This window comes from Perissodus microlepis, chromosome 10, assembly GCF_051167445.1.
Source record: "Perissodus microlepis isolate ML-2025 ecotype Zambia chromosome 10, ASM5116744v1, whole genome shotgun sequence".
In the NCBI taxonomy this organism is placed as follows: Eukaryota; Metazoa; Chordata; class Actinopteri; order Cichliformes; family Cichlidae; genus Perissodus; species Perissodus microlepis.
Window position 1 is genome coordinate 8938062 of NC_140470.1, and position 116968 is coordinate 9055029.

Below are 116968 nucleotides of genomic sequence, written 5' to 3' on the forward strand. Positions count from 1 at the left end.
ACAGTCCCTGTAAACAAAGCTACTAAGCAGGCTTAAAAAAGCAGCAATAATTTAGGACATCTGATGAATAAATCAAATAATGATGACTTTTGGAATATAATTATTATGGAAAACAGGAAAACTATCCAAGTCTAATTTTTACACTAGTAAAAAGATAAATTTTTATCTTTCAAACAGTATTTGAACACAATCCAGCACACATTGTTTGGAGAGAGACCAGGGGGAGAAAATGAGGGCACGTCATTTTACATCATGTGGAGAAGTCTCTCTCGTCATAACACTTACTCTAGAGCCTCCCAAGAGTGGCGCAGGGCAAGCCATTAAAGGTCTGCTGAGATGCTGCCTGAAGGAGACGGGACACTTGGAGAGAAACAAGTCAATTAGTGAGAGTGTGAAGGTGGCAGGTGAGCAAAAGTCTAAGTTAATCAATGGAATTTCATGTGACACATGACAATGAAGTGCAAGATTACTAAGCGCATGTAAATGTTTGCTGTAGATTGTACTATGTACACACATGAAAGAGTTTGGGAGATAAACTAAAGAAAATCACATTATAAATAATGTCTGTGCTAGCCACTGGGGGACTGATTGCTGCCAGAAAAGCTTGAGCTTCAAGTTGTTTATAGGAGCTTCTCCACTAAATCACTCAGGTTTTCACTTAAATTTGCAACCGCATCTGCCTATGAGACTGAAAGTTTGAACTCTTTCCTCCTACTCCGAGTAATCTTTGGAGTTCTTTTCTGAACTGAGTTTTTCTGTCTTATTTCAGGCCTGTTTTCAGAACAAAGTGCATCAGAAGTTGGTGAGGATGGTACCCTTCATGGCAGCTACCCTTCGAAAATCCTGTTCTAATGGTGATCAAACCAGGTCCAACAGTATGGGGGAAGGAATGAATAAAAGGGGACATTTGCAGACTAGAGATGCAGTTTGAATGTATTCATGGCATTTTTTGCTCCTCACTTTTTCCAATTTCCTTGAAATATGGAACAGATGTACCTGATCTTCTCTGCTCCTTTTCTTTTTTTTTTTTTTTTATAAATTAGATAGCAATTAACTGGCAACTATAACTGTCAGAGTGAAAAGTACAAAACTAAAAGTATATTAGTCTCCAAAACACAGTGGAGTTTAAGGAAGAAGCATAACCTGGAAATATGCAAGTGCATCAATAGTGTAGAACATTTGTGTAAATGCACTTAACGACATTCCTGTAGCTGTCACATCCAGTTTGCTCTCCACTGCCCTCCTCGGCTGGCTCTGATCATGCTTATTTGTAAGAAATTCAGACAGGCGGAGCAGAGAGAAATGCGGTGGACACAGTGATGCTTCGCTGGCTGATGTACAGCGACAGACTGCAGTAAAAGGGAAACGTTGCGTGTTAGGTGGGTCAGCAGATGCCGAGCTGACAGTTGATGAAATATTTAAGTCAACACAACGCTATCATGGATCTGATGTCTGTAACGTGTAAGTGAAATGCAAAGTAGAGAGTGTGTCAGAGTCCATGTTACTACAAAAGACTTCATTTCTTTCTAAATATAAATGATGGTACGTAGCATGAGAAATTACATTTAACTATAAATAAAATCCCCCTATTTAACAACATATATTAAAATAGCGTAAATTAGCACAATCCTGTATTGAAATTTGTTTTTTCCATGTATTTTTCCTTTTAAAAAGGTATAAAAATACTGGACAGCCAAGGCATTTGCAAAGTCAAACCAACCTTTTTTCCACCATGTTGGGAGTTTTTTTTTTTTTTTTTGTCCTAAAACTGACTGTAGCTCTTATCAGTCCATGTTTTTGACCACTTTTCTTATTGAACATCTAAAAAGAACAAGAAACTATTTGTCCAAAAACTGTATCATAAAGAGCCACGTTGCAAGTCATATATATTAGTGATTTAGATCTGTGGGATTTATATAAGAGATACGCAATTTGTCTGGTAAAGATGGCATTCAAACCCTTTACATTGCTGCCATCTACTGGACAATAGCAGCAAATGCATGGTCTATTACCTCTCTTCTCCCCCTCTACAGTATATCTCAGCACCACGCTAACTCAAGACTATATACTGTGCACAAATGTCTACTGATTAAGCAGCTTTACCAAACAGCTAATCTAGTTATCAAAGTTAGGAAATTATTGAATGATGACGCTGTGTGAAAAATGAGAACTTTATTACAACACGCAAACACTTTATACCCAGTCAACTTTCAAAGTCTGTAACTTACACAGTTAAATCTTGAAAACTGGCAGCATTTGGATACAAAGTCAGACCAAAGCATTTTAATTTGTCATAACACACCACATGCCCATTAACACCCATCTGGACACGTCACAACACATGGAATAGATCTGAGCATGCCAGACTCCTGAAACACCCCGATTACTTTGCACAATAATGTACTGTACAAACTTCTATTGCATATTGACGCACCGTACAAAAACGAACAAACCGCTCAAAGTAACAGGAACAAAATATTAACCACGCAGAGCAGATTTAGTGTGATGCAGTGCAAATGGTAGAATTAGACTAACGACTAATTAGTTCGAGGCTGGGCCACAGAGATTGTCACCAGTTCGGTTCCCAAATATGTAAAATAATGTGAAGAGCACGTCGGACTCGGCTGTGCTAAGGCATCCATGACATTTTAAAATGGAAAAAGAAGGCAACGAATGAGCCGGGACTTTTGCTGAGCTGCCGTATAAACACAACACCATGAATCGGGCACTTAATGTAGTCAACTCACGGAACATAAAGTGTTGCCTTCGCAGAGTCAAACAAGCTGCGGATGCAAAACCATGCATATACAAAGAATACAGTATAGAACAACAAAGAGGAAGACATGTTGAAGTTGTTAGTTAGTGCCTAGTGGACAGGTAGTGTGCTTGGCTTTTCCAATACGTAGACACCCGTTCGAGTCAATAACCTCTTTTGCTGCCTTTATTAATTAAAGTTGTAAAGAGGTCCAAAAGTGTCATTCAATTGTCCAAATGATAAATAAAAATAAATTAAGGCGAGTGGAACAGAACAATAGGAAAACCCAAAAATGAAAAAAAGAACTCGAAAACAGTAAATGACCATTTCACTCAAATTGTGTACAAGTACAAACTATTATGAGAACATGTAATCTGTGTGAAGTTAGCCTTTAACACAACACAAGCTATGCGTGAAATTCATCAATCATATGAGTAAAAGCTGTGATCACAACAGCACATAATTAATACAGATTAAAACCTGGAACCTGCATAATTTCCTCACACCTGTTGCTTGAACCCTAAAGAATAAGTACTAGAGGCAACTCTCCAAGTGAATACACAGAACCTGAGCCTCCCCATTTGATGTGAACTGGCTCTGAACCCTTTCCAGATGCTGAGTCAGTAGCACATTTAAACTCAGCAGGGATCCAAACAACTGATGTGAAATATTAAATCTAGTCAAACAAAGGCTAGCATGTAATACCATTCACCAAGTTAAAAACAACAACAACAACAAAAAACAATCTACAATAGTTCATGAATAGTTGATTAAAAATCTCAAGGATCACATGCTTAACAGTTCTGCTGAACTGATGTTGTGCCAGATTTTCTGATCTCCCATTAGCTGGCTTATGAATATATTGTACAAACTTAAAAGTATGACACTCGGTAGCGTAAACAGGGCAAATCAAAACTCAAACACAAAGTGGGGGCAAAAAAAATATAAAGGAATAACATATTCACAATATCTGATATATTTACAAAAGAAAAAAAAGGACTTTAAAATTATACATTTAGGAATAGGCCTGTGGCACACCTGGTTCAAAGTCACATGTGCACATCATTAGTTCATTAGTTCAGTGTCACGGCCAGAAACCACCTTGTGTATGAGACCGGATTCAGCACACGCACAAGGCAGCGTTGTGGTGCTGTGAAAGGATGCTGCGTTCCTCAGAGGAGCTTCTTTCTCTGCTTTGAGTTTGAAGGGACTGTTCGTTTTCCGTCTCGCCGTGAGGCGTCTTTGGGGACAAACCTTTGTTGGGGGGCCGGCCGAGCTGACGATGAGGACCTTTGAGTTCTGGGGAGACGTGCGAACAGCGGCGAGACCTTTTTATTGGCGGAGGGGAAGTAGCACAGTCCATCTGCGTGGTCGAGTCTTGCTTTTCAAAAACATTGGCTGAATCGTCTGAAGGGGGCAGCGTGTCCCCGACGGAGTCGATGTCGGGTAAGAGCTGTGTGGTCGCACAGAACGCGGCTTCGTAAAACCCAAATGCCTGCTCCAGAGTTGTGGAACTTTCTTTGAAAGGCGAGGGAACATTCAGTGGTTCGCCACTCCACTGAAATAAAGCGAAAATTAAAAAGTTAGCATTATTATTGAGTGATTAAATAGAATTCCAAAAACTAACTACACATTCTTTTATTTTGAAATCCAAACACAGTTGTCAAGAATAAACAAAACAAACAAAAATTTGCCATTTAATAACTTACGACTAAAAATGAGATGGACTCATGGAAGCTATATTATATGAATGGAGACATGGAGACAAACTCAGAGATATAAAAATGAATCTACACTGAGTTTTATGTGTATTGCATGCACATGTGATAAATGTGCAAATGATGCAAACAGTAAATATCGATATATGACTGGCATCTGAAAGAATGATAAAGGTGAGTAAATGCAGTCCTAAAAATCCCCGTCTTCCATCTGTCCGCCTAAATAAACTGGTCATCTTTAACAATCATCATCTTCTCTGGAAGTGTAAATATACTCTCCCAATGCCATCTCACAGCGTTAGATGAGCTGCAGTTCAGAGTATGTGTAAAAGCGCTCATATCATAAACTCATCATCAGGGTTACCGTCTTCTTGACTTTAAGGATGCTAAAGGCACTGGCGTCAATAAACACTGAAAAATTTGACATTTTAAATAAGATCTTTGACAGAAACTTGTAACACAATTCCTAGACTGATGCCAGCTGTTGTGCCAGTGCAACCTGGGAATAATCTGAGAACAGCAGCCGTTTCACCGTCTCCCACCACTGGTGCTCATTTGTCAGTAATGTTCTGGTAAATACCAATGAACAGATTTAAATAAACAAAAGCGCTACATTGGAGGTAATAATACCAGTATTTCGGAACACATTAGCTTAACCAGTTGTACAGAGATGTGATCATCCTTTGATCCAAACAGCTGCGTTTTCCTATCAGATTCAGTAAGACCAGCCTGGATCTTGAGAAGGGCAAATCATGGGCTAATCATTTTTGACACATTTTCATTGCTGAGTCAGTCACCTCACTACCACTCCAGGCATGTCCATCCCTCATGTTCTTCTCCAAATACCTCATCTTCTTCATAAAACATGCCATCCTCATGCTCCGCCTGTTGGGCCCCGAAAACAAAAAGTGATTTGGTAAACCATCGGTCTTCTGATGGAAACTGATTGTGTGACCTTTGGATAATTTCTCTAGGTGTTTACCAATAATCATATTCCAACTGGTGAAAGTATTAAAATGATAATTCAAAAAAAATGGACTGAAATATATATATAGAGGACAATACAGTGAATAGCCAAAGACAAACGCACACTGAACACACTGGGTATATGCTTTAATGGAAACAGAGCAAAAGGAAAAGGCTAAAGAAAAGCTAGGGCACTGACCTTTGGGACCTCACATGTGTTATAAGTCGTCCCTGGGCCAGGAACGTGGTCAATTCCTGTAGCCATGTCGACAACAATCTCATCTCGATGCATAGGGATAGGTGGGCCACCGCGTTCCTGTAGGGCTAGGACGATCACTGTCGTATTATCTGCACGGAGCATGCGTTCCTTCCAAAACAACAGAGCTGTGCATCCCAGCCGGCGGGCACAAGACATTCCCTTTGGCCCCTTAATAAATTAAGAGATAAAGAGAATCAATGTTTTCAGGATTCCAGTGATACCACTTTAATTGAAATTGTGTTTACTTGAGGTGAAAGTGTGAAAATCAATTCAAAACTGCCCCACTCTAATAAGTACAGCAGGCATCTACCTTAAGAAACGTAACCGTTTTAAATTCCAAACCACTTTCTATACTGCATGTAAACATAACATTAAACATAACGTAAAAATATTAAAATGGTACTATTACGTACCACCATTTTGTCGTGACTATAACACATATTAACAGCATTCTTGGGTGGCATCATGTTCCACAGTCCATCACTGCCGAGAATAATGTAGCGATGCCGTTTGGGGTCAAGGGTCATCACGGTGGTATCAGGCTCAGGAGAAACCACAAACTCTCCACTGTAGAAATCATAGCTCCAGAGGTCACCTGTCAACACACAAGAAATTATAATTAGTGGGAATAGATTTAAAAAAAAAAAAAAAAAAAAAAAAAAGGTCATTACTCACATCGTGCACTTACATTTAAACATCTCATAAATAAAGAGTTACATTTCTCACCAAGGGATCGGGCTACGGCCAGGAAAGGGATCTGGTCAATGACTGTACTCCTCCTCACAGGGCCATTATGGGTCAGCCTGGGCCTCTTCCACACAACACGGTTCACCCCAGATTTTTTCATTACACTACAAAATAAAACAAAGAAACGCGTCAATACAAGGTTTTGCTCAAAATCATTGTTATTAATGACACCCGCACACATCAAGTGAACTGCAGTCATCATTCTACTGCTTGCAGTTAATTGCAGCTTGTGTTCACACAATATATAGATATAATCCTGCACAATGCCAGTTAGGCTGATTTGGGCATGATCAAAAAAAAAACAAAAACAAAACACATCTAGTTAGTTCCAACTTGCTGGCCAAACACCATCTGACTATTACTGTAGATAGCTAGCTATAGATACACCCATCGGCCACTATGTTAGGAACGCCTGTTTAGCTGAGTGTTAATGCGAATATCTAATCAGTCAGTCACATAGTACCAACGCAATATGTTTAAGGCATGTAGACATGCTCAACACGAACTGATGAATTTCAAACCAACCTTCAGAATGGGGAAGAAAGGTGATTTAAGTAACTTTGAACATGGCGGCGTTTTTGGTGCTGTCTGAGTATTTTGGGAACTGCTGATCTACTAGGATCACACACACAACTATCTCTAGGGTTTATACAGAGGTCCCTCCCCAAAAAAGAAGAAAAAAAATCCAGCAAGCTGCAGTTCACTGGGTCAAAATGCCTTGTTGGTGTCAAAAAAAGGGCCAAACTGTGTTAAACTAATAGGAAGACAACAACACTAACTCAAATAACCACTGGTTACAACGAAGGTAGAAGAAGATGATGCAGAAGAGCAGTTCTAAATCGACCACACACTGAACTCTGAAGTAGATGGGCTACAGCAGCACAAGACCACACCCGGTGACAGTCCTGTGAGCTAAGAAGCCTCAGGAAACTGAGGCTACAGTTCACTGGGCTCAGCAAAACTGAACAAGAAAAGATTGGAAGAGCCTTGATTTCTCCTGCAACCCATGGATGTTAGGGTCAGAATCTGATGTAAACAACACTAAACCATGGTTTTATCCTTTATCCATGCTGGTGGTGCAATAGTGTGTGGGGGAAGTTTTTGTGGTACACTTTGCACCCTTTAGTGCCAAGTGAGCATCATTTAAACACCACAGGCAACCTGAATATCGTTGATGAACATGTCCATCCCTTTAGAACAATGTATCTAGATGCTTATGGCTGAACTTGTGATGCTCATCTTGTAAACAAGGACCGAAATGTCTGAGGAATGTTTGGTTGCTGAATCTATACCATGAAGACTTTTTCAGTTCTGATGGTGAAAGTGGCTCCAGTCCACTATCAACTAGGTGTACCTAATAGAATGTCTGCTTAGTGTAGTCAGTATTATGAAAAATGCTAGCTAAAGTTAGAAAAATTGATTTAAGAAATCCCAAGCTGATGTATCAGTTCAGTCTCAAGAGTTTGGACGAAATAGCTGTACCCATTTGGTCTGAAGGGTTACAATAACACTGTTTATCGTCTGGTTAATGCTAAGTAATATTATCTAATATGCAACCAATGCAAATTGCTCAATAGCCGAAGCAGCAGCTAGCTAGCCTTAGCAGGCTAGGTTTCTAAAGTTCCCACTAGAAAAATGCTAAATGGATTCTATTTTATGCTGGGACCAAGCACACTTGGTTATGTTTATTTCATGATTAACAGACTCCTTTTCTGCATTATCATTAGCCAGTTTAGGGACAAGCATAATCAAGACAGCTTTTGAACTTCCACTGAGAAGCCAACCTTCAACCATTACATGTGGCTTAAAGGTATAAGACGCCACCCACTGAGACATTAAAATATTTTCAGACATTGGTAACAAAAGGTGTTTAATACATGGACAAGTTATCCAAAAGACATTTAAGCTTGACAGAAGATCAGCAATGCTGGAACTGAACAAATGCCTGGATTTGAATGGTAAATGGGCTGGTTCTTATATAGTGCTTTTCTACTCTAGCAGACTGGAGCAGACGGGGATAGAACCACTAACTGTCTGATTAGTAGGTGACCTGTTCTACCTCCTGAGCGAGAGCCACCTTACGTTTATTATTTGGCTATCTGATAGAGCCTCTAACTCTGTAGTCTTGACAAGTTCCTCACAGAAGAAGTTCTCTGAGGTTCTGTTCATGACTCACCTGCCACCAAGTCGTTCAATCCTTTCCTTCTCTTTAGGAAGTTCAGGTTTATGGTCTTGTGTTACTTCAAGTGCCTGGAGCGTGATGTCAGAGTCATTTTCTTTCACTCCAACCACTACAGCTGAATCCCCTACGTGGGCAACATACATGTGAACCCCACGGATGACAATGACACTAGCTGTGGTGCCCGATGTACTGGGCAGCCCGGTAATAGTCTTTGGCCACTCAGCTGTAAGGGGAAAAGAAAAGTCAAATGTAAGTCAGCTTTCTGAGACCACTTAGCAAAAATTCTAGACAAGCGTACCAATATAACAAGAAATGTTACATTAAAAGGTAAGCAGAAGTTACATTAACATTATGAATATGATACTTAGAAACTTACTCCAGACCTATGAAGCATAGAATTATAACGAATGCAAGGATTAACAGTGGATTTCTGTTTGTGTGTTAAATCTATGCTTTAGATAAGTTGTAAATAAAAACCTTAAGCTGATGTAGGTTATGCTGTTGGCTCTACAGAGATTCACAAGTCTAAATGAAGCTTCAGTGAGTTAAAAAGCTGATCCAATAAAGGTGTTAGCACTATCAGAACTAAAGGGAAGTGGTTTCAAATGGTCCAATCATAATTGAGTTCATTGATTCCCATTATCAACGTTGGTATATGTTTTGTTTGTTTCCCCTAAAGTTGCACTGGAAAATAATGATGTTAAACTCTTACCAATGGAGCTGCTCACTGCATAAGTCGCACGCAAGAGTATTTTTTTTCTTTTTGTTAATATTGTATGATAATAAAAACAGATGCATTGATTGTAAAACAACAAACAAACAGAAAAATACAGGCCTGCTTTTTCCCTGCATCGAAAAACAAAAAAAGAAACTGAATTAGAAATCTAGGCAGAATCACAGTTGGAAAGCTCATATCTAAAACAGCCTACCACATAAAAAGAAAAATTACAAGGTCAGCTTGCATAAGAGTGAGAGGCATATGTTCACTTTTGAACCCCGAAATAAAATTTTATAAAAACCTCTACACTGCCTTATAACCTTTAGGGAAACCACAGGAAACTGTGGATTTTGCATTTTCGTGACCTCTTCTTACAGCACCTACAGGAGGAAATGAAGATCGTGTGTTTGTGTGTGAGAGAGAGTGTGTGTGACTGTGTTTTAAGGGCGGAGGGGGAACACACAGCTGAAAACTGTTTTTTCACTTTAAAAAAATCCAGTCCCATAAAGCTCATGTTACCATATATACTTTAAAACCCGCAGTCCCATGCTATTTGGGAAAGACTGAACATTGACTCGTGGTTAATTGCATTTCATTCCATTTATCAAAAATAATGAAACTATGAATATTTTCTCCAAAGTTCTCAGAAAAAATAATCTCTAAAACAGTATTTTCCCTGCGTTTTAACCATTAATGTCTTTGCATCCTATCATATCAACATCATATTGTGACAGCCTCGAAGGCTGAGTCGAGGTCAGATGACAGCTCGCTGTTAATTGTAACGGGATTGGCCGTCGGGGGAGCCACCAGCAACCAGCTGAGTGGGATGCTGCCTCACGTGACAGCATTTTGCCATCTAAGATGCCGATACTCGTAATTGTTAGATTTTACGCCCGTCGTGCTGCAATAAAGATCACCAGCGAAAAAATATGAGGGAATAAAGTGCAAGTTAGATAACTTGGATGACTCACGTAGCTCTTTCCACATTGCGTGGTGGCAAGCGATGAAGCCTTTCCGTAGAGCGGCACACACTTCGCTGTGATCCTTCGACCAAAACCCCCGTTGCCTTTTCAGCAGACCCCACAGATTCTCCCTGGCGAAATGTGCTGCTTCTCGGCCCCCGTGGCCATCGAAGACGGCGAAAAACGCCACGGACCTTCGAGTATCAACTAGATTTTCCGCGTCTTTTTGGTCTGATGTTGGTGCACTGATGTTGCCGCTATTCCCGTCTGATAAACTCTCTGTCCACGCTGCAGTAACTGGACTCGACTCGGCGGAAACCTCGTGTCCGTGGGTCTCACTCTGAGTCTGTTTGATAGCTTCACTTTCCGCTTTCCCCGGTCCCCCGTGTCTCTGAGAATTTGGATAATCTTCGGCTGGCGTCGGCTCGTACTCGAGTCTTATCTCGACAACATCCTCCATGTATTTTCTCCCTCCTTGCTCGGAAAATGCACTCATACGGAATATCATTGCGTCGTCCATGACTGTGAACTCCGTGTGGCACGTACCTAAGCAATAAAAGGCTGCATGTAGTTGCTAACTGCAGCTCCAAGCTAAAATTTTAAACCGATTTTGCCGCGATTGTGTAGCCGAAGGCTTCCTGCCTTTTTTGTTTATCTTCTCAGCGACGTACCGCTGTACGTAATGACGTCGCTTTACTCGCTCTCTCCCTCTCTCTCTTTAAATGCATCAACCCAGACACTTCGCATGGCACTCCCGCCTGTCGTGCTGCCTTCATGGCAGCTCGAAAACCTTGCAACGACAAGCTCATGTTATATTACACCTGAAACATTTGCTTTGGTATTATAGTGGTAACAATAAATAATTTTCAAAAGCCGACTCTTTATTTGGCTGTAGCAAATCACCCTAAGATGGCAAAAAGTAGACTCATTAAACATTATTTATTAATTTATTTTATTTTATTTATATAACCGGACTACCAGTGACTATGTGTCGGTTCAGAAGCTTCAGTTTCTATAAATTGGGAAAAGACATTTAAACATAACTGGAAGTTATGCAAGGTTTTGGTCTCAGTTATGAAAAACCGGTCTGAAATAAAGCCCAAAACCTTGTGCTTTTCCAGGTAAAGGTTTCCAATTCACACAAAAATTACTTACTAAAATAACTGTATCCCACTCAAACTAGTTAAGTATTAACTGCATATAATTTGATGGTGGCTGTAACAAAAGCTTATAGTACTAGAGATACTCTACAAAAATAATAATAATAAAGAAATAGAAAAAAAAAAGTAAAAAGAAATAGTTTTGTCTCCCTCCATGGTTCTACCCCACTTTGCTTCCTGTTAAAAAGGAGTTTTTCCTTTCCACTGTCACCAAGTTCTTGTTCATAAGGGTTCATCTGACTGTTGGGTTGTTCTCACTATTAATGTAGGCTGTACTGTCTTTATCTTTATCTTACTGTTCTTGTGATTTGGAAATCTATTGAAAACTGAAAATGTATTGGAAACTGAATTTAACTGTTTTTATTGATTGATTTAGTTATTTTCCCTTCATACTCAATTACCTCAAATTACACAAATTTATCATAACTAAGCTAGCAGTTGTTCCAGTATCCTAGCGTTGTGTATAAATTGTGCTATGAGAAACAATGGTTGTGCTCACACAAAGCTACAACTGCTGGACAGAAATCTCCAACACATTCCAGATAGTGTGGAGGTGTGTGCTGGTCTTGTTAACTCTATAAGCTTTTTTTCATTGCTTGGGTAATGAAAACATTAATGTAAAAACCCACTGTGGAGATGCTTCTTACAGAGAGCTTATTACTGCGAGTGTTTGTTAATAGTATTATAATTTTGGTCATAGTAGACATTTACTGGCATAATGCTCGTTTCTTGCTTAGCACTTAGTCTTTCCTGGCAATGGAGATTGATCATGTTGTAAAATAAAACCACAGATTTCATTAAAACACACCACATGAAATAATGTACAAAGTTTAGGACTTCTTACTCCAAAGCTGTGGTGGCTTTATGAGCACTTTGAGTAGTGTTACAGTAATGCCAGGTGGAGGCAGTGTTAATCCAGCCAAATAAATTATCTTTTTTTTTAACCTTTTCTCTCATATTCAAAGATTTCAAAGCATATAATGTATACTTTCATTTAATATAAGAAAAGAAAATATTTGATCTTATGTGTCATGGTAGAACTATCATGATTTTGTTGTTCTTCATATAAAAGGTGCTTCCACATTCCCTGTCTTGCTACAAGTAAACCAGATACACAGTTATTTATGATTTGGTAATCTCATCATTGACTCTGGCTGTAGTGCATGTTTAATGTGAATGTCTAAGCAAACATTCAAGTTTGAGGTCACAGGTGCTACTGTGCATGTATGCAGCAGTTTTGCAGCAAGCATGGAGAAGCAAACAATAGATTGGCTTTGTGGCTTTCTGGAGCCTGAGAGATGTGTCAGATGTTTTACTCTTATCCCACCTCACAGGCCTTTTTTCTTTTGGAATATTGACATTTTTAAATATTGGTTTAATTTGTGATATGATCATGGAGAAATATTTGATATAAACACGAAAGGAAAAGAAAATCTTGCATTCAAACATGTCTTACTGCAATCTAACAAGGCACTGAAACATAGACTATATGCATTTTCAACAAGTGCTTAGATGTGAGCTTTGTGGTGGATGTTTGCGCTTTAGGGGGAAATCTTTATGTCTCTTTTTAATGTGGGTATGTATTCCTGTCCACATGTGTGTGTCTGTGCATGCAGGAGAGAGAGAAGGGGAAAGAGAGGATCCAGGTTTAAGTGGAGAAAAAGGAATTTCCCACATTATGCTTTCTCTTAGAGTCTCTTCTGCTGCTTTATCTCTTAATACCTAAAGCTTTGACCTTGACTTTAACCCAGAAAACCCCAGGTTTTAGTATGCACCCAACTTCCTTTCTTCTTTTTCTTCCTTTCTTACTTACTTTCTTTCTTTCTTTCTTTCTTTCTTTCTTTCTTTCTTTCTTTCTTTCTTTCTTTCTTTCTTTCTTTCTTTCTTTCTTTCTTTCTTTCTTTCTTTCTTTCTTTCTTTCTTTCTTTCCTCCCTTCCTCCCTTCCTTCCTTGTTTATGTCCATTAATAGTCCAGCCCTCAGAGAGGTCCTGTCTGCGTACAGACCACTATTACAGATGAAGAGGCAAAGTGATTTCCATGTAAATGGTGTCAGAATGTCATTTTCAAGTGAAGCTGCTGAGAAAATGAATTCCTGAAGACGAGAGAGATTACCAAGGGGCAATGACACCTGGATTGCATTCTCACAGATTCCCTGTGCAGCTCTTGTATAATAGTCCATCCATAAAAATAGCTTCTTCTTTTTTTTCTTTTGGTTTTCGCACAGAGTAGATACTAAAGTGTCAGTCAGGCCAACCAAAGAGGGTAAAGGAAAAAGGACTCAAATATTACCATATAAATGTATGCTAATATAGTCATTGGTCATTATTTGATATGAGCAAATCACAGTTAAACTGAATGTGAAAGTATGTGAGCAATCTTACTGAAGAAATGTATTTACACATCACTTTGTAGTATAAGTACAATTTGTCCAAGGTAAGTAAATAGATAATGTAGAAATCACTAGACCTTAAATGTATGCTTTGTCTATGTGACACGTTCACAACAACAACAACAAAAAAACTCAGCGAAGGAAAGACAAAACAATTAAGAATGAAAGATACCAAAAAGGCTAGGACCAAACGTCAACATGTTTCTCAAGCCCTTCAGGAAAAAGCCTGTTGCCAAATTTCACAAACGTTGATATAGTTCTTCATCATTCCTGTGTGACTAACCTCATGGAACTTGATACTGAGAATTTAAATGAATTTGAGATTCTAGGAGGTTTCGCTTCTGCTGTGAGAAATATGCGGTGGAGCATTTCATCTGTGTCTGCAAATGCAAATGAAATGCACTACCACACAGCTAATGCGGATACAAATTTCATTAGCATTCCCATTAGCTGTTTCCTTCATTTAGTAATAGCTTTAAATAAATAACTTAGATCGAACAAAATACAAGTCTTACTGATCTTAGAGGATATCATTCATAAAATAGTGCTTTTTCTGGAATAATGCACCTTTTTCTCTTCAAAGTAATTTGTGCAGCTATTGCTGTTTTCACAGAAGAACCCCAGAAAACTTGCTTTATCATTACCACAAAATACTGCATTATATAAATACCTCTCACATAGGTATGAACAAATGGACATCGCACAGACTTTGTACCATAAAGCTGTTGGGTTAACAATGATTTAATATCTGATCTGAGTGCACTGAACATTTGCATCGGCACACGCAGCTCTGTCAAGTAACGGCTAGAAGTTTACGATAATGAGTGATATCAAAAACAATAACAAGAATGATAGATATTATAAAGGTGACGAGGAGCTCAAACATGTTCATTTTTATCAGCCGAACACTTAATAGACATAAACAGGGGTGTGGCAGTCATTTGCATTCTTCAAAATACAAATATAATTTTGCTCTATGATCAGCTTCTCCACACGGTCTCTCTTTTGTTGATTCCACCTCGGGTTCAAACTGCAAGCAGCCTGGTCATTCTAATCACCGAAGCAGCATTCCTGCCAGATACAGCCATGTTTCCTTTTGATTATCTTTCCACTGTCACACTCACAGGTCTGCTCCTGTTAGATCGATGACCGTGATATTGACTTGAGGTTAATTCAAAGCTGCACTGCTGAGTTAGATGAAGGATTTCGATAAAAGTGCTGATGATAAGAGTGCAGTTGAAAAGAAAAAGGCTTTGGGTCACATGCCCTGACATTCCTTCATTGCAGCATCAGACTATGTACGGTTCCCTATCTTTTTTTGTAAGAGCACTTAAAATCTGTTATTATATGCGGTGTGTACTTGAATCTACAGTGCATTGCACAGGTTGGCTTAATCCTGCTGATTTACTGTTGCTGAATCCTGTATGACACATAGCTGTTCAATAATCCTGCGGATCAATTTCTTTTGTTAAACAACATCATTTCACACAAGAAGATGCATTTATCAGTCGACATTGCCCTCATTAAAATAACATAAAGCCAGTTGCTGCTGCTGCACAGGTGACGTGTTTCTGAAAAATGAAAATCACACAGAAGTGTATGGTGGGGGACAATAGAAAAGGGCAGAGCTTAATAGTCATGCGAATCAGGTGGCCTCAAAACCTCTAAAATTTCTATAGGTGAGAATGTGTTTGTCTTTGTTATCTCTATGATGAATTGGGTATTTTCCTGCTTTGTGACCTATGCATCTTCAGGTTCGAACCAACCCCCTCAATGTGTATAGCTGAATAGAAATGAGAACGAAGAAAAAAGCATTTCAATTTCACTCACTGCGAGCACCGGCAAGAGATGCAGGCTGGTTTTGCTGCAGGTAAACGTGGATACCCTGTGGGATACTTTTTGCAGATTGTGAGCCACAAAGCAAGGCTGTTTCTCCACATTGCAACAACACACCATGGTTCTTTGCAGGGATCCTGAACTCTGCATCTTTATCGAACAGGTATACACAAATGCACTTGTTTCCAAATTGTGCCAAATCATCCAAGATGACAGAGCTTTCTGCTATACATAAACAGTTGCGATATAATAGTTTTTGTAAGAAATGAGAGGGTGGTGTTGAGCACAGATGCAGTAAAATTAATAAAATGCACATTCATTTAGAGTTGAGTGCAAAATAAAGCACTGGTATTTCTGAATACAAGAATATATTTCCTTCTCTTTTCAATAATCCCAGAAAATAAGACCAAAAATATTATTTTAATTTAGTTGAACAGTTTCTAATGTCCTTGAATGTGTGGGGTGTTAGTCCTCATCTGTAAGAATAAACTGTTGGAGTGTAGCCTTAGGACCCTGAGGATATTGGACCTAGGTTGCTGCAGAGGTAGGTCTGTGATTTGTATTCACCCCATCTGATAGCGTCTCCTAGATCACAGATGGATTATTTAGGCTCTTCCTCCAGCATAGGCTCCCTCTTTTAACCCCCACCACCACCTTTTTTAAAATTTTTTTACACAGGTCTAAAATGAACCCTTTTTTTCTTTCTCTTTCTGCTTTCATTGTGGGCTACTTGCATGCCTCAACAACACACAGTGGCAGAGACTTGGCTTCACTGGGAAAAATGAACCAGTAATACTTGAGGAATAACCTGGAGGGGTAAGTTGTAAAGTTGTACTCATTCATATTACTCATTGCTTAGTAATTTTGCTGCTGTTAGTGCAGTTTTTTGGCATAGGTGGCTTCAAAGGCAACTGAATCCTTTTTCAATTAATTTAGACTTACACGCACAGACAGTCCACGTGCTGTAGTGCTGAAAGTTGTTCATGTAGGCAGTAATGCTATAGCGTACCTGTAAACCTTAACCTTTTTTCATTCTTTAAATGTGTTCTGATTATTAGTAAATCATCATTGAATGATTCTACAATTTGCAATCTACTTAGTGTTGTAATAATAATAGCTCAATCATAATTTTTCACCTTTGTTATTAGGTCTTAGATAATAAAATGCTAGTCTATACTGTAATCCTAGTGGATTTGAATGATGTCAGACCAAAAATAACCCATGCAAATTTTAAAAAGACATAACAGCCCTTTAAGAGAACCCCTTTGATTTCTAAAAATCCGTTGGTGGTTCTAGATGCATTTGGCTGTGAATGTGTGCAATTTAATTATGCTAGAATTCAAAAGAATAACTCATACGTTACAGCTTCTCTTAATTTGGTAGTTTTAGTTTATTTATATGCATTTTAAAAGTTGCTTTTAAATGACTTTCCCAGCCAAATTAAGGTAAACAGAATTATGATGAGCATGCTGTACTACTGAAAATTAACAGTTGTCACACTGAGTGGAATTAGTGTATGTATTTCCCTTGAAATCTCTTGATCTGTGCTTGTCCTGTATCAAGCACAGTTTGCTGCAGTAGACTCGTTGCTGTAATTTATTTGTTGTTTTCTTGATAAAATCTAAATTCTTGATTACATTTTTACTGCTACGAATCCAATAAATCCACAGAAATAACCCATATTTCAATAATTATTTGTTAATAGAAGCCAAGAGCATCTTGGATTATGAAAACTCTTGGTCCTGACATGCAGGGTAATTCATCCTCTGGGGTCATGCCCTTTGAGGCTGCTCCGTGGGACCATCAGTTATCTTCTTGCTGTGGTTCCTGCTCCACAGTGCCTACTCAGCTGACTGTGACTTGTTACTATGAACCCTGACGGAGATCTAGACATATCCTCTCATACTTTTAATATCCTTTGTCTTGCTCTGATAGCTCCCTTAATGCATTATAGTGGCAGTGATGAAAGCTTGTATTTGTCTCCCTACCATCCATTTCCCCCAAAAGACACAGCAATATGTCACCAGTAACTGCCAAGCGTTGATAAGAACTCCACAGAACTCCTTAGTTTTTCCCCAAGAAAACAGTAAGCCCTGTATAATGTAAAAGTATGTGATGTATGACTTTACCTGAGAGACACTAATATATGCAGGTGGGATGCGTGTTGTGTGTACATCAAATATCTGAGCCTCTCCTACTCAATAGCGTGAGCCTCTTCCTTTACATACCACCCACTGTGGCCTTGATTTAGACTCCAAAATTGTCAGTGAATCATACTTCCTGGTGGTGGCCCTTGCTTTCAGTTAGCACCCTGGAGCTGTTGCACTGGAGAAGTCCTGGTCAACCATCACAACCTGTGCATAGTGATTTAAATATGCTTGATGTTAAACCATGTAAAAATTACATAGTACTTTTTAATCATATGCAGTAGAGTCCTGCAAGGTGCATTGGATATGTCTGCTCTGCATTTTGTATCCATAGTTTCTTGACAGACGTTCTATGTATCTAAGTGTCTACACTCCGCCTTTTGACACGGTACACTTGGCAGCATATTGCACTGCACGTTTCTGTCTCCATGAGGACATGGGATTAAATTTTTGGAGGTTGAAAAGATGGGAGCGTGTGTATGTGGGGAGGTGTTGAAAAGTGATTTTGTTCACGGTCCAGTGCTCTCTACAGTATTCGATCTCTCTGCTCGGGTATAGGGGGAGTTCTAGTCTGCAGCATCTTATTGACAATATGTTAGATGGTGAGCCGTGATTATTTCCCAATAGGCAGAAAACGGAAGGGGACATCAGCACTTCCATCTCCTGTGGACTGCACTCTCTTCCCATTAGCTCAAAGCCTGTGCAGATGAGCCTAGTAGATACTGTCTTTCAGCAAGGGCAGCTCTGTAAGTGTTGGCTGTAAGTGGACCTGTATCCACAGCGTCAAAGTGTGACACAAAGTAGAATGCAAGCTATTGAAATGCTTCTCACATACAGTAGAATTGTACTATTATGATGATTACAGATACTTTTAATCTTTACATAATGCAACTCTCTCTCTCTCTCTCTCTCTCTCTCTCTCTCTCTCTCTCTCTTTGCTTTTACTGTAGATTTGTTGGTGTGATTTTCTTTCCTATGGAGTTTTCAGCATATTATGCATAACCCTATATGCCTTTTCTGGTTGATTCATAGTTTTCTTCCGCTGGCATATTTTAAAATTACATTTTGATTTATACATCCACTTTCTACCATTCCCCTCAGTATTCTCCAACAGATGTTGGATAAAGCTAAACAGTGCAATGTTATTATTACCACCCACATTTAATATTCAGCATACTGCAAAAATCTCCCTCGCTCATTATGTTAGCAGTAGATTTCAATATGAATGTTATTCATATTTCATATTTTATTCCTATGAAATATTATTGTTTCTGGCTCACGCTTTTTGAGACATCAGCATCTTTACTAGATTTGCAGAATACTGAGCCCATCACAGTAGGATAGCTTTGAAGTACCTACAAATATGTCTAGCACACAGTGTTTTGCAAGACTCCGTGAATAACTATTAATTGGATAAAAGAAAAAAAAAAAAACCCAACTATATAAAACTAACAGTTTGTAAAACAGTTCAACGCTACCCCAACAGAGGTCGATTATCTTGTTAATAATTTCACCTCCTCACTACGTACGACTCTGGATACTGTAGCTCCAGTGAAAACTAAGGTCTCTAATCAGAAGTACCTGACTCCGTGGTATAATTCTCAAACACGTACCCTAAAGCAGATGACTCGTAATCTGGAGAGGAAATGGCGTGTCACAAATTTAGAGGATCATCATTTAGCCTGGAGAAATAGTTTGCTGCTTTATAAGAAAGCCCTCCGCAAAGCCAGAACATCTTACTATTCATCACTGATTGAAGAAAATAAGAACAACCCCAGGTTTCTCTTCAGCACTGTAGCCAGGCTGACAAAGAGTCAGAGCTCCTCCCTGAGCCTGGTTCTGCCGGAGGTTTCTTCCTGTTAAAAGGGAGTTTTTCCTTCCCACTGTCGCCAAAGTGCTTGCTCATAGGGGGTCATATGATTGTTGGGTTTTTCTCTGTATCTATGAAGCGCCTTGAGGCGACTTTTGTTGTGATTTGGCGCTATATAAATAAAATTGAATTGAATTGAATTGAATTGAATTCATTGGAACAGAGATGTTTTAAGCTAGATCGTTTTTGGTTGCACGTTTAACAATTCAAGCTAAGTTGGTAGAACCTTTGCAAATTAGTATCAATAATTTAGAGTTGAGCCTTAGACGCATCACATTTACAAGCTGTTGGTTAATAACCAAATCGGTGTGCTAAGCTAATTTTTACTCCATTGTGTTGCATGCGTGCCACAGCTGGCACACGAAGGGTTAACTGATGGCACGACCATAGCTGGACTGGCCATCAGGCATACCAGGCATTTGCCCGGTGGCTCGATGGGGATTTTTCGTTTGTATGGGCCGATTTTTTTCTTCTTCTTGTAACGGTATAAACAATGAAAGGTGGTGGATTGGCCAGATACTGGCCGATGTGTAAAAATCACTCAGTTGCTTGGTGGTGGCTATGGCGGAGCTTCCACAGAGGCCAGCGGGTGGATGAGGGAAAGGGGAGGCTGGAGGAGGAGTGTCAGGTGAACTGAACTTCAGGTAAGAAGTTATGACCTGCAGTCTTTCTGGGTCAGATATAAACCAACTTTAGGTGGAGTTTATTTTCGTTGTGCTTTACAGTCAGTTACAATAACTCGTACTGTGTACTAGCTAGCATGACAGAGTTTCTATACAGCTGGGTGGGTGCTATGATGTTACTGATAATGAACTTTATTTTATTCATAAGGTTAATTATTAGAGTTGCTAACCGTCCAGTAAAAACCGAATCGTCTCTTATTCAGAGAAAATATTAGGCGTTTCGTATTGATTTGAAAAGGAACACAGTTTGTCCGGGACTTCAGCTAGAATGGAAAAAGACACAAAGCTGGAGTTATTCTGTCTTTATGCTGTCAGCTGCCTCTTCTTCTCTCATTCCCTCTCCCTCCCTCTCCTGTTGCTCCTTCAATCATGAAACTGATCAATGATCAGCTGATCGGCTTTTCTCCCTTGTTTGTTTATCGCCCACTTTGCGCCAGAAAGAGGAAACCAGCGGATGTCGCGCTAAACAACAGCAGCATGTTTAAGCTTGATCAGCTGTTGTTAGAATTTATTTAATATTAATTTCTAGTATCAGCTGATGTTTGCTGGAGCCCTAAAGCTGCTGGTCATGATATCCGTGTGGTTATCTGGTGAGAGGGAAACATGAAGATGAAACCAGGAGATGTCCTAACTGAATCATCAGAGCTGAACAGGTGATGGAGAAACAGGTTTACCTTTTAGGTGACATGAATGAGTTGAAGGGAAGTTATCAACTGTTTCTGAGAGACAAATAACACCAGGATCCTTTTCTAAGTAGCTGACAGCTGGTAACTGTGCAGGGGCGGGTCTAGCAAAGTGTTGCCAGGGGGCCAGGTAGGGCATTAACAGGGAGAGGGGAGCACAAAGAAATACTTTTCTTTCTTATTTTCATTTAAAATCTCTCGCCTTTAATAAATAGTTATCTGAATCTTACAACCAAAGTTTTTATCTGATGTAAATTGTATAGAAATCATGCATATACCAACAAGACAGTGTTCATCACGGTCACCACAGCGTTTGTTTTCATTCAAAGGCTTTAAGGCTTTTCCTATAGTACCTGGTGGGCCGGTCTCTAGTCAAAATGCCAGGACCGATTTTTTTGTCCCAGTACAGCCCTGGGCACGACACGCAGAAATGCCAGCAAATATTACAGTAGTTCTGTAAAAATATTTTAAGTGGGGATAAGGGACCGGATTGGTTATAATGTAAGTACAATAACACAGAGTTGTAAAGATACTTGAAAAACAGATAATTTTTTAATTCTATATGTAACCCTTTTGTAAACCCTGTTCACCGAAGTCTATTTACGAACATACGTAAAGATATTACACATAAAAAATACACAGAAACATTGGAAATCAGTTTTTGGCAGACAATCACTTTTTGGCACAACACGCATCTTAGCTAACAACCCCAACTACCAGATTCAACTTGTAATTGGCTAAAAATCACTTAGCCTACCGGTGACAGGGACATTGCTGGCTGGCAGTTTTTTTCAAGCGATGTTGAAATTTCTACATTCCGACATTTCAAACGCTTCAGGAGCTTTCCGCTCAGCGCAGCATCAGCACTGCGGAAATACACGGATACATCCATAGGCTCAAGACAGAATTCACAATGCTTTTTCTGGACTTTCAGGCGTATGGACCAATGTTTTCTTTTCTGATCAAACTAGAAAGCTTTAATGAGCAGCTGGATTTGTCTCGCATTAACTGGCTGAGTTAATGCCAGTTAATGCGACATCGAAATGCAGCTGATTAAAATGAAAACCTCGACTCTGTGGGGGTCAAAGTTTGCAGAACTACAAACGCAGCTGGAATCCATAGCTGTGCGTGTTCATGGAGCTTTTATTTTCACCTGTTGGACATCACTACCTGACAAGTTTAACTGTCTTCAGAACATTGCAGAGGCCTTATTGACAGTATTTGACTCTACATATCTGTGTGAGCAGATTTTCTCTCACACGAAGAGTGTCCTCAGGTAGCCGTCTGAATGCTGGACACTCAGAGACCATGTAACATGTGTATCTCTGTATTAACAAACATGCCATAATGGCCCAGTTCATTTTTCTTATCACTGTTGTGAGGAGACCATAAATAGCATTTGCATTTTCTGTTGTATAGTTCATTTGCTGTTATGGAGTTCTTGTTATTGATAAAAAGTGTCTTTTTTGTTTCAAAATAGCTGATAACTATTCGCTGATAGCTGCCAACATCTGCAAACAAATTCTATAAAGTTGTTCTATATAGTGTGTAACTGTTAATATAGAGTGTTATTAAATTTATTGCTAATGCAATCATATGGGACACAGACCTCTGAGGAAATTTTAGATGGCACTCATCATCAGAAAGGTTAGCCTACCCCTGCTCTAAGGTATCACCAACTGCTGTTGAAATATTTAAAAATCACAGATGTCAGCTGCTTGAGGATGCTGCAGTTTAAATATCCATCCACCCATCCATCCATCCTTCCTCTTTCCTCGGGCTGCACCTGAAATGCCGGCTAAGCTAAGCCACTGTTCATCTGCAGAAAAGATACCTGGCGGCCCACCTGATCTTTTTTCTGAGCTTAAAAAAAAGCCAACCTCATTGTGGAATCAGAAGAAAAGAAAGTTATAAACAAAGTAATCTGAATTCACGCTCTATATCTCTACAAACCTTCTAACAGAAGAATTGTAAAATCAGTCATTGAGATATTTTAGTCCAGTGTGATTAATTCACATACCTTTATACATTCCAACTGTCATATCTACAAGTTGACTTTTATAGAAACACAATCAATTATTTAAGTAAGCAATTATTAACAGTCTTCAAATAGTCCAGCTTGATTTGATTTTCTTGGTTCTAAAAAAATGAGTTCAATTTTAGATATCTAAATTAAACAAATCAAATTTTTAAAAGTGCAGTCATGAATCTCATGAAACACTCACACTTTGTCAAATGACACAAAAATACCTGGAACCTTAAGCTAGTGCAGTACCGTAAATATCCCCCTTTACACGCCAAAACCCATATCTTTTCATTGCTATGTGCACAGAATATTCATGCTTCATTCAAGTTTTTGGCACATTCACAGTGCTGGCTGTTGGTGCGTAATTCTCAGAACAATTAAAGTGGTGCATGGAGTTGATGGCCACAGGGTGCCAAGACATCCCAGGAATCTGGCTGTCCATCAGACAGCTAGGAAGAGTTGCAGTGCTGTTTGTACCACAGATGGCTGATCAGTAGAACTGATTTCTTTTTTTTCCTTGCCTGGAGCTGTCATTGTGTCTCATCACCACACTCACTTGAGAGTAATGGTTTGTTTCATTTCACTTTGTGTGTGAAAAATGTGTATTTGCAGCATTAGGATGGGCTATGCAGCAGGTAAACGTGACCATATTTCAATGGTGTTTGACTTGGAATATGTATGAGCGCATGAAATTTTGATGGAGCACTTCAGCACAAAGCGTACTCCTACTCAGTTTTCCACAAAACAGACAGAGAGCGTCTTTAAGATTTAGAGGCTCGCTTGTGTGTTGGGGTTTGAAAGGAAATTCAGCACAGACACCACAGCAATCTGCATTCACTTGTTAAGGTTGGACTGGATTAGACTGAAGCAGGCAGACCCAAAGTTTGTCTGTATTCTGGATGCATTTCAGAGCAAAGTCCATCTGTCTGCCTCTTTTTCTTTATTGTAGAACTTTTACACAGAGACACGCCTGCACAAACTAGCCAACAGGATAGATGATGGAGAAGGAATGATTTCACTTTGGAACTGTAATAAGAATATCTGTGGTAACAATTTCCTACATTTTTTTGGAGTTTAAAATGGTTTAAAATAACAATAAAGCACACAAGGAACTACATATACAGTATATTGAGCCATTTATTTCTAAAGGATGTTCCAAATTTGAAATGTGCTAACACTCTTTTCCCCCATCTTTTTGTCCAAGCTTCTTTTTCGAGGTCTTCCCGAAGACCCACTTTGCCTTTTGGGACTATGCTGGTTATTCAAATAATCATTCTCATTGGCCTGCTTTGTATGAACAACCTGCAGCAGGGCTGTGGCATGGACTTTTTATCAGGTGAGAATCTCATACGTAGATGTGAGAGCGATGAAGAGTAATATATTAGAATGCACTATTGTGATTTACTAACTTGAACTTCTCCTGTAGGTGCATTTATGTTGTCCTAGATGAAAACATGAAAACAAGGATCACTTGCATCTGTTCTTGTCTTTTTCAGTGAAATGCACACCCTCCCTTACTGTACAATGCGCATTGCTGCTCTGTGTATGCAAACTTTCATTGTAATCGAGCTCACTGATTATAATTATATACACTTTGAGCTGTCTTTGAGTGAGATTATCTTCTACCAGTTATTATGTAAAATAGATTTGAATTTGTAATTTTGCTTGATGTTCTGTTCTTTTATTTCAGTTTCAAATGACTAAATCTCCTTGTCAGATATGTAAACCTTTAGCTTTTCTTATATATTGGCGTTTATGGGCATCATTTAAAAAACTTAAATACTTAAGGACCGAAACTATAAAAGCCCAAACATTATACCTCTGTTCCATTTTCTTGCACCCAGCTCTGCTGTATTGATTAGGCAGTGGCGCCCTCTAGTGGTAGATTTTTAGAAAATATCTGAAACTATACAGCATATCACACCCATACCACTCACCATTAATTTCCCCCAAGATTGGGACGATCTTGGGGGAAATTAATGAAAACCTTGAGGTTGATCTATGTGAGCATATGCATATGAAAAAAATGACTGCTCACAGTATTGCAAACACACAGAAATGTACCTAAAACATTTTGAGAAATGTTTCATTCTCAGTTTAAGGTCATAATACATATATATGAATGTCAGTAAGCTATACAAAAGTTTTACTGCATACCAAGCTAATTTTTTTATATCATAATTGATGTTGCATTAGATTTAGTTTCGGCTTACACATAAAAGATCACATTCCTCTTGTGACTAAGTCATTAGGAAAACTTATACGCTCCTTTCTGCTACTGCAGGATTAAATTTGAATACACTTCACAGGGTTGGCATTTATAAAATGTGCTTCCAAAGCAAAATGTATTTATCTACTGGGAAACATCTTTTTAACTTCATCTATTTATTCACTTCAACCAGCCCAGTCATCATTTCAATACCATTAAGTCCTTTTCTAAAATGTCAACTGAAGTTCATAAAACTTCTTTGTTAAAAATGCTTCTTTCTTTTGGGTACTGAGAGATGATTTACATTTATTTGTTCATTTTTTAAAAAAAACCTATCTTACGGTGTTCACAATCATTCTGCAACAATTTTCAGTGTAGTTTACTATTTGTGGATACATTTAGGCCATGAAGATATAGATTACATATATTATGTAGGTCAAAAAATACTGTATTTTTTTTTTACACTTGCTGTTGTTTTTCCATGCAAACAAATATAGACAAACACAGAGGAAACCATGAGGTCATCACCCAGTCGCCCGCATCTGAACAGGAAGTCGAACAAGGCAACAACCAGGGGTATAAAGGTATGATCCACTCATCAGTCTTGCGTAAAGCATCGTGTCGTTGTGACTACAATGTGCAGAATGCTGGAATTAATTTGGTTTTATGCTTGCATGTTTCTAGTTTGCATTTACTTTTCATTGCATTCTCTATTGTCAGTAGTTGTTCAACTAATCCTGTTGCTTTTGCTTTGGTTTTATCTTGCAAAATAGCTTCAAAGAAGTGTCTGAAATAAGCTTCAACAAAGCTGCCGGTGAAGTGTTGCCCCAGGATGTGCTGATTCTGTATTTGTCCTTTGAAAGACACAATTTTGATCCCATTTCCCAGGAAGAATACCACATTTCCTTTTGCTGACAAAGACTCTAATACCATTTAATGCCAGTTCAGCAGCTGTCGACCGCAAGTCCTGTGTCCAAAGCCAACACAGTTCAATCCTCTATCCCTTTGCTCTGACATTTTATGGTGAGGGCTTTGACATGGGGGTATACTGTGGTGGAACAAAGCTAAACATTTAAGTGTTCTTCTGTCTCTGCAGTCTCTGTGGTTTCTGAAGATGAAAAAATCGCCCTCAATAAACTGATTTATATGCTGAGCACTCTTCCTAGCCTCTGAAGCAAAGTTAAGTTAAACACAAACAGAAAGTGACATGCCATAATAATTATGTGAGTGTGTTTTTCTAATCCATAATGGGCACCATGAAGATGTTTTCTTTTTCTATTATGAAAGCAAAAGTGGAGTTCCATTGTTAGTTTATGTGGCACTAATGGGTGAAAGTGGAATTCTTGATCCCTTTCTCACATCTAAAATCTTAGCAAGGAAAGAAAAAATACTGTGAGATGGTGCAAAGTTGAAAAGATATCCAAGTCTTAATGAATGATGAGACCATCCGGGCAGCTGCCAGTTTGCCAGTTTGGAGGAAGACCGAGAAAAACAGAAGGCACGGCTGTTGCATCAGCTTTTCTGACTGTGTTGTTAATGTGAGGGCAAGGGCTGCTTCTCATTTTGCCTCAGTACTTTGCATGACCCTGAGCAACTGTAGTGAAAGGCATTTGACAACTATGATGCAAACAAGACATGAAAAAGCCAACGAACTGTCAGATGAGGAGCAAAGAGCGGTGAATCAGCATGGAAATTACAGCTAGTAATGGGTAAAACATGTGAAAAGGAGCTGCTAATGGCAGTGATTTGTCACATGCACAACTGGTATGTGCAAAAAATATCATGAAAGATCTTTTTTGTGTGTGTGTAACAGCTTTTAAAACCTGTCTGCATCCTTAGTGGATAAAAGCAGTTGATAGTGCTTAACAGACGATCGAGGCCAAGTTTATTGCTCTGTTGAGATTCCAAATTATTTATTTTTTTGTAAATATTTTTTTTTGGGAGGGGGAAGAGGGGCGATTTGGCTTTGTGCTTACTGGAGATATTTTCTCCCTTGGATGAGAACCAACTGGATATCCACTCTGGGGTGAAATAAATAAATAAAATTAGGTCTCAGTACTTGGCACTCTCTCCTTGAATTCCTTGCCATTTTATGCGCTGTGTTGTCGTGAAGACGTGCACGTCTTTGTGTTCATTTTTTTTTTCATTTTATACCATCTGTTCCTGGAAATATTGGTGCTTTGGGTTGTGAAATACACAACAGAATTCACAAACTCTGCATTTAGCGGCGCACACTGCACCTGGCATTATGTAGAGGCCATGCATGCATAAAACAAAAGATGCATGGGTGAACCTCTGTTTATCTTCTTTTTGTTGTTCTTTAGCTCTACTGTGATTCCAGCCAGTATATTCATATTAATGCAGTAAATTGAGACTAATGATGCAGTTATTACATCACCAAACGATATGTCTTGCAATACAATCACAGGCCTGCTCTTCCTTATAGTCTCAGCCAACTGGGCTGCCAGAGAGTCATATTGCAGGGATGATATTTACGTGCAAGTAATGAAAGAAATGTAGGCAAACAGAGACCCCCTCTGGGAAAATAAGAAGGAAAATGCAATATGTGCAGTAAGTAATTAAAAGTGAATAATAGAGGAAAGCACTGTCCAATTATTTTTTTTTAATATCACTGTGTTGTTAAAATTATTTTTAACACTATAAATGGTTTAGAAAGGTAGAAAATGCATAAAGGCGGCAGAGAATGAGAGGTGTTTACAATGAAAGCCATTGAGTGCGTGTTTTATGAAGCCAGACGAGAGCTCATAGTGAGAGTGTAATTTCCCATATTTTACTGGTTGTTTACCAGCTGTGATGTCTTGGCGTGGAAAGCTGAATGCATTCGACAGAGCCACCAGAGGTCCACAATGGGCAATTACAGGATTTGAGGCATGAGGGCAGGGACGGCTGAGTAAGTAAACTTTGTTCAGTCTAAATGTGACTTAAAAGAGCAGAAGCTACTGAAGATTACCACTTCCGTGGCATGAGAGTAGGCCGGGGTGGTCACATTTGCCCTAAATGCATAATTACTGTTTACTCCTTTTTTGTTACTAATTTCAGTCAGATATGTGGAGGAATTTTTTAAATGCACGCTTTTTTATTGCAAAAATTGAGGGGTACCTATTGTGCTCATTTCCAAATTTATTATATTTCTGTTTTTTTCTACTCTGCTAGAGTGGCTTTGCATTATTCACGGTTCAAAATAATACTTATTTATTTTTTTAAAATCTGTCTGAAACAAACCATTTTAGCTCCTTTTAAGCTAGCTTTCTTAAATTTGAACTGCGGGTGGGTGGACCGTGTGTGCATACAGAAAAATAAACATATAAGGTATTGCTGTGCCATACTCCAAATTTTGGTATCAATCCAATGCAAGTAATTACAGGGCTAATATTGCCACTACCACTATCAATGCCAATACTTTTACCCATCTATAAAAGCAGCATATGTAGGAGAGAGAGCAAAGAGATTAATGGGATGTCTCATCATTAATTTGCAAATTCTGAACACATTTTAATGACTAGTAACTTTGACTTAGTACAGTAAAACACACCATTCAAGTTTTTATATTTTTGAAATTGTTCTTTATTTGCGAGCTGAATTATAAAGGTGCACGTCTCTAAATAACTGGCTATCAATAAATTAGATATGACAGTCAACACAGAAAGGTTCATACACACACACACACACACACACACACACACACACACACACACACACACACACACACACACACACACACACATTTAACATACTGAACTTAGAAGACAAAAACAAAGTATTAATCCTGTTGCATTAGTAATGATCCGGGGTGACAGAGTCAGAATTCAACGTTAACATTTAATATCACTAATGTACTTCTAAATTTCTAAAGGAGAAGCGAAATTTCTCAGGAGCAATCCTTCCGACGGACTGTGCTGCGCTCTTGCAGCCAGCAGAGGGAGCCCTGACCCGCTCAGACAACAAATACATTTCTTTGGTTTACTAGGTTAGAGAATTAGACCAACTGCCAAGTTTATAGTTTTCTTTATCGATAGAAAGTATTTATTTAATCGGATTATAACTGAGGATGTCCAGTTATTACTTCAACGTGACATTAGGACACAATCCACGAGATATTACATTTCTAACGCACTTTAAAATATCATCTAATTTCACAGGAGTATGAGTGGGGGTCAGAGGGTGCGATCTGGATCGATTTTTTCAATTTCCCTGAAAAGCACAGTGACGCTTCAGCCTCACAGATGAAGGCACGCTTTACCAGCTCATTAAGATTGTAGCAGTTCTTTGTGTGTTGCCCGAGCCTGTCCCTTTTGGATATAATAAGAACACAGTGCACGTCTCTCTCCTTGATGGTGGGATAAAAATAGTATAAATCATTCATCAAGGTCATTTGTTCACTTTCAGCAGTAGTCACACTTTAAAATATCGAGTGTAGTTTAGATGGGGGAAATCTGCATGTGACTAAAAGCACTTCTTAAAATATTGGGTAATGATGGGCACCTGACAAAGGGTTTAGTTGGAGTTTACTATAGTCCTCTGCAGGCTGCCGCCGTTCATTAAACAGGACTGATGTTGCTGGAGTTGCCTGATGTGTTACATGATCTTGTGACACTTTGCTATTTAATTTATTAAACTGGATATTCCGTGTTTCGATGGTTTTATGACATATATTAGACTTCTTCAGCCTCATCTTTAAAAAAGTTGAGCACGATGCAAAGTCTACTGGAGCCTTTTTGCTGTCAGTGTATCCGTATGCGGTTAAATGGTGCCTGATTCGCAGGAATCTCCTCAGCACAACAGAAAAGCCTGTGACTGGGTAGGCAAGCCAGACCAGCTCTGAGCGCAGAGACGCACGGCGCCTCATCCAACCAGCGTCAGTCCCACTAAATCGGGCTAACACTACACATTTTTAAACCATTAAAGTGACTGCAAGTGGACGTTTCGGATCTTTTTTTCTTCTTCTTCTCGATCCTTTCTCTTCATTCAGCTGCGGAAATCTTCTTTCGAAGTCGGACAAATCTGATCCCAGATGAATTCCGTGAAGTTAGCGGCATTTGGAAGTGAGGAGCTGGGTAGTGGGAGTGGAGAAAATCCAAGTGGTGTTGAGTGGATTAGGGCTACTTGTCGGATAACCCGTAAGGATGTCTCCGACTGATTCGAACTTTGATTCAAACACAAATTCAGTGTCCGAGGAGCAGTTGTGAACATTACTGTCTGTATTACCGCGGAGCTCAGGAACTCTCCCTCCACCCCGATCCCCCCTCTGTCTTCGGCTCTGCTGTAGAACTTCCTAAATTAGATGAAATAGACAAGAAAACGCTTTCTCACTGGATTAACACCGTTTCCAGCTGCTCTTAGAGATGCCTGCTTATCTCACAGGAGTTTACCTTCTGCTGGTATTTCTAAACATTTCTTCAGGTATGAGTTGCTTATTGCATAAACATTTTTCCCCTCTTAGCCTGTGTTCTAGTGATGGAAAGTTTCCAAATAATACCCGATGGGCACATGCATATGCAAAAATGTAGCGATGGTAAAACAGAAAGTGAAGGGAAAGAAGATGATGGATTTTCTCAGTTGTATCTGTAACAGCAGCCCGCAGGCATTTGGGTCACCTTTGCTCTCTGCAGACAGCAGTACCGGTGTGTGGCCCCTGACCCATGCTGCGTGCTGACTGGAGTAGCTGGAGGTGACCCTGCTGTCCAGTGAAATACTTTTTATAAACCACTTATTATAATTCATTGGAGCTCACAGCTGAATGCATGGGCTGCTGTTAAGTTTATGTGAGAACTCTCAGTTTTGCAATAACATGAGATCATTTGCATGACTAAGTGCAGGAGGAGTTAGCTGGATGTGGTAGGTTGTCGCCTTTTTAAATTCATTATATAGGGGTGTACTTAAGAACAGAGGCTCTGCAAAATATCCTCTCATGTTCAGGCACTGCAAGTTGGGAAATCAGCCACCAGCCATCTTTAAACATCATTCTCACTGGGAGAAATCTGAGACAAAGACTGAAAAAAGAGAAAAGCTTTTGGATTACCAGTATGCACATTGATTATTACCCACAGAGTTTTATTTTTGTGTATTGAATGGCCAAGGTTAACCTTGAGCAGTGAAGTCACAGGTGGAGGTTGGGGGTGCATAACCTGAAAGAAAGGTTTTATTGGAGTGTTTTGTGCAATTTATTGTGATGTGTAATTTGATGGATTGGCTCAGTCTATGTTGAATAACCCCCAATGACCATTTGAAACCATGCGTTTCCAAATGTTTGCAAATGTAGCCTTAATATGTGTGCGTGTGTATTTCTGAATGCACTTTAGACTCAAAACACATGAAATGACATTTGTTTCATTTACTATTTATATATATATATATATATATATATATATATATATATATATATTTATTCATTTAAAGAAACCCTGATGGTTTGTGCTGGCGCCAGACTCGTTCACTCTGTAAAGCAGAGGCAGCTGTCATTAACATTAACAGTGGCCACAAGCTGCAAAAGAACTGCTGTGTTTTCAGCACTAGAGCTTTCGTAAGTGTCTGACACTGAGTGATGGTTTTATCTGATGCAGAACTTCCTTTCCTTGACAGCACACAAGGTGATTCTTCCAAAGGTTACAGCAGCTCAAATAACTTCAGAAAAGACGTGTGGCTTAAACACAACCTTACTTTTGGATCACATTCTTTAAAATAAACATACGAAAAGTTGTATTTACTTCACACTTTCCAAACCGCTGAATATGTCCTAAATGGTCTTCCAGGCCACTTTAATGAAAGCAAAAACAGCGCACAGCAGTAACGTGGCTATAATGCAGCTTTTAACCTGCTCTTTTCTTAAATTTCAGTGGTCAGTCAAAAAAAGGGGGAAACACGCTAAAGCTTGCCCATCCTCTTCACCAAGAGCACTAAAATGTGCGTGACACCAATTTTCCAGTACGTTGTCTGTAAATTTGCACACTGACAAATTTGGTAACCGCATAATTCCAAGAGTTTTCAGGGAGATTTGAGAAGTACGGCTCACTCATCTAGTTTTTTTTTTTTTTTTAAATGTCTCTGAACTATAATCATCTATAGCCATAGGCACCTACTCAATGCTTTTTTTTTTTTGTCAGGATACAAGAAGCAAACTGGCAAGAGGAAGTTTAAAGTGAACATAATAACTTCTGTGTGGTTAATGTGAACAGAAATTAACCCCTTAGTAGAAGGCCAAGTACTAATAACAGTATTTAACAGTATTTACTTCATTCTCTTTTGACTAATGCAGTGGACAGATTTTTTTTGACAAATGGTCACCAAGTGAGTTGGAAGAGGTTATTAGGTGCAGAGTACATGCAATAACACAGTTTGAACCCATGAAAGTATGCTCTTATGATTGATTATAGAGAGTTTATACCTGAGATAGCTGCCATTTCTGTTGCAAATGGTCCAAATTGCAATCAGAATGATTACATCGTTTTCCCATTTCTAATGTGTTTAATATAAACACACCTAAATATGGCAAACATCCAGCTCTTCAAGCTGGATGTTTGGTGACTTGATCATACACAGAAACCTTCAGCTATTGGTGTCATTTTAAGTAATAAATCAGGTAATAAGGATGATGTTCAATAATCTAAATGACGCACAAAAAAGCACCTGCTCTTGTCGAGATGGCCTTTTCCTTTTCTTCCCATGTGCACATCTTAATTATGCGTCCCCAGAGTGTTGTCATCTCACCATTCTACCTGCTTTGTTTAAAGGTCTGCAAAGACTGCATAAAAAGGTACTTCAGGAAAATATAAGATCGGCCCATTCTGTTGTTCTTCATTAAGATGACTGTTTTACAGCTGCGCTTTCAAACTAAGTCGAGGATCATTATAAAAACACTGCCAGCTTAACTGTCACTAGGATCATTACTTTAGCCTTTAGCAATAAGTATCCAAATCCTCTGAGGTGACATCTTACCTTTATAAACCTTCTCATCCATGCGCTATCAGTGGATTAGCTTACTGATAGCAAAACCATATTCTCAGTCAGTATGATTGTTAAGTACAAGAGGGACTCAGAGACCAGCAGGACACAGCCCAATTTTATCATCGCTGTGAACAGCAACCCCGCAGAGGGTTGTTTAGCTGAAACATCTGGCCTACCTCCTGGAGCTTGCTGTACGCAGGTTACAGATCACACATACTTATCATTTTGTTTCGGGTCCTGGATGCTATAGGTTGACTTTTGTGGCTGGACAAATGTCCAGCACCTGTTACTCAGAGCTAGACCTCAAGCAGTAATGGTTTGACTGGGGGAAGCTGACCCTAAGCTAACAAGACTCCCTACAGTCATTGTGATGGTGACAGTGATGAGATGACTTCCACTACTAATGAGGATTTCTTTGCTATGGATGATAGGGCTGATAGGATGTCTTTGTAAGCCAAGAATTCCTTTGTTTGTTGGTTGAAATTGTGTTCCTTAGGAATAATGCAGCTTATAAGCTACAGTAGACATTTGTTTGGTTGGAAAGAACCTTCATGAATGTTTATTTTGGTTTGAATACACCAGTATGTGGGGTCTTCTTCACACTGACTGAGTACACGCTTCTTAAACAACCCTGAGCTGGTTGCAAATGTATGTGTCCCCATGAGTTCCAGTAGCTTTATGTTTTTCTTACTGCTCTTTAAGATACATCAGACTTATACATGTGAACATCAGATTATATGGATGCTTCATTTTAACCATTTGAATGTGATCGACATCCTAAATCTTAGTGGAATTTTTCATTGTCATTCAAAGCATCCAGATCAGAGAGTGTAAAAAAATTAGGTCGTTTCACATGAAGGTTGTTTGACACAAGCATTTACTCATGAGAAGCTGGCCCATCAAGAACTGATGAAACAGAATAACTAAGACTGCATGTTTACTCCCCCAAACCCCTGCAGATGTTGCTGCAATTGTTTGGTTCAGCCTGAATGTGCATAAATGCATACGCAATGCCGTTAGCGTGAGCTTGTTTTTAATGTGTGTTTTCAGATTGTCTGCTGAAAGCTGTGATTCATAATTGCTTCCCTTGTTTACTCACTTGTTTCTTGTGGTGCTGTGGGGCTGAATGTGGTTGCTTGCCTGGGGAGGAACAAGCTACTGGGAGCTTTGACGAGTGCCTGTGGGCCTGTGGGCAACAGGTCATCACACCTTCGCACAGACACACAAACATATACACAGAGAGGCAAAAGTGCTTGCACATCTCATTTTGAGGGGGATCGATTATTGTCTGCCTCCCCTGCAAAGGTAGCAGGTTGCTTGCCTGGAGGATCTTCACAAATCTCTACTACTGTCTCAGTCTTTTCAAGTCATATTTTAAAAATAGAACACAAACAAAAAATAATGTAATAATAAGAGTTTAAACTGTTTACCTCAACAGGATAATATTTATACAGTGTCACAACTTAATAAAGCGTAACAGCAACTCATGCATGTGTGAAACAAATTATGTTGTTATAATTAAAACGTTATTAAAAGCATAAAGCTCAGCATAAAATTCAACTCTATGTCTCAGTGTAATTGTTACCTCACTGTGTATTCAATCAGGGTGATATAATATATAGAAAATCAATGTAGTTTTGTTCATTTGGCGTGATTCCAGATCAAGACACCCTTTCCACCCCCCTCAACATTTGGTGAGCTTTGCAGGCTTTGTTCAGCAGCAATATTTTCTTTGAGAAGAAAAAAATAGTTTGGTATGATCTCTCCAAATTTGCAGACTATTTACATGCACAAAAACTGTATTGTACACTAAATGGAAAGACCTAAAAAGCAAATATGGGTAACCTTTATTTTTATTTTTTAAATTTGGCTATTATGCTTGTCAATCTGTGGTGTTGTTCTTAATTCCTCAAACCCTGTCAAGAAAACCTTAAATAGTAAAGCAATAGCTTTGCTCATCTGGAGAGAAAAACGTCTAAGCTTCAGAAATGGCTGTGGGTTTGTGGTTTTCTCTGGGTTGTTTGTACTCCTCTGGCCATAGTTTCCTGTTCTGAGGTTATTGTCCAGCTATGTCTGTGTGTTGAAGCACTTAGGATAATTACTTCTCTAAATAAATCAGCTCTCCATTGTCCTGAGGTTTTATAAATATTGTGATATTCTGCACCCAAAGTGTGTGGTTAATCTGCATAATCTGTTGTTTCATTCTCTGACAATCAAGATGGGTTAAGGCATGCTGTGCTGATATTTTCAGGGAAATCTCTGAAATTTATTATTGGGACCCATTTCCCATTGTTGCTAGCAGTGATTGGAGTGCTATAATGGTGGCAATACTTTAAAATGTAATTATCTATTCTTCCAGGGTTTGGATTTGAAAGGGTCAGAGTAACATGACTTCAGAGATACTTCTTGAAGTGACCTCTCTGAGTTATCTCCTTTCCATCCAGGCATACCAGTAATCAATAGAGTCAATATTCTGTTTGATAGGTCTTTAGAAGTCGTTCCATCGTAAAGCTCAGACATACGTGGAAAACCACATATATTCTCTTACATATCTATTAGGCTACCTCTGACTGTTAAACCTATACAGTAACACAGGCTACCAAAGAAAATGGCTGAGGATTGCGATAGACCCCATCAGTAATGCACATTACCCATTTCCTCAATCCTTCTCATCTTTCACCTTTATTTGTCTCCTGTCTCTCCCCGTCATTACTGACAAGCTTCAAAGCTCTCTATGTGAAGACTTCAGCATAAAGAACTGTTTCCCACCAGAGCATCTCCCACCGAAGAGCCCGAAACGTGCATAAATTTCTTTTAATTAGGGCACCTATTATTAGTTAGCACTTGAAACACTGTGCTTTGGATCAGTGTTTCCTTTAGGATTTTGTCAGCATTGGGGTGGGAAAGAGTTTTGTTGTTCCTGGGTAGTGCATGGGTAGTCTGTTGGGAAAAGTGTTGGGAAAGCAATGCTTGACTGTAAAACATTCTAAGGAAATATTAACTGGCATCTATTTGTTAATACATAATTCAAATTTAACATGCAACTTACAGGATATACATTAGCCTAAGTGGCATTTTATTTTTGCAGTCTGAGTTAGTACACTTCATTTTTGTGGACGTTTGTGGAAGCAGAGTGTTTGATGAGCAGTAGATAAATCTTGCTGAGAAACAGAGGATATTGCACTTTCATATGAAAGTGACTTTTTAGTGTGATCTACTTTAGGAATCCCGCCTCCCGCCTCAAAAAAAGAAAATTTCACAATATATTGTGAATTAATCACTCTATAAACAGTACGTTGTTTTGCATATTGAAGTATAATAACAAAAAGACTGAAGGAGTTTCATATTTGAATATATTCCAAACATGTTTTAGAAGAAAAGTTAAGAGGAGCTTTTCATTACACTGGATATTTTCAGACACCAGGATAGTGACAGATGGTGTGGTGTCAGCTTCTCAAGTATATGGAACCGAGCCACTGGGTGCTAATAATATATTAGAATTTTATGTCATTCAAATTCAGACGCTGAGATGAAACGCAACAGTCTCGAACAGACGAACAGAACCTCAAAGCCAAACACTGTACCCAATATTCCCGTCATTAGACAGAGGTTGGTGCAGGTGAAAGCATCTCAAGTGTTTTGATATTAACTCTCATTAGCTTGTGAAGACAGTGGAAAATATGTGCCCTATGTGTTAGTCACCATATGCATGGACATGTGGACTCTGTGTGTAAAGATTCAAAGTATTCTTAACTTTAAAACCTATAACTTTGGTAAAGTTAGGAAATATAAATATATATTCATGCAAAATGTTGACGTCAGTCATGTTTGGTGTTTTTTGTTTTTTTAATAGAGGGATATGAGCATCTGACAGCTAATTTAGCGTGCTGTAAAAGCATCAAACATACATGTTACAAATGTATGATGCACATTGTATTCAGTTTATCTTTCACTGCTATCGCCGAATAATAACCATTTTAGTTGAATAACCATTTTCTTCATCACTTTTCTATCATTTTTCAGCCACTCCACAAGAAAAAGAACTCTTTTTATTTTTTGCCTGCTCTCATCAAGAATTTTCCATCTTTGAATTCAGCTCTAGACTTTGTGTAAATAAGGCTGAAACTAATATTGTAATAAAGCCGGGCTTTGCCTGCTTCCTAGATTCAATTTTCTCTCTAGCAGTGCTGGGCTTCACTGTGCCTGAAGGCCATTTTTTGATAGTCTGTGAAACTGAGGCTTGCTGAGTGATACGATACGCCACCGGCCAGTGTCTCATCCCATTAGAAAATGGCTCAGGTTAATGAGAGAGAACGAAAGGAACAAATGTTGACAGGGATGGCATCGGCAGGCTTTGGTCAGGGTGTTGCGAAATACGTTAATTAACCCGTGTTCAGAATCTGTATGAAAACAGAGATAAAAAGAAAGTTCAGTTGCTCATTCATCTCACAGAGGTTGTGTTCACATTGACTTTGATTTTCCAATGCAATGAGAGCTAAAAGAGCAGATTTACACCATATTTAATTCCAATCCACAAAAAAAAAAATACCTGCGGTGTTTTGCTGACTTCAAACAGCTACTTTGTTGTGAACTTGATCAAATGAGAACTGTAGCCAGATTTGGTTTTATTTTCCACAAATCAACTGCGTTTACATTGTGTCAATACAATCTTTTGTAAGCAGCTCATTACATCATTATTTCTGAAACTGAAAACAACGTGTTAACTCTTAACACAAGTTTGTACAACACACAAAGAAGCATTTCACCCCAGAAACACCTTTTGTTGATAACCGCAAAAGCATAAAGAGGTTATTGGATCATTACCCGTCAAAGAATCCAAAAGCAAACCCAAAAGCTGGGCTTATGCGTCAACAATCAACCTAAGAGCCTGTGCCAACACGTGCGATCTACGGCACCATTGCAAATGGAGCCAAATAAAAAGCTGTTCACACAGATAAATTCTCAAATTGCTGCCACATGAGTAATCACCCTGAAAAAAATCTATTGGCCTCTCCTATGGTAAGCTTTTATCCTTTACAGAAGTAAAAAAACAACAACAACAAAACAAAAACCTGAACTTATCAACGCTTTAGTCTTTCAAATAGCAGATATAGAGTGAAAAGAATGATATCTGTGGAGTGGAAGTGACTGACAGGATTGTTAAAAATAAAGAAATAGTGGTCAGGATATTATAGACTTCCAGAAGCCAGCTCTCATTCTCTCACTGCTGTGCTTTCTTGCCACTTGTATGTTACTGCATTACTGCTTCATGCTTTATGTGTGACATTGGGAAGTCAAACTCCCATAATCAGTTTGAATAAATAGCATTGCCACCATTTGTTATTATATGATTTATTTTAAGCAGTTTTACAAATGGTGGGAAATACTACATTTTTTAAAGAAAGATAAAAAAAACCCCATTTCAATTGGATTAAAACTGCATTTTGCATCGCAAGTCCACTAAGGCCTAATATTTCAAATGAGGAATGTGTTTTTATGGTGGTAATATAGCACCAGCAGCAGCAGCAGAAGCGGCAGCTGTGTTTTGATAAGACTTACATGTGGTTCCTCGGCATGGACGCTGCCAATGTGTGAAACACCAGTTGCTGTTTTTAAAATGTTCAGACCTAAGATTTGAAACTGTTTTGAGAAAAGACAAAATTACATTTAAATGTCATATACACTGCTGTATAAGCATTTCCAGGTGAACCTGCTGATTTGTGGGTAAAAAGTAACATGCCACGCTTCATTTATTCAGTACTTGTTAAAACCAGCTTTCAGAGAGTTTCCTCATTACAAGGAACCAAAGGACGTCTGAAAAACCAGATTCCCTGAAGGTCTGATGAGTTAAGCAATCAGAAGATATTTATTTCCCTTTTCTTTGTTCCACAAGTAGCACGAATAAGTCCAACAGGTGTCAGCCAGCTAAGATAACAGGCTGTTAGTGTCATAAGAAAGTGCAATGTGCTTTGCAAACTGAGAGCGCAACCCATTTTAATGTCTTAATGTGCAGGAAATGAGCCCATTTCAAGAAATGGGCTCATTTAGTTTCTTTCCAGTGATTAAGATTAAGAAGACTATTAACAATCTTAATGTGTTAATTGGTAAACGTCAGAGATGCTTGTGGATGGATTTCCCTGTCTTTAGTCAAAGATTCCCCTTTCAGTATTTAAGTTATACTAATAATCTGCCTGTAGCAGACACAGGTGAGAACAGAATTGATCTTAATATAATTCTTGGCAAGAATAAAAACATAAATATTGTCTAAAATGTAGAATATGTGTCAGTGTAATCTATCTGCAATTCTAACAGCAGCACTAAAAAAGAGAAATCCAAAAAATACAGAACAATATAGCATGAAGGACATTTCTGTATTATTTTTTATGGCTATTTTTTATGGATTTTTTTAACTTCACACCAAATGTTACTATTTAAAATGTACAGAAATGCCCCAAAACACCTGAAAAAAAATCCAAGACATTATTTTTTATTACTTTTGTTATTTCTCTTATTATTATGGCAATGAAATGTATACTGTATATCAGGTATATGTCTATATTTGGGGCTTATTGCACAGCAGGTGAAATTGATTGAGCTATAAAACTAGCTTACCTATTATCTAACTACTTGTTTAAATCTTTAACCTGTTAAATCAATTGTTTAAACCTATACAAGTCTGTAATGTGATTACATTAGAATCTTTTATGGTTATAACTCATTATGGTTATTTTTCATTGCATTTTCACTGTGTAACAATTGATTGTTTGTATCTTCCTTTAAATGCCAATTTTTTTTTGCAATGCTCCTTTCAAAACACTGCAAATTGTCACGTTTATGAATAAGTAGATTGGGTGAAACATAAGATCTTAATAAGATCTTATGTTTGCTGTAACTATCTGTACAATCCATGACTGTGGCATCGTGTTCTACGTCTTCATTATAGAGACAGAATTTGAGACTTTAAGAAAGAAGGGTTTGGAGGAAATTGCAAACTTATTTGGGGGTTTAATTGTATGTGTGTCCATTAATATTATGACATGGCATAAATAGCGTGCGTACAGTATGTGTTTGTGCATGAAATGGGATTTTGCCAATGAGAAAGACTTCTATTATAGTGCTTCAGTTTTGTAGTTGAATTTAGTGCTTTGGGCAAAGTCTGGCTCCCCTCACAGTGTGACAGTTCACATCTGGGCTGTCACTACCAGGGGCACAATTAGGACCAAAAATAAATGTAGGTCATGCACATGTGACATGCAATAGCGCAGCATGAGCCTAATGGGACATTAAAGTATTGATTTATTTAGTTTAGGAGAAAATGTTTTATTTAAATAAAACATTTATTTTTTAAGTTTCAAGTCTCTAAGGGCACAGGGAAGGAAAAAACATAGACTACAGGTGGTCTGATGTACTCAGTTTAACTGATTATACTAAGACTGTAGACTACACTGTAGCTTCAGCTAGTGAAATGATAAGACACACATTAAAACTTTAAATAATGCATTTCATTAAAAAAAAAAATCTAAATGTGTAATAATTCATTACAGATATACAAATGTGTGTGTGTGTGTGTGTGTGTGTGTGTGTGTGTGTGTGTTTTTCCTGTAATCATAACAAATGACCTTTTTGCCAATTCACTGTCTCTCTATTCATGGGAGGTTTTGCTCTCGGGCTCTGCTTGAGTGATAATCAATGGCCTGTACAGCCACTTTACTTTCCAGTGAACATTTAATGGAGTGAGAATAAGCCTCTCAGATGGGCTACTGGCCTTTCCAGGCAGTAGTGTACCGGAGATAAACGACTGAAATCATCTCACCTTAGCTTATGGTGCAGGAATAAACAATATGGTCAGCACATAAAAAGCCAAACATGTAGAATCTATTGACAATATTTCACACAGCAGACTTTACTTTTAAACAGCATTAGCATAAGCTGAACGGCAATGAATGAATGGACTAATACAAAGGGGGGAAAAAGTTATCTGATTCTTTCTCTCTGCAGGGACATAAGACACGTGCAATATGTTTGCCCCCTTATGTGAGTTATAGACAGGTTGATGGATTTATCCTGCAGTTAATGTGTCCTGGTGACCTACTTGGCTCAGATGATTATCATGTACCAGCAATGTTCTGGTTCGAGTATGCCCAGGGGACTTTATTGTGTGTTACCTTCCCAGTGAGCATTTAACAGATGGCAACCCAAAGTGTTTTTTTTTCCTCTCTCTTTTATTTACCAGCCATAAGAGCCTGTCTGGGTTTTGTTTTCACTATGTGAGTCTGTATGTGTATAAGTGTGACAAAATGTGGTACTGCCCACTCTACTATAGTAGAAACTAGTACAACAGAGGCTTAAAGCACTTTTGCAGCTGTTTGGAGAGGATGTCTGTCAGTCTATGAATAGATGCTTTACGTTTGGTAGAATCTTCAAGATGCAGTCCAGAAACAGCACAGAAGCTTTAAAATTTAGAAGATGGGTATGGTTTAACCAAACAGCAACCTCCAGGGCTCAAAAATTAAGCCTATAAACACACAAGTGTCAAAAACTGCAGCTTCTCAAATGTCCATGTCAGACTGCAAGCCGCTGCTAACAGATTTTAATTTAAGATCACATTTACAGCAGAAACAGACACATTTACAGCTGGTACAGCCTGTCTTTGATTTAATATTCCCCTTTATAATAGCTGTTCATAATAGCTGAAGGGATGTGCCTGAAAGAATCAAGCTAGCTCGTGTCTGCTCATTAATTAGTACTCCACCTTCTTGTCCAAACCTGGTCATTTCTGGCTCAAAGAAAAACAGAACACATTTTGTATATAGTGCAGTGAGAAAATATTTGCCCCCTTTCTGATTTCTTAGCTTTTTTTTTTTTTTTTAAACTAAAATCAATTGTAATTCACCACATTTTTTAAAGGCTCAGTGTTACTAGCCACACCCAGGCCTGATTACTTCCAGACCTGCTGAATCACTTAAATACAACCTGTCTGACAAAGTGAAGTAGGCTGAAAGATCTCAAAAAGCAACATTTCGTGCCACGATCTAAAGAAACAGCTGAGAAAAAAAGTCATTGACAAGGATCAGTCTGGAAAGGGTTAAAAGTCATTGTCTGTACTTAAATCCAATTGAGGTGCTTTCTTGTGACCTTAAACATGCCATTTATGTTCAAACCCTCCAATGTGGCTGGATTCTGCAAAGAAAAGTGGGCCAAAATTCTCTGCAATGATTTGAAAGACTCAATGCCAGTTATTGCAAAAACTTGATTACAGTTCTTGCTGCCAAGTGTGGCACAACTAGTGATTAGGTTTAATTGTGTCTTCAATTACTTTTTCACACAGAGCCAGGTAGGTTTGGATAGATTTTTTCCCTCATAGGCACCAGCATACCTGCCGCATTGCTCGCTTTGTGCCCCGCCATTAACATCATCATACATCCATTTATGCCCAACGTTATGGTGCAGGTAGTTGCTGCAGTATTTTCCTGAATGATAGGTGTTGCAACTCAGATTAAACCCAACATTAGTGCTGATATAGGAGGAAAAGTCAAAAGCAAAGGGATTGCAGAGTTTTCTTTTCAAACTGTTGCAACATCTCCCTCTGTGTAACCGGTGAATCGGGGAGCTTCTGTACTGATGTGTCATTAAAACGGCAGTAAAAAGCAAGATGATTGTACACTTGTGTCTTCAACCCAGCTGTGGTGGCGGCAGCACAACAAGGCCGGGTTACAAAAATCGAGAGGTGCACGACCTGCAGAAACGGCGCCTGGCGATAGCGACATGATGTCAGTGTGAATAAATAACTCAAAATGAGTTGCCGTACTCCCACCTTTATCTGACATATTTTATCTTACCAAACAAAAGGAGGTGCAACAGATTGTTTACAGATTTATATGTTTAACAAAAGAAATGTCAGCTGCTTACATCACCCTTTTCTCTTTTGTGACTTGTCTCGAGAATTTTCTTGTACCTGCTTTGGTTTTTTCACTGCTTATACAATCATTCATACTGAGGCTGCTGGTTGAGCTCTAGATATCTTTAGCCTTAAGCTCTTTACCTTTGTCAGCTTATTTAAACCACACATGTGAAGCTTGGGGAAAGTGCTTGAAGTTTTTCATTAACAATGTTCTTATAAATATTTTTCATGGAGGTTCCCCTATGGTTGACTTTGGCAAAGCACTTTCATAATCTCATTGAATGCAAATGATTAATTGGACAGGCAAGGAATGGTGGTTGGTTGGAATTTGGTATTCATTTAATTGTGAATGTAATCATTAAATATTAATCTCAGAATAATTTTAAAAATAAATGAAAAATGAAAACGCCTTTAGTCCAGATTTTCATTAAATCTAATTTTAGGCCTGTGGTAAGCCTATTTCCACTCTGCTCATATCTTGCCCCGAACATCTGGGTGCTGCAGTTGGGAGGTGTTATCTTGTCCTTGACCTTGACTGTCCTCCCTGGAGACTGCCACACTGCGCATTGTGTTGTAGGAAGAGAAGAAAGAAACCCTAATTTACAGCATTGCAACCAAAGTTGATCATAAGTACCCAGTAATTATAACCATATGTACAAATGCAATTCAAAATCTAATGTTTCAGCAAAATATGAGACAAAGTGCGGTTGTAGACACCTTGTCCTGGCCGCACACAGGCACAAAAACACACTCACATTCCTTTTCCTGCATTCTTGTGTGAATGACAGTGTTGAACTGCTCCACTTAATTGTAGTTTATACAGCCTGAGAAGGAATGTCTGGCATTCATTGCGTCTTTCTGTTTTACTTAACAAATTAGTATGTGTGAATCTTTGTTATATGTCTCTACCACAGATGCGTAGCCTGATTGCTTGACAGCTTGGGAAGTGCATTTCCTACCAAGAGTGAGCTGAGAATATGGTTGCAACTCTCACATCTTTAATATGAAGCCACTAGCACGACATGGTTAGCTTACCTCAGCATAAAGACTGGAAACAGGAAACTGTGAAAAAAAATGTAAAAACTGTAAAAATGAGTTGTGGTTTGATGGGGGGTTATATGCTATAGTAGAAGCTCAGATCACTTTACCTCCAGGCTGTAGCTTTTTAATGAACAGACATAAGAGGTGAATCTTCTCTTCTGACGTTCGTCAAGAAAACACACTTGTATATTTCCCCGAAAAACATGTCGTTATTGTAGAAAAATAAAACCTAATCTGTTTATGAGACTTTTCCCTCTATGATGTACTACTGTGGCCTTATTAAAGCCAGTATTCTTGTGAGAACTCGGAGCCATTAAACAGTAGCACATCAACCTTCCTAAAAGCCTTAGCACAAGGCCTCATCTTTGATTGGTAGTTTAATCATATTTCCCTTTCTTTCAAGTTTTATAAATGACAAGTTAAATAATATGAATATTCCTCATTTGACATTCACACTGATCAATTGTTAAAGTAACGGGGGCAGATGCGACATTTACGAGCTCCCCTTTTGTGATAATTATGATTCAAGATTGGAGAAAATTAATAGTTAGTGACCGTGTGGGCTGCTTTTAAAATCACTATTACACCGTGCAGGATTTTACCTTTTGTGTCCATGTAACCTTTAGTATTACACAGTTATGTGAAACAAGCCTCTGGTCTCTCTTGCAGTCCCTTTTGATATAAAGCTGAATCCACATTAGTGAGATCATGGCCTTAGAGAAGTGGATTTGTTAGGTGTTATGCTGACATTTTAGTATAATAAGATGCGGTTAAAATACCCAAGGTGGTGCAGTGATGCAGAGCAAACACTTGCATACTATCATCTTGTCACACTAATACCTTGGTGCTCTTAGTTAAGTCTGTGAAGCTCTCATTTCTTATCCAGGCAGAAGTCATTTCATACTGAAGCCACTATTTTTTTTTTTTTTTAAACTGAGGTGTATGTAGATGTCTGGCCAAAGGTGGAAGTAACAACTTTCATGTGGCACTTGATGGCTTCTCAATTTAAAAATATCACCTTTTCTCCTTTGGCTGCTACCTAAAACTCAAAACACCTTCAGGCGTTTTACCAAGTTCAGTTAGTTTTATTGTGCTCCAGCAGTGCTCGTTGATACTATGGTGGTCATTCGGTTATCAGCGTGACTTGTCATGGCGGTCTCTCAGATGCTCTTTTAGCCTTTAAATCTGTCTTGTTTCAATCCCTTTCCTTAAAATCTGCCCTGAGAAGCTGTCTGTTCAAACATGCGCTGTCATTTGATGCGCAAGTACCGAATTTAGAAGCTTCTGGAAATCTCTGCCTCTCCATTAAATGTGTGGACTTTGATCCACGATCTAGCCCAAGGCTCACGAAAAAAGAAAGCTAAATGACTTTTTCCACACTGAAACAAAGGGACTGCCTTAACAAGATGTAGCTGTTCCACTTATTGCACACTCTTAAGCCTCACAAAAAAAATCTGCCTGCCTTTATTAGCTGTCTCTGAGTCCTGCTTTTCCCAAATGTCATTGCCATTCAAGCACAGGTAATTCCATTGTACTGGAGGTAGAGATTTACCACCACAAGAGACTCTGGTAGTCTTGGCGTCAGCGTTACTCTTTCTGCTGCTGGCAGCTGTATGATCGTGTCATACAGCTGCCAGCAACAAGGTAGGAGGAAGCCGCTAAGTCTCCAGCATCCTACACTTGGTGCTTTTCTAGTACTTGCTTGTTTGGACAAACCACAAAGAGACAATTATGCACATTGTCTAAGAAGCGCATCTTAAGACTGAAGAACAAGATTTTGAGACTGAATGTGAACCAGAGGTGAAAACTGTAACCCAAGACTACAAGTGAGGGTCCAGAAATGTGTGTTAGCATGTGTGCTCATTTGGTTCTGCTATTTGATATGTTTCTTTGACTTGTTTCCAAACTGTCATACACCCCTTTTATGCGCCATAAATCCATACATTATACTACAGTAGATGACACTGGGGTGGGCTACCTAAGACCACCAACATTGTGCTAAATTACATTCCCATTGTGTTATTACAATCTCGGTGCTTATGATTTGTTATTTTAAAGGCCCCTCTTCCCCTATTATTACATCTTTTTTCCTCCTATTATATATCCCCCCTTGCATTCTTTTCTCCCTTACATATTCAGAATTTGAATGGCATACAAAATACCAGCCTTGTTATCCAAATATAGTTTGACTTTCTACTGCATTTAATTCTCCAGAGAGATGCACTATTCACCTCTTTTCTTCACTGTCTGAAACAAAACTACACAGACATCCGTACAAGACAACAGCACTGCCTCAGGAACTTAAAAAAAGAAGGGAAAAAACTATTTTTAGGTTCATAGGTGCTACAAATGACCTTTGTTGTGTGCGTGTGCACTCCATTGTGCACCTTTGTGCATGTTTTTGCATACTGATTGTCTGCTGGCTGCTGGCCCTTTGCAGATAAAGCCTGGTCTTTTTGGGGGCCACTTGTGGCAGGCTGATATTGCCTTTCAGTAATGCCAAGGAGCTCAGGGACTTCTGTGGACCCCTAGGCATCAGCCCAACACAATTAAGAACAAGGAAAACAGCATGTGTGTTGTGAGCAGGGACCGAAGGCCACACTGGCTGCCTTGTTTGTATTGTTCTGATACTGGTTTAAATGTCTAGACAGTGTGTAAAATTGCACTCAGATTAAATATTTACAGTTTTTGCCCACAGCAGTATTGGTGACAGCAGTATTGGTGGGATTGCCTTTTCTGTTTTTAAATATTTGGTTTGAAAAGCTGCAGAATGTGTTTTGCTTTTTTTTGTAGTGGTTAAGATTGCTAAACATCTTTTTTCTCTATGATTCAGAGCTTTTTAAGCATCTTCTTTATTAAAGCAGCATTGTTTCCAGCTTCAATTGTGGGATCAGAATGATGCATTAGAGATGCTGCTCTGTGCTACTACCTTCACAGGCTGTGCTACTGGAGAGTTACTTACCCAATTTACTCCCCCCCCCTCGGAGCTCTAGCAATTTCAGTGCACATCTTAAGTGCAAATGTTAATGGTGTCCAGAGGATGAATCCTCAGAAGCTTACTGATTCACCTACATTTAATCAAGTACATCAGATCCATTTCTTACTTCCATCAACCACTGCTTTAAATTATTATATTGTATTATTGTTGGTCCTCTACCTTACAATATAAAGCCCCTCGAGGGGACTCTTGCGATTTGGCGCAGTATGTAAAAATTCATAAATAAACCTTAAGATGTTAACATGTACATGCTCATCTAAGATGCTCAGAATGGTAAGGTGTAAGTGCTACAGCTTACCATTCTCAATGTTAAGGCGTAGCATTTACATATTTCCTAGTGGGAAAGGTGTAAATATGACAGATTATTAGGACCACGTTAAAAAAAAAACAAAGCACTCTTACTGCGAAATGTCAACTTTAATCTGGAAATTCTGACTTTATTCTCAAAAAGGTTTTTGTTTTCTTAATGTTGCCCTAATATTCCTTCATATATAAGATGGAGGGTTTGTGATTGAATGGGGTCAAGCTGGCAATTAAATGCAGTTTATTTGGGATAGTACAAGTGAAAATGGCCATCTTCACACACACACAAAGGTTACAAGAAACAGAAATTCACATTAACAACAAATGTTTTACCACCGATAAACAATGCAATATTAACATTGTCATGGCCAACATATAAACGTAGTATCATATATATCATTACCAAGCAACTGCTCAAAACACCACAAGTGTTGGAGACTAACTAGCATTGCTTCAACATTGTAACCATCATTTTGTAGGCAGAAATCCCAGCTGCAAAAGAAAAAATAGGATAGTTAAATGGGTTTTGCAACTTATACAGTGGTTCCAAATGGTCCCTTGGTGGGGAAAATTTTCCAGTTGATTCTAATTTGATCACTATTGATTGCATGTGACTGTACTGTGAACCTTGAGAAAGCCCTCTGATCATTTAGACTCAGTCAGTCTACAGTCAGTGTTTCAAGGCTGCCAGTTTGTGCTACAGTCGTACTAGGGAAAACAGTAGTCAAAGACCACAGCACATTAGTGAGTTACTGCAATTGTATACAGTGAACCTGCAATCTCCTTGTCTCTGAAATAGTTGTTAGACTAGGCCACTTGCAATTAGTGCCATCTTCAAAGTGACTTTGGTGCTGCAGGATGGCGATTTAACTGCAAAATGACAGTAGGTAACCAGAATACAACCAGTTGACAACAGGTTGAGCCCCATACTGCAAAGAGACATGTCACAGACAAGTTTTACTCATAAGTTCAGACTGACTCAAGTTGATTGCAACATCTTGTCTGCATCTGTGTGCATTTAAAAATTAGACGGCTGTTATTTGTAAACATTTGACAATCTGATCGCAGTTAGTCTGAGTCCAAAAACAACTTTCTGGAGATGAGTTGCCTCCCACCAGATGACCTGTGCAGTCACCTTGCAATTGAAAGTGATTTGACCACTGCAGCTACTTATAATTTGTCACTGAGTGCAATCACTGAAAAACCACCAATATTTCCTAGTTGCAAAGAGGGTTGCTGTACTATTGTCATTCTAGTGTGACTTAGCTATTGGCTGTCTGTTATACCTTTTCCAAGAGATAACTGGACTTTAGCTCTTTGTTGCGTGCACTGATCTGTTTAGGACAGCAGGAGCTTTTTAAAAAGATACTGAAAGTGATACATCATTTTCAGACACAGAAGCAATAGTTTTAAGACTGCATTTTGAGCAGTGTCTCCCTCTGTATCTCTCCATGTGATTGCCAGCTTGCAGTAAAAGCCCACTCAGATGGCCAAAATCATGCTCCATGCTTAAAAATTCAGCGCATTCATTTTCAGGCATCTGTTTAAACAGATTTGTATCATTGCTACATGCCTTCAGGCTACTTTTCCGCCATGCCAAGGTGTTCTTGTTAAATAAGAAACTGCTGTGGAGCTCCTGCTTGATTCTGAGGATAATTTTTTCCTTTACATGTGTAGTTATCTGTTTTATGTAGAAATCAACTTTTGCCAAATTTTGCATTCATTAACACATAGCCTATCAGTTTGATCAATCATTTGACAGAAAAAAAATGACCAGTAGACAGAGGAAATAATTTGGTGAAAGGTAATAAAAAAAATGTAAAATTCATGGAGTGGGAGGACTTATCTCAGCTGTCTTCATCCATTTAGTCAATCGGCTACTGTCCATGAATTATGGAGTATTGTGGATGCAAAACATACAAATTCCAGCATATCTTTCAGTTTTAATGATAAACCTGCACAATCCTCACCTTTTTGTTCTTATCAGTTTGTGTACTGTGTGGTAGGGGGTTCTATTCTATGTACTATTTTCTTTTCTTCCTGAGAAAATTCAGTTTTATACAAACACCAGAACTGCACCACACTACCCAGTAGATCACATTCTCACCCATTTCACAAGGTGTTATCTATCTGAGTAAACACTTGTCTGTGTGGGATTTATTGGTTGCAGCGGGAGTGTAGGAGCTCATCACTCTCTGGCACAGTGTGATTATCAGCTTTACAGGGCCATTGGTACATTAATGCAAGACCGACTGAAGGCTGTATAAAGTACTGTTAGAAACAGCAGGAAAGAACAGAAGTGTTTCCACAGTCACAGAACGGGTAAACAGCAGTTGCAAAATGGCCATTTATGTCCTCCCTCTTCTATTGTGCGATGCTACCGCCTTTGCACACACCTAGTTGTGCATTTTGTGTTAGGGTTACAGGTAATCTAAACTAATTCTGGAAAACAATAACACCTGTGGCCGTCTTGCAGAATCCACCCAAGATTCAGAAAATACAGGAGGGATGGAGGACAGAAAATGAGTAATGGTCTGTTTGCAGAGCTGTTGGTAGTGTGCTAGTGTGTGTGCTTCAGTGTGATGGGGGTTGGAAAGAGATGAATAGAATGTAAGATGTACAGAGGCATTGGAGTTGTGTACCTGGCTCTCTCATTAGGGAGGTTTTTCTTTGTCCTCTGCTTCACTGGGATTCATTCTTGCATGGTTTCTTTTAAAGACCAGTATGACTGACATCTCCACAGTATTTCATGGATTAGAGGTGATTTTGTGGGCGTTTTGTGTAGGTGTGGCTGCAGATTTCTCATTTCATCTTGTTTTGTTTAACAATTTCTGAGGCGATGGCGAAATTGGCTTCAGCTGTAAACACGTATCATAAATAAATGTGTGTAAAAATATATATGCAACTGAATAGGTTGGGGAGAAAGTGATGGTTTATCCTGAGGACAGGCATTCAGAATAGGCAGCTGCAAAAAATACCACAGAAGCTCCATAGAGGTTAAACGAAAATATTTTGGAAACTATAAATTCCCTGGGTCATTTATAAAGTATACTTATTGGAGATCTTTCTGCCACTCGTTTCAGTTTTAACTGAAGTGCAGTCTTACTACAGTTAAATAGGCTAAATATTTAAACTAGCACAATAAACGCAAAAAATACATCCCAGTGTTCAGTGGGACCACAGATAATGCCGTAATCCTATTATAGTTCAGCTTAAAAGATTTTCTAAAAGCTGTGAATACTTACGTCTTATAAATACACATTTGAAGGCTAGACATGCTTTCAAAGATATTACTTCCTGAGGATTTTGCGTGTCATCATCTTTTTCTTTTCTTTTTAATTTACACTGCCTCGTGGGGTTCCAAACTACTAAACAAGAACAAAACATATTATGGGGAGGGATGTGTAGTATGAGAGGGGATGTGTTTGTGTGGTAATTACACTGTCAGACTGGATTATTGCTTAATGAAGGCACTTACACATCAATAATAATGTGCCATGTCTAATTCCTTTAGAACTGCTGCTGTTTTGATTACCACCACTCTTTATTGAGTGGAAGGATTATCTGTTATATTTCACTGTGGCTCGTTGTTGGGGTGTTTTTGTGTTCGGCTAACATGTATCTACATGTAGCTTAATTTCTAATAAATGCTATGCCTGAAATCTTGTGCCATTCTTCCTCTCTAGGGTCTCGTCTTCGCCAGGAAGACTTCCCTCCCCGCATTGTGGAACACCCTTCTGACCTCATTGTGTCCAAAGGGGAGCCAGCCACTCTCAACTGTAAGGCAGAGGGCCGTCCGCCGCCTACAGTGGAATGGTACAAAGATGGGGAGCGTGTTGAGACGGATCGGGAAAATCCCCGTTCCCACCGTATGCTGCTTCCCAGTGGGTCCCTCTTCTTCCTGCGTATTGTCCATGGACGACGGAGCAAGCCAGATGATGGCAGCTACGTGTGTGTGGCCCGAAACTATCTGGGCCAGGCGATCAGTCACAATGCTTCTCTGGAAGTAGCCAGTAAGTTCCTTTTAATTTGTGTGTGTTTTTTTTTTGTTGAGTTTTTTTTTTGTTGTTGGTGTCTTGGCAATGCCATTAAAGAAAAAAGATGCAAAACACCAGGAGGGTTTTATATATCAGACACTGCATCTTACAAACAGGATCAGTGGAAGCAGTCAAACAAAACCAAAGTATGTCTCATATCTGTAAGTGTTTGATCAAGAATTCAAAAGTTCCATCTAATACCCAGGTCCATTACCCACACGGCCAGATTTTAATCACCTAAGCTTTTATAAACATTTTAATTAAATTTTCCAAAGACGGTGATAGCAGAAAATTTAATATCTACTTTAAAAGAAAGCAAGTAGCTTCTTCTCATTTGCTCACTATTTCCTCCATATAACCTTACAATAATCTACATGATTAAAGTTATTCAATTATTTGTACTAAAATTAGTGTTTATTTAAGTTTTTTTTTTTTTTTGACACCTTCCAACTTAACCACTTTCATGTATGTGATTATACATGAAAAGCATCATGCAGTTCCAATCTTCTTTTTATTTTGTAACTTTCATTCCTAACTAGCTTGTTGTTGAGAGACCATAAAGGAAATTCAGACAGGTGTCAGCTGTGTGTTCCCAACAGGTGACAACCTCAACTTGCTGAATCATGGCTCTGAAAACAGCCAGCATAGGGAATTGCCAGTTAAACAGTCCCTTTACTGCACTATGTCACAGGCAGGAATCCATCTGCTTGCATGCAACCAATCATACGTGTGTGTTTATGTGTTATCTTGACTGTTGGAATGGACCATCTGAAGTAGAAGAGGCCAAAGAGCAAAAGGTCAGGACTTGCGAGCGTCAGAACAGGGTGTGCACATACACTGACAGTCTTTTAGGCATTTTTTGTAAGAAATACCAGGATTAGTGGGAATGAAACAGGAGTAAATAATGGCCTGAAAGTGCTGGTGACAAGGGTTAATAACCACGACCGTGCTCTCACACACTTCAGAGCTCCCCATCTTTTACTGTCAATCCCCAGTTCTGCTCAGCTGCGTCAGCTTTGCAGTGCGCTACCCAGACTCAATCTCATGGGCAGACATCAAGGTTTTCGAATAATAATACCCCTCCAGTATCTGGTTCACCTTTTGAATTATAATGAAAGAGTTGGTCAAATGCTATCATGGTAGTGCTAGATCAGCGCTCCTACCTTGAGAAGCTCAGCCCTCCAGGGAGAGAGTTTATTACTTGTAGTTCACTAAATTTACTGCCAGGTTTTAAGGTCGAGGGGGAACACAGAGAGGACTTGTTGAAGCTGCCTGGATGAATTATGTCTCCCGGCTTTATCCTTCAGAGGTCACACGGATTCATGGGTCACCCTGGGGCTACATGGTAAAACAAAATGCCCTCTGGCAAATGCTGCTGAGTTAAGGTGTTTAGAAGAGAGAGGTGAGGAGCTGGGGAGTGTTAAAAAGGGGACTGACCTTACTCTGTCAAAAGTGTGTGAAGTAATTTGTTCAGCCTCTTTAGGGTAATAGTAATGGTGTAGGGTTGCTTTGTTTGAAGGAGATGCTTTCAAAAAAGTGGCAGTGGATGTGTTACAGTTTCTCTTTAAAATTCAGCTGTTTCTAAAAAGTTGCGGTGCTCTGCGAGATGCAGTTAAAAATGAAATACAGTGATTGGAAATTTTTTTCAATGCTATATTTAATTAAAATACTATATGCACAGTTTCAACATCAAATGTTTGAATTTGAAGCCAGCAACACCGTGTAAGTGCTCAGCAACTACGATGGTCACTTGTCGTAATTTGTAAGAAAAATGTTTTCTCAGTCTTGCTTGATAAAGGCTTTTATCTGCTCGGCCACTGAGGGCATCCTTTATCATTTTTCTTTGTTTATCAGGGGGCTAAATGTTTTCTGTGGGTGGTAGGTCAGGTGACAGGCACCTTTACTGCCTGGATGCTGTAATATGTGCAGGAAGTGGTTTAACATTGTATAGTTTAAATAAACAAGGTCTTTCATTAAAAAAAAAAAAAAGACAATGGGGTTCATTCACTAGCATGTGCAGAAATGTCCTTACCCTGCTAACAGAGCAAGTGCACACACAAAATTATAGTTAGATACAGTAAACGTTCACACCACTCTGCATTGTGTTTGCTATCTGCAGTCTGTGTAGTGAGACACAAACTGTGCTGGTTAAAAAGAAAAAAAAATGATATAATAAAAGAAAACCTATTGAGAATAAACACATTAGCTGGAAGAATGAAGCAGGTGGTGAAGGGCATCAGTACAGCATGGATTCATGCATACAACACAATATGCGAATGAGATTGCAGCATATTTATTTAAGCATTTACAGGTTGCCATATATATGTCCCACACCTGGGAGGACTTGATGGCAATCACATGATGGCATGCACTTTGCATCAAAAATTAACTCAGGTCAAATGAGGTTTTTCTTTATGAACACATGACAATAGTTATTTGCTATAACATATAATATAATATTCTTTTTTACTAATGTCCCCCAAAATCATTAAAGAGGTCATAGTCAATTAAGATGGCTGTCATTGTTATGCAGCCACTTTATATAATATATGTTTTTTGAATATGTTTTTGTACTGTGATTGGAGATTGCTGGAGTACACGGACAAGAATCCCACAGAGAGATTTAGCTTTTTTTCATCTCTTAGCGACAAAGAAAATGTGAGCGCTACAGTGGGAAATTATAACTTACTAAAACCTCAACTCAATTCCAAGTGAATTTACTGTATTAAAACCATTTCTGCTGCTGTTACAATTTAACTAACATCGGGGGAAGATGATGAAAAGCTTTGAGATGGCTGACAAAAGGCTGTTGGAGGCTGACAGATGTAAAGTGATAAGAGCAGGAAAGGAGTGACAGAGACAGACTGGAACAGAAGACACGGAGGAAGAAGTATCTGTCCTTCAAGGCACAGAAGTGGAACTTGTTTGCAGAAAATTGAGGTGAAGTTGTAGAGACAGTGACAGATGTACTATGTGCTGGTGCCTGAAGCATGACCACAGGGTTGAAATACTTTGTAAGCATGCACAACATCCGCACATGCATGAGCACAGGCATACACACTCTCGTGCACGCACTGTGTAGTGGAATCCTCTCTAAAAGAGATGAAATTAGAAAAAAAAAGGGAAAAAATCTAACTTAGTTCGTATCCAATAAATGTCACTGAAGACACTCAGCATATTTTTTCGTGCCCGCAGGGACCCTAGCGGACCCTAGAGGACCCTGGGAAATGAGCATATGTCCTGTTGACCTCAGCCAGTTGATTCAATCATGGAGAGCTTTATTGTGGTGAAGGCAAAGTCACAGCTTGTGTACTCCAAAGGTTATTGTGTAGTATAACAGTTTTAGGTTCAGTAAGAGAGAGAAATAAATGTTATTCTTAATGAAATTGGACATTGTCATCTGCTAGAGGAAAGTGAGGCTCATTGCAGGGCTGAAGGTTAAGCAGCAACACTGCAGTGATGAAGTAATGAGCCACAGGGAAAGACATCCATACAGAACTGAGACTCGTCATGCAATTAGAGCGTCCCACAAGATTTCTCTGTTTGTATATACAATTTATTGGTATATGAACTAATACATTATTCATACTATTAACAGATGTGCTCTACAGAACCATGTGTCCCCTGCTCACCAGCAGATGTTGCAACCCTGTTATTTTGACTTCATGAGTCTATATTGAAGCATACCACTTGTCATAACTTGACAGTTTACAGGAAGCTTACGAGCTGAAATTAGGGAGCATTTCATAACCCTGTTTTTCAGTATGCTGTAACTCAAGAAACTATTTTTGATCTATTATTGTTAATATTTTATCTTGTTCTTTTTATATTAATATATTAATTAACACCTACTGATAGGACACACTCAATATTGTAATGTACTCTATTTTTGTTAGAAAGACAGACTATGGAAAACTGTAGTAAATATGTAATAAGTATGCATAATATCACTAATATAATATTATAATATAATACTGGATGTGAAAATCTGCTTTAATGCTCAATATAAATGGGACCCAAATGGTGGTATTAGCTAGGTGTAGTCTACTGTGACAGTTATACCAAAGAAGCTGAAACTGAGTAGAATATCCTTTTGGTCTCAGTCACTGATAATTATTATAGTGTGACATAAATTGCTGATGAATTGGAGGGTTGCTGGGCCACACAAAATATTTCTGAGCCACTGTTGGCTTGTGGCCACACTCTAGAGAGTTGTAGCTGGGAAGTCAGTGGGAGCCATATGAAGTAGTAATTACACAAATGCGTTGCATTAATAGACATGTCCACTGTATTATTCTCTTTGACGTGGACAATGAGATATGCTTACCTCAGTCACCCTGTCAGATTGGCAGCTTGTGATGGGACCATGTCTTTACTCTGTGGTTGAAATCTTGTGCTAAAACTGAGCAGGTTCAGGAGATACACAAGGCAGCAAAGACAGAGAGGTGGCTTCTTAGAGTGCTTGTCCCCCTCTGACTGCCCCTATCCCTTAAATGATGTCTCTTTACTTCAGATGGCTGTCACTGCCGCTGACAACATCCTGTCTCCAGTCACTCTGGATAAATGGAGTAAGAGACTCTAAGTGGCAGTAGAGTGGTATATCACAGGAACGCTGTCATTTTTGCTCCATATGGACGGGAAGCGATGTTGTTTTATAGACAACCACCAACACGTTGCGAATGGTCTTCAATTCACAGCCACAGAGCCACATATCAGTATTTATTTCTAATTGCCTGTGACAGTCTGTGGAAGCTGTGCTATCCTCTTGTTCCTGATCCTGTGTTCCGCTCCCTTATTCCCTCCCTGTTGGCCTATGGTTAGATCAGTCAGTGAATAAGTATCACACTCCAGGGACAGCTGGTTTGTGTTTACAGTCTGGAGACTGGGGGCGAGTGCGCTTCAAGTATTGTCTAAACAGTTTTAGTTGCTCTGTTCCCCTCAGCTGAGCTTTTCCAAGAGCCAAGTTTGTACCAGACTGTCAGGACGTAGGGAAAGACTTTGTTTGGCTTGCAAAGGCTTGGTGAAAGGAGAAGGGAAGTAAAGTACTCAAGAGCCTCTGACAAAGACCATATGGCTCCTGGGTGTGTGGCCATATAATCATGACGCAAAAGCTAGCCCTTAGTCTGTGTCTGTGTGTATATTTTATGAGAATTGGGCTGTATATGTATGCATGCTAACCGAAACAACAGTTGGAGCGTCATGATAGAGGAAAAGGCTGACCTTCACATTTTTACACTCTGGGTGATTACTGAATGACAACATTAATTGCAACCATCTTGCTTTCCATATAGTTTCTCTGAACAAAAGAATATTGTGTGTATGTGTGTGTGTCTCTGTGTATGCATGTGTGTGTGTTTAAACCAGCAGAAAGAAAAAACAAAACTGATGAATCTACTTTTATATATGATCACACATATGTAATTTAGGTTCACTGTAGGAACCCAGTTTTACGTGGCATATTGTGTATTGTAGTCATGATATGATTTTTGAATGATTTTTGTGTAGAGTTTGCTTCTGTGTGCCCATATATGATTGGCATAAAATATATATTAGCGCATCTCTCCCTCGTTTGCCTTGCATCTCTTCATTTCTTCTCCGCCCATTAAATAATGCTAGGCAGCATTTTGCATTTAATTAATGTATTCTGCTCTAATTGTTGCCTGTTAGATACTGTTTGGCTTGTCCCATTTCCCCTGACAATAAATCCTCCCCTCGCCTTTCACGCTCTAAACAAAGAACTTTCTTGGTGGTTGGATTTTGTTGCATCCTTAGAGCAGTAATACAACCTGATTTTATCTATTTCCAATAAAACCCTATGCTCGTTGTGTCAGGTTGCTCTGATGTCATATGCCTTTTATGCTCACCCCTTTGCTGATTTGTAACTTTGCACAAGAAACAATAAGCAGCATTAACATGCTTAACTGTAGCAGTGCATCTAATAAGTGAATCAATTAACAACAACAACCCCATCATCAAGTAAAAACTTCTGACAAACCATTTACGGACATAAATTATGATGCGTCTGCTGTGCCATTTTGCTTGTGAAACTGTCACTGTGAAAATATTAAGTGCTTGCAGCGTGTCGTAGTAATCCCGCTGTCACCAACAGAAGAGTGATGTGTGTGCACTTGCTGAGATATTAGCATTATCCATCCTCTATCTGTCACACCACAGTCACCAGCACCCACCAGTCTTATGTGCGCTCAGGGTTAATGCTAACACCCTCAGGTGCCAAACGTTTTGCCTTTTTTTCACTTTGTGTCTCATCGTATCAGCTGCTGAAAGTTGGGTGTTGTTGTGTTGAAATAAATAAAGAAATAACTCTATGCACAACTCTGACAGTCCCTTCAGGCCATGAAAATGAAAAATGAACACTCTCCCAGATGGCGGGCTGCGTAATTGTGGTTTGATGATTGTTTGTTAGTGTTTGTGAATTAAATGCCAACTTTTTGGACTATCATTAAGCACATCAAAATTCTAATGCGATCTACTAGAGGCGGGCATTTTTATTTTATTCCTGCCAAACACAATCAAATCTTATATGTTGTGAATAAATACCAGACAGCCAAATTGCTGGGAAATTCATCTCAGCGTTTATTGTTTGTTATTAACCATCTTTGAAGCGATACAGTTTAGAAAAACAGATCCTTTCAGCGCCGTTCGTGTTTTGCTTAACAAAGTAAAATTGGGACGCCATTAGAGTAAAATGCTTAGCTTTTGCTTCAAAGGCACGTAGCTTCTCTGGTATTATAGCCATCATTGCTCATCTGAAATAGGAAACATTAATTAGTTTTTGCACAATCAAACAGTGATTTAAGATGATTAAGCTAGTTTATACCATTTCTGAATATTATATTAATTATGTAATTATTTTCTTAGGTCCTTGTTGCCAAGATACAAGATTCTGAACTCATATGTTTGGTAAATTCATAAAATCAGAATTGGCTAAATACATTTGCAGTTATTTATTTAGGTGATGAAAATAAATATCACTTTCGCCACAGTAAACTGGGCTGGTCTTACTATAAAGTAAATTACATATAGTTTGAAACAAATACTGAATAAATGTTATATTTTAAACATCATTACTGAAGCACACTATAAACAAATGTGCTATAATGAGGCCGATGATCAGTGTTGACTTCAATGTAATTCAAATTAGAGTGTTACCATGATCCCATTACATTTTTGTTGAACACTGTAATAGTCATGTAATGCATTGTTGTACTAATATATTAACATAGTTACATATAAAAAAAAAATCAACACACCCATCTCCTGTGGCTTTGTGCTGGGATCACCCAACTTGAGATTGTGTAGAGGAATGGCAAAAGTGTGCTGGGGAACATATTTATACAAGTGGGAAAAATGAACTTATGTGATTGGAATTTCAGTTTTATTGAAAAGGATAAGAATGTGATGTTAAAGTGCAAACTAGCCACTGCTGCTAAGACATAAACCCGTACCAAGTATGTGGAAAGACAACATACTTACCTCTTTAATGTACAATCAGTAATACTTGATTTGTAAAGTTTAAATTTTACAGATTTTACAGGTTATTATCTGGCAGTGAGTGCATGTTGCTGGGTAATACAAAAGTAATGCAACAAGTAGTGTAAAAAACTACTTTGTTCAGCAAAGGAACATTTTTAAGTAACATAAGGTGTAATGCTGTCACTTTTTGGAGTAACAAGCACATTTAATCAGACAACACTAATGGAGAAATAATACGAGAAACTGAGAATATCTCAGCAGAGTATTTTCACAGAACTCACACTACATAAAAGCACTGAGAGACACTTGGAATCAGAGATGTGAGCAGTTTCTAGTGCAGCAGCAGTGTAATTGACTGTGTATGCAGTGTTGTTCCTACTGCTTACCCACCACAACCAAAGATTCTGGTATCTTCTCTAATAGGCTGCAGATGTGGTAATTTATAACATGCAGCAAAAATGGGGGGAAAAAAGAGTGAGAGTGGGTGCGTGTAGGGGGGTTGTAGGGGTGTGGTGGGTTCTCCCTGGAAAGGGGAATAATGAGATGAACAGTTCCAAGGCACCACATTCTTGTGTCTGCCTGGCTGTCAGTTCTGCATCCCCTATTTTCTGCCATTTTCTTCCTGCTTCTCCTCCTTCTGGAGCATCGTTACCTCGCTCCTGAGGGAATACTTGCCGACATGTTTGCAAAGGAGCTGCTGTTTGCTGAGAAGCTTTGATGACCGTTAATGTGTCCTCCATTGTAAAATTGCCATACCTACTACTGTACAAACTGTATGCATGTGTGTGAGGGAGATGGTAAAACAAAGGTGTGCCTGTGTGTTTTCATGTTGATGCTCTGCTTTCCTTAGTTTTTTTTAACATTAATATTGTAGCACATGAAAAAAAAAAGCGAAACATTGTTGTCATTGTCAGTGTTTCCAATCCCTAAAACATAATTGAATAATAACAGACAATTTTTTGTTTTACCTTTTTACATTTTATGATATTGTTTCAAATATGCAAGTTCAATCATTTTTCCAATTAGTTGCTAGTGTGGCTGTAGTAGAAACTAAAATTCACAGCCTTTGTTTTCTTGGGTGGGTTCTTCCACCCTCACCCACAAAATAAATTCTTCTCTGTCATCAAGGCCAATTTCAGGGTCTGTGTCATGTTGTGCGAGACAGACAATTGAATGAAAGCCTTCTCCAATCTACTACAACCTAGCAATCAGGTACAAGTGTCTGCAAACACAATTGCAGTATATGCTTACAAGTAGGCTTTCTATCCCATTGATTCTCTCAAATGTATGGCAGTATTTTATCTTGAAATGATACGGAATATGAAAAGACATTTCATAATGCAATTTCCATCTGCCAATAGATCCCTGCTCTGTTTGGCCATCCTCTCTCAATCTGTGTTTTTCTCTGTAGTGTATTTGCTTTACTGGTTCTCCCAGAATTCCCAAGGCTATCACAGAAATATAACAAAGAGGCACAAATGCAGACAATATATTAGAAGGAACTCTGGAAGCTGAAGGAGAGGATAAAGCTGAGTTGTAAATGAAAAGTAAGACACACTGAGGAGGAACTGGAAATAATTAAAAGGATATTCTGAGTGATATGGCCTTTGGCACTGTGACTTTGTATTCATTTATACAAATATTAATGCCCCTCCACCCCCAACCACACACACACACACACTCATTTTCATATCTTAGTGAGGACATCTCATTGACATAATGCTTCCCTTAGCTGCTTACCCTAACCCTTACCCAACCATAACTAAATATTAACCCTGACACTAAAACCAAATTTTAAGCGTCAAAAATGCCTTCAAACTCATGGGGACGCACATTTTGTCCCTATAGTATAGTAGCGTGACAATGCTCTGTCCTCTCAAAGATGTCTAGACATGTACACACACACACACACACACACACACACACACACACACACACACACACACACACACACACACATTAAAAGCAGGTAATGTGCCTATAGTCGATGTGCCCCCCCACTATTTAATGAGATATGCAAAACATGTCAGAATTCAAGTCATTTTCAAAACAGCAATCTACTGGCAATTTACCACAGTCAACCATAACAACAATACTGTCATGCACCAATATTACTTTTTGGTGGAGTTTATTATAATGTCTCTTGTATTGTTGTAGTGCTTTGTTATTTTCTTGCGGTAACATGTTTTCAGGGTGTGATATCCAATTTAAATATTTGCATTGTACTAATAAACATTTGCCTCCATTTCTGCTTCATGTTTTGCTACTGAGGCAAAACGACATTTACAGCTGATCTGTCAGATGATATTCCATCATAGTCACTTGTTTTCAAAGTTAAGGATGATAAGGGGACTTTTTAGAGCTCATTTTATGCATGTAGAGTTTATATTAATTGATCAGCTTCTGAGAAAAAAACATTAATGAATCCTGTTAGAACGGTCTATGTAATGTATGACTCCAGCACTAGTCCCCCTAGTAATGTAGTGGGGCTTTATTGAAATGATGTGGTCAGAGTAATGAACAAATGATAGCTGTAATCTGTCAAACAATGGAAAATGACATAAATATCCCTTACATCAATCTTGCCTGGGAGTTAACTAGATGTATAAATGTAAAAAAGCACAAAGGAAAAAAAATCTCGTTTTAAAAAATGGTCCAGATGAGTCCACATGACTGTGAAGGTGGCTATGGGTCATGTAAGTGCAACAACCACCTTAAGAAAAACTAAATAAATGCATGACACAGTGGGTTGAGAGTGAGAGGCAGAATGAAGTGCCAACCGCAGCTTTATGGTCTGGGAAAATAGAGCCCAGGTGTTCCCAGTTGGTGCTGACAAGCTGTGCCCCGCCCACCAGGGCGCTGGAACACATGCAGAGAAAAAGGTTGCGGGTTGGGCAGAGGCCGTCACACGTGGGTCAGTAACAGGAACGCATTTTCACTGGAAACTGATATATATGCAAAGTACCATTGTTAATCAAACTTTAAATATTGCATTTCATAGCAAAATTTACTACGTTTAGGAAAAAAGAAATCGTATTAAATACAGAAGCTTTGTTTGTACTAACATGAAATTTCAACATCTGGTCCACGCTGACTAGGTTGAAAAAAAAAGCTTTCAAATCTCTGCTTGATGGCACCACTATCTTCTAGAGCAGCATTATGTATAGTAGCAGATGAATGACAGACAGGTACGCTCTTACAACCTAATGTGCAAATTGTCTTAGCTGTAGAGTGCTAATGTTGTTTGCTTTTAACAATACCTACACAAATTTATTTGAATTTTCCACTGAGAAAATACAACAAATAAGAGCACATTCTTCCTTTGTTTCTCAGTGTGAGATCATAGTTAAATATTATTAACCTTCATTCTTGATATGAGAGACAAGGGAGATAATACCACCAAGATCAAGTCAACCTAGAGAGTTAAGATATAGAGACGGCTGGCTCGTGCTTTTTGATAGTTTTACTACTTCAGTGAGATGTGTATTCTCTCAGATCTCACCATGCATGTCAAGTCTGAATGGGTCTCATGATACAACTGAGTGTCTGAATTTCATATTGACTGTAAGCAAACCTCCTCCTGGCAGGTTTTACATCTTCTCATGAAAGATTCACATGCTGGTAAGAATTTTCTTCCAAGCTCCATATTCCTATATTTTATCCCAGTGGCTTCCAAGCAGAGCTGGTTAATTATAAGCTCACTGAATTCATTTGGAGTGAACAAATTGAGCCAGGTTTCATAGCTGGACTGATAATTGGATTGATCAGGTACTGGGAGGCAAAATCTCCCTCATCTAATTTAGTGCTGTGGATAAATAGTGCATTGACATAGAAAATGTTGAAATGTACCATTTTTTTCGTGTCCGCTTTTTGCATTCTCAGTACTATTACTTGATTGTCCAAGACTGAAAAAAAATGGAAAGCTCCACATCCCTGCTGAGACTCCTGTGAACAACAAGATTCACTTTTTCTGTTTTTGCTCCGGGTTGGCATTTCAGTACGTCCCCCTCCCCCTTATGGGCCTTCATCAAACCAATCTATGTCATATATGCCATGAAAAATGTCTCGCTAAAGGTCTTGAACCGAAATGTCGAGAGACAAGAACACATATACAACCACCTGTCATGCACGTCTTTTTTCAGCCACTCTCTGCTTTGTGTGAGAGGCTTCTCAAGATGAGTGCTTGTTTAATTGACAGCTGCTTCACTAACTGGTTCCCTTCACTGACAGATGAGGAAGTTTTTAGACTAATAGCCATTGGACACCTGCACCTCTTGTCAGCTTTCCTTGAGGTTTGTTGACACCGTGTGTGGAGACAGCGACTGTGATGCAGGAGTGCTGTCAGTCTGATGTCTTACACTCTTGCTGTCGCCCTTTTTTTTCTCCTCACATTCGTGCGATTTATAAATAGATGCTGAAAGCATGTGGTGTTCTTTTATTGCTGGAATACATTTTTTTTAATGTCTGTATACAATACAATTTTGATTGCTTTAAATTGTTCACAATGACAGAACTACAGATATCATTCCTTCTCTCCTTGCTGGCTTTTTCTTATATGAACAGAGCTCAGCCTTGAATCGGCCTCTCTCTGCCTTCTCTAGCCAGTGCTGCTCTGTTGGCATTGATTATCTCAGACCCGAGGTCTCCACTGTGTGTGCACCATATGTGTTTATGTGTTTCTCTGTCTCCAGCATTGCTGCATGCTGAGAAGGCAGATATCTCCAGAGGCACTGTAATAGAGCAGATACTATTGCCTGCCTCGCTTTGCCATGGGGGGAGTTGGAGGTGGTGTTGGATACTAGGGAGGAATGAAAAGGGAGAAAAAAATAGGGTAGAGGGCAAGGGATGAGAATATCTGATGCTTGCTTACAGATATATATGAAATCCTATCTGTTTGATAAACCTGTTTACTCCACATTTCACACCCATGACTGAATTGTGTGTCTTCAAGAGACATTGTAAATGTTGTGTACTTGTCTCGGTCTGGATCAGTGGTCGGTTTGCTGCCATTCATTTTGACATTATACATCTTTCATGTGTGAACTTAAGTAACAACTGAAAGATTGAGATTGTAGAAGAAGATTCAGTTCAATCAAATATTATTTATACAGCGCCTTTGGCGACAGTGAGGGGAAAACTCTTTTAACAGGAAGAAACCTCCAGCAGAACCAGGCTCAGGGAGGGGCGGCAATCTGCTGTGACCGGTTGGAGTGAGAGAAGGAAGACAGGATAAAAGATGCTGTGGAAGAGAAACAGAGGTTAATAACCTGCAGTGCGAGAGCGAAGTACTATATGTCATTAAGATAAGATTGGGACTGATTATTCAAGACCTTGTATGTGAGGAGCAGGATTTTGAATTCAGTTCTTGATTTAACAGGGAGCTTCACTCTCTGTGATACGAGGGTGTGACAGAAGTACAGACACTGCTCCAAATTAGAAGGGAGTTAAGGTACTCTGGCCATCTGATTAGATTGCCTCTAGGTGCCTCCTATTGAAGGTCTAAACTGGGCATGGTCAGCTGGGATGAAACCTCAAAATTGGCTGAGAATCTGGTAGAGAGTTTATATCTCCAAGTTGGAATGGGAGTGCTTACGAATACCCAGCGATGAGCTTGAGAAAACTGCAGGGAACAGGGATGCCCGGCTTTTCCACTTTCCCTATTGCTACCAAGACATTAGGTTAAAGATGTACGGCTCACTGTTTTAAGATGTTCATCCCTGAAATGTTTTCATCTGTCCTAATGATGTAAAAAAGAAAGTATATTTATAATGTTCATGAATTAGTGTCCTTAACAGGACAGTTTCAGGACAGAGCAGAGTTTTAGAAGAAGCAGACCAAAACTGTGGTTAATGATTTTTTGGATAATACAGAATATAGTTCCAATGCAATGAGTAATGTTCTAGAAAGATATGTTGCTCTTGAGGTTTCATTATCTAGTATTTTCAGCGCTGTGAGCCTAACTAAGAATTATACAGTATTTCCCTCCACTGCACTGGGCTGTAGCAGAAATCTCACAGCCAGTTATTCCCTGTAGTTGTTTGAGAACAGTTTGTTGTAAAGACCAAATGTAGGCAAGGTTGGTTATTGAAGTCAGAGGCATGTGCTTGGTTGAACATTTTCTTTGCAATTCATTTCCTTTATTAAGAATGCATAACTGTGATAGGTATCTGTGTTTCATTCCTGTGTGTGAAGACCTTTATGTAGTTAAAGGCATCAGTGCCACTTGGTAACTCTGGTACTGAATTGCTTTTGGGAAGGTAAAGTGGAAGATGCTGTATGCACTCATGAACACACAGCAGGACATGTGGTGTACATTGTTTACAGTATACACAGTCTGCTGTTCAATAGTACTCCTTGTCACTCCCATTTGGTTTCTGAACAGAGCGACAAGCTCAAAAACACCAGGACTTTAACAGCGCATGCATGTTAGTCAGTACGCTTCAATGAAAGCTATTAAACATGGGCTACCTTCACCACAGACACCTACTGGGTCTAATCAAGGGTTTCAGTCCCAGTAAGGCTCACTGTTCTTTGCCTTGTAAATTACTGTAAGACTACCGTAAAGGTATGTTGACCTCCCACTTTTTATTTGAACCCCCAAGCAATTGCATATTTATGTCAAGCAGAGCGGAAGAAAACAGCGTGTCCAACAACAAACCAATTAATTTGGACACATGCTGCCAAATGAGACAGTGAATTGAAATTAAGAGAATGGAAATCAACCAAGGCTAGATTTAAAAAAAATAAAAGCCTTTGTATGACGTGGAATGGTGTGCTTCATTGTGTGTGGGAGTGGGGGACTGGAGCATGAATGATATTTTACTCTGACCTCGTCTCAATGCTAATTCTCTCCTCTTTGTGTCGCTTTTTTCTCTCTGCTGCCTATAGAGACATAAAAGACTCTCAACAGACTGTGAAGGACATTATTTAATTTTAGCCCACAATGCAAAAAGTGTCTTCCCAGAATAAGGTTGTCCCTACCCCTAACTGCTCTCTTTCACATTTCTTCCTATTTGGATCCAGACAGTGCTGAGTCTGCTTAGAGCCAGACAGCTGGAGGGATTACAATGAACTAATTATAAGCTATCTATCCATAATTGCAGCAGATTATGCTATTATTCATACACAGTTTAGCTGCATAAAATGCTCTAACCGCCATCACATTACGTAGCATATATTGCTATGTATTATTCATTATCTGCACAGCTAAAACTAAATACCACATTTCAGTTTGAGTAGCCTTAAGGGTAAAGGATAACCAAACCTCATTACAGTATTACAGCTTTTTTCTCAGTCTGTAACATATCATTGATGACTCGATTAGGCTCATACATTGTGGGCACTGATGTGCAGAAATAAGGAAATGATACTGTCCATTCAGGTTATTGTTTTTGGAGACGTGCATGATTTGACTTCTAGGCTTAAGGTAATAAATAGAGTGTCAAGGAAAGCATTACAGCTTAACTTGTCTAAGCAATCCTGTCATCTCCTGTACCCCCTTACTTCCTTTGTTTATGTAATAACTGTTTTAAAAAAAAACGTGGCCTGGAGAAAACTACAATACAGTGCAAAAGTGAAGCAACTCCTCATTTCTCCCATTTTCTGTCTTCTACAGAGGCAGACTTTCTTGGATTTTTTTAATGTGGTCTAGAACAATACTTCCTAAGGCTCTCTGAAGTTTTTCTTTGCATATCTACTGCTTTTTCACTAATTTTCAGTAGGATAGTGTGCAGGGTGAGGAAATTGGATAAGTGGAGGCCAAAAGAAGAAGTGGTAAGTCTTACAAAAACTATCAACAGTATCCGAGGCCTCATCAGAAATGTTCCAAATGGAAGGGTGGCTGTCAAGAAGCCATTTATGAAGACATGAAAGAGCAGGAAAGGCTGAGGTATGCCAAATTACACAAGAACTGTTCTGAAAATCAGTGGCAACAGGTCTTATGGAGTGATGAATTCGTGTTTAAAAGTTCTGATTCCAATCGTCAATCAACATGTACCAAGTAGGTCAAGAGAGGTGCAATAGTGAGTGTCTACAGCCATCACTGGAAGATGGTTTGGGGCTTTGTTTGTGCAAGTCATGTTGGGGATCTTGTTGAAATTGATGGAATTATGAATGCTACTGTAATCCACCTTTTGATCCACCAGGAAAACACGGATGCCAAACAAGCTGCCAATTCAATAGAAGTATACCTTGATAGAAAACACACAATGGGGCCTGTATTGAAACAGTGTTATCTTGACATGGAATCAAACAAAAGGCAGTGAACATCCAAAGAAGAACTTTGAATGTCCTTCAGGAAGCCTGGAGAACTATTCCTAAAGACTTCTTCAAGCTAAGAAAGCTTGGATAATACAGTTCAGGCTTCGCGGAAGAGTAAATGTGCTTATATTGATTTTCAAACTCTGCTTTAGTCTTTCCATGTATGTTTGTGCTAATCAATTGTGACATCGGGCTCCCATTTTTCTAGCAACATTTAAAGAAATTAGGTGTCGCTCAAGAAATTTGCATGGTGGTGTACAATTTTACAAGTAAACCTGGAAATCCGTTTTCTTCATTGAGTAGTTCTAGTAAGGTACACTGAAACACTGTTAATGGTTTACTAGACTAATGGCCTTTGCCTATAAGCTGTTTGGTGCAATAGTACAAGTATAGTCCACTCAGATCAAATGGTGAAGTGTACTGGAGCAGAGCTTTATGGTGTTTCTTTCTTGTTTGAATATGCAATCAAGACAAAATCATCATTTTCATTCAAAGCAGACATTCTATATTCCCTGGCAAGGAGGCCGCATAGTGTTGTGTACTGAGTAAAACTATTAAATGTTAGTCTGATTTGTACAGTTAACCTTTAGATTATTGAATAAGAGCTATAAACAGCTTGAAAGAGTCACAAATGCTATATCAGAGTAAAAGAGAAAATATTTCAAGAAGCCTGACTATTGGTTGAACCTTATTGGTTGGAACAATAATTATCAAGCATTCTTTAACAGCTTTGTTAGCATGGCCAAATATTAAGATTGAAATGCCAAACAAAGAAAAAAGAAGCAGGTTTTTCTCATCTCCTGTTGTTGTTTAGCAAGAAAAAGATCAGGAATAATTGATCTGGTGGTCTGAGGCGTTACTTTAGTTATCAGCATAAATGCCTACCTCTTTTCTGCTTCTTTGTATGGTTCTTGTTTATGACTTTGCAGAACCAGAGCAAAATCAATCCCCTGCCTCAGAGCCTTGTGTCCTTAGTGACCGCATTGACTAAACTCTGCTTTCAGCATCCCAAAAAACTCATTTTACTAGTGAGATCATACCCACTTACCCAAGTTACAAAGCAGAGAAAGCACTTGAGGGTTTGAGTGGGAATGGAATAGATGCCATTTGCCCTTCTACAATTCACTGTGTAATCAAAATGATTTTGTGCTACAGTATTTAAAGAAAAATGATTACCACATTATAAAAAATGGTTTATAGTCATATTTGAATATCATCCAAAGATCTTATTTTGTGACAGTTTTACAGCTGCCATAGAAGTGCAGAAAATACCAAATATACCATGTAAGATGGCGAGTGGGATAAGGAAAGAAATGGTTGGTAACATACCAGTAAAAGAGTCTTGGCTAAACATCGAGAATGATTCACAAATGACCAACAACTCTAACTACCCCAGGAGATTAACAACACCAGACAGAAATTTGTCCTTTGCGTAGGCTTCAATGGGATTAGAGGCAAAGTGAATATTTGCAGAGTATGGTACTGTGTGTTTGCGTGTCCTTCCATCCATCTGCATCCCTGCGTTTCCAGGCTGACAGTATGTTGTTTATCAACCTGGCTGGTTTTTAAAATAATCTATTTAGCAGTATGTTCACTTTGCTCCCTCCTACCTCCTACCCATCAGAGCAGCTGTCTCTGTGCACATGGTGCAGCAAGCCAACCTTAACGTTTTCTTTGCACTGCTGCTAAAACCAATTAAATTTACAGCAAAGAATTCGCCAGATTCTAAAGCTCAGCCCGCCCCGCCCTCTTTCTTTCCCCCTGGTGTGTGTATTCATGTGTGCATCTGTGTTTGCATGCCACCAAGGGCAATGTTAAGAGCTGATCAGGTGGGAATGTGACATACTTTCAGCTTGTGTGTGCGCCTGTCTGTTTGCTAATCCATATGGGCGCAGCACTAATTAAATCCAGAGGCTCAGCCATTCACACCAGTGACTGCTTGGCACTGAGCAAAAAAAAAAAAAAAAAATCTGCTGGTGTTCTGTCAGGTAATATGACAAAACCAGCAGGGAGAGTTTTAGTGAGCGTGTGTGTTGATATCAGTGAAGGAGACCAGGGTGTCGTTTTTGGGCTGCAAAATGATTTTGTTTGCGCACAGAGCAAGCTCGTCTATAGAGGCGGAAACATTAATTCTAGTCCAGTGTTTGTAGATTGAACAGTCAGATTGGCAGCTGATGATGTAGGTATTTGTGTAAGAGGAAAGCTTGTGTCAGCAGGGTTAATAGCAGAGGGAGACATCATGTCACACGAGGCACCTCTCGGCTGAGCCAAGCCGGTCAGAGTCACCGAGACAGACTGGCTTGTCTCTGGAAGTGGATGCCTCACTCAGCAATTTCCAGGCCTTATCAAATCTAACCAGTATAAATGTTGCCTTCTTGCTTCCCTGACCTCCCTGACTCCCTAAAGCTTTTTCCAGCCTTCTTCCATCTCCACAGTAGAAACTTATTACCGGGGTTATAAGTGACATGTTTTTGCCCCCAGATTTATTTTCTGAGTGCATCCTTTCTATTTTGCTTTCTCTCTCTCTTTTCTTTTTTAGCAGGAAATGCTTTGCTGTTGTGTGCAGATGCTGTGAGTAATGGCACTTCTCTGAAGGGATTCTATAATGTCTTTTTGATGTGTTTCTCGCTTTCTTTCTTTTCTTTTTTAATCAGGAATGTGTTTGTGTACTCTACACATTGTGCGATATGCTTGATTAGCCTGCTTGGGAGGGCTAATGTGTTGGTTTATTGGCATTGTGTTAACCGGATAAAGATTTATGGGGGGACAGGCCAGCATGTGTTCTGCAGTTCACACAACACATAGATAAATAAAGGGAAATTGTGTCCATTTGTCACTGTCTCGGGCTGCTCGGGATGCCGTCTACCTGTGGAGTGCCGAGCCCAGCAGAGATGTGACAGTTTGTCCTTGTCGGTCTGTTATCGCGTTGTCTATCACGCCGGCACCTGTAAGCTTGTTGCAGCCTCCTGCCTGCACTCCTATTGGTTCACTACTCCGAGGCAGACAGCTACAAGGCTTGTTTGAACTCCTGCTGTTTGTGCTTGTACATTTTTAGAAGAGTTATCTCTGGCTAAATTTGTCGCTGTAATGAAGAGCTGCATGGAACAGAAAACCAGCAGGATCAAGATCCATAGTTTCTATATTTTTGAGGTGGGAATTATTTGTACACATTTTTTTTTTTTTCAAATTCAGCGCAGAGAGTCATTTTTTGATTGGCATTTCAGCTTCTTAAAATAACTAGATGGAGAAAGTGGATCCTTTATGTGTGAAAGTATTGCAGCTACTTGAGTCTCCAACTCCACTGGATGATTTGCTTCAATTAACTTTTTTTCTTCTTCAGTATTTCTCCCAGACCACAATCTATCTGCAACCTCAGTAGAGTGAAGCATAAAAATAAACTTTAATTGAGTCTGAATACTCTGACTCTTCAGTGACAACGATTTGCAAACATATTACTTTGTCAATCAAAACGGTATTACTAATGCCCTTAACGTTTCTAACAAAACATATTTGTGGCAAATTAGTACTGTGAAAACATAATTTCTAGGAGATGGGATTGTTTACTAAGCGGAATCCTCCTGTTATTTCCTCGGGGATATAAGTTACGGCACAAAATTGGGGGGGAAAAAGCTTCTCATGCACAATATTTGCTGAGTTTATCAGAAGCAACAGCAGTTTCTTGGGAACATGGAATAACTGGGTAAGTATCAAGTTTAATGGTAGCTTCCACGACTGCATGAACAGAGGAAAGTTAAACCTAAGCAGTTTTATTTTAAAAAAAAAGAAAAAAGGCTGCATGACCCCTTATTAGTTAAAGATTAACAAATAAAAGAATAAGCAAAGAAAAAACCCTTCAAGTTACAACATTAATTTTAAGGTTTTTATTTGAGATATCAGACACTGCACTGTGAAGCATTCTTTTTGCTTTCGTGTTCAGCAGTTTTCAATTAATTTTTTTGTACCCCCCCTTTTTCATAGATGGAGTAGAGAGACACTGAAGCAGAGACAAACATGAAGCCACAGTGCAGTTGTGCGGTTTACTCTGGTATTCTGCAGACACTGGATCCATTAGGAGGGTTTGCAGGGTTGGGGGTAGGAGGTGGGGGGTGGAGAATGCACAACAGAGCTGGAAGAGAAAATGAGGAAAGCTCAGGCCTAAAAAAAAAAAAAATAACAGGGAGGAAAATCTAGCCTTGCCGAAAGACTTTACAGCAGGTTTGAAGTAGAGGAAAAGAAAAGAAGATAGGGAGGAACAAAGCCCTGGGAGATTGTGAGATGGCTTAGAGGAAACAAAAGGAGATGAGAGTAAGTAGAGATTGAAGTTAGAAGACAGGAAAACACAAGGGGGGGAATGAAAAGTGATGAGGGTGTATGCAAGGGTAAGATGGAGAGATGAGAGAAGGAGAGCTGGTGGGTGGCTGATTCAGCTTATCTTTGCGATGATGGGGAATCACAGGCACATGGCAGGACCTGCATAAGAAAAATCGCAAATGAAGAATGTTTGCAACTTTCGACATCACATTACAGCAAAGCGCCATCAAGAAATATCCAGGTGTGAACTTGCCTTAACCAAAATTGCTAATGACTCACACCACTGACCCTGTTTTGGCCTGCTAATTTGCACACACGCAGTTAGATGAGTCACCTAATGTTAAAGCAGAATAAAGGCAGGCATTTATTTCAGCAGCGCTTATTCATGGGATACCTCACCCTAATGAAAAGGCAGAATATCTGCATGCACACTTAGTGATCTTTCCTGTGGTGCCCAAATTATACCCTCCTCCCCTGTCATCGCCAGAGCCTTGCACACCACCGGGTGGGAGTTTCACAGTATTGGAGGCTTGGAATACCTGGAGGTTAGCGTCTTCCGACAGCACATCAGTCAGTCATATTTAAGTGGAATCAAACATCGATGGATGAGTGTCTGTAGCCACGGGGCTGTAAGCAGTGTTTGTGATGGAGAGCAAATGACAGGCGCTGTATTCACAGCATTTTCTAAAGCGCTTCATGTAATTACGGACAGTCCTCAAGGATGTTCTTCTGCTCACTTTGTTCACTTTCGTACGAACATTCCCACATGCAAATGTCCACTCTTCCCAATTACTCCTCTGACCACGACATCAAACGGAATGAGCTATCAGAGACGAGCTCTGCGAAGCGTTCCAATATAAAAAAAATTTCTTCGTATAATCACGTTTTTCTCATCCCTTTCCATATCGTTTTGGAGCCTTCTCCCTTTTCCCTCCCCCACACCTATCCATGGACTCCAATCGTCAGAAAGACAAATTACCAATTGGGCTGCTCTTTTAGCTGTGCTTTCTGTACAATAATCAATTTGAGGTTGAGGGAAAGGAGAAGGCTAGAAAAACGTGAAATTATTCATCAGGGTCTCTCAGTAGCGGGGTTGAAGCGGTGCGGGGGATGGTAGGGGCTATGTTGTCCTCCACGAGAGATAATTAGGAAGAAGACCAGAAAGTAGAATTAAGGGGAGGACTGCAGGCCACAGTGAAGGCAGGGCGGGGGGAGACTACAGAATGAGAGTAGTTGGTGCAGAGAGCAGTTTGTTGGGATATTTGGAAATCTTGAGGTGGTGTTTGGCTTGTTGTCCCAGCAACAGACAGATACACAAGGCAGAATGGAGGCTAGACAGCTGCGACTAGCGATGAGTGAAGGGGAACTGCGAGGAGGAGGACGAGCTATGAGGGGAGCATGGCTTTGAGTTAGCTTCAGTTAAACGAGTCAGGAGAAGAGGATAGGAGCAGGCAGAGAAAAAAAATGAGCCAGGCTGTGTCTCATGACAAGTGTTTATTCAGAGTCCTCTTGTTTCCTACCAATTACGGGGCTGGGGGCCGCTTCGGCACAAATCCTCCTGGTTGTCTTCCCTCCTGTGCTCCATTTGCAATTTTGGATCACTTAAACATCTTGGCCATGGATGTTTACATACGTGTCTTTACTCTTCGAGTCTACCTGTCTGGCATTTTGACACATGTGCTTAACATATAAATGTGTGCGTAATTATCGCTTTCATGTGTTTAGTTATCCTTTGTGTGTTTATCTCACGTTAATTACTTGTATTATCTGGAAACCTGCATTTGCTCTGTTCTTATCTGTACCCTTCCCCGTGCTGCTGCAATGACCCAATTTCCCAAGAGGGATCATTAAAGTTTCATCTTTCACCCCTCATTCATTTCTCTTCCCATTCATTCCTCCCTGGCGCTGCTCGGTCCAAACCAAACAAGCTTGTCGTAATACCTGATTTCTGTTCCCATTCCTACTCTAAATTACTGGTTTTTAGCTTCGTCATAACCTGAAGGGCTTCTAAGTGCCAAAGACTACTGCTCCTAGGCTGTTTTTTTCCCCCAAAACCATTAACAGGGCATAGATTTTATTTGTGCATCACTTATTAGGTTTTAAATGATCATTTATTTCATTTCTGATGACCTCTGGCAGTTCATGGTAATAAGGTGTTTAGATATTTATGTTTATCCAGTGCTATTTTTTTGGTGGAAAGCCCTTTTTCCAGAAGAATAATTTTTTTAAAGAGAGAAAAAAAGAGAGAAATGCTTGCAGAGCATGACTGAAGCACCGATGCTTGCCAGAACATCCTATTATCAATATCTGACACCTGATACGAAGCACTAAATGGATGTAAATCAGCCAATCATTCGTTTTTCCCCCACTTTTTGCTGCATCTTTTCACACATCCTTCAGTTACGTGGAAATTATCGATGGTGCGGTGTCAAACCTTTCGTGTCTTGGGTTCGTGTAATTCTGCTATCACTTCATGCAGTGTCAGCATCTTTGCATGTTCTTAAACCGCAGTTTCTCCTGGTTGAATGAAAGCATGGGCTCTGGTGTGTTGTGGCGCTCGGTGCATAATGTATATCTGTCAGTCACTGTAATATCCTCTGGAATATAATGCTGTAGTCTCAAAATATTTGCGTGAACACCATCCGTTGTTGCGTCTCGTACTTTTCTCTGATTTATATTAGGCTTTTTTTTCTTCTCTTTTCTTTTTTTTCCTGGCACACCACAGTGCATTACATATTTGCCCACAGCCTCTTTCTCTCCTGGGCCTTGAGTTGTCTCTCAGATTGATGATGAGGGAGAGACTAGGGCACCTCTGGGTACATTAAGATGCAGAACATAGCTGTAACTATGAATGTGTATATTGTGTGTGATTTGTGTGTGTGTGCATGTGTGTGAGAGTGCGTGTGTGTTTTAACACATAACTCCTGCATAGTTTGGCACCTGCCTCGCCATAAAGCAAACAGTGACTACAAAGTTGTCTTATCCAGTGCTACAATGACTATACCTCTTTGTTTCTTTGTGTCTATATCTCCACTCTCCTGCTTCTGTGTCTTTGTCTGGCTCACTTTTCTCTTTGTTACAATACATTGCCCTCCCCACTACCAGCTTTTCCTGATCCTCCTCCTCCTCGCTTTGTGACCTAGGTGCACTCTTCCCTTGGAGCATCTCTCCTGGGTTTTGCACTTTATTATTTCCATCGCTACCCACTTTGTCTTCTTTCACAAACAAAGGCCAGGTAGAAATTAGGGTAGATACTCATTTAAACATTGAGTTGCCCACTCAGGGTTAGATTTATGCTTTGTCTGCAGGGTGTAATTGCACATACCCTAAACTTTGCCCCTCTCTTCTCTTTGTGTACAGTTCATGAAAGGTGCTTATTTAGAAATCAAGCTAGCCCAAGGAGATTTTCCAAACACTATTCTAAGGTCATGCTGCTCAAACAAAGGTTTCTATGGGCCAAAATGCTGGAATACATTTGTCTCAAGGTCTGACTACTGTCTACTATCCAATTCTTTTGTTTTGCCAAACAAAGCCGGTAAAGTCTTTCACACCAATCTCTCTCCTTCAGGGGGACTCATTGGACCTATTAGTGGAAAATCTGCAAATGTGTTTTTGTGTCTGCGAAAAAAATTAATTGACATACTCGCACACGTACTTACACGGACGCCTCCCTCCGCTTACCACATTTTATCTACTCGTTAATGTTCCCAATTACTCTGTCAAACACTGCCAACGTTTTGCAGCGTGGCACGCTTATTGAAATGGTAATGCAACCAACTCAAAGTGAAAGTCTTTCATTCGCTGACTTCTAAGTGGATTTATTCATGACAATTTACTGTTCTCATGCAGGATTACACTAATGAGAGGGTTAAAGTGTGGTGTGTGTGTGTGTGTGTGTGCACGTGTGTGGCTTTTCTGCTTTCATGTGAGGGACTCTTGCCCCAGAGAGAGAGGGCCACTCTTCTACTGCCTCCAGTTCTCTCCATTATTCAGAAGAAGAGGACTTGATTGGGTTTTGTACCATTCCCATTCTCACTGACATGCATTTCCTGCTTTCTAAAGGATTCAGGTGTTTGCTATTGCTGTCACAATTAATAGTTATGTTTTTTCCTTTTGTGAGGTTTTTGATGCTTTATATCACTAACGAGTGTATATCCTTGACAGCCTCAATACAAATCTCAGTAAATTACATCACACATGGAATAGGCTTCAGGAGTAACAAAGGAAAGCTGACTCGGGACCGTACTGAAAGCCATCTTCTGGCATGAGATGCAGTTCTAATAAGCAGGTGTTTTTAGGTGAGATCTCAGCATATAGATCATTATGCGTTGCGTTAAACAGTTCCTGAGTTTTCCACCCATCTAACCAGACTCCTGTTTTAGCCGCATTATTCAGTTTTATATTTTATTGCGTTAGCGAGTGGATATATGGATTTATTCCATTTGGTCTAAAAGCGCTTGGTGTGCAAAGTGGGTGCTATTTCCAAAGTAACGGGTGAAAAGCACAGACACAACCCACACACATTTTGTTTAGACTTCTAAAAGATTAATTAATGCAAGGCTTGCATCACTAGAAACCCGAAGTAGTGCTTCATCCTTGCAAATAAAAGACTGCAGGAAAATAATGGCAACCTCATACCTTTAGTAGATTATATTTCACTAACATGTTTCATTGAACGCTGCATTTTCACAATTATTATGTGCCCTAAGGAAGGAAAACGTTCCCTGAATGCATTTGCACTTATTAAATTGACCAAACGGGGTCTGATTTATTCTCTGTTCATTTATTTTGTCCAATACAATCTTGATTTAATTAAATGGCACACCTTGGCGAAAATTAATTAAAAAATACTTGAAAATAATTAGCTTGTTTAATAATTGTGTGTATTCAGTGCCTGCAAGATGAAGCAGTATAATACAAATAATTTTAATTTAAAAAGAAAGGTGTGAGGCAATCCCTTTTGATGACAGGACACCGTGTTGTAAAACTATGGGTTTTCACATTCCTGCGTCATTTTAAATCTAAAGGTAGTTATTTCTCATGTCACTTGCACACTTGCTATTTGTTTTGCAGTGCTGCAACACAACTTTTATACCTTATAATGACGCTATTGTAACAATTTATGAAGTGTATATACAGTATGACATCAGAGATAGGTATATAATCGGCAGGCCTGATTATCACTACTGCAAATTAAATCATTATACCATTAGAGCAGAAACAATAGTTGTAATGCAACGTACATTAAGGTGTGTGTTAACACACAACCTTCACCAGAGTGGATGTCCCAGCGAATTCAGGTCAGACCATAGTGTAACCATGCAATCTCATCTACAGCCCACAGTTAGCATGCTAAATCCTAAAGTTCACGACAGCACAATTACAAAATGACTCAACAAGTATGTCTTATTTGGAAGGACTGCCAAAAGAAGGCTTCTTCTCTCTAAAAAGGACACAGCAGCACAAGACTTGTGGAATGTTTTCCTTTGCACAGCACATGAGCATGACACCTCATACTGTCAAGTATAACTGTCAAATATAACTGTCAAGCACAGTGGTGGAAGGGTGATGATTTGGGCTTGTTTTTTAGCCACAGGACCCGAGCAACTTGCAGTCATTGAGCTGACAATGAACTCAAAGTCAGATGTGGGACCATTGGTCTGACAGCTAAAGGCTGGCACAAATTGTGTCATACAACACAAGTGATATCCCAAGCGCAGCTGTATTCTCCAATGTGAAGCCATCTGTCTAACAGCTAAAGCATGGACACAAAAGAAGTCATACAAAAGAATGATGTTGCAGAATGATCCCAAGCACACTATCATATCAAAAACTGAATGGCTGAAAAAATACAACGAAAAGAAATGTAAAAGTTGTTGCTGTGACACATTTTTTGTCGAGATGTCAAAGTAAATGAAATGCTGTGGTGGGAATTTAAGGATGAATGCCCCTGAACTTTAACTGAAAGAGAACTGAAAGTGTTAAGAAAAATAGGCCAAAAAAGGGGGTTCTATCAGATATAAAATTTATGGATTGTACTTCATTTTTTCTAGGACTGCATCATCCTTGACTTGATTGTAAGTTAGCTGCTTAATTAAAATTTTAAATAATAAAATATTTCTGGTCATATGGGAAATTACATGAAAAATCAGTGAGAACCGCCCACCTGATCTCGTCAGAATCAGCACTTCTTCTTTGACTCTTTTTTTATTTAGTCCGAAACAATTGCCAAATGATAACTGTCAGATTATTTTTATTCAAGAAATTGAAACCACAATAAATTGAATGAGTGATCACTATACAACATGTATAAAGGTGTCGTTTCCACATTTAACTTTGACCTTTTGCTGATGGTATGAGAAAAAGTCCAGTCCAGTCATGACATCAGAAAATGATGCTTTCCCAGCAAATCTTCATGTGCATGTGAGTCCTAAGCTGATCAAAGTCAGTCCACATAGGAATTTAACTTGAAGACTCAACACACCACCTAGTGTTCTGACAAAACCTGATAGATCTGTATACCTATACAGGTGGCATTTTAACAAAGCTATTTGCCACGAGACAACCTATTGCAGAAATCAGTCATTGTAAGAACTGGAGGAGCCTGTGGACCTATTTAATGCCTTACAGCCAGAGCTAGTTTGCAACAAACCAACAGCAGTCACATTCTGACTCCATAAAAGCTCTTTGAATGGTCTACTTTTTCTATTTTGATGCCAACAAAGCACACGTAATAGTACACTGCAAATCCAACAAGAAAGTCCCAGCAAGATGCAGCCATACTTTACTACTGCAACAGCATCAGCAGTGCCATATTTGGCAAACGTCTATGATAATGTATGGTGCCTTGTATTATTTCTAGGTGTTGAGGAAAAAGATATTCATCTAGAAACAATCATTTCCTGACTTTGTAGAAAAGAGATACCCAGATTATACATCATGTGACATCTGAAAATGGAAACAGGCTGACAGTACAAACTAACAGAGGTAGAGAAATAAACTGCATCAGAGCAAAACTAGAAGGCAAGAAGGCAAGGCCACCGCATTGGTGTATTTTTCTTTTTTTTTTAAAAAAAAGAGAGACTATCAAAAAATGGATGGATGAACCTGTATTATGTTTGTTTTGACAAGCCAAGTATGATATATATACCCACACAGTTGGTATGTGTTATTTGTATGTATTGATGTGTCTCTTCTCCTGAACGTGTTTTTTTCGCAACCAAATATATCCAAGACAGTAATTGACAACTCTACTAACCCTATTAGAGCTGTTCAGCCTCTGTTTCACCCAGCTCTTCTGCCACTTCACTAATTCTCCTAATCTTCTTCATGCTCGTCTGTCTTTTCATATCTCCCCTCTCCTTATTCTCACTGCAATGCTTTACCTCTTAGAGAGGGATGGGATGAGTGAAGAAGATTAAAATAGAGGTCACGCAATCCTTTTAGCTGGTTTTAATATCTGCTCCTCGAATGATATGTTCTGCACGTACATCAACAGGATTAGAGTGTCAGAACTTCCAAGAACTGATGAAGCAGTGCATCTATCCCTGTACGCACATTCACATGGCGCCATGGTACACATCCCCTGCCAGGATGTAGTGCTGCTTAGCAGATGATATGCTTGTCCATTTTGCACATACAGTGTCTTTTTTCAGTTATTGTCTTTTCTTTTATACATATGTGTGTTTTAAAGAAGAGAAATAAGCAACACTGCCAGCATTATCATTCCCTAACAGAGGATTTCGATGTATTGAGGCATTAAAGGGTCGTTCTCTGAATCTAAAAGGTAAGGACAAGTTACTGACAAGTTCAGTATTAAAAGACCCTGCAAATATTATAACATGGAACTTTATCATATGAAGTGAGCTACAATATTAAGTTAATTGGTTCGCCAAACAAAGATAGATATATGGCCCTGTGTGCAAGAAAATGTTTGCCCTGGGACCGCTTTTTTAAATAATGATTTCATTGTGGAAAATGAAATTCAAATTGGGGAGCCCATGGAGGACAAGCAAGGAATTTTTGTTAGTTTATGAGCCTTATGCACTGTCTTCTAGATGCTTGTGTTTATTTTACAAATCTCCTGTGGCATAGTTATGAGACTGAGCTCATGTATGTATTCTAATTTGTATGTGTGAGACCCTTTTATTGGATTTGCTTGGTTGCAATTCTTATTATGTTATTGGCTTTGGTGGGTGCTTGCAAAGGAGAACAGGGCCCACTGGACCTCCCGTGTGAGAGTACAGTATGTGTTTGTTGGTCTCGCTCTCTCGCTCTCTCTCTTTTTTCAGTCTATATTACGAACTATTAGACATGAGCTGCGCATATTGGTTTTTCTGTGAAGCAGCTGTTTCTCTCAAAGCTTTCTGCCTCTCCAGACTAGTTTTTTAAGAGCAAGGAGAAGAAGAGGAGGTGGTGGTAGTGGAGGAGGGTGGTTCGTGGTGGATAAACACACCAGGGGGTGGGGGTAGCGAGAGGTCAGGAGATAGATTGTGAGAAAAGCCAAGGATTTCATATCTGCTGGGACTGAACGATAGCTGTATTTTCAAGGTTAGCTTTGGGTATTTATTGCATGCCCGTTTTCAAGTTGCTGCTCTGTGATATTTTAGTCAATAAGGGCTGGTTTGCATTTGAGCTGAAACAACAGGAAATGTTTTAAGCACTGAGCGCATTAAAATTTCACAATGTCAGTTCTTATTTTCGGTTAATATTACTTGCTCTTATAATATCATGTTTTTTGTGCGGTCACTGTGATGAGTGCCAGGAAACAGACAGAACCACAATACTGCTAAGCATCTGCCTCTTGCCCTTTTCATTTCAGTATGTACACATCACAGACAGGCTGAGGCTGATCTATAGTAACAGTTTAGCGTTTTGGGAACCCAAATGAACCAATAATCAGTAGAAGGTTAAAAGACAGTCGCTACTATCTTACTATCGGAACTGTCCTACAAGTGACTCCTTTACGGTGGAGTCACCGTAAAGGAGTCACTTGTAGCAAAAGCACACAAAACACAACGGAAATATGAAAAATGACAACGGAAATAGGAAAAATAAAACAGAAATAGGAAAATACAGATTTCCAAAATAACAAGGGAAGTGTTTCTGGGGAGACAATAACCCGACAGACTAGTTGCAGGAACCAAAATATGCTAAGAATTGCGCTGGGAGACACTTAAAAGAAGTGGAGGATCTATCGGTTTTGTGAGGAAAGAAAAGATGAGAGGTAAGTGTGTTAGCCTAACTATTAGCCTAAAAATCCATCATCAGTATTATATGAATCATGATAAAACACACCTACCATGTTTTGTTTTCCTGCAACTGGTCTGTCGGGTTATTGTCTCCCTAGAAACACTTCGCTTGTGCTTTTGGAAATCTGTTTTTTTCCAATAGACCCTGTGCACAAGAAAATGCTAACTTCCTGTTTTAAAACCGGGTGTAGGGTTGTACATTTCCGGTAGCCTTATTTTGCGGTCAGTCGCTACTGCGAAGGACTCCAAAATCATGTCCAAAACACGAAAACGGTAAGATCGTGTTAAGTTACAAAGAGCGGAGGGTGCGAACACTCACCATTGCTGTGTCATAAAAAAATTAAATGATCAATTTTGACTTTTGAAGAGTGTAGATCAATTGGTTGTTTACATCACTCAACACAAGCAGAACTGCATTCCAAAATCAGAAGACACATCGTTCACATTCAGAAACACATCTCTGTATAGTGTCAGTTCTTATGATTTTAAAGGGGAATGTTCAGCATTCAAACTACAGGTGAACAATAGTCAAAGGTTTCCCCCATTATGTCAATATCAGCTAGTCAAGTACACACCTACACAGCATGTCAACAAACCGTGAAAAGAAGCCACAAAAAAATAAATAAATGAATGATTGCTGGTAAGGGTTTCTATACATTAGTATTTACGAAGGGTATGTTGTGACTTACCTTCAAAATTACAGTGGTCCCTCGCTATAAAGCAGTTCACCTTTCGCAGCTGCACTGTTTCGTGGATTTTTTTTAGTGCAATTTTGCATGCTTTTTTTTTTTTTTTACAGCACATTGTGTTCTGAGTCGTGATCAACTGTCGATCATTGTCGATCTCCTCCGTGCCGTCTCTCCTGTACAGTACAGAATCACTACGTCGATCGCTAGCAGTGTGACTCTGAAGAAGATAACCAAGATACTACTTTGCGGATTTCACCTATCGCTGGTTATTTTTAGAACATAACACCCGTGATAAACGAGGGACCACTGTATACAAATGCTGAGAAATATAGAATTTGAATCATTTCTCTCTTTTGCTCTGAGGCGCGGGGAAAAAAATATTGACAAGTCAATGAACATCATCTACAGATATATTCGGTAAATGCCCAAGACATCTTTAGAAATGTAAATCACCGCTTGATTCATCTATTCGGTTGACTTGTTTTGGAAAACCCGACCGTAAACAAGGAGCGAATATCACACTGGAAATGAAGCGCTATACAGGAGTTTCCCCACCGGAAGCAGCATATGCTAAGGCGCACAGAGTCTATTTCTGTTTTCGATTTCCCTGTTTTTGTTTTCTTTTTTCCTATTTCCGTTGTCGTTTTTCCTATGTCTGTTGTGTTTTGTGTGCTTTTGCAGCGTTTTTCTTATTGCTGGTGTTTTCTTAAGTTGCAGTCCGTTTGGCCTCTCAGGGCCACCATACTCCTTCCTTTTTTTTTCCCGTTTCAGTTTTTGTACTGATAAACTAGATGTTAAGCTAAATGGCTACTAGATAGCTTTGTAGGATATACAATGATTTTTTTTCTCCATTTAAGTCTTAACCAAAACAGCAGTTAAGCATTACAATGTTAACTTAATATAAAAAAAAAAAACATTAGATATTAGGTCAACTCCTCTGACGAGTAAGGAATATAACTAAATATCTTTCTAGTAGTAGGTTATTGCAATAGACTATGAGGGTAAAGTTTTATAACAAGATATAAGATTTATGAAAATACACATCAACCAGGTGATAAAAATGCCAAAGTGCTCTGCTTTGCTTTCTTTAAAATACTAAAAAGGACATTTATCTCTAATATAGCACAAGGTGAAATCTGATTTTAACCATTTTTAACCATCAGTGTCTTAAGGTAATATCACTATTGACTTTGGGACATAAAAGTTATGTTTTATTATTGCAGTATGCAATAACTGTTACTGCTACAGGATAGCAAATAGTAAATTGAGGAGTAAATTGAGACCATCACCACAAAAGGTGTATATGGCTGTCGTATACAATGATAGTGTGATAAGGTTACTGTCTGTGGCACATCTCAGGCCTGTCCTGATTTGATCGTATTTCTTTGGTCTAGTTGGACTCTATAGAGAGGATTATTGGAGCCCTGCTACAGTAGGCCTTTCAAGCTGTGGTTCAGGCTCCAGAGGACTAACAACAAGTCAGACGCTGTCAGATCCCAACTAGTGAGGCCAAGGGCTGATGCTTTGAAGTGGGCTATGCGATTCTCATCTGGAGGGATCAGATTGAGGCAGAAAAGAAGACGAGGAGAGGTGCAAAGCTTGAGCTAAACAGGCAAGTTGGGTAGGCCTCAGAAGCTGGTGAGGTGGTTTTCACTGAATCAGACCTACATGGATGCTACATACCATCAAAAACATACGAAATTCCTGTTCATTATGCAGCTTGTGGAATAAACAAGTATGATTTGTTTTTAAAACGGAGTGCAGAGCCTTAAAATATGCAAGGCATGTACAAAGAGAATGGAAAATCAGATTACACTAAAAGTTTTTAAAGTTGGCGGGAGGACACAAAAGAAATCATAATAGTTCTGGTTCTGCAATCAAAGCATGCTGAGAAAAATATATGGTAAGAAAGAAGGTTTAATGCTGATTGTTCCTTGCATAATTCTTCAAATCCTCTTAAAATCAGTATGATTTTCTTTTATTATTATTATTATTCTCCATGTAGCTTGGTCATGCAAATGCTGCTGACTTGGGAAGATTTAAGGCTAGACAGTGTTGCCTAGCCTTAAATCTTTAAATCTCTGAGCAACATCACTCCCAAAAAGTAGGTTGTCAGGATATGCTTCTAGATAAGCAGAAATTATATTAATTGTGTGGAGCCAGTAGATGATGAGAGAAGACAGTAATGTAAGAAAACAGGAGGATTTGACGACTGTCGAGAAACTGGAGAGAAGAAAACAGTCTTAGTATGCATAGTTTAGGTTTGGAGATCACAGTACATGCACTGGTGTGTGCTTTCATGGTTTTTACTTGGGCATGCATAATTTCCTATTATAATGTAACAGGCAGATACTTTTTCCAAACTCAACATAAACAGTCAGTTTTACAATCACAGCTTTTAGATTATCTGTGTGCTTACCCAGCACAATAGCATAACATGGAAAAACTAACCAGTTTCTCCTTGTTCACACACACACACACACACACACACATACAAATGGGTGCACACTTACAAAGACATTCCTTCCTAACCTTCGTATGCTCCCTCTGATTTTAATCCTTATCTCTTCTAGTCTTATTTCTTATGCTAACTGCAATGCTATCACTGAAACTGAATCTTTAACAAAGGGGTTTATGGATGCAGTCCAGGCTTTTGATTTCTGTGAAAACATTTGGCCCTCACACAATAGTAAAAGCAGATGTGCAACCCACCATTGGAATTAAGCGATAATATCAGTCAATCAGTCAACATGCACGCACACAGTGTGCACAGAATTATGACGGTCTCCCTTTCTTCCTGTCTGAGGTAACCCCAACCATGTTTTTCGCGTCCCACGGGGAGTGCCTTTTATCATGCGACATGGTGTCGGCAGTATTGGGGGGAGTCGGGGAGCGGGGGTGAGGTGGGGTGGGGTTGTCAGACAGCTGTTTCCCATCAGCACTCAGTCAGGCGGTCGCAACCCTCCTCAGAGGATCAGAGGGGGCAACGCAGCGAAGTGAGTCTCAGAGATATGCGTGGGCCAAAATACTTCCAATTAGAAGGTCATCCCAATTTGTTCTCTCATATCCACGGTGCTTATCAGGCGTCTCGGGCCCACTCGGTGTTATGCACAAAAATACGAAACCAGAGGTGAATGGGTTGTTGCTGCCATATGGGAGTGATTATGCGTTTTCCTCATTGTTTCCTGTCTCTTCACCCCAGCTCTACTGAGTCTTGCTGCTCTGCTTGGTCTGCGTTGGCTCGGCTCCCTCGGCTTGTTTCAGGTTCTAAGCCCCTCCTGTAATTTAAGTCCGGGAATGCTTAACAACAGTCACTCATGCACAGGCGTCTACATTAGCACATGTTGTTCACCTCATCAGTGGCAAAACTGTGCTCACCGATATGGAATTAAAGTTGTTTTTCATCAAAAGAACTTTCTTTTTCGTTTCTCTCCTAAATATCCTAATTTCACTTTTATTCTTGCTGTAATTTTGCAAATGATAGCCCATTCAATATGATGCAGGAATCTAATAAAAAAAAAACTGCTGCAAACACCACAACATAATGTCTATGGTGGAGACAGGAAAAAGCTCTCTCTGACCACCAGAATTCACGCTGGAGTAGATGCGAGTTTGCTTTGTCTCTGATACAGCTGGTGGCTGGAAGATCTTTTTCTGCACACAACCTAGTCGTTGTGGAAAGATGATAAATTGCTGTGGTAGCTTTCCGCCTCCTGCTAGTGTAGGCTGCTGGATCCCACCTTTACTGCAGAGCTTTATATCTTCTCATCTTACTGTCAGCCATTAAGAACAAACTTTCTCAGCAGCTAGTCTCAACAGACCCTGCTTGAGCGAAGGAGTAGTCCCATGAGGGATCCTGACAGGCTGATAAATGAATACAATTTAGATGAGTGGATAATACTGTACTAATATTATCAGATTACTAACAGTGTAGCTCTGTAAATTTATTTTGTGTAGGTGTTTGTGTGTCACTGTCAAAAAGTGGGATTGACAGAGCTAGTAAACAATCAACTGAAACTTGTACGGTTGTGTTTTTGACATGGGAAGTCAAGTACAAAATATAATATGTCCCAAGACTTGGTATCGCAGCCCAGTTCTACCAACAAAAAAAGGTGTTAATATTGTTACCAAGAGCAAAAAAGCAGCTAAAGTCCAAACTATAAAATTTGCACCTTAAAAATAATAGCTGCTAATGCCACATCACAAAAGTCATTGAAAAAGACTTTTTGACATACTAAACACAGCCCCACTTGAAGACACCAATGATACGAGGAAGTATTCACCTTCTTAACATCATTAAAGTCCTCTCTGTTTTCTGTTCTGCTTGTCTGTTTTTTTTCCAGTCTTACGTGACGAATTTAGGCAGAATCCTGTTGACGTTATGGTCGCAGTGGGTGAGCCTGCGGTCCTGGAGTGCCAGCCACCCCGTGGACACCCCGAGCCCACAATCTCCTGGAGGAAAGATGGCTCCAACTTAGATGACAGAGATGAACGCATAACAGTAAAAGCAGCTATTTTGATCTCACACATTTCAACTAATGATAATTTATTCTGTTGTTGTTATATTATTGTATTCATGGGAAAGTGCAAGTCATTACATTGGAGATGCTAGAATGTTGAAGTTATGTGAAGAACAAACTTTGACATGAAAATTGGGGTTCAAAAAGCCTTTCAGTGTGAAATTCTGATGCTTAGTTGCCTTTTTTGTAACGTTAACATACAAATTAAAGCTCTGCAGGAATTTGGAAAAGCAACCCTGTGAAGTTGCAAGATAATTTTCTTGTGGTCACTGAAACCTTTTCTGGTTCTCATTACCAAAATGCTAGTAGGGATTTTGGAGAGATGATTTATTTGGCTCATACAAAACCTTAACCACAGAGCAGCACATCAGAAAAAAAACCAAAAGTGTACATTATACTATACAGGAAGGAACAGCATCGTGTGCTAATGTTAGCTACTGTATTGATGTATGGTCTTAGTCTAATGTATTAGGTTATGTGGCACGCGGCAGACAGCAGTGATTTTCCTTTTCATGCTTTTGTATACACTGAATTTATTTTGCATTTAATGGCTTCCTGCTCCTTTAACTTTGGAACAGAATCTGGTTTCAACAACTCAGATAGCTGTGTGCGTGCATATGTGTGTGTGTCTGTGTGAGAGAGCTGATTTGTTTATTTGAGTCTTCTCTTCCATGCTCCCAGGAACACGCAGGAGATTCAAAGCTCATGTTAGTGTGGAGTGACAGGTAGAGCATCTCTGGGGAACTGTGATGGACAGAGCAGCTATCTCTGATTTAAGAAGAGGAAAGGATCAGAGCCAAGGGGAAGGCTCCTCTGAGGGAAATACAAAGGCTGCTTTTCCCTTTGTACTTGCTACGTGCCTGGCTTCGTCCTCCCTGATCATCTTTTCTATATGGAAATGTGTCTTTGCCATGAGTGTTCTCTCAAAGACATTACTTACTGTACAAAGACCAAAGGAGTCTACCACAAGTGATTCATGGCTACTTTAAACCCTTTTGAGTGTTTCCCTTGTGGCCTTTAGCTGTCAGTTATTAATAGTGATATGCAGATCAAGTTGTGAGTTAACAGTTGGATTGAATTTTATGGATTTTAATTAAAAAGCTGAGTGTCTTCATTGCAGGAAAATCCGTACACATCACACTAAGGCAGCTAATGTGTTTTCCCTCAGGGTATCTAAGACTATGTAAAAAGGAAATAGAAGACACCGAGGCACAAGAGGAAGAAAAGCTGAGGTTTCAGTGTCCGAGATGGAGGACTGACAAACCACATTTTCATTTCTTTGCAGTGGAATTTTTGCTAAAAATGAGGAGCGGTCAGTCGAGGAAATAAAAAAGCTCTCAGTCTACTCTTTAATCAGCTGCTAAAGTTACAAGTGCAGTAAACAGAAAAAAAAAGTTGCAGAGCATAAGTATAACATTAGCCAGTGGCAATGGTTAGATCATCTTTGCAATCCTCGAGAAAGACTTGCAGCAAGAGGTAACTCGCAAAACCCTTTCTCCAGGATTTAAATAGGTAATCTCAATGAGCCAAAGTCAGTAAACTCTTTGAAATGTAGAAAAGAAATGAGACCAAATAAGAAATCTTTTAACTCACATTGCACTAGTTTGAAAAAGAGCCTGTGGTATATCTGTCTGTGTCATCCAGTCCCTCTGCAACCCTGAATTGGATAAGCAGTTAAGAAAATGAGTGGATGGATGGGTTATTCATGAATCCTTCACAGCAGCTTAAACACCCGCATTGCATTATGTTTTTAGTGAAATACAGAACGTTTTATTTTAGTGGCTATAATGTAACTCCAAACATCCAACCCTAATCCAGTGAATACTGACAGGAATGGCTGAATCTGCAATACTAGTTCCCAAATTCCCCCACGTGCCCCCTGTGATTACCAGTGGTTGGCAATGTGCATCTCAAGTACACACAACCACAAGTCACCCCGCAATTTATTAAGTCTTCCTCTTAAAACCGCATGATTTACAACAGATTTGAAATGGTATCCACTCTTAGGCCACTCTTGGTCTTTTTATTTTTACATTTTTTTATTTATTTGGTGGACAGTGTCAGCCGTTTGTGGTGGAAGGTTAGCCTGGAGGAGGCTGACTAATAAATGAAAGGCTGCTGGTTTTATCCCTGCAGCAGCAATTTAATGATGTATTCCATCTGTAAGCTTGAGAGTTGAGAGTTCCTACGAAGCCAGGTGCTGTCTGGCATGTTGCTGAATTACTCAATGGACGCAGCACTGTAGGCAGCCTTGACCTCTGAACTCTGTTAAGAAATGGCAGCGCTGCAGTGTGTGTCGTGTCCCTAGCAAGAATGCATGAATAGTTTGAGCAGGGAAGAAGCAATCTAAGAGCATAATAACTGGGCTGAGAGTTTAATTGAAGTTGATGCCTGGTTTCACATGTCTGGTTGCAGAGAATGGCTTTGTGTTTGTTTGGAGGTCAGCATGTTTCCCTTCTCCAGTTTCTCATCTACTCACTACTGCTCTGCTGTCACCTCTAACACCAAGCTGCTGCATACTATCAGTAGAGGATCTCACATTCAAAGTACCTCAAAGACATGGTGTGTGGAGGCGTGTGGTGGACAGAAAAAGGCTGAAAGCAGTGGGCCACTCCAGTAGCTTACCTGGTAGATCGCGGATTTCTCACTGAGCCTGAGTCCTTTTGTGCAGAGCCTTGGGTTTGAATGTAGGGTGGGCTCTTTGCTGCATGTCATTCCTTCTTTCTCTTTCGTGCCTCTGCTGTCTATCTCAACTACATCTACCAAATAAAGAAGAAATGCCAAAAAAAATAAACATGAATGTGTGGGTGTGCCTGTGTGTGCCTGTGTGTGTGTGTGTGTGTGTGTGTGTGTGTGTGTGTGTGTGTGTGTGTTTGCCGATATGCTTAGAGAAAAGTTTGGGAAAGGCAAAGTAGGCTGACAGAACATCTAAGGAGCGTCTCTACAAAGAGGCAGTCCCTTTGTTCCCAGGGTTCTCATGTAGTGCTAGATATGAATTATGTAATTTCATAATGGGTGACCTTCTGTGCAGATTGAAAGGCAGTGAAAATTCTATTCCTAAGCAATAGAGAGCCAGATCAATGCGCACAGGCTTACACAACACCATGCACTTCTTTTTAAACGAAGGACAGTCAAAGATGTGACCATGCAAAAGACGGCATCATACTTTCAAGTAAACATGTCAAAAAGAAAACTTGAGCTGAGGCATATTTTATCACAGAATACACAAATAGCAGCCAGATTATTACACGCTTTATGGATGTGATACTCTGTTAGTAATTCACAAACACGGTACACATACAGATGGCTAGATCCTCCACAAATACAGCTGTGCAAATATTGATTTTTTTTCTGTTGTCTTTTAGATTCGGAGTGGCAAACTAATGATCACCAACACTAGGAAGAGTGATGCAGGGAAATACATCTGCGTTGGAACCAACATGGTGGGAGAGAGGGAGAGTGAGATTGCCGAGCTCACGGTGCTTGGTAAAATATGCAGCTTTTTGATTGCATTTCACAATGTTGCAGTACTTCACTTAGTCTAAGTACTTCCAGTTCTCAGTGCCTTGCCAGTCCACTGTATAATGCTTTTTTCACTGGGGTATAATAACCCATTAATTATTTTGATTATGCAGCTCTACCACCCAGTCTACCAGCTTTAGCAAATTTCCCCACTGAACATGCACTGAACATCTAACAGTGCTACATCTAATGTTATAACCTTTCAGTATAAGAGCTCCCTATGGTACTGTGCTTCTTCTAGTGCCGCCTCCTGCTTCTAGCCTCTATTCTCAATCCCCCACTTATTTTCCCAACACTTTCCATTAGAATAGAGCTCTTATCTGTACCACATCGTTAGATGGCCTTGGTTCAGGTTGCAAATATACAATGTAGTGGCTCAAAGAGCCTGTCAAATAAATGTGGAAAATCCCGCTGAATGCAGAAGCATATTAACATATGCTGTTTTCCGGGCTGTACAAAATAAATGGCTTATGGAGATAAATATATGATTATCTATAGAATTTCTTTATGTTTCACAGTCATGTCAAACCTGATTTTATTGTATTTTTTCATCCCAGCAAATAATAATTTATACTTATTTGGGTGAAAAGTTGAACCACTGAAAAATAACATACTGATTCTAAAAGTTTGTTCAAAACTCAAATGTACCTCAAATGATTTGAAAAAGTCATTAATATGAAGGACTTTTTCAGCTTGTTCAGAGAGGTTAAAATCAGATGACTTTGGAAGAAAGCATTTCATGGTCTTCTACTACAATAGGCCTTGGGAAGCCATAACATGCATTAGATCCCATTATTCTGCTGTAATGTGAATCGCACTGCACAAGCATTTGATCTTTTCCCCAAAAGTGTTTTGTAGACAGCTACTCATTCTCTGTGACTGCCATGAACCAGAACATTTCACAGAACTTTTGCTGGTTGTAGTCCTGCTTTCTGTATCTCAGACAAGTTGCTTTCCAATTTTTTCAACTTTTGCAAAACTTGATGTATTGATGTTCTGTTGGTGTGCATAGTCCTCAGTCCAGCCATGATATAATGCAGAGGAGAATAACAATCTGACTTCTGATGCTTTAGCTGTTCGAACACGCTGTTTCCCACACAGAGTACTCAGTAATAAACTCTCAACCATATTTATAATAGGTGAACAATTGCAGCAAGTTGATTTACTTGGGTGAGCCTTTGATGAGTAGATTAAATCAGTCTGAGTGCCGTCTGATCCCTGCTTCAAAGGATTTGATATGATACAGGACTTCTTTCCATTTTGGTCAGCTTTTCAATACAGTCTCATACCTTCTGAGCCCACAAACACGATGAATTTGATCCTGTAATGATGTTTGTCCCTCTTACTACTGTGCTGCCCTATAGAACGTCCGACCTTTGTGAAGCGGCCCAGCAGTGTAGTGGTGCTGGCAGAGGAGAGTGTGGAGTTCAGCTGTGTTGTCCAAGGAGACCCTGTTCCCACTGTCCGCTGGAGGAGAGATGATTCTGACCTGCCTAAGGGCAGGTAACACACAAAAACCCTCTACATTCAGTAACTGACCATGCAAACATGGTGTTTCCTCTTGTTCTTTCATCTCTTGGGCATGTGTGTGTGTGCATGTCTGTCCTGCCAGCAGATTTGAAATCCTAGAGGACCATACCTTGATTGTTCGCCAAGTGACCTCTGCAGACGAAGGGTCTTATACATGTGTGGTGGAGAACATGGTTGGGAAGTCTGAAGCGTCTGCCACGCTCACTGTACATGGTCAGTACAACCCAGCCTTCACACTTAATGCTCTACAATCAAAGCACCTTCTTCTCATGTATATGCAGCCCACATATTTTTTTTTCAAGGCCTCAGGTTTCATTTTAATGGATGAGAAGTGTTTGCCTAAGAGTTGTTCCTAACAGGAGACCTAATCCTGTGTCATAGTGTCACAAATTTACCAAGAAATGACTTTTACACAGCCAGGCGTTCAGCATGACCACGCTTTCATCATTGTGCCTTCTTGTACCGAATAATTGTTTCTAGGGTACGTTTGTCTTAAGGCCTGAGGGTCATATAACAACAGCTAAGAAGGCATAATAAAAGTTTGTTTGTGCAAACTAAAATGAGCATCAGAAGGAAATGTTCGTGACTACAGAAGCTAAATTAATTTGGTCTAAGCTGTAATGCCACAATGACACCCTTAAGTTCTTAAATCAATGACAGGAAATAGGCAGTGAGATATCTCTCATGGTTGCACATGCAAACCAGTACGCATAAATACACACATACAGAGAAGCAGTTGGTGACATATACTGCAAAGACAGTAGGACTTAATTAAAGATGAGCTGGTTACATGCTGGGGACTGACATGGTTCCAATTACATTGTCTTCCTCCTCCTCCAAAAATCTGAGAAAATGAGCATCGGGGGGGCATAGCTAAATTTGGCAAACAATGGAAAAGACCGGGAATACAGCATTTGATGTTGTATTACTACATTAAAAAGATAGTTATTTTAGTGAATGCATGTTTCATATTAAAAAAGAAGAAAAGAAAAAAAGCCCAACCTCTGTATGGCTCAAATCATAGTCACAACCCTAACCACAGAATCATTTTTACTGACCTAGAACATTTGGTTGATATTAAACAATTGCCATTATAAACAGTTGTAGTAAGCCAAGGAGCTTAGTCATAATAATTTTGCACAAGTTCCAAGTATGACATTGTTCTGGAATTACTAAATTAATATGTATTTATTCTGCCTGTATTACCTCTCTCTACTTTTCTCTCTCTCTCTCTCCACTCTAGAGATGTGGATAGATATGGCTATTTATAGAGAGGGTGCTTAAGCCACGCTTTACCACAGTCTCCACAGCAGTGTAGCAGTGTAGCTCCAAAAGCAGCTGGTTAGCAAGCAATTCATTGCACTATAAATCTAGCTTTGACATCTTAAGATTTCCAGTTTTTCCCATCTACAAATGCATGTTTGTTAGTGTGGAAATTTTACAGTAGCTCCTACTTTTCCCCTCTATCCAGACACAATGCTTCATCCGCATCTCACCCTTTATGAGTTTTATGTCCTCATTAACCAATTGTACGTCTCTTAAACTATGCCTCTAGGCTGGCTGGCTCTGACTCAAACTGGCAATTACATGTGTTTTTCACACGTCACAGCCAATAAGTCTGCTGCACATAACTGGGGATAGACAGCCTGCTTTACTCTTTAACATCTGTGCTTTTCTTCCATTTCTTTAACGAGACATTGTGGGGGGTAACCTGTGCCACTTGAGATCCCTTTGAGAACACTAATCATATTTAAAAAAAAAAAAAATACATCATACATCACACTTTATAAAAATAGAAGAGAAATAATAGTTTTGAAATGCTACTAACCACAATGATGAAGAATAACTGGAAGGATTATAGACTTGGCCTAGTGTGCACAGTGCAGGGTACTGAAGGGGCCAATGAGTTCCTAAGTAAGATCTTTTCATTTAACGTGACCAACAATGAAATCAGTAAAAGAAATTAAACAACTAGCTTTCACACACGCACTACAGTCTTTCCGCATATTAGCGCAAATGTCAGAAACAGTCCAATCAGACATTAAATAGACCTCAACCTACCATGTGTCCATGTGATGTCCGCTATTGCATTATTTTGCAGTGTGAAAATAGCTTGTATTACAGTCTGGTGAAATCACTGCAAGCAAGGCTATTCTTCTGTCTGCACGCTCTACCCACACAGCACCATCACATAAAGCAGACAGAGCATTTCCTAAAGTAAAGCAGGTCGTCTCTTAAGGAGCACCAACAGGGAGAAAGTGTAGCTTTGGACACCTGATGTGAACTACAGAGAAACTAAATGATTGCAAGCTCATGAACAGACAAAGAAATACACAAACCAGCCACGGAGAGACAGAGCGAGAAAGGGAAAGAGATAGAGAACAACCACAAGGTGAAGCAGAATAATAACAAAGCACCTCTTTGACAGTTTATTTTGGAAGTCTTGCACATGTGATCAGGTGCCTACAGTTTCATAACCCTTTAATGAACTGTAGAAAAAAAAATCTTTTAAAACTGTCCCTGCATCATTGCAATTGTGTGTGCATTGTGTGTATTCACCCTGATTATTCATTGCACTGCTTTTTTGTGTGTCTTTTTTCCTTGTAGTCAATACTGGTAAGTTGTCGTCCATCCCTCATCCACCATCAGACAGCAACAAGAACTCATGAGTCCCTGTCACTGTCCTATCTTCACTGTAATTCCATCTGCCACTACAGTATGTAATTCATGTTACGTGTGGGTAAATGAATAAAATATGCAAAGCTTTTCTCACACACACACACACTAATGTTATAATGCTGAGAATGATAAAAATGTGTAATGCTGACAGGTAATTAGGACCTCTCTTCTTCTGCAGTGCCCCCGGCTTTTGCCATTCGTCCCAGGAACCAGGTGGTGGCAGTGGGCAGGACGGTCACCTTCCAATGTGAGGCTACTGGCAACCCGCAGCCTGCTATTTTCTGGCAGAGGGAGGGCAGTGAGGTGAGACTGACCCTTAGTCTGTCATCACACTACTAAATCACTGCACAGTGTAAATAAAGATAATGAATGGCTAACTGTGATCTTCATCTCCCCTCTAGAGTCTTCTCTTCTCCTACCAGCCACCGCAGCCCTTTAGCCGGCTGTCCGTCTCCCAGATGGGCAGTTTGACCATTACCAATGTTCAACGTAATGATGGCGGCTTTTATAGCTGCCAGGCTCTTAACATCGCTGGCAGCGTTATTACCAAAGCGCTGCTGGAGGTTACAGACTGTGAGTAAAAGGAAGTGGTGATGGAGGGCAGAGGAGGGGACTTTTATGTAGCTCTTTTGGAGCTTCATTCTTTTGTCTTTTGGCTAAGTGGACTACTTTGTGGCAGCAGTCTTGTTTTGTTGAGCAGGTAAATTAAACTACAGTTTTGTTTTGGCTACAGACGGCAGTAATATGGGTGTGGTGGTTTGCCTTGGCTTCAGTCAGGAGAGGGATTTTATGAGATATTGTTCACATGTTGGGCTCAGAATAGTTGGTTTCTGTGGTGACTGTCTATAAAGAGTGTCTGTACTTACAGCGCTGTGCAAAAGTTTTGAGCCAGTCCTCAGTTCTTTGTATTTACTTCCAAGGGGTCAGAATTTCTTGTAATTTTTTTAAAGTGGTTTTGAGGAGTACCTCTGCAGTAGTTGTAGTAGCAGTAGTTTTTTTTTTTTATGTTGGTTGCTTTTCCACAGTAGTTTTATATTTTCAGATTAACACTTATTTGTTTATTTTTATTTATTTGTTGTTAACTCAAGCAACAGTATCTGTAAGTCAGGTCCTTTCACAAATGGGGGAAAAAATCCAGCAAAGACCTGACACTGGACCTGAAAGATGCATCTAGCTCTTCAGCTGATCTGTCTAGTTTTGGATGAAGCCTCACCAGAAATGATCTCAGTGGAATGGTGGCTGTCAACTAGCCATTCTTAAGGAAAGGAAACAGGGAGAAGAGGCTGAGATATGACAAATTACACGAGAACCATGCTAAAAATCAGAGGCAACAGATGCAATGATGAATCCAAATTTGAAGGAGGTGCTCGGGAGAAGTACAACAGGAAGTGCTTACAGCCATCTGTAAAACATGGTGGAGGCTCTGTCGTGGTTTAAGTATCTTGTCAAAATGGATGTACTTATGCAGAATATGTGCCATCAGATTTTGATCCACCATGCAAAACCATCTGGACAGTGTCTGATTGGCAGCAGCTTCATTTTTCAGCAAGACAATGATACCACACTGCCAATGCAACAAAAGCATACCTGGATAGAAGAACTTGGGATTGTCTTGGCAATAAACAAAACAAAAGGCAGGCAGTATCCAAATAAGAGCTTTTCCTCATCCAAAGAAAAAGAGCTCATAGATCCAAACAGTCATTGTAAGATATATTAAATTGTAAGGTACTCTACTTAAAGACATTACAAGAAAGCTTGCCTAAGAGAGTTCAGGCTGTGTTAAAGACTAAAGGTACTCATGCCAAATATTTTAGCTCATTAGAATTATGTATGTTTGCAAGTTTCAATAAATTGCTTCATGTGTTTCCTATTTTCCCAGCAACATATAAAGAAATGTGTTTTGACTCAAGACTTTTGCACAATACTATATAAATCTTCTCTTAAAGAAACATTTCCTAACCTGCAATTGTGCAGTAAATAGTCTAAATAAAGATGGCTGCACTGATCATCATTAATCATTAGTTTGCCTTAACACAACACAGCACAGACTGATTTATTGTACTCTAGATCTAGAGTTCAGTATATGAGGTTTTTATAGAAATTGGTCTGAGGGACTCTCATCCAAACTGTACATGATGAAATAACTATGCTGATTGCCTTAAAAAGCAATTTGAATGTGCTCGGAGGCCTACAAAAGTAATTGCAGACACAAGTAATTGTGCACCTGTGTGGTGATGAATAACTACTTGTACGTCTGTGTGAGTTCTATGTACGTAAATACATTAAAGAAAATAATTGCTTCAGTTTTGAACAGACTGGTAATGCATCTACACATTGAGTGGATCAGTGCACCTCTGTCAGTTGTCGTGGACAGTATTCTGCCCATACCGATAATGTGTCCTGCAGCCACCTTAGTATGAAAGTGAGAGTCTATTCAGTAAAAAGGAGGTGGGCTGTTCATGGGTGTTTTTAGCATTTTTTCCAGCAGTCTGCACAGCTCTACACTCTCACTTGCACATTTTTTTCTCTCCACTCTCCCCTCCCCTAAATTCTATCCATCCTACCACACGCCTCTCATCCCCATTTAGAGTAGTGCATTTGTATGGTAATAACTGCTTCACATTACCTCTGGCAGTTTTCAAGGCACACTTCCATCACCTTTTTTGGAGGGTTTTTTTTGTGTTTTTTATCTAGAGCCCCTGCTCCCATCCAGGGTTTTTTTTTCAAATGTAAGAGAGCGAGAGAGTCTGTTATCTAAGTTAGACTGTTATTAGTTGGGCTTTGCCGACATGATTGGATCCGGCTCCAGCAGTACCTACAACCCAATGAACGATTAGTTGCTCTCCGCTGGAGGGGAAAAGTTGATTTCTTTTTCCTCCACTCTCCCTCTTTACCAATTTACCCCTCAATATCTTCCACATCTTATCTGTCTTTTGTTTTTTTCCCAGGCCTTCATTTTCTCAACTATTCTCAGTTCTTATTTTTATTTTTCTCTCTCTCTTTATAACTTTAACATTTTATGAAAATGAATTCCTAATCTCAAATTCTGTAATATACCACTGGCAATGCAGAAAAGGGTTGGAGGGGGAAAAATGTCAGCTAAGATGTCACTTGTCCCCCAGCCACTGCCCATATATATATATATATATATATATATATATATATATATATATATATATATATATATATATATATATATGTATATATATAATTTACTATCAAGACACTGTTCACATATATTGATGTGTTATAAAAAACAGTGAGACTGAACATGCATTACATATAGCAGTTTAATTCTTTAAACAAATTCCTAGATGTTTTTTTCACCAAATTATTTGCATGCGTTTATTTATTCTCACAAGTTGCAAGAAAAATATTTGTATGTATTTATTTTGTTGTATTTTATTGCCATTCATTTTTTTATAACCGTGTTACATCTGTTTTTTCATAAGCTTTTACACCACATGCTGTTTTGACACTGACTGCACTGTGTATTTCCAGTGAGACATATCTATAATTAATACATGTCATTTTGTGGTTTAGTCATTCACTTTTCCATTTTTCTTTCCTAGCTGGGTCAGACCACCCTCCTCCTGTCATTAGACAGGGTCCGGTCAATCAGACTGTTTCTGTAGACAGCACAGTAACCCTGGGTTGCCAAAGTGTTGGCACTCCAACGCCTGCCGTTCACTGGAAGAAAGATGGTGTGGTGGTGTCTCCTGTGGACTCCCGTATGTCGCTAACAGAAACAGGATTGCTGAAGATTCACTATGCTAAGGTAGTAGATAGTAATACAGCACTTACTAAGAACTCACACTGAGCCAAGGCCACCTGTCAATGTCTGCCTCCTCTGTATTTTCTATCCTTAGCTGGGAGATACAGGTTTCTACACCTGCGTTGCTTCTAATTCCAATGGAGAGGCTTCCCGGACAGCGTACTTGCAAGTTGAAGGTAGGCTATTCAGATATACAGAAAGTCCTGCTAGGTTAACTTTTGCATGATTTTGTTGCTGTCTCACTGGCAGAGTTTGGAGTTGTTGTCCAGTCTGGTCATCCCTCAGACCCTAGCCTGATTCCCAGTGCTCCATCTAAACCTGAGGTGACTGACATCAGCCGTACCTCTGTCACTCTATCATGGAAATCTGGCCCCAGCGGCGCTGCACCACCCACCTCTTACCTGATTGAGGCATTCAGGTTAGAGATTTGCAGGGTCAAACGTGTTTTAATGAAGTCATTCTGTTTAACATGGATCAAGCTTGACAAAATATTCCCTGTGTTTGTGTGCTGTCATTTTTGGCCACTCTCTGCAGTTACACATTAGGCAGCAGATGGGTGACCCTGGCAGAGCATGTGAAGGCGCAGACCTTTGTCCTGAGAAACCTGAAGCCTGGAACTGTATACCTCTTTATGGTCAGAGCAGTGAATTCTTATGGCCTGAGTGACCCCAGTCCAATCTCTGACTCCATCAGAACACAGGGTCAGTCTGGATTTTCCATTAGTTTTTAAGCTTTTAAATGCCAGCTTAGCCACAAACACACTGAAATTTTATGCGTCTGTCCTTCCTTTGGTACACACAGACAGCACTGCCACTATGCAGGGAGTGGATCATCGTCACATCCAAAGAGAACTGGCAGATGTTGTTATCCACCTGCGCATGCCAATTGTCCTTTCGTCTTCCGCTGTCAGAGTGCAGTGGACGGTAAGCGAAGCGACTGGCTTGAGGTTAATGTAACTACAGGAAAAAATAATTGCCTTGTTTGTTTTTTTTAAACATGTGGACAGATTTAACAAATGATATGAAAACCAAGGGGTCAGGATTTTAAAATAAAGATTATTGGTGCTGACAAACCTTTTATTTTAGGGATTCTTGACTGAGAATCTAGACTGCCCAGTTTCCCAGCATTTATTAGCAGAGAATAAAGCACAGCACAGAGATGCAAATTTATTGGTCTGCTACATTGCCAATTTGTTCCAAGCACATAAGAATGTCTGATGCATTTTTCTGTGTGGATGCCTCCACAAAAATCTTTAAAAGTATCCCATTTCGTAATACTGTGGTTCAAATGGAAAGTGCTGAGTCCTATGCTGGCTTAATTTTAACCAGAACCCTACTGAATGGAAACCATAAATGACTTCATGTTGAGATTTACAGTGAGAATTCACAGATGAGAAAATGATAAAATCTATCACACTAAAGGAAAACTGAATTAACTGAGTTTTAACAGATCTGTTAAAACTGGTAGCTGTTTAACTCACATGCGAATATTATTGTGAGCCTTTGAATTGAATTTGTTTAGTTTCCGGTGTTCAAAAAGAGTCTCATTGTCATGTGGTCTGATATCTTAACAACGTATTTTTATCTCTGTTAGGTTGAGCAGCAGTCGCCGTACATCCAGGGTTACAAGGTTCTCTACAGGGCGTCTGCTGAGCATGGCCAACCAGACGGGCAGTGGATTGTCCAGGAGTTACGTGCCCCACTTGAGGACGGGGTGGTGATCAGTCAGCTGAAGAAGGGATCCATCTACGAGTTCAAAGTGCGTCCCTTCTTTGATGAGTTCCAGGGAACTGACAGTGAGGTGAAGGTGGTCAGGACACTGGAAGAAGGTGAAGTTTTGTCTTAGACTATCTATAAATACCAAAGAGATAGTGATTTTAAATATCATTGTACATGATCATCATACAATATCAGCAACTCTGTTAATGTCTCCGTTATTAACTGTGTGCTTCTTTGTCTTAGCCCCAAGTAGAGCACCCCAGGGAGTGACAGTCACAAAGACTGAGGCCAATGGCACTGCCATTCTCGTTTCCTGGAAACCTCCTCCAAATGCAGAAGAGGCTGGACTCATTCAGGAATACAAGGTTATTAAAAAAAAAAGACAGCTATCACTCACTCCTGTACTTGTCCTTCTGAGTCTGTGTATTGCAACTAAAATGCAAATTGTATCTCTGCAAGACTGAAGGTGCTCAGTGTGTCCCTCGGGCAATCACTGCCCTCTCATCTTCATCTCACCTTCTTCTCGACAGATCTGGTGCCTGGGTAATGAGAGTCGCTACCATGTAAACCAGTCAGTGGATGGCTCCACCTTCTCCGTGCTCATTTCCAGTCTGGCACCGGGGATTCGCTACAGTGTGGTGGTTGCAGCTAGCAATGGTGCTGGACCTGGAGTACAGAGTGACGTTGCTTTCTTTCAGTTAGGTAAATGTTCTGCCAAAATGCAGTGTTAAAATTAGAAAGCCACAGGTCTGAGCACAGCAACAGAATGTTTTAGAGAAAACCTCCAAATGCAGTTGATCAGAGCCTCCTTTGTGTGTTCAGTGAAAAATCTGAATGGAGCATAATGCTGTTCTTAATCTATTCATGGTTAGATTCACATTTTTTATGTTTAAGCAATGCCTTTCTCTCTTTGGGCCCTTTAACATTTTTTTTAACATACTGAAGGGTTCAGTTATACTTTCTGCATTTTCTGTACATATGTATGTGTGGCAATATATGTTTGAACCTTCTCCTTTTGTTTTTACTGCTCAGACTCTGCAGGCCAGATGATGGATATCAGCGAGGAAAGAGACACATTGTCCCAGATCTCAGATGTGGTGAAGCAGCCCGCATTTATTGCTGGCATTGGCGCCACCTGCTGGTTGGTTCTCATGATTTTCAGCGTGTGGCTGTACCGTCACCGCAAGAAAAGAAGCGGCCTCAGCAGCACATACACTGGCATCCGCAAGGGTGTGTGCCTTTTCCCTATGTCCTTACTGTACAGTAGTAGATGTAAATATAAATTTCACATCTATATGGGCCAAATGTGCCTACATTTGAAGACTTTTAGGACTGTAGAAGGGATCAAGCCATGACATGTTACCACCACACTGATCATCAATTGTCATTTCAGTGATATTAAGGAATATTTTCTGTGGCTGATAAGCAGATCACATCAAACCGTCAGACACAAAGACTTCAGAAACAAATTTGCATTTGCAGACATTCAAAGGCTGACCTTTAATTGCTTATTTGTAGAGTGCCATTTCCTCAACATAGCACAGTTCTTGGAGCCACTGGCCTGTCAAACTGCCATTACCATGTGTGCTACAATATTGCTGATATTTCTTCCCTGTCTCCTGGGTCGCCTGTCACCCTTATTAACCTTCTTCTGGGCACTTGTGTCAGAGGCAGCACTAACACAGGTGGCATGTGGTTATTAAAATACTTGTACACCTTAAACTTTTACATGAGGAGATGCCCATCACACAGCAGAGGTTGCATACAAAGGTCTGCAATGTTATAATGTACTATGGTAGTATCTAATAATTTAGATACTAAAGTAACTAAGTTACAAAAGAGTAAAACTGATTTTTCTTGTCGTTTGTTCCTTCAGTTCCCTCATTCACCTTTACACCTACAGGTATGTACTATGTGCTTTAGCTGCTAATACATGTTAGATTTTATGTGGCAAATGATTGGATATGTTTATTCATATAAACATCCCAACCATCTGTACTTAATTGCAATCTAAAATTGGAAACAGTTTAACATTTGTTTCATAGAACAATGGAGAGAAACATATGTCGTATGGACACATTGCAACAATGTACTTGTCCCATTGGACCAAGTGCATTGGCTTAGGTTAAGTTAATTTGTTTATAATTTTTAAAATATGGAATCTCTCATACAAGATTAATATCTTTTATATGACATTTTACTGCTGGAGAAACTGTGAACAAGTGTTACTAAATCGTTGTTGTGAAGTTGTGTTGTGCTGAGATGTGTAAAGGAACAGACAATTATTTGTGGTGTCTTCATGCAAATTAAACCAGACAGTTTAACAGACACAGAAACCAGACGCAAACTATACACCCCATGGATAGAAGCATGTAGACTTTTCGCTTTAATTTTTCTTTTTCTTTTTTTGCTTAGACTTCTTTCATGTTTTTTTCTGCCTTTAGCGCTTCATCTTTTTGACAGCTCATCAAGGCTGAATGTTTTCCTCTTTCTCTTTGCAGTTGCATATCAAAGAGGAGAATCAGTATGCAGTGCTGGCAGGTGAGGTATTTTTGTCCCTTTGTGTTGAATAAAAAATAAACGAAATGCACTTGCACAGTGGAACCACTAGGGGGAGGTGTCTTCTTGCTTTAAATGTGCTGTAAGGCACCCAGTCCATGCTCACTCATTACTCATTTATGAAGGTGGCAGGTTGTGATTGACACCTCTGTGATCCTCCTTGTTGCAGACCTGGCCTTCTCAGCATGGGTGAACCCCTAAACCAGCTGTGGCTGCCAGACAGTTGGCCAAATGCATGTGCCAATCATAAGGACTGTAGCATCAACTGCTGCAATAATGGCAATGGCACTAGTGACAGTAACATGACAACATACAGCCGACCAGGTGAGTGCAGTCTCACAAACTCAGACTTAATTTAGCTCTGTTAGAAGCTTAGATACATATTGCTCAAGTAATAAAAATCATACACCTTGTAGCTGTGCTAAAATTTGTGTTCTTGCATGCTCATGTGCTGCTTTGTTTCACGTACTAAGCCGACTGCATAGCCAACTATGGAAACCACCCAGAAAACAAACAGGAGGGACAGCTTGGGTCTGAGACAGCCATATACACTGATGTGAATCTCTCCAACAAACTCAATGAGATTAAAACATTCAACAACTCCAACTTGTGCTATGCAAGTCCAGGAGGGGATTCAGCAGCCACATATGAGCCTATTCCATATGCCACCACACAGCTCATTCAGGCCAGCATTAAGAATAAGGCAGCCTCTGGCGGCTCAATAGCAGAGCCTCTGGATATACCCTGCTGGAAACAGCCCCCCAATTTGCCTCCAATACCAAAGGAGATGGCAGCACAGATGCAATACAACTTGACTGAACAAAAAAGTAATGGTAGGGAAGACCACCTTGATATGTTTTACACTATTTTTATAAAAAAAAAAGAAAAGAAATATAGGTACATTTTTTCCTGCTGCTTTGTCTTCAGATCATTTGCAAGGAGGAGAAGGAATGATTCATCCTAAAGCTATCCCCTACAACCAGACCCGAGATCACAGCACAGGTGGCTCACACCACAGTTCAGACAGAGGCAGCAACAGCACCTCAGGTGAAGCCAACAACTAGTCTGTACTGTTTAATATTAATGAGGCAAACCGCAGGACTTTGTTTATCTTGATGTTTATTTTTCATTTCTCAGGGAGTCAAAATCAAAAGAAGGGAATACGGGTCCCAAAGATCCCAAAACATAATGCAGTAAGCTGGGGAGAAGCCCTATCTCCTCCTCATGCTAATGCCTGGGACTGTGATGAATATAGCCTTCCCATGGAAAGAAGGTAGGAGGAAAAGATACTTGTATTTCTACACAGCACATGCTGATAGACAGATTAGCATATCCCCTTCCATTGCCAAAAGCAATATAGAAGCAATTAGAAGTTTACACAGACTCATCATGGGCATGAATGCGATGGTAATTTTGGGATTCTAACAACATCTTTCTTTTAACTGTTCTTTTTCCAAGGTGGAAGGGTTGTACATCGTACATCTTTAACGATTAAAGAAAACAAGAATTAGCTTTACAAATTTTTAATTCATTTTGGGTTTTTCTGTAATCCACAAAAGGATAATAGTATATTTACAGGGTCAGATATATACATACATCCAAATTAATATTTGGTTAAATGTCCCTTAGCAATTTGCCCTCAGCCAGATGCTTTTGATGGCCACCAACAAGCTTTCTGCATCATTCTAGGTGGATATTTGACCACTCATTTTGACCATTCTCTTTCAAAGAATTGGTAGAGTTCATTTAAATTGATAGGTTTCCTGATCAGGCCCAGCTTTTAAGCATAGTCGAGGTTGGGGTGTTGGGAAAACCATTCCAGAAGCTTAATTATAACCTACTTTATCCACTCCAAAACCAGTTTTAAAGTGTATTTGGGATCATTGTCGTGTTGGAACACCCAACTTTGCCCAAGTTCAAGTCATCTATCTGTTGAGTTGAGGTAAAGCTGAAAAATATAGAGGTAGTCCTCTTTCGTCATTATTCCATTCACTTTGTGCAATGTACCACTACCACTGGGTTCAAAATAGCCCTTGAGCATGACGTCACCACTACCATGCTGTGCAGTTAGTACAGTGGTCTTAGGTTTGAAAGCCTTACCTTTATTTCACCAAACATAACTCTTGTCATTGTGGCCAAATAACTCAATCTATATCTCATCTGACTGTAAAACATTTCTCCACAAGGTATATGGCTTTTCCAAGTGCACAACTATAAAGTTCAGCCAAGCTTAAATGTGCTGATTTTGGAGTAGGTGGTTTTTTCTCAGACCATCTAAAAGTTGTGGACAGTGATGCTGGTGTTGCAGTAGTTTTCTGTTCATAGCAAGCTTGAGCCTTGGTGGTTACTGTATTCTTCCTAACATCCTAACTTATTTACTCACATCTAAGTGTAACAGTTTGAACCTTCTTCCAGACCCTTGGCAAAGTGGTGGACACATTGAATAACTTGTACTTACATACAATTGTTTAAACTGATAATCTGGAAATCTGCAGTTTATTAGAAATGGTTCCAAGGTACCTGTCCAACTTGAACTCAACAGTTCTCTCCTTCTTAGATCTTCACTAAGGTCCTTTGACTTTCCTTTTGTTCTGAATATTGGTCAATCCAATGAGTGCTGTCAGACAAATTGTTTATAATACGGTAAAGAGAAACTACGGGTTGAAGTCAATCATGATCACTAACAAAAAGTTAGTAGGCCTGGGCTAGTTAAAACACATTCTAAAACCTTTAGCACAGTTTAATAAATGCGTAAATGTATACGTTTCAAAATTGTGTCCCTTGTGGATAAGGCCCAGTGTGGATTAGATTAGAAAAAATCCAAAATAAATTCAAATTTGTGCAAAAAAATCTTGTTTTTTTTGTTTGTTTTTTTAAACTGTAAAAAAATGTATGTTATACACATAGGCATAGAACACCTTAAAGAAATAATTAAAAAGCCCCAGATTACCATGACATTCATGGCTATGATGAGTGGATATAAACGTCTGACCACAGCCTTACATAAAGTAGTGCATTTCAAACTGCTAGAAAACATGCACTTCTTTGTGCAAAAATATTATTACTTTTAGTTATTCTTCACTGACCCCCCACCCCCTGGCCCAGGACAAAACACGGTCTCATTGTAACAGCCAAACCAATTACAATATTCACATTTATGGCATTGTCTGACAGTCAGTTTACTATTAGAGCAGGATTATATAACTGGAATTACATTATGACATGTTTAATGAAAAAAAAGTTGCCATGCATTTTGGCAAACCACTGGTTTGCCCAAGGACCTTAAGGCACCAATTGCTGCTGTGGATAATTTAATCTGTCACAATTGGGCAATTAAATTGTGCTTTTAGTTCACTTCTGTATGTTCTGTATTTTTCTTTGATGGAAAGTGTTGATGATGCACTGAGGGCTTTGCATTAATATCTAATGAATTGTGACTAATATGTCAGGACTTTGGCAAATGGTTGGACTTCTTTAGCCATTTGATTATGTCAGCTATTCTTTTTTATCAGTTTTAATCCAGAAGAGAGAACCGAAGGCTGTCCAACTCCACCAGTTAGAGGGCCAGTCTCATCCTCTACTGAAGTATCTTATAATCACCCACCTATCACAGCATCACAGGGAGACCTGACTAATGGCCTACACAATCCAGCAGAACATCTCAGGTAACCCACGACCGAATTCAACGTGCACACATTTATTAAAATAAAACTATTGTCATGACAGAATTTGACAGATTTTTAAATTCATTTTACAGTCAACACGTCACAAGCAACCCTCGCCCTCTTTCCCCAATACATACCTACAGCTCAATACCCCTCTGCATGGGTACTGATGGACAGGAAGAGAATGATGAAGATTTGGAGGAGGAAACAGATGCTGAGCTCACTGAAAGTCATTACAGCCAAGACCACAACCACGAGAAGCACAAACACCAGCTGCACCACCAGTCCCCACACAAGCAGCTGCTGCATGGACTGGACCAGACCCCGGCCTCCAGCACTGGAGATCTGGACAGATCAGTCACAGGGTCTATGGTTAACAGCTGGGGCTCAGCATCTGAGGACAACATCTCATCAGGCAGGTCCAGTGTGGTCAGCACTTCAGAAGGATCCTTCTTTACAGATGGAGATTTCAACCAGGCAGTAGCCTCATCGCGGGATATTGTTGGCCTGCGCATGTGCAGATACCCAGAAGAGTCAGGTGAGGAAGCATATGGGGAGTTAATACAGTTCAGTCCATAAGTATTTGGATTAAGACACACATACTAGCCATACTAGTCAACTATCAAAATCCTCAAAGCACAAGCTGAAGAGGAGTGGCAGCAATCTCTGGCTTATTTAAATGAAAAATAATCTGGTATTTATGTGTGTGTGTGTGTGTGTGCCAACGTGCAATTCATGTAGTATTTCACTAACTTTTATATGTAGCCCATCATTTTTAAAGGCTCAAAAATAATTAGACAAACTAACATCATTTTATATAAAAGGGTTTATTTTAAGTATTTAAATCTTTTTGGTTTCACTAGCAAAAAAGAAGTCCCAAAAAAATCCAAGCACCACCCTAACCTGGATGACTGACAACCTCAGACCTCATTAAAGAACATTTGAAATAGCCAAACTGATCAACTTTTGCAGAAAATGTAGGGCTGTATTACTCACAGAAAGAAGCTGGTGGAGGTGTTTTGGCATAACTATTATTATTATTATTATTATTATTATTATTATTATTATTATTATTATTATCATAGAGACAAAAACAAAAGTCAAATTCAATTCCAATTACAATAATAACTGTAAGTTTACCATATGTTATATGTTAATCTGTGCTATCTATGTCCATGGGATTATTTAGGGCGGCGGCAGCAGCGACCCAGCAGTCCCATGTCCACAGATAGCAACATGAGTCCTGCAATAACACATAAAAGGCCCAGGCGACATAAACAGAACCAATCTGCTCCACAGGGTTACCAACCCAAAGACGTCTTCAGTGATGGTAAAGAAAGACCCACGGATAAGTTTTGCTGTTGCATACTGTGTCTCTTAATGATTGCAATATTTAAAATTCTGTGCACTGCTCTTTCCACAGACACTTGTATGCCTCTGGATTTCACCAGCCAGATGTCCCATGGTGACTATAAAGTGAGGGGGGCCACGCTGCCTCGGATGGGCCCTGGGGAGGCCCGGGGTAGACGAGGCAGCACTGGGACTCACAGGGTCAAAGAGGCTACAGTTGAGGAAAGAGAGAGCCAGGAGAATCACAAGATTCCATTAGCAGGAAAAGGAAGCAGCAAAAACCGACAGCACTCTGGTACTATATGGATAATGTTGCTCATTTTGAAACTTAAATTTACACCCAAATTATAATGGAGATTTTTTGCATTTTATTATTTTATGTGATCTTTTTTGTCTCTTATCATTTTAGGCCATTGAATGTGTAATTAATTACTTAATTAATTAATTAATTAATTAATTGACTGACTGTTTAATTGATTGATTTTCTCTTTTTCAAGAATTTGGGGACATTCTACTGTACAGTCGTCCCTCTTTCCCATCAGGACAAACTCAGACAGTGCCAAATGAGTCTAATTCATCCAAATTTGCATCATCTGGAGACTCAAGGACTAAACAGGGTGGACAGGTGGCACCTTTGGGACAGGTGGAAGAGGTACATGAAAATGTGTAGCTAACATATATATATATATATATACGTGTGTGTGTGTGTGTGTGGGAAAAACAAAAAGAGGAATGAGACTAATGCTGTTTTGTTTCCACAGTTCCCGAAAAGCTAAGAAGCAATGTGAGCTCAACAGGAATATCCTATTGTTGCTTCAGAGAAAGGACTACAACCTTTAAAAAAGTGGAAAAGACTCCAAAAATACTGCACAATATAAGTTTTTTTAAAAGTCAGATTTCTCATTAAGTGTTGGAAAAAAAGGAAAAAAGTGCTCTCATATTTAAGTCACTAGACTTTTATTTGATGCACTGTTTATTGTTTGCTTTCTTTTGCTGACCAGACTCCAGGACACTGACCTGTTGGAGGCTGGCTCTAGTAATATAAATGCACATTTGATGGCGGTTGTGAGTGTCTACAAAAGTATTGTCCACAATGACTGCTTGATGCGGTCCAGTATGATCTTTGTTTGTCAGTTGTCTTGTTACTTTGCTATAATTGATATACAGTCATTACCTGCCATCTTGTAAATTGTTTACTGCCACAGAAGTGCTTCAAATTCAAATTTTATATAACAGTGTTAATGTTTTCTAAGTGATGTATATGTTGTCTTTGTATTATTTGTCCTACTTTGGTTAAAAAAGCACAATCACATAATTTTATTCTAAGTCATTGCTATATGAATTTTCAGTCCTACAGAAAACACGTTTTTTGAGTCTTGCTGATCATTTCATCATGCTGAGAAAAAGATTGTTGATTGTGATTGTGCATTCAGTTGCGTACATTTCAGCTGTTTTCATTCAGATCTGAACTATCTGTTGTGTGTACTGAGAGAATTGCATGCAGATTCACCTGTAGGAGGTTTTACTTAACACCATGACTGCTTTGTCCTCCCACTGGGATGATGAAAGTTTGTTCACGGACTGGTTTCATTTATTGTTTCTCTTCACTGAATTAATTCTATCTACTCCTCTGTTCCCCTGACCCTGGCCAACTTATGGTGTAGAGCTGGACAACATGCCAGTTTGCCAAAATACAATATGTGACTCGCTTACTGATGTTAATTCGTATATTGTAATTTGAAATACCTGGGCTGCTTGAAACCACAATGACTACAACAGTCAGTGATATCCAACTACAAGTTTAGCGAACCAAACTGTTATCAGTCCAGAACTAGACTGAAGAAGTCGCTTGAATGAGTGACAAAACATTTCTCCCACTGAAAAAAGTTTTGTCCAGATGAACAGAGATGAACTTTTTGGGAACTAGGCAGCCAGTTACCTAAAATGTTAAACCGGTCATATGTAGCCAAACAAATGTTGAAAGTCCATTTAAGTAAGGTCAAGTAAAAAAATAACATTTATATTAAAAAAAAATCATATTTAAAAAAAACAAAAACAATCATTTTACTGTTTATATGTTCTACAGTTTAGTCATATTGTCCAGCTCTATTCTGTAAGTTAAATATGGAACAAATATGTCACTTTAACTACTCTCTTCAAATAAATATTGCTGTTCATTAAGCGACAAGAAATAAGGTAGTAGTTCATTTACTAACACAATACTGACAATATTTATTCCACTTTCCAGTTTTAAAGGAGACAATCGTTATCACCTCATTAAGAATATATATGGCTAAATCTGGCCACTGTACACACCATGACATGTGTATTTATGGGGTGGCTGTAGGTTCGATCCCAGGCTGCCTCCTGGCTGCATGCCAAATATCCTTGGGCAAGATACTAACCCCATGTTTGCCTACTGGTGGTGGTCAGAGGGCCCGGTGGCGCCTGTGTCCGGCAGCCTCGCCTCTGTCAGTGCGCCCCAGGGCAGCTGTGGCTACAATGTAGCTTGCTATCACCAGTGTGTGAATGGGTGAATGACTGAATGTAGTGTAAAGCGCTTTGGGGTCCTATGGACTAGAAAAGCGCTATACAAATGCAGGCCATTTTACCCACATTTTTTGCATCTTTTTTCAAAAGTTAACAAACTTTGTCTTTGAAATGTATGTTTCTTAATGTGAGATGACAACCCCAATGCTGGAGACAAGGGTAGGATGCAACATGCATACAGACAGTAGCCTTTATTAATGAAATCAAAAGTCCAACCATTAGACAATCTACAAGGTGGAAAAGAATGATGACATTACCCAGTGGAAACAACCAGGGAACAGGACCTTATAAAAGGAAACACAGGACTATACAGACACTGAGAGGGAGCTAATTACACACTGAGACAACGGAATGAGCTGACCGTTGGTAAAAAGAATTCGTGACAGGCAAGAACAATGGAGGGAAATGAACAAAGCAAAGCTCAAACTACACACAACAGAACACTATGTCAACATAAAACGGGAAATTAGAAAAAAAAACATGCAGAACAAACAAAAATACAAGAGAAGACAAGAGGAGAGGATGGAAATAAAACAATGATGTGAACTTGTCCTTTTTTCAGCTTTTGTCTGAAAATACAGAAAACACAAAATCCTGAATGTTTCCCTAGTGCTCAAGAAGTTCAAGTTATATGACATACAGTCCTCTGAAAAAGTATTTGCCCGAATCCCGATTTAGTTTTTTGCATATATTTCACACTTATACATTTCAGATTATCAAACAAATGTTAAAATTAGACAGAGATAACACAAGTAAATAAAAAATGCAGTTTTTAAAATGACTTAATTTCTTAATAAAAAAAGAAGGTATCCAAACTTACCTGGCCATGAGAGAAAAAGTAGTTGCTTAAACCTACTAATTGAAAGTCACATTGCAGGGGAGGAATTTTAGTCCACTCTGCTTTGAAGAAAGGGAAGTCAGCCACATTGGAGGTTTTTCAAGTATGAAAGTTTATGCTCATGAAGGATCACAATTACATATGAGTCCAACCTTTGAATACAGTATATAAAAATCTTCATTTGTTTGTTTGGTCATTTTGTTCATGTTTTTAACCGTTCAGAAGTGGACTTGTTGATGTGTTTTGAGTCATTCTCCTGCTCTAAAACCCAAATAGAGTTTCAGAGCACAAAACTGATTGTTGGAAATTCTTCTTCAGGATTTTCTGGTAGACAGCAAAATTCATGGTTCAATCAATTATGGAAAGTTGTCCAAGCCCTGAAGCAGCAAAGCAGCCATGGGCCATCACACCACCAGCAGCATGTTTGACTGTTCATTTTATGAAATGCTGTGTTCGTTTAAAAAAAAGTTTACTGGAAGAGAGATCTTCCAAAAAGTTCAACCTCTGTCTCATCAGTCCACAGATGTTTTCGCAAAAGTCTTTGGGATCACGGGATGTTATTTTTAGGAAATGTGAGATGTGACTTTGTTTCTTTTTGGTCAGCATTGATATCTGAAACTCTCTTCCTATGGGTGCATGTTTCCAGTCTCTTTTTTATTGTGGAGTCAAAAATTCTTACCTTAACTGAAGCAAGTGAGACCTGGGGTTCTTTAGAAGTTGTTGTGGGTTCTTTCTGGCCTCCTGGATGAGTAGGTGATAGCCTCTTGAAGTCATTTTGGTAATCTAGTCATTCCTGAAAAGTTCCATGTTTTTGCCATCACTGTGATTTTCTTCCAAAGCCTTAGAAATAAATTTTTAATTCTTTCTAAGCTGATAGATATAAATGGCATTGTTCCTTACCTGTTTGTTGAGTTTCTTTAGATTGTGGCATGATGTGCTACTTTTTGAAACCTATTAGCCTGCTTCACTTTGTCAGACACAGCTAAAGAAACTGAAAAGAAACTCCACTTTCTAAAGAAAATGCCTAATCACAATTAGTTCATGATATCTGCGACATTAGCTATTATGAACATGTCGTCAAATGTACTTTCAGTCATATTTTTGTATTTGGTAGGTAGGTTGTTAATTCGTTTTTTGTTTTTTTTTGATTTACAGATATTACTCAGTTTATTCAGTTTATGTTGTGCACTTTGCAGTACAGATACAGTAAATCCATCCTGGTTTGTGATTGTAAGGTGAGGTAAATTAGGAAACACAAGAAGAGAAACTGAGATTGTGTGATGGGATATACATTTTAATTAACATCATATAAACCTTAAGCAACAGAGGAGTAAAACCATGTGAAATAATTTTAAAAAATTGCTATTTCATATGTCAACTCTCCCTGGACTAACACAGTAAGTGGTATGTCACCCACAAATAATTACTGTGATTAATTCCACTATAGTGATGATCAGTGTTGGGGAGTAACGGAATACATGTACCGCCGTTACGTATAATACAAAACTAGTAACTGTAACTGTAACTGTATTCCATTACCGTTTTAAAAGGTGGTATTTAGAATACAGTTATTTTGATGAAATGAATGGATTACAGCAGCGGTCCCCAACCCCCGGGCCTCGGACCGGTACCGGTCCGTGAGTCGTTTGGTACCGGGCCGCGAGAGTTGAGGCTCAGCTGTGAAATGTATGGTTTTCAGGGTTTTTATTGGTTTTCAGCGTTATTTTGTTATCGTTTTTATCGTTAACTTGGTTTTCCTGGGTCTTTTCACGTGTGTTATGAATAAATCTTCTTTTTTCGGTACCGGTACTAGTTTTATTTTGTTGTATTTATCCACGACACCTTAAAGGCCGGTCCGTGAAAATATTGTCGGGCATAAACCGGTCCATGGCGCAAAAAAGGTTGGGGACCGCTGGATTACAGGGCTGTATTTTCCTGTTTCATATGTTAGGCTATGCCCTCTCTATTTTTAGTTTCCACGCCGGTGGAAACCCAAACAAAACACACATTAAGAGGCTCTGATGTCTGTGTCTCAATTTCGCGGCCCATGTCACCTCTACTTGTGGCCCGCAGAATGACGTGAAGAAATATTTTTAAAAATTATTCACAAAAATTATTTAATATGAAGGCAACAGGCAGAGTGTTACAGGCATTGCCTTAAAGAATGTAGCCTCATGGGCAGTGTAGTCTGTGCTGCAGGGCGAATGGACTGCCATACCAGTTATGTGTCTGTGAGCGCGAGGGAGGGAGAAAAAGAGTAGAAAAGTATGAGTTGTCACCAACCAGAAACGGGAAATGGAAGCATGTAAATATAATAATAACCACTGCAGCCAAAAAGAGTGACTGACGAGCCCAGTTGTAAGTAAGCTATTAAGACTCGACTGTACACTGTGTTCGTGTTTTTTTCCGAAACAATAAGTTCCGTTGGAGCAGCCTTTCAACGCCTCTCTCTGTCTCTCGCAAAGTTGATCCAGACAACAAAGTAAAGCTAGTTTTCAGCTACGAGCCCAACACGGAACCCAACGTATTAGCCAGAGGTCCCTTTACGGTTTTACGCTTTTACGGTTCGGAGCCCCGAACCTGTTTTATAGGTGCGGAATAGTTTTCTATACAAGATCGCTGCAAAAAGTGCAGCCTTACCTAATGTCAACCTACTGTTACTCATTTTATATTAAGATTTCAAATCTAGTTGGTATTGGTATGGCAAATAACCTTCAGTAAAAGCAATAAATCACACAGCAATAGTACATTCATGTAGTTGTAAAAAGCATGATAATATATTAAGTAATCCAAAGTATTCAGAATACGTTACTCTCATTGAGTAACATAACGGCTACGTTACAAAATACATTTTGGGGCATGTATTCTGTAATCTGTAGTGGAATGCATTTTAAAAGTAACCTTCCCAACACTGGTGATGATGAGAAATTTATAAACATAGCAGAATAATGACCTTTTCATGTGTGCTGGACAAGCACATGATTATCCTCCAGAGTACATACTGCTTTAAGCCCTTTTCAATGATCACCTGAGATTCTGTAGCTGCCCTTTTGCTTTGCTGAAATGACATTCAGGAGTTTCATGCCTGAGCCACAGCAATACTCAAAGCAACCTTTAAACTGTGTAAGAAATTTATTTATGTCATTTTGTTTTAGACTAAGCTATTGAACTTCTGCTAAGATATTTCAATATGACACCTCACCTTAGAGTTTGATTATCCATGTAAGTACCAAAAAGTGTGCAAGTGTCTTCAACACCACTCACTTCACCAGAACTTGCAAGCTAAGAATGATCATTTTTCTCACCCTACATTGAAAATCGAACATTAGTCAACTGTTTAACAAATGTTTTAGAGGCATTTCAGTTCTTCAAATATATAGAAGGAAATTGAACTCTATCTATCTATCTCAATGCTAAAAGTCAGACAAAGGTTCAGTACATTCAGTCTTGTATGATGAAACAGTACCTAAATTACATGATCTGTATACTAGTAGTATAGACATTTTCCATAGAATTATGTCTTCATTACTTAGGAATGCTGAATCTATGCTGACTTATTCATAGTGCTACTTCTTGTAGCGACATCAGATACTAAAATATTTATCTAACATCTAAAACACAAGATGGTGCCAGAGCCTTTCTAACGTCAGTTTTCATTCCATATATTCAGACTTCCATTTAATATATTCGGATTTTCATTCAATATATTCGAAGTTCATTAATTTTTTGATTTTTGACACACGGTCAACTGATTGCCAAGAGGAGACTAGGAGCCAACATAATCTTAATAATTAAAGCCTTTTTCATTAATTAAACCTTCATCTCTTGCAGTCCATTGCTCCACTCAACCTAGAAACAATTAATCTCTCTGTTTGGCTGTTTACCAACTCTTGCAATTTGGTGTTCAGAATGTACACAGAATGCCAAGGGTAGGGGGATGAATGGATGTTCTCTTGCCCTTGTAAGTAGGGCTGCACATTGCACTGAAGTCCCTGCTTCATCCTGCTCTTGCTTTAACACAACACAGCTGAAACATTTTGTGCAAAAAACGCAATGTAAAGACCTTGGTGGGTTTCAATCTACAGTCACCATCATCCAAGTTTTATTTTACAAGTGCCCTGAAAAGTTATCTATCATTCAGTTAGAGGACTTGTTGGACAACACCCTTGACTCAAATTACATAATCTCTGTCATGATAACATGAGCCATTTACTTGTGGCTCTACACATTCATTTGCTACATTACAAAAGAAAAAGACACAAAATACTGACACATTGTGGAGTTAGTAATACATATTAGCTCAAAATGTTCCTCTACAAAATGTACTTCAGTTTGCATTACCATCTGCTCCTTAATACAAGCTGAACTCTACTGACCCCATTAGACTTCTTTTAGTTAAGTGGCACAAATAGCCATTCAGTTGAGTAGCATTCTTGGAAACCTTTATGCATTGCAATATGCCATAAACAAAGTTATAGACATTGATTTTGCACAGGACACTATAAGAAGCAGGCAACTAAATGCATGGAAGAATAACAGAACATATTCCGTTTTCTGAGAAGAGAAAAACATGTTTGAAAACAGTGCAAATATTGTGCTTTTACTTTTCAAGGTTTAATCAACCACTTCATGTGTAAATAAAACCTTCCTTCAATAAAACCATGAGACGATATTATGTGTCCAATATGTACATGTGTTGTACATATTGTACACATGTGTACATATGTTGGCTTCATTTACAGTTGGATTTCTTGAAAAGCTTGAGTGATATGACAGGTAAAACTAGTCAGAAGGTAATGTCCATCCCAATTCTCCTTTAATAGCGTTTAAAAAAAATATGAACTAAACTTAGTCATAGATAGTATTAAACACAGTCAAAAAAAGCCAGTGGAGTACCTTAACCTGCATTCTATCCAGCATCCACAATTCTATAGCAATTGTGTGTAGTTGCAAAAAGACAGGTTTATGGGAAAATGTATTTCATACATTATCTCTGTAAACACTTTCCTGGTGAATTTATGGTACCACTCAATTGTTTTATCTGTTTTGTAAGTGATTATTTTTGGTATGAAACAGCCCTCTTATTGGCTAATTGGTTGTCGGTCACAAATCATCAGCCCTTCCTTATCACATGTTTGGTTTCACAACCAGCGTGGTTTTGCTCATCTAGAGGCTTCAGAAACAAATGGGTGACATCACTGTAGTTACATCCACTTTTTAAACTGTCTGTGTTAGTAATATATTTATGAGAAAGCACAGCTTCACCTCTAAGGTGATGATTATATAACCATTTCTAAACAAACAGGCCCTATTTAAATGAACACACTTACATAATTTTATCAAGTCATTCATGCAATACAGAACCTTTCCATTAATAATTTCAGTACTTTGATTGTAACTACATTGAATTCAGGACAAGATTAAGTTCTCTGAGTAATTCTGCTTCCTTCTCTAAAAATTATTTCTCAGCACCATGAATGACTGCTTTCATTTTTTCCCCCCAAGGACAACTGTCTACAGTGGGTTATTCAAGTGTTTGCCTTGGTTTCTAAGATACTGGATGTGCATGCGTGTGTGCCTGTGCATGTATGTGTGTGAGCTGCCAAGTTTCATTTTCAATTTTGCTCTGTTTATCCAGCAGATTCTCTGCAATCTGTTGACAAAGAGGCAGCCATGACAGCTAGGGCAAATGTGGCAAAATTGCACAGAGGCTGACAGAAAAAAAATGAAACTGATGGCTGTCAACTCTGAACAACTCTTTATAAGAGGACAGATCTATAGAGGCAGTATGGCCGAGTGCTGTGCTGCAAATAAAAATGTCGCTTCTGAACTAACAGTTGAACCACAACTGTATCTCAGTTAGATGATCAATTTTCTCCTCTTATCAACTTCAAAGGTTGAATTTTAATTTGTTGCGTTGTCATTGGTGGTTGGCCTCTCAAACACGTACGTGCAGTCATTCAGGCAACAGGATTTTCAGTATAATGGAGTTTATTGAGGATGTGCAGAAAACACTGTTGTGGGAAAGAAGCCCTGAGGTGATGAATACATCGATTAGCTTCGCGGCGGTGAAATAAACAGGTGGTGTCAGAGATAGGCAGCTTTTCTCAGCTCTGAGAGGCAGTGTTTTCCATTGCCGCTGACAATCTTGGTGACAAGGAGGGTGCCAAGGTTGAGGACTAAGGGCTGTAGAACACAGGTGTTAAATGAGAAGTTATGAGTGGGGAGAGGGGCAAGTAACAGACTGCAAATTTATGATTTTAAATTTATTACAGTTGTGTTTGAGGAAGATTACTTTCTCTTAAAGCAGGCAGTTGGTAAGGAATTAGGAGGCGACAGAGATAATGAATCTGCTGGTGAGGCGGAGCTCACTGCAGCAGTGGATAATTCAGATTTGTTTATGGAGCTATATCACTGTCTGTCACTATAAAATTTCACTGTGCGCAAGGGGAAGACGCGTCGCTCCGTGCCAAGACATAACTTACTGTGGCAGATGAGAAGCCAGGGGTAAGATGTCGAAAAGCTGCACTCTAAGCAAACACGGTGATACCAGAGCTTCATTGTGACATCACAGTTAGCATCAGGGCAAAATTTTTAAAACTGGCAATTAGTTAAGAAGATTATAAAGTGATATTTTCTGACAAAGTGAAAGTTTCTTGCAGAGTTGTAGAAAGTCGTTTGCTAACATTTATATTTTAAGAGCAA

At 39.3% G+C, this 116968-nt stretch overlaps 2 protein-coding genes across 4 annotated transcripts; one reads left to right on the forward strand and one right to left on the reverse strand.

Annotated features, from left to right (window-relative positions):
* Window positions 1-2157: 2157 nt before the first annotated feature.
* Window positions 2158-11002, reverse strand: LOC146378766 (protein phosphatase 1D-like). The gene is made up of 6 exons (XM_084941803.1): window positions 10317-11002; window positions 8622-8850; window positions 6425-6549; window positions 6112-6293; window positions 5639-5866; window positions 2158-4313 (listed from the first exon to the last, which is right to left on the reverse strand). The coding sequence occupies exons 1-6, from the start codon at window positions 10825-10827 to the stop codon at window positions 3876-3878; spliced, it is 1713 nt and encodes a 570-aa protein (XP_084797929.1). The 5' UTR covers window positions 10828-11002; the 3' UTR covers window positions 2158-3875.
* A 5272-nt stretch (window positions 11003-16274) lies between these two features.
* On the forward strand, window positions 16275-109070 carry LOC146378767 (roundabout homolog 1-like). Of its 3 annotated transcripts, XM_084941804.1 has the most exons (31): window positions 16275-16509; window positions 24307-24438; window positions 25809-25895; window positions 51203-51529; window positions 85901-86058; window positions 89443-89563; window positions 90964-91102; window positions 91212-91342; window positions 93987-94111; window positions 94210-94381; window positions 97381-97586; window positions 97678-97759; window positions 97833-98001; window positions 98118-98284; window positions 98385-98506; window positions 99177-99411; window positions 99545-99666; window positions 99832-100003; window positions 100334-100531; window positions 101178-101204; window positions 101803-101842; window positions 102030-102184; window positions 102334-102693; window positions 102788-102907; window positions 102998-103133; window positions 105373-105525; window positions 105618-106063; window positions 106715-106855; window positions 106949-107170; window positions 107373-107527; window positions 107637-109070. In XM_084941804.1, exons 2-31 carry the CDS (start codon window positions 24354-24356, stop codon window positions 107649-107651), a joined length of 4788 nt encoding a protein of 1595 aa, XP_084797930.1. In that variant the 5' UTR covers window positions 16275-16509; window positions 24307-24353; the 3' UTR covers window positions 107652-109070. The 3 variants fall into 3 exon arrangements, with proteins under 3 accessions (XP_084797930.1, XP_084797931.1, XP_084797932.1); XM_084941805.1 differs by lacking the exons at window positions 16275-16509; window positions 24307-24438; window positions 25809-25895 and adding an exon at window positions 29899-30732; XM_084941806.1 differs by lacking the exons at window positions 16275-16509; window positions 24307-24438; window positions 25809-25895 and adding an exon at window positions 29899-30732 and having other exon boundaries at window positions 91215-91342.
* Window positions 109071-116968: the final 7898 nt, after the last annotated feature.

Bases quoted from the DNA above. Each gene is read 5' to 3' on its own strand.
- LOC146378766 (XM_084941803.1), bottom strand. From the start codon at position 10,827: ATGGACGACGCAATGATATTCCGTATGAGTGCATTTTCCGAGCAAGGA. The intron at 8,851-10,316 runs GTGAGTCATCCA...TTCCCCTTACAG, and splicing joins CGCAATGTGGAAAGAGCTAC to CTGAGTGGCCAAAGACTATT. The intron at 6,294-6,424 runs GTGAGAAATGTA...GTGTGTTGACAG, and splicing joins GGCCGTAGCCCGATCCCTTG to GTGACCTCTGGAGCTATGAT.
- LOC146378767 (XM_084941804.1), top strand. From the start codon at position 24,354: ATGCTGGTTATTCAAATAATCATTCTCATTGGCCTGCTTTGTATGAAC. The intron at 94,382-97,380 runs GTGAGTAAAAGG...TTTCTTTCCTAG, and splicing joins GCTGCTGGAGGTTACAGACT to CTGGGTCAGACCACCCTCCT. The intron at 99,412-99,544 runs GTGAAGTTTTGT...TCTTTGTCTTAG, and splicing joins GGTCAGGACACTGGAAGAAG to CCCCAAGTAGAGCACCCCAG.